This window comes from Macaca fascicularis, chromosome 4, assembly GCF_037993035.2.
Source record: "Macaca fascicularis isolate 582-1 chromosome 4, T2T-MFA8v1.1".
Taxonomy (NCBI): domain Eukaryota; kingdom Metazoa; phylum Chordata; class Mammalia; order Primates; family Cercopithecidae; genus Macaca; species Macaca fascicularis.
This window is the reverse complement of record NC_088378.1, coordinates 90,715,548-90,859,726: the sequence shown is the minus strand read 5'-3', so window position 1 is coordinate 90,859,726 and position 144,179 is coordinate 90,715,548. Positions and strand designations below refer to the sequence as shown.

Sequence of the window (144,179 nt, the reverse complement as noted above, 5' to 3'; positions counted from 1 at the left end):
TCAGCCACTACCACTTCAACTTTTGCAGAGATTCAAAGGCATGCAGAGGACTGGGAAAGCCTTATAGTGGAAAAAGGGGAATCTTTAGTTTTGCCTTGTTCGGAGGCTGTTGGCCTGGGGAAGCTGTAGGCACGGCCAGCTAGAAATAGGGCATCCTCTGTGGTGGGTGGGGGTGCATATTTAGCTTTCACTAAAGTTTAAAAATTGGAATAAGGCACAAAAATGAGGGAATATGTCAATTATTAATCAAATCATGGCCATTTTGGGCCAGTTATTACAGAGGTTATTATTTGGCTTCCTGAAGTGTTTCTAGAGATAGCTGTCTGACTCCTTCAAGTCTGACTGGTTTCCCCGTTTGTCATTATAGAGAAAAGGGTTGGACAGCTTGCTGCAGGTTGTGAATCAGAGTTCTATTTTTAAATATAGACTGGGCATTGCTGGTTTGTGTATTCAGACTCCCAAAAGGAGGGAAAGGCCAGGAAGAAGAGGGTAATTGCCCTCTCTCTACTGCTATCTCATACTCCCAGAGAAGGTGCAGGTTTTAAGGGCAGAAGCATAAATGTCAGGAAAGGGTCATAGGTAACCCTCCTTTGCCCATCACTTGAAGATTATTAAAAATTCTCATTGAAGGTTTGTCCCCTAAGTAATCAAGAAAAATAGCATACAAAAATGAAGAACCATAAACTGAATTCAAATTAAAGTGTGCCCATAGCACAGAGATTGCTATGCAAAATGACTGTCTGTATAAACATACTAATGACGTGTTATTTTGTATCAACCAGTATCATCATGTATCAACCTGTATCCCCATGTATCAATCTGGTGATTGGATGGAAGGTGCAGTATGTATACAGGTGTGCTTGACAAAGAGTGGGAAGGAGAGACCAAAATCCAGAGAGAGCCTGCGAGATCTGACTTGCTCCATCAGAGCTGTGCATGCTTCAGAAAGACTCGGGAAATGTTCCTGTTAATTTTGCCTTTGAAATAGACTACATTGGTTGAAATGCAAATATAAAGGCTGTTCCAGTGATACACAAGTGAAACTCCTTAGCCTTGCTAGTTGATTTGTGTTTCGGATCATTCTGTTGATGGGCTGGCTTTAGCAGAGTGTGCCCTGGTTAGTATTTATCGTGATTGATTTTACAGGCTGACCTTCGTCTCAGCAGACACATGGCAGTGAAAATGAAAGGTATTTAGGAGACCAGCCAAAATATCTACATTGAGGCCATGAAAAATGGAACCCTAAATGCCCTGATATCCACTCTAATTTGCCTGGTTTACCTGGTGTTAATTGCTTCCTGGCCTTACTTCTTAGAATGGACCTTTACATTTCATATCCTGTTCACTTGGAAGTCCATTGTTTTAACTCTTTCCACATATGGAGGTGGATGCATTTTCATTTTCTTTCTTTGGCTTCACTAAAGACAGTTCAATTAACCTCTGAACAGTAGGTTTGTCAATTCTGACTTTGCATCTAACATTTTCTTGAATTTCTGTTTCTACTGGGCTCTTGGTGGTAAGATCAGGAAATTATCATGAACAATGTATGTGTTTCCTAAATCAAATCAAGCAATGGGAGCACAAGCAAGAGTGTTTGTTTTTGTTTTTAAGCAGATTTTTAAAGGAACTGATTGTTAAAGAAAATATTTCCTTTCTTCTTTTGTTAATGTACCTGTTATCTCTTTTGCTATAGATTTAGCTTGCACACATTTTTCCATTTGTCTTGTTTCTCTATAGAAAACTTCTCTGTAGATTGAAAATTAAAAAAGTAAGTAAGCAAATTAGTCCAAGGCCTTTGGACCACCCTTTTATATAGATTGTTTGTTTCCCCAGAGCATTTTGAAACTGCACTACTGCCCTTCCATGTATTTAATGAGACCTATGGGCAAACACATGATTCAGTGGAAACTAAGAGGCAGAGTTTAAATATGCTCCGATGACAGCTGGCTTACTTGTGCGAGCTGTTGCAAAAGAACTTTACTAATGGTTCAAGCAGATGGACAGAAGGAAGAAAGCTGAATGTTAGAATGTGTGAGAGGCCAAAGGTCAAGGTGAATGAGGCTGGTGATTTCCTGAGGTCTGTGGGTGTTTTGTGTTGCAGTCTAAATTGAGGGTTGTTTTTAATTTGATGCATTTTTCTAAACTTTAAATAGCTTCATTAAATCTCCCCGCATCCCAAATGTCTCAACTCTTCAATTAGTTCTCAATTAAATTTTAGCTTTTACCTTTTAAGATAATATGGTATTTACCTGTAAAGTATAGACATCTATAATGTTTTTAAGGGTAAGTTTAAAGTGGTCCATTTAATGAATATTTTTTACAAAACATGATCCCATGAGGTTTTTTTTAACCAACAATGGTACATATACTATATCCTCTTGCCCTTTTTTAACTTAAAAATAATTTTTCTGCTGGTGCATGGTGATTATAAAACACTTTAAATATATTACATAAAGAATAACTGCCATTTGATTGTTTCTGGAAAACCCTACTTTCCAGATACTTGCTGCGATTTAGGTTAAAAATCCCATGCCATTTTTGTATTTCTTCTGATTTTGTAACTCTTATATCTTTCAGCTTTAATCAAATTCTACTGAAGCCAAGACATTAACTAACTTTCAGTTTGACAATCAAGCCCTTTAAAGGAGGTCATAAATTTAAAAGGAAGATTGTTTTTGTTCCAGAAAAGAGATTATTTTGAAAGCTAAAATATATGTACCACTTATGGAAAGAAACAAAGTAAATCTTTGTTGCAAAAGGTACATTCTTTATTTCTCTGGTTCAAGAAATGGAGCAGGCTGCTGGAAGAAGTGGAGAAAGGTGCTCCTCTAGCTGCCTGGGTACCATGCCTTTCTTCCCATAGGGGATGGCATTGCATTGGCAGTTGCCTTGGGGTCAAGTATTTATTTATTTAAAGATATAATTTTAATTATATGAAACCCCAAATTTAAGCGTGTGTAAAATATTAACACAGAAATTAGATGTATTGTTTATCACCTTGATTTCCAAGCCATGTCAGACTGAAATCCATTTAGGAGTCATAAAAAATCACCAGGACTGGCCACTTAAAAAAATTACCTCAAATTACAATTAGCAGCTCTTTATTTGCAGTTTTCATACATACGTGGAGGTGCTGTTTGTGTTGCTGTTTCAGAAATAATTCACTATGACCAACTACAGTGAAAAATAAGTGCACAGGTACAGGTTGAGGTCATTTAAAATCAAACACATTCAAAATTTGAAGATAAATAGTGTACTTGCCATCGGTGGTTAATTTTTCCTATACTTTGGTTTCTGGTGATCTTCCAGGTGAGGACTTTGAAGGTTATATTCATTATTAAAGAAATTCTTTAGGTGATGGGAAGGGTCTCAAATGAAATCTATAAAAGCAAAATATAACACCTGTGGAAAGGAAGGGAGGAAGGGAGAGAGGGTGCAAAGGAAAGAGGGAGGGAGGGAGAGAGAGAGAGAAAGAGAGAAAGAAAGAAAGAATAGTAGTAGATATGTATATATTTATTTCTCTTCATGTTTTCAGCAAAAGGTATTGACTGGAAAAATTTTAAATTTGTATTAATTGTATTAAAATGATATTCATAAAGAGAAAAATATCAGTTCCACTGACTTAATAAATTTCTCTGCACAGCTTTAACCTAACTAACCACTTTTATGAACAAAAAGTCATTGGAGACTCGATTGGGGAGCTAAGAAATTAAAGAAAGAAAAAAATGTCAATAAACCTGACTTGATTATGTAAACTTGGCTTATTTTTGAATATAACTAAAATATATATTTTAAATATTAATACACAATACATGTTTTAAACTTCTGTCTAGTCACTGTCAGTGATTTTTTTAATAACAATTTTTAGTTTTTGCCTTTTAGCACTTTTTAAACACATGTGCCCAGAAAATTTCCCTTTTAATTGATGTGCCACTGAGAAGACAGCCCGGTGTAGAGAAAGGAGCAGTGGACTTGGCAACAAACAGCTATGGCTCCACCCACAGCTCTACCTCCAACTGCTTTTGTGAGCTTGGTCAAATTCGTTAACCTCTCTGAGTTATACATAAAATGGGGATGAAACCTACCTTGCAGGGTTGCTGTGAGTTTTAAGTGGGTTAATTCATGTAAAGTGGCAAGCTCTGCTCAGCAAATATTAGTTCACTTCTTCTTTAGTTCACTTGAAGAAACATTTATTCAGACACGGTGTTAGGCTAAATGCCTTAAGTATAATTGTCTGGTTAATCTTAAAAGCAAAACACAAGTCATGAGGTTGGCTCTCCAGTCGTTGTTGTTCTGCACTGAGAAAACTGAAACAGAAACAGCTAATAGTGAGTGGCTTAAACCTGGGTCTGCTTGATTCTAAAACCTGTGTCCTTAACTATTGAATATGCTGTGGAAAGAGATGGTCATATGAGCACAGAGAAAAAATAGATTAGTAGTGATATAGGGATCAAGGAATAAGAGACCAAAAAGATCCAACATTTTTGTAACTCTAGTATCTGTAAAATGAACTTGAACTTTCTTTAGATATGACAATGAGAATTAAAAAATATTCTGAATGCTTGGCTATAATACGTGGATATAATACGTGGATTATATATAATATAATCCACGTATATAATATAAGCCAAGTATATAATATTTGGCTATAATACGTGGATACAAAACAGAAAAAGTCATGCAAAAAACAGAGTAGATAGGACCCAAATGGACAGAATGTCTGTTGGTGAATCCTGTATAAGGAGTTATTTTGATATTGGCACGTTGGCATGATTAAGCATTTTTTCTCTAGTACATACTGTATTAGTCAGGCTAGGCTGGGTTACAGTGTGGTGCAAAAACAGACAGTGCCTAAATCTCAGTGGCTTCATACAGCAGGATTTTATTTTTCATCTGTGCAAAGTCTACTATAAGTGTGATTGCCTTCCAGGCAATCAACCAGACCTAAGTACATACTCTGCCTAACTGCCTAACCCATCAACCAGACCTAAGTACATACTCTGCCTAACTGCAAGGGGAACGGGACTGTGTGTTGTGTCACAAATCTGCACCATGTATACTTAAGACTGTTGGTAGGCTGTTTATTTTCAGACTATAACTTTTATGACTATTTAACTGAGATAATTTCTATAAACTAAAACTCCCCCCAGTAGAAAAGTGTCACTTTTATCTCAGCCATTTCTGATTAAGACATATTAAAACACTTAAGATGATTTAAGTGGGAATTGTTATCTGGAAGTGATTTTGAAAACTAAATATTCATTGCTCTTCAATCAGCAGGGATTATGTAATGTTTGCTCTGCCCTGTTTCAAGCAGTAGAATGTGATCTTACAGTTACAAATCTGTATAACAAAGAAAAAAACAACAAAAACAAAAGAACTGCTCTTTCATTCTGCCATAGTTTGTGGTGGGACTTGGTTTATATTAGAGACCGTTCATTTATTCTTGGGTCATTGCGCTGCAGAAGGAGTGGTGAGGCAGGGTGAGGGTTATGACAGCTTCAGGGCATGCATGTTCTGAGGGTTCTTCCACAGTGAGACTGGAAAGAGCAAATGGTCAAAGCCCTGGTTTCTACCTTTCCCCTATTTGAACAATAATGACAATTTACCTGTGGCTCATGTGGTAGCATAAGCAAATAATTCCAGCCAAAGTAAACAGCATTTCAGTAATTCAGAAAGCAAAACCATCTCATGATCATGAGAAAAGATAAAAATATAGATGTACATTGGTGAGGATTTTAAAAATAATTGCTATCCATGACGTTCTTCGGAGATTATTTCATTACTTCTTGAGAAAGCAGAATTTACTTCTTGTTTATGAACATGGTGAAAATACAGGGACAGGAGAGCGTAGGAGAAACTTTATAGTGGCTTAAACCAATTGTTTTCCTTGGCTTTGAATTTTTATTTTTAACAGGTAAAGTGTTGCATTTATTAAAAGCAGTAAAGTGGACCACAAAAAAGGTTATTTCAAAAACTGTCAGCCAAGCACATTTATTGAGTACTCAATAGCTATGGTCCAAAAATGTAAAAGTAAATAAACATAATAAAATAAATCAATTAACTGAACCAAGCAAACCATACTTGAAGCTTTTATCTTGTTTCCTTCCTTGGCGTCAAAGTCTGGACACTCTGGAGATTTATACCTACGGTGGTTTCATTGCCAGAATGCCTTCTTCCTAACACTTATCTCTATCAGAGGATCCAGTTAAAAAAAAACAAAAAAACAGTTTTATCATAACAAGATTTAGGAGCCATAATTTCCTGATTCAGTTGCTTGGGGTAGGGATCTGAAATTTATATTTTAAAAAGTTCTTCAAGTGATTCACATATGTACCTGTTTCCAAAACTTAAATTTAGAGTGTTCCACAGTGGTGGGATTTGGGATCCAAGAGAGACATAAATATGGCAACACTTTATGGCAACTGTTTTACACAAAGACTACTTTTAAGCAGCCCCACTGATATAGTTAAACTATTTGTCCCTGCCCAAATCTCATGTTGAATTACAATTCCCAGTGTTGAAGGTGGGGCCTGTGGGAAATGTTTAGATTAATGGGGCGATCCCTCATGAATGACTTGGGCCATCACCTTGGTGATAAGTGAGCTCTCCATCTGAGTTTACACAAGATCTAGTCATCTAAAAGTGTGTGACACCTTCCCTTCCCACCCTCCCACTCTCTCTCTCTTTCTTGCTTGCTTCTGCTTTCTCCATTTGACATGCCTGCTCACCATTCGCCTTCTGTTATGATTGTAAGCTTCCTGGGGCCTCCCTAGAAGTCAAGCAGATGCCAACACCATGCGTCCTGTAAAGCCTACAGAGCCATGAGCCAATTAGACCTCTTTTCTTTGTAAATTACCCAGTCTCAGGAATTTCTTTGTAGCAATGCAAAAACAGCCTAATACACCTACAACTGGGCAGGTTACACTTTGTCTAGTGCTTCTGATTCTCACCTGCCTCACAGTATGTTTGGGTTAAAGCTCTGGCCAGTATGGACTGGTGTGCATCCTTGGCTCTTTCATTTCATAGCTATATGGTCTTTGGCAAGTTCTTAATTCTGAGCTCTGGTTGCAGTTGCCTTGTCTAATAAAGGAGCTAATTTCATCTGCTTGGTAGCATTAGAGAGAATATTTGTAAAAAAGCCCTTCATTTGATGTCTGGAATATGGTAGGTGTTCTGTTTCCATCTCACTCAAAGTTAAAGTCAAAAGGCCCTCATAACCTTTGTCCCCACTTCCATTACCCCGACCTCCTCTATTAGTTTCCCTGTTGCTTGCTTCACATTGACCTCACTTCTGTTCCTGAAACCCTCCCTGGACACCTTGGCCCAGCCCCTGCACCTGTACATGCTTCTACCTGGAATATGCTTCTCTCAGCTACCTGCAGGTTTCCTCCCTTCCTTCCTGGCCTGAAACAAGTCCACGCTTCTCAGGGAGGCTCTCTCTCTCACCTTCCCTGTTTAAGTTGAAGCTTCTGCTTTCACTCTCTATTCCCCTTTCCTGCACTTACTACCATATACTATACTATATATTTTATTAATGTACCTTGTTTACTCTTTCTATCACCAGAATATAAACTCCAGCTGGGTGGAATTATTTGTTTGCTTTTGTAATTACTTCTTAACTTTCTAACAGCAATAACAATGCCTGGCAGACAGTAGGTGTTTAGTAAATGTTTCCCGAAAGAATGATTGTGAGTGGTGGTACGTCAGTCTGGATAGGGGAGCATCATCCTTAGGCCAGAGAAATTCTGGGCTGGGAAGTTTTGGTTTCAGTTAGTCCTGGATGTCAAATCTTAGTATTATTTAGGGTGAACCAAATCACCGCATTGTTCCTGTGAACACCCCAGCCACCTAAAATATATTTAGAAGGGTAATGACTCCAAGTTGTTCTAGATCCTACTTCCTTCCATGTCTCTCCATCTGGAATCACCTCTCAAGGCCAAGATGATACTTGATCTGCATTTAGGGAAAGGACAACTGGGCAAAGTTTGAAACTGCCAGCTCAGAGATCCCTTGGAACATCTGTTTGATGACACCTGATGATCAGTGAATGATATTTGATTAATAATCTTGATTCACACTTTTCACCAATAAAATTTCTGTCGTTTTTCCTGAGATTCACCCTAGTGAACTTTTCAAGCTTCCTTGGTCCCATGAAAAGAAAAAAAATTCTCATGTTTCTTCTCATGCCTTCTCTGTGCTGCTGAAAAAGGCTCGGCTTCCTTAGCCTTTATTGTGTCCAGAGAAAGGGTCTCCCTCCCTTCCTCTATGGAAAGGCATAATCAGATGGGGAACTACCCCTATCTTCTCATTTTCCCACTAAAAATAGTTTTTTCCCCCAAATGTAGTTATGTAGTTAAATGAAACCTGGGAATTATCATTTATGACAGAAATGTCAATTTGTTGAAAAAATGTCGGTTTTACCAGATGCTTCTGGTGTTGGCTGCCTCGTCCAATTGCTCTCTCAACAGCTGCAAGCCCTTTGTCAGACTCCACACCTCCTCCCACGTGCTGTCTCTATCAGTTGGAGCCCAATTGGTGCCCGCTGCAGGCACTAAACTTCAGGCAAATAAAATAGCAGGGGTGAATCATGAACAAGACCAGTAAAAATAGCCTTCCTCTGTGCCTCTAAATTACAGTATTAAAATTACACTCCCGAATGCTCTTAGAAAGCTGAGTCGATGAATTTGGAGGATAATTTTTCAGTTGGGGAATCCAAGGATATTGCTGAAAAAGGAAAAGAACTCATATTTATGAAAGGTGTATTGCTACAAATTTTGCTGTGCAAAATTAGATTATATTTTACTCAATTCTCACACACCCTGTGATGATGAAACCCCTGCTTTACAGATGAAGAAACTAAGACTCAGAGAAATCAACTAAGTTACCCAAAGTCATAACAGGTACTCTTGCCCTTCTTTTGAGTATTTCAAAACACGCTAAATTTGTAATATCTCAATAAATGCTGCCATGGAAAGTTGCCATGATGGAATTTTGTGTACCTACAAGAGACCCTGACATTTGCAGACACTGTATGTTGAGAATGTTCGAATCCTCAAATTCAGAGGGCATTGTGGTATAAAATTCTCCACAATTGTCTCAGAGCTGTACTGAAATGGGCTGGCTAGATGGTGAGTAAAGGCTCAGTCACTGGTTATGTGATAGGCTTTGGCAAGCTAGCCAAAAAGATTAAAATCCTTAGAATAATTGCAAATTATTACATTGTGAAGGTTGAGAGCTGATAGTGAATAAAATGTTAAATCTAACAGCCTATGGCACTACATCAAAACTTGACTAGGACTTCTCTTTAAAACCAGCCTTAGAGTTAAATTAGGATTATGGTTAAAAGCAAGGACTTTGGAGAGTGACTTCCCAGGCTTAAATCCTTGGTTTTGCCACTTACTAGCTGTATTTTCCCTCCTCTTTGCCTCAGTATTTTTAACTTCAAAATAGTGATGATGCAACTTGCATCACAGTGTTGTGCTAGCATGGCTTGAAATTGTGGTTGTCAAATGATCAGAACAGTGGCACTTAGTAGAATTTTGTGTTAGTTACTTTTATTATGCATAACAATGCAAATTTTATTTAAAATTTTCATTTGTTTATGGTTCCATTGAATTTTGCTCAACATTCTACCCTTCAGTTTACTTACTCTGGTCACCAGAATTGGGGCTGTACAACTTCATTCATTAAAATATTTCAGATTTATCCTCGGAAGAAGAGGTTTTCTATTACATTTATTTATTTAAAAATTTCAACTTTTATTTTAGACATAAGGGGTACATGTGCAGGTTTGTTAACACGGGAATATTGTACAATACCATGGTTTGGGGTATGGATTCCATCACCTAGGTAGTGAACATAGTACCCAATAGACAGTTTTTCAAACCATGCTCCCCTACCTCCTTCCCCATTTGACTAGTCCTCAGTGTCTATTGTTCCTATGTTTATGCCCATGTGTGCCCAATATTTGGTTCCCACTTATAGAGACAGTTCTGTCACCCAGGCTGGAATGCAGTGGCATAATTATAGCTCACTGCCTGAACTCGAGGGCTCAAGGCATCCTCCCAACTCAACTTCCCAAGTAGCTAGGTGTAAGCCACTGTGTCCGGCCAAGAAGAGGTGTTTCCATTTCCAAAGAAAGACCTTGCCTCAGTTTCTGACAGCAACAATTAGATGAGTGTAGTGTCTGCAACATCATTGTTTTTAAAGGGACAATATTCAATTTGTATGTATAAATTCTTCAATGTTGATTAAAAATTAATTCTATTACTTTATAGTTATACCTCATAGAGGATGATCTCTTTGGTTTATTTCCTAAGATTTCCAACTCTATTTGTGATTTCATGAACATATTGAGATCTGTCCAATATACCGTACAGTCCACTGAATTAAACACAAACTCCAAAGCATCTCATCTGTAATTGCTATCAAAGACTCAAGGAGTTGAATCTAGTCTTATATTTGATACCAGCTGATGGAGATCAATAATTTTTGACCAATTACCCTTTTCTAAGTGGCTTACATTCAACAGGACTTATAGTTCTGAGAAACTATTTTAAACTTTCTTCAACCTTAGTTTACTTTAGCAAAGAAGTAAAAGATTTAGGAAAAGACAAGATGGTAACTTTTTTTTTAATATGGAGGTATGTCTCAGTTTTATGTTTTCACAGCAATTGTATTAATAACTTAAGTTTCTTTAAATGTTATGGAAAAGTTTGAAACTCTATAGAATATTTAATAATAGTTCTTTCCTCATATAGAAAATGGTTGGGTTACAATGTCAGATATTTTTGCAGTTAAAAGTTATTCACTGGCATGACTGATTTTGTTTATTCCACAAAGCTTTCCTCTGAAAAAGGAAAAACTACTAAAAACTGCAAAGAACTTCGCTTTTGCCATCTTCTGGTTTTCTGTTTTGATTTCCTTCTCTATATCTTGGGAACTCCTCTTTAGCTCCTTTTATTATAACCATCCTTTCTCTCTCTTCTTGTTTTTAATGAGATCTATTGGTCTCTTCATTTTCTAGTAGGTAGGAGATTTAGTGCTTCTGATGTTCCCCCCGGTACCTAGAACAGTGACCCCCAAAACTCATGGATGTGGGAATAGTTCACAAATAGTTCACAAACTGTTATGTTAGGATTATTTTCCTTTGAACTGTGAACTATTAGAGATAAAATATCTAATAAAGAGGAATGAATTCTGTTAGTAGACCCTGAGACCTAGTGGTGGACTAGTGAGGAGAAAGCATGGAGGTCCAGATGGAGAAGTCCTTTCCTGAATCCCATAAGTTTGTGATGTAACACACACACACACACACACACATGCACACACACATATGCACACACACATGGGGAGAGAGAGACAGAGCAAGAGAGAGAGAAAGAGAGGATGTATAAATGCATCCTTTGCTCACAAATAAAAGGATTTTCATTGCTTGGAGTTTAAGAAAGCTTATATACTTCTAAGAGTCCTATTTTGTTTGCTTGAACAAATCAGTGAGTCCAAAAATTGGCTTCCTATGTAGTTTGGATAATAAAAACAATATTGAAATAGCATTATTTTTGTGTGGAAACTACGGAATTTGAGACTCCATGAAGAGAACTAGTATAGTCTTTCTACTTATTTTATTTTGTTTCCAGACAATTAAAACTATGAAAATATTAATTCTATTGAGTTTTTCTTAATGTCATTTTACATGAGGAATATGACTGCACCTTTCAGATATTATAGAAAGGCAATGCAAATGTTTTCTAACATTGGGATAAAATCTGGTTGTTAAATAAAGTATACATCTTTTAGCCTGAATAGTAAGAAACATCAGTCCCAGAAGAAATAAAAACTTATTTTGAAATGGTATTTTAGGCTTTAAGTATACAGAAGGTTTTCCAAAAATGGAAGAGAATGATTCCATTTTGCTACCCTTTAAATAATGAAACTACAAAATAGTGCCCACATCATGGTATATAATATCCTTCCATTGGAGGCTTATTTTCTTGTCAATATTTTTACTTCAAGTCTAATCTTTTGATATGATAGAGACTTCAAATTAAATCACAGACAGTGGTTTTCATTTTCTTCCTTTAAAATGACATTATTTCCAGCTCTAAAATGATTGTGAAGAAAATGCTTAACTCCCTAAACTGGCTGTTTAAAGCGCCACGATAGATTTGAATCTCAAATCGCATCTGTGGTTAAAGTTCACCTTGCAATGCATTTGAAATAGGTGTCTTGTGTTGAAAAACAAAAACTGTAAAACTTTTGGGGTTTCAAGTTTTCTGACTCCAAGTTAGTCATTTTCCTTTAATACTAGAAGAATTAAAGACATTAAAAATCAGCTGTTAGTGCATGTAATTGTGGCCTCTCATTTTTCCTTTTTCTGGAAATGAAAGGAATGCTGAAAGTGTTCCTATTTTATAATGTAGGAGGTGGCCAAGCATTTACAACTCTATATACTCCTCCAGTTGAATTATTCTAAACCTCAGACCTGGCCAGCAGGTTTCTCCCAGACGATTTTCATTTTCATAACATTCACATCCAATAAGCTGCACAAAACATAGTGTGAGAGAAAAAGGGGGACAGGAAATGGCTCTGTTGCATGGTTATTACATCCTATTGCCTGTGGGTTGCTTGTTATGAGTTTTAACTATGTAAATATGACGTATATGACATCAGAATTTAATCTTAAAGCTTCTATGTGGGAGATAGAGTGTGACTTTATTGTTAGGGTTAAAATCAACTGGGTGTTGACAGGTCTCAAAAGTCACTGAGTAAAAGCTTAAAAAGAAAAAGCTCAGACTGATAAGCTGTTCTTTGATTGACAACTTCAGGCCTGACTGCCACTATTGAAAACAGTTGGGTGAAAGTTTGGTTGAAGGGAAAAAGTGTTATTTCATAAGAAACTAAACTGGGAAATATAGGATGATTTATAAGCTGATATAGCACAAAACCCAAAGAAAAACAGGTGTAAGGTTTAGAAAATCTGGAAACTGGGAGAAAGGACACTGTCTATGAATGATTTAATTAATATTGTAAAAGGACTTTACCAAAAGAATGCTGACTCAACCAGAAAAATACATTTCTGTCCACTAGCTTTGGGTTTCAGCAAATCATTTGTCAACAGCTTGTGGTGAAACAATCTAATAGGGGGTGGGAGGAAAGAATAAAATGCACAAGCAAAATATTACAATGGAAAATACATGTAGGAGGAAAAAGAATATAGTTCTTTTTTTCATCTTTCTAGTAGAGTAGAACCAATTCTGGCACTGTAAAATTCATTATGGAAACAATAAAATAAATGCATTCTAAAGTAGCCATCATTGGTTGATTGAAATGTTATGATTGTTGTACATGCCATATCTTATCAAATATTATCCATGAGGAAGTATTCAGTTCCTGTTGTGCCAATTATCCTACTATGTGCATCATAAACTTTTATGGCTTGTTATGGAATGTCACTTGGCTAACTATTTCTCCCTTCAAATATTGCATCATCAGATTCAGATGGAAAACATATTCTAATGTGGCAAAGTGTTAAAGAAATTTAATACTCTAGGGCTAAATGAAACTGCTATGGTTCATCTCCTGGATAAGAACAACAATTTATGAATGCAATATTCATTTCCTGAGGTGAACACAAGCAAAAACCTTGTCTGAAACTTAAAACCTAGATGTTTGGCCTCTGGTAGTTTCCTCATTTAACTCATTGATGTCATATATTAAGGCCACTGGTAAGATCACATCTGGGGAGTGCTCACTTTTTCAACTTCCCTAATTACTTTTACAGGGGACTCCTGGCATAATTACATCAGCCAGGACCAGACCACAGAGTTTATGAGATCAGTCATTCTCTTTTAATATATTGCTAAAATGTCAAAATAATCTATTTGTTTTCTCTTGATCATGAAAACTGATGAAGAGTTTGGCATTTTAATTCACAGAGGCATCCATTCAGATCTAGGTTCTAGAATAGTGCATAATTCTATGGAGAAATCATGAAATTATAAACTTAGCATGTATGTGTCTTTAAGACCAGAGAACCCAGAGATGATTCCACAGTCATTTGTATTTGTAGAAAGACAAAAATTGCCAAGAACTGTCATTTTTCTCCTTCCAAAAACTAAACATCTGCATTATAAATTTTAGTATATTAAACATAATAAAGTAAATTTACAGGGAAATCCATTTGAGTCTTATCTGTTATTATCAGGGAGAAGTAGAGAACATATCTAGACAGCAATATTTTGAGCTTTTAATGCAAACTTCTTTCATTGACAAGAAACCACTTTTATTTAAATATTCTAGAATTCACAGAAATTCTAGGTGACAAGGTTAAATATTCAGATAAATATATGAGAAGTTGATGATTTGTCCATCTGAGATTTCTATAGAATCAGGAGCAAATTTTGCTCAAAGTATGATTTTGCATGACTGTCAGCTATTGCGGGCACCTATAGCTGGGGGAAAATGAGACAGCAACAGAGAGAAACACATTGCAAGTTTTCATATAAAAAGCCTTCTTGCCTTTCATAAACTCACTTCTTCTGAACACTAAACTAAACCACGTACAGAGTTGAAAGATACTTTGACTCTGTAAAGATCCAGCATTTAGAGACTTCAGCTTTTGTGGAAAAAGTGCTCATTGTAAGATAATCAACTGATTTGAGGGGCATAAGAACAATAATAATAAGAAGAATAAGAAACCATTTCAGGTGATGACTGGAGAAAGAAAACCCCAGCAAGGTGTGGGGCAGGCTCTGTGGTATACAATTAGAACTCAAACCTGTCATACACTTTCAATAAGTGAGGGCCATGTGGAGGTAACTTGGAGGGAGAAGGATAAAACACAAAGAGAAAAGAAGAAAGAAGCCTAGCCCCTTCTGGAAGCAGCTGCATCTACCGTTCTTGGCATGCAGTGTTCTTTAGTTATTCTGTCTTCTGACACTGCAATGCTCTGCTTGAAATTCCTTGCCATTCCTCACAGGTCTTTTTCAATTCACCTTTTAAAAATTCTCAATTTTTTTTTTTCGTTGGTCAGACCTGCAAGGGAGAAAAAAGCAACTTTCTCTATCAGACAGTCATGGCATATTATTTTGGCTTAGGTAGAATTTGCTAGAATGAACCCATTATTACCCTTCCTCTGAGTGCTGACAATGTCATCATCTCTGCATTCTGCAAGTAAATTTGAACAGTGAGTCAAGAATGCCTATTCCAGGGAGATGCTAGGCATACATAACTGCCTTCTCATCTGCTATCCTCTAACTCAGAGAAGAGAGGTAGAGCAGGCAGAAAGGAGGGTATGAGTAAAGAATTGGGTCCTTACTAATGACTCACATATTGCAACAGGTACCTTACATACTTGAATTATCTCACTCCATCCATATCACAATTCTACACTGTAGGTAGGCAGATATGCTTACCTTTTTTTTAACAGGCAAAGAAACAGATGAAGAGCTCACGTAGCTTATAAGAGCTCAGTTTGACTCCAAGTGTGTGCTTCTTTCACTATATTCTGCCATAAACTCCTTTAATATATTCCTTTTCAAGTATTTTAAAGACATTATCTTTAAAATGCTGAATGGTCAATAAACGAAGGTATGTTTTTAAGTGTTTTATGAATCTTAATTTTTTATGCCCAAGTAGACTTACTTTATTTTATTTTATTTGAGACAAAGTCTCACTCTGTCACCCAGGCTGGAGTGCAAAGACTTAATCTCAGCTCACTGCAGCCTCAACCTCCCAGGCTCAAGCGATCCTCCCACCTTAACCTCCCAAATAGCTGGGACTACAGGCATGCATCACTATGCCTGGCTAATTTTTGTTTGCTTTTTGTAGAGACAAGGTCTCACTATGCTGCCCAGGCTGGTCTTCAACTTCTGGGCTCAAGTGATCCTCCCACCTTGACCTCCCAAAGTGCTGGGATTACAGGTGTGAACCACCATGACTGACCTAGGTATTTTAAAAAGCCCCTTTTCTAGCAGATGATCAGGCAGACACCTCTTCTATTGAAATACTACACAAGGAGCTGCCAGTGTATCATAAAGCAAGATCAAATGAAAAGATTCAGATAAACAAAAGCCCTGTGGGGGAAGTAAAGCAGGGAGTAATTTAAATCTCAAGTGCAGTTACAACAGTGGATTCTCAGTGGGTTGGAGCAGAAATTCCAAGCATTAGAAGTTTGTCGGGGTTTACAGATCCAATCATGCCTCAAGGACATGGATCACAATATAGCTGAGGTGGTAGGCACCCACCTGGGTGAAATCCCAGGCTATTTTCTTAGTTGTGTTCAGTGGTCTTATGGCCATAGTCTCTTCTACACTCTTGAGTGAAGGGTCATTCTTGTCTTCCAGGAACAGTTGGCCTTTTTGGATGAAGGTGTGATTACTAGAAAGGAGTACTACTGGGTGATAAAGTAAGAAGACAAAGGTGCAGACAATCAAAAGCAGCCACATCAGTCTGGTGATGGGTGAGGGAACAGGTGTCAGAGCCAGGTTACCTTTACATACATCACGGCTTACTAGAAAACCATTGGGTGACTTGCTAGTTCCTCGAACTTCTGGGAAAGAGAATGGTGTTATAGGTGAGAGAACAGGGTGAAATCAGGGAGGTGTAAAATAGCAGGATTTATTGGAAGGATAAGATTTTTGATGCAGTTGAAATAGAGGATTAAGGTGGGGGGGAGGGGAACGTGGCAACAGAATTTTTATCGTCACAATAAACCAAAGGCATAATAAAGTACCTAAGAGATGTTTTGCTCAACATTGTCCTAAATGGCATAGCCAGAGCCCTTTCTTCTAGGAGTGTATCAAGAAAACGTGTACTGATGCGGAACATGGTCATAGCTGTGCGGGAGACGTAGCTAAAATGCACAGAGGGCTTTACATATACCATTTGATTTAATCCCCATACAACCTATTGTGTTGTATCTACTACTATTTTGCCTACTCAATTTATGTGGAAACTAAAGCTTGGAAAGGGCAAGTAACTTCCCAGGGTAAAAGCTAATGTGTAAGAGTTTAGAACCCAGAATTAGGGCCCAGGTCTTTTGGACTTCAGGGCCTGTGGTGATGAGCAATAGGCAGTGCTGCTCCTCACTACACTATTCTGAGTATTGTATCTGGGCCTCACTTCAATACGCTAAACTGTAGCTATCAAAGGCTACTGGATTTTTTAAAAATTCAGACATTCATAGATTTAAAAAAAAATCTTTCCATCATTATTAACTAAGAGTTGACCGTATGCTTAGTACTGGGCTAGGTTGTTTGCTTTAAAGATACAGGCATTAATTAAATATTTCCATATGAGTGTGTTGGCGAAGTTTGGTGTTCTAGTGTGAAATGCAAAGTCTGTGATATTTAATCATAATTATGGAATCAAAATAGTGTGTATTACGATGAATTTTTCTATTTGTATTAATGTGTTGGATACAAGTGTAGTTTTGTTACATTGATGTCTATAGTGGTGAAGTCAGGGCTTTTAGTATATCCATCACTAGAGTAACTACATATTACCCATGTGTGTATTATCATTGTCCTATTTTCAAAGCAGAGCAATTGCTTTTCAGAATTAAGTTTACACAGGCAAGTATTTTTCCAAATTGATAATTAAATGTCCTTGCTGTAGTCAGAGTTCTAACTTTAGTCATGGGGTAGCTACTGAAATTATATATTTTTAGATGTGTGTTTGTGTGTGTGTGGGCATGTGTGTGTGTGTGCGTGTACACGATGGAGGGGGTGTCACATAATTGAGAAGAATATTGAATAGACTGGCTCAGGTGGGGAAGCAGAATGAAACACCAAATCAAAGGCAAAACATCAACTGCATGCAGTGTTGCATAAATCAAAGGGGCGCCGGATGATATGGATGTGGTTTTAGTTGTGAAAATGAAAAAGAAAGGATACATTTTGAAGAAAAATTGACTGCTTAGTAGAGATTTAAAAAAACATAATTTTAAGGATGTGTGCTTTAAATAGGAAGATAATTATAAAATTAAGTATGAAACTCAATGAAACTATTATAATAGGGTTTTTTTTTCCCCCCAATGCCTATTGAATTTCACAGGACTTACCAAAAATTGAATACAAGATTTTTCTTGAATATATCATATGTATAACCTATCAAAATTGTTCAACAATTTCTCTAAGGCTTGCAACAAATTTAACAATAAATTGAACTTGCAACAAACTAAACTTTAAGCTTCAGAAAAGACTAGTATATTTACATGTAGAATCCTTATACTGCCTTAATGTTTATTCTTTTATCTTAAGGTCCCTGCCTGGAGGAAATTCATTTTCCTTTCTGTTTGATTGAAAGCTTGTAACAACCTCCCTCCCATATTTACAATAAGATCAAAATGGCATTTTATTTGCCCATCTGGAGATCACCAAATGCGTAAAGCTTGTCCGTGTGGAGGCCATCTGTTGTGAATGGAGACACACATGGAAACTTAATCCTTGAACTTCTTTTTTAACTTTTTCTTTTGCTTGCCTGAGTAGAAGGCAATTCAGACCTGTCACTTGTGATACAAACTGTAGGCCAGGACACACTGCTGCCTTTTAATGTCACAAACACTTTCATTTGCCCAACTGTGAGTACCTCTCTGAGAAGATCTAAAGGGTGAAAAAATTTTAGCACCATCTTTCATGACACAAATTGAAGGTTAGGGTCAGAGCTTTCCCTAATGGGCTATTGCTTGGGTTGCACTTAGAACAAGGGAAGAGTCTTGGGGAATCATAACCATACTTTTTCTTTGAAAGTACCCATGGTCTCTCTAAGTAATTCTGAATGTGGTGAATACGGAGAAAAACACTTTCTGACTCAATTTTTTTTTTTTAACTTTATGTCCTCACATGTTTCTATTTCAAGTTGAAGAAAATCATTTGGTTTAAAAATCATTTCAAAATGATGTTACTTATGGAGTAGGACAAATAAATCACCAGGGACTGGACTTCCCAGAGACACTTTGGATATGGATAGAATTTTGCAGACTTGCACTGTTTTTGTCTTCCTTAGATTATATGCAGGTATAATTTTGTGTCTTTATATATGTAAGTACAATTTCATGTCTGTAAATATCACAAGTCAGTATGTTAACTGGACTGGCTTGATGCTAAAACTCAGTGCACAGCTGTAAGCAAGGAGGCCACACAATCTTTGTCTACAAGCTTTCTGCATCAGACTGTTTCGTGAACCTTTGACGCTTTTAGCACCTGACTGGTTTGCCATTAAAGACAACAAAATTGCTTCTTAAACAATAATTTTAAGATCTCAGCTTTGCACTCTACATTGCCTTGTTCTTTAATTTTCCTCACATTCATTTTCAACATTTCTGTATGTAGTTCTGCTTTCTCTTATACTCTTTGCTCAAATGCCAGTCATCTGTCCCATTCGTGATTAGAACTTCTTTCTTGAAGTCACCTTAACCTTTATTTAAACAGCCTCTAAAAATTCTCAACACTGTTACCAAAGTGATCCTTTCTTTCTGGATTCTTCACTCTCTAAAATTGATTTGTGTAGTGTTCTAAAAAAAATTCAGTGGTAATTGCAATAGCAATTTATTCCTTACTATTTTTAAAGAAAGCTGTGCTTTTGGTAATAGCAAAAAATTGAAAACAATTTAAATGTTAGACCATAGGGAACTGGATTAATGGATTATGGTATATAAACATACTTGAATCTGAAGCAACCACCAAGGATTATTTTCTAGGAGTTGTTCACAATTTGGAAAATGTTCACAATAAATTGAAGGGGAAGACTGTGTTAGAAAATAGTATGTGAGGTATCACCACATTTTTGTAATAAGAAATTTACATGTTTGTGTAGAGAAAAGGACTGCAACTACAGAATCGAAATGTTAACTGTGCTTATCTCTGATTGATGGAATTATCGGTGATTTCATTTTATTCTTTATGAGTTGTGTATATTTTTCAAATATTCTACAATGAAAGTATTTACTTTTAGAGCCAGAAAAACTATTTTAGAAAATGGGCAAAAACATATCACTTAAGAAGTGGTGTGATATCGTTTGGCTATGTCCCCATCCAAATGTCATCTTGAATTGTAGTTCCCACAATCTCCGTGTGTCATGGAAAAGACCCAGTGGGAAGTAATTGAATCATGAAGGTGGTCCACTCCATGCTATTCTCATGATAGTAAGTTCTCACAAGATTTGATGATTTTATAAGGGGCTTCCCCCTTTGCTTGGTTTCCCCTCTCATTCTCTTTGTTACCACCATGTGAAGAAGGACACTTGCTTCCCTTTCTGCCATGGTTGTAAAATTTCTGAGGCCTCCCCATCCCTGCAGAAATGGGAGTCAATTAAATGTCATTTCTTTACAACTTACCCAGTCTTTGGTATTTCCTCATAGCAGTGTGAGAATGGACTAATACATGGTGTTTGCCTTCTATTATTCGAAAACACTTATCTAAATTCAGACCTAAAAACTGGGCAGGTAAAATGGTGTCACACCTCTAAACCAAGGAGCGGATGAGAATTCTATATTATGTATAGCAAATGAGCCAAACATCTGGGGTTTTAGGATACTTTCTGCTGTTTGAGACCAGTAGGTGATCTGATAACATTTAAGTCTACTTATGTTTCAACATTTCTAGAAATAGTAGCATGTACCATGTTTCCTCCACTCTAAATAAGACACCCTGGCAGCATCTTTTATTAGAGATCATTGTCAAGAGCATTAGCTCTTCTGTGTAAATCCTTTGGCTGAGCCCATCTCCTTCAGCTTCTTCAAAGTTTCACCTTAATCCCTTACTTTGTTCAGTATCCTTTATATTGGGTTATTTCATATCAACCTCAGAACCTTCTCACAATGACATATTTTTGAAATGTCTTTCCTGTCCTGTAAGAATATGTCAAGATATTCCCATGGCTATGTGACCATTCTTGACCAACTTGTAGCCCAGCCTGGCCTGGACAAAGAGGAGAGAAAAGGCTGCATGAGGTATCTGCAGGGAGATGTGCCTGAGGCAACTCCAGAGAACTTTTGAGCGCTCCCAGGAGTAGGGGTTGAGTATGGAGAAGGAAGAAGAGGAACAGCATGGTTGAGAGAGGTGCAGGCATGGCAGAGAAAGCTGGAAGGCCTGGCAAGGCCTCCTAAGGCTTTATGAGGAAAATGCAGCAGTGATCTTTAAGGATATGGAGGTAGCTTGTCTGCATCTGGGATGACTCCTCAAGTGCCCAGATGAAGAGATGACAATCAAATATGGGACACTCCCCACTACTCTCTTGATACCTTGACTCTCACTCTCTCTAGGCACCTGGGACATATATGCAGACCTAGGGATTCCGATCAACTGAAAGACCCAGTAGTGACCTAAAACTGAATCGACTGAAATTGACTTTCTTCCATCTATGAGAATGGGGTTAGGGATAGAAAATATGTTGAATTATGGCAAAAAATCATTTTGCATGCTTGAGTCTATGGCCTGAGAATTATGCGTGCCATAAACAGGGCAGAAATTTTGCTTAAATCGGTACTTTGTACAGGTATTATAAATATTTGTCTGTATAGTAAAGATAGATAAAGACAAGCAGATAGATACATAGGTAGATAAATAGATAGATTTCCATAGCTGAATTATTTACTTACCATTTTTTTCTGGCAATTGCCTATCTATTCCTTTTAAGCAGTGCCCAGGACTATTTCATCTACAATCTAGGACTTAATAGAGCTTTTTAGAGGAAACTTATGAAGCAGAAAATACTACGTATGTACCTTTATTATTTAGAACCTAAAATGACAGAACAGAATTCAGCATTTTCTCTAATGTAAAGCAAAGCTGTTCATTACCCCCGAAAATGTCGGGGATAACAACAAAACAATAACAAGAACAAACAAAAACAAAAAACCCAAAAAACCTCAAACTAGTTTTTGGGTCTCTTTGTCTTAGTCAAAAAGCTAAGAAGCCAAATCAGATGGAGTACCATACTGCAAAGCTTTTGTCAAATCTTCCCTAAATTGTACACAAAGGACCCCAGGACATCATTTAGTTTAACCCCTATGTTGGTCTTGGGGTTCACAAATTCAAAAGCCTTTAGGACTTGGTGGATGATAAAAATGAGTAAAGGTGTGAAGAGTACAAAAGGAGTGATTGGAACTCTGGCAAACTCGTCTAAGATATGACCTAAAGAATAGCAGCAGCCAGACAGGAGCAGATGCTAGGAGAGAGTTCACAGGAAGATGGAAAAAGGGTTTGGGGGCCAATGGCAAGTGGGAACTTGGTACACTCTTGGAGGATGATGAACAACAAAACCAGACAGATAAGCCAGGGACAAGATAACCATGAAGAATACTGCTCTACTGCTTAGAATGAAAAGATTGATAAGTTAACAATAACTTCATTCCTAAATCCCCTTCTTCTACCCCATCCCCAAGGTAGTATTGCCTCGATACTACAATTCTCTTCCCACACCTACATTTATTGAGGTATAAATAACCAAAAACTTGCATATATTTAACGTGTACAACATAATGCTTTGATGTACATATACATTGTGAAATTATTACCACAATCAAACTAATAACCTCACATAGTTATCTTTTCTCTCAGTCTCTCAGTCTCTCTCTCTCTCTCTCTCTCTCTCTCCCCCTCTGTGTGTGTGTATGTGTGTGTGTGTGTGTGTGTGTGTGTGTGTGTGGGGTGGTGGTGATGGTGGTGGTGGTGAGAACACTTAAGATTTATTCTGTTAGCAAACTTGAAGAATACAATACAATATTATCAACTGTAGTCACCTTGTCATTCATTAGATCTCCAGAACTTATTCATCGCACATAACTTAAATTTTGTACCCTTTGACCAACATCTCTCCACTCCCTATGCCTCTGTCCCCTGCTACCACTATTTTCTTCTCTGCTTCTATGAGTTTGTCTTTGTTAGATTCCACATATAAGTGAGATTGTATAGTATTTCTCTTCCTGTGTCTTGCTTATTTCACTTAGCGTTAACACCCTCCAGGTTCATTCATTTCATAAAAATTGCAAGGTTTCCTTCTTTTTACAAGTGAGCAACATTCTATTGCATATAAATATATAGTACTATATTTTCTATCTCCATTCATCTGTTAACAGATATTTAGTTTGACTCCATATCTTGACTATTGTGAATAATGCTGCAATAAACATAGGGGTGTAGATATCTCCTTGACATACTGATTTCATTTCCTTTGGGTATATAACCAGAAGGGGGTTGCTAAATCATATAGCAGTTCTGTTAATTTTATTTTTAAAATTCAATTATAGTTTTTATGTATGTATATATATTTTTCTTTATAGTTATACAATATTTTACATATTTATGGGGTACATGTGAGTATTTTTTATGTGTATATATGTCTAATGATCAAATCAGTGAGTTTGGAGCATCCATTACCTTGAGTATTTATCATTTTCGTATGTTAACATCTTGGGTTTTCCCTGCTAGCTACTTTGAAATATGTGATATACTGTTGCTAACTATAGTCACCCTTGTCTGCTTTTGAACATTACAATCTTCTATCTAACAGTAAGCCTGTACCCATTCACCAACTTCTCTTCATTTTCTCCTCCTACCTTAACACCCTTCCTAGCCTCTAGTATCTATCATTCTATTCTCTGTCTTCATGAAATAAAGTTTTTCGAGTCCGGATATGAGTAGGAACATGCAGTACTTGTCTTTCTGTGCCTGAGTTATTTCACTTAACATAATGACCTCCAGTTCCATCCATGTTTCTGCAATGACATAATTTCATTTTTTTTTTATAGCCGAATAGTATTCCATTGTGTGTATATAGCACATTTTCTTTATCAATTTGTTGATGGACACAGGTTGATTCCATATTATTTTTATTGTGAATAGTGCTGTAATAAACATGTAAGTACAGGTATCACTTTGATATACTGATTTTCTTTTCTTTGGATAGATATCCAGCAGTGGGACTACTAAATCATATGGTAGTTCCATTTTTTTTTCTTTTTTGGGAAATCTCCTTACTGTTTTCTATAGTGGTTGTGTTAATTTACATTCCCCAAACACTGTAGAGTTAGTTCCCTTTTCTCTGCATCCTTGCCAGCATCTTTTTTTTTTTTTTTTGTCTTTTTAATAATAACCATTTGAATTGGGGTAAAATGATACCTTATTGTGGTTTTGATTTGCATTTCCCTGATGATTAGTGATAGTGAGCGTTTTTTCATATACCTGCTGTTCATTTTTAGGTCTTCTTTTAAGAATTGTCTATTCATGTTATTTTTCCACATTTTAATGAAATATTTGTTTTGCTTTGTTATTGTTGAGTTGTTTGTATATTATTGTATATTCTAGGTATTAGTCCCTTATCAGATGAATAGTTTGCACATATTTTCTCCCATTTAACATGTTGTCTCTTCACTTTGTCAATTGTTTCCTTTGCTGTTCAGAAGGCTCTTAGTTGCATATAGTTCAATTTGTCTATTTTTGTTTTAGTTGTCTATGCTTTTGAGGTCTTAGCCATAAAATATTTGTTAAGACCAATGTCTGGAAGTGTTTTCACTGTGTTTCCTACTAATAATTTTATAGTTTCAAGTCTTACATGTAAGTCTTTAGTCCATCTTGTGTTGATTTTTGTATATAGTGAGAGGTAGAGGTCCAGTTTCATTCTTCTGCCTATGGATATCCAGTTTTCCCAGCACCATTTATTGAAGATGGTGTCCTTTCCCCAGTGTATGTTCTTGGCATCTTGTCAAAAATTAGTTGGCTGTAAATATGTGGATTTATTTCTGGATTCTCTATTCTGTTCCATTGGTCTATGTGTCTGTTTTTATACCAATAGCATGCTGGTTTGGTTACTTTACTCTTATAATATATTTTGAAGTTAGGAAGTGTGAAGCCTCCAGCTTTGTTTTTTCTGCTCAGGATTGCTTTGGCTATTCTGGCTTTTCTTTCTTTCTTTCTTTCTTTCTTTTGTTTTTTTGGTTCCATATGAATTTTAGGATTTTTTTTCTATTTCTGTGAAAAATGGTAATGGTGTTTGATAGTGATCACATTGAGCCTGTATATTGCTTTGGGCTATATGGCCATTTAAATGATATTAATTCTTTTGATCCAGGAGTATGGGATGCCTTTCCATTTGTTTGTGTCCTCTTCAACTTCTTTCATCAGTGTTTTGTAGTCCTCCTTGTAGAGATATTTCACCTCCTTAAATTTATTCCTAGGTATTTTTTTGTAGCTACTGTAAATGGATTGCCTTCTTGTTTCTTTTGGCTATTTGATTGCTGGTATATAAAAACACTACTGATTTTTGTACATTGATTTTGCATGCTCCAACTTTGCTGAATTTGCTTATCAGATCTAAAAGATTTTTGGTGGAGGGAGTCTTTTGGCTTTTCCAAATATAAGATCACGCCATCTGCAGTCAACCAAAATGCCCATCAATGATAGACTAAATAAAGAAAACATGCTACGTAAACATCACGGAATACTATGCAGCCATTAAAGGAAAAAGATCATGTCCTTCGCAGGGACATAGATTGAGCTGGAGTCCATTATTCTTAGTAAACTAATACAGGAACAGAAAATCAAATACCACATGTTCTCACTTATAAGTGGGAGCTGAATAATGAGAACACATGGACACATGGGGGATGGGAAACAACACACACCAGGGCCTGTCGGAGGGTGAGGGGTGGGAGGAGGAAAAGCATCATAGCTAATAAATGCTGGGTTATTAGCTATGTGGGTGATGGGATGATCTGTGCACCAAACCACTATGGCACACATTTACCTATGTAACAAACCTGCACATCCTGCACGTGTACCCCAGAACTTAAAATAAAAGTTGGAAAAAAAGAGATTATGTCATCTACAAAAAGGGACAATTTGAGTTCCTCTTTTCCAATTTGGATCCCTTTTATTTCTTTTTCTTACCTGATTGCACTGGCTATACTATTCAGTACTAATTTGAATAGGAGTAGTGAAAGTGGGTATCCTTGTCTTGTCCCAATTCTTAGAGGAAAGGCTCTCAATTTTAACCCATTCAGTATAATCTTAGCTGTGAATTTGTCATATATGTCCTTTATTATTTTGAGATGTAATCCCTCTATACCTAGTTTGTTGAGAGTTTTTCTCATGAAAGGATATCCAATTACATAAAATATTTTTCTGTGTCTATTGAGATGATTATATGGTTTTTGTCCTTCATCCTGTTGATGTGATATATAATATTTACTGATTTCTGTATGTTAAAACATTCTTGCATCCCTGATATAAATCCCACTTGATCATGGTGTATTATCTTTTTGATGTGCTGTTGAACTCAGTTTGCTAGTATTTTGCTGAGGATTCCTGTGTTTATGTTCAGCAGGGGTATTGGCCTATAGTGTGTGTGTGTGTGTGTGTGTGTGTGTGTGTGTGTGTGTGTTCTTGTCTGGTTTTGGTATCAGATTAATGCTGGTGCCATAGAATGAGTTAGGGAGAATTCTCTCCTCTTCAATGGTTTGGAATAGATAGAGGAGCATAGATATTAGTTCGTTATATGTTTGGTAGAATTTGGCAGTGAATGTATTCAGTCTTGGGCTTTTCCTTTTGGGGAGACTTTTTATTACTCTGTTAATGTTGCTACTCATTATTAGTCTATTCAAGTTTTTAATTTTTTCCTGATTCAGTGTCGGTAGGTTTAATTGCCAAAATTAAACCTGAATTGTTGTATGTTAGGAATATTATAAGGCTTAAGAATATGGTTTAATATTTCATAATTGTAAATGTGTGTGTGTGCACGTGCGTGTGCATGTGTGCATGCATATACATGTGTGGGATCAGCAATATAATTTGCAGAGCCCAGTGCAAAATGAAAGTAGAAGTCTCTGTGTTCAAAAATTGTTTAGAATTTCAAAATGGCAACAGCAGATCATTATACTAAGTTCTGAGCATGAAGCCATGTGCATAGATTGCATGTCTGTGAAGCTGGCCTTGTTTGTATACATGTATTTTTAATTCAACAGTTTTGTGGGAACAGGTGGTTTTTGGTTACATGGATAAATTCTTTAGTTGTGATTTCTGAGATTTTGGTGGATCCATCACCTGAGCCATGTACATACACTATACCCAATATATAGTATTTTATCCCTCATTCCCCTCACAGGCTTCCCCCTGAATCCCCAAAGTCTATTATATCATTCTTCTGCTTTTGCATCCTTATAGTTTAGCTCCCTTTTATGATATTTTCTGCCTGGACCTGCTAATACCAGTACCAGTGTACATCACTCTAGGGCCCCAAAACAGAGATGCTCAGCCTGCCATTGACACCAGTGGGACCAAAAGACTGGCCTACATGGCATTCCAGTCCCCAGCAAAACTTCACCACAGCCTCCACTAATATATGACATTTGGTTTTCTGTTCCTGAGTTACTTCACCTAGACTAATGGCCTCCAGCTCCATCCAAGTTGCTGCAAAGGCCATTGTTTTGTTCCATTTTACATCTGAGTAGTATTCCATGGTGTATATGGAATTTTCTTTATCCACTTGGTTAATGGGCATTTAAGTTGGTTCCATATATTTGCAATTACGATTTGTGCTCCTATAAACATGTATGTGCATGCGTCTTTTTATATGATGACATCTTTTCCTTTGGGAAGATACCCGTTAGTGGTGTTGCTGGATCAGATGATAGTTCTACTTTTAGTTCTTTAAGGAATCTCCATACTGTTTTCCATAGTGGTTTTACTAGTTACATTCCCATCAGTAGTGTAAAAGTGTTCCCTTTTCAACATATTCATACCAATGTCTACTATTTTTTTTTTAATTTTTAACTATGGCCATTCTTGCAAGAGTAAGGTGGTATCTCATTGTGGTTTTAATTTGCATTTCTCTGATAACTAGTGATGGTGAGCATATTTTCATATGTTTGTTCATTGTTTGTATATCTTCTTTTGTGAATCATCTATTCATGTCCTTTGCCCAGTTTTTGATGGAATTACTTGTTTGTTTTTTTTTTCTTGCTGATCTGTTTGAGTTCCTTGTAGATTCTGGATATTAGTTCTTCATTAGATGCATACTTTGCAATATTTTCTCCCACTCTATGGTTTGTCTGTTTACTCTGCTGATTATTTTTTCTGCTGTACAGAAGCCTTTTAGTTTAATTACATTCCATTTATCTATTTTGCTTTTGTTGCATTTGCTTTTGGGTTCTTAGTTGTGCTTCTCTTTTTCCTCAGCCCTGGTGCTGCTGGGCTCCAGGACAGTGTGCAGTCTGTTATGGGTAGGACTCTAAAATGGCTCCTTGCTGTAGCTGCTTAGGTTTCAGGGAATGTGTGGGACCTAGGATGGGCTCCTTCTCTCTAACTGTGCCATCACAGTTAGATTGTGTAATCTCCTGGCAGCTCTGTTTGTTAATTTCAGGGCTCAAAGATGGTTGAGGGGCTCTCTCATAGCTAGGATTGTAGCTATGGGAGTCCACAGTGGGAATGTGGGCTGTTGAAGGGCTCTCACTTACCTTTTTGGTAGTTCTGTTTTTAATTTTTAATTTATATTTCTACTAACAGTGTACAACAGTTCACATTATTCTACATCTTTACCAACACTTGCTATCTCTTGTGTTTTTTAATAATAGCCATCCTAACAAGTGTAAGGTGATTCTCATTGTGGTTTTGATTTGCATTTTTGTGATGATTAGTGGTGTTGAGCACCTTTTCATATACCTATTGGGCATTTGTACGTGCTCTTTTGAAAAATTTCTATTCAAGTATATTGCTTATATTTAAATTGGGTTATATGATTTTTTTGCTATTGAGTTGTATATGTTATTTATGTATTTTGGATATTAACCCCTTGTCAGATATATTGTTTTTAAATGTTTCCTCCCATTCTGTAAGTTGTCTTCTCATTTTATTGGTTGTTTTCTTTGGTATGCAGAAGATTTTTAGTTGATATAGTTCCCTTGTTGGCTTCTGTTTTCATTGTCTGTGCCTTGGGAATCATATCCAAAAAAATTATTGCCAAGAGTAATGTCAAGGAGCTTTCTCTCTATGTTTCCTTCTAGGAGTTTTACAGCTTCTGGTCTTACATTTATTTAATTTTTCAATTCATTTGGAGGTAATTTTTGTGTATAGTGTATGATAAGGATCCAAATTCATTCATTTGCCTGAAGATATCCAATTTTCCTAGTACCATTTGTTGAAGACCCTATCCTTTCCCTGTTGTGTATTCTTGGTTTCTGTTTCAAAGATTATCAACCACATATGTGTAAGTTTATTTTTGGGCTATCTATTCTGTTCCATTGGCCTATGTGAATGCTTTTATGCCAGTACCATACTGTTTTGATTACGATAGCTTTGTGGTGAACTTTGAAACCAGGTAGTGTGCTACCTCCAGCTTTGTTTGTTTTTTTTTGTTGTTGTTTGTTTGTTTTTTTTTTACTCTTCTTCTTGTATCCTTTTTTTTAAAAATTTATTTATTATTATTATACTTTAAGTTGTAGGGTACATGTGCATAACGTGCAGGTTTGTTACATATGTATACTTGTGCCATGTTGGTGTGCTGCACCCATCAACTCATCATTTACATCAGGTATAACTCCCAATGCAATCCCTCTCCCCCCTCCCCCCTCCCCATGATAGGCCCCTGTGTGTGATGTTCCCCTTCCTGAGTCCAAGTGATCTTATTGTTCAGTTCCCACCTATGAGTGAGAACATGCGGTGTTTGGTTTTCTGTTCTTGTGATAGTTTGCTAAGAATGATAGTTTCCAGCTGCATCCATGTCCCTACAAAGGACGCAAACTCATCCTTTTTTATGGCTGCATAGTATTCCATGGTGTATATGTGCCACATTTTCTTAATCCATTCTGTCACTGATGGACATTTGGGTTGATTCCAAGTCTTTGCTATTGTGAATAGTGCTGCAACAAACATACGTGTGCATGTGTCTTTATAGCAGCATAATTTATAATCCTTTGGGTATATACCCAGTAATGGGATGGCTGGGTCATATGGTACATCTAGTTCTAGATCCTTGAGGAATCGCCATACTGTTTTCCATAATGGTTGAACTAGTTTACAATCCCACCAACAGTGTAAAAGTGTTCCTATTTCTCCACATCCTCTCCAGCACCTGTTGTTTCCTGACTTTTTAATGATCGCCATTCGAACTGGTGTGAGATGGTATCTCATTGTGGTTTTGATTTGCATTTCTCTGATGGCCAGTGATGATGAGCATTTTTTCATGTGTCTGTTGGCTGTATGAATGTCTTCTTTTGAGAAATGTCTGTTCATATCCTTTGCCCACTTTTTGATGGGGTTGTTTGTTTTTTTCTTGTAAATTTGTTTGAGTTCTTTGTAGGTTCTGGATATTAGCCCTTTGTCAGATGAGTAGATTGCAAAAATTTTCTCCCATTCTGTAGGTTGCCTGTTCACTCTGATGGTAGTTTCTTTTGCTGTGCAGAAGCTCTTTAATTTAATGAGATCCCATTTGTCAATTTTGGCTTTTGCTGCCGTTGCTTTTGGTGTTTTAGACATGAAGTCTTTGCCCATGCCTATGTCCTGAATGGTACTACCTAGGTTTTCCTCTAGGATTTTTATGGCATTAGGTCTAACATTTAAGTCTCTAATCCATCTTGAATTAATTTTCGTATAAGGAGTAAGGAAAGGATCCAGCTTCAGCTTTCTACTTATGGCTAGCCAATTTTTCCAGCACCATTTATTAAATAGGGAATCCTTTCCCCATTTCTTGTTTCTCTCAAGTTTGTCAAAGATCAGATGGCTGTAGATGTGTGGTATTATTTCTGAGGACTCTGTTCTGTTCCATTGGTCTATATGTCTGTTTTGGTACCAGTACCATGCTGTTTTGGTTACTGTAGCCTTGTAGTATAGTTTGAAGTCAGGTAGCGTGATGCCTCCAGCTTTGTTCTTTTGACTTAGGATTGTCTTAGAGATGTGGGCTCTTTTTTGGTTCCATATGAACTTTAAAGCAGACTAATAAAGAAGAAAAGAGAGAAGAATCAAATCGACGCAATTAAAAATGATAAAGGGGATATCACCACCGACCCCACAGAAATACAAACTACCATCAGAGAATGCTATAAACACCTCTATGCAAATAAACTGGAAAATCTAGAAGAAATGGATAATTTCCTGGACACTTACACTCTTCCAAGACTAAACCAGGAAGAAGTTGAATCCCTGAATAGACCAATAGCAGGCTCTGAAATTGAGGCAATAATTAATAGCCTACCAACCAAAAAAAGTCCAGGACCAGATGGATTCACAGCTGAATTCTACCAGAGGTACAAGGAGGAGTTGGTACCATTCCTTCTGAAACTATTCCAATCAATAGAAAAAGAGGGAATCCTCCCTAACTCATTTTATGAGGCCAACATCATCCTGATACCAAAGCCTGGCAGAGACACAACAAAAAAAGAGAATTTTAGACCAATATCCCTGATGAACATCAATGCAAAAATCCTCAATAAAATACTGGCAAACCGGATTCAGCAACACATCAAAAAGCTTATCCACCATGATCAAGTGGGCTTCATCCCTGGGATGCAAGGCTGGTTCAACATTCGCAAATCAATAAACATAATCCAGCATATAAACAGAACCAAAGACAAGAACCACATGATTATCTCAATAGATGCAGAAAAGGCTTTTGACAAAATTCAACAGCCCTTCATGCTAAAAACACTCAATAAATTCGGTATTGATGGAACGTACCTCAAAATAATAACAGCTATTTATGACAAACCCACAGCCAATATCATACTGAATGGGCAAAAACTGGAAAAATTCCCTTTGAAAACTGGCACAAGACAGGGATGCCCTCTCTCACCACTCCTATTCAACATAGTGTTGGAAGTTCTGGCTAGGGCAATTAGGCAAGAGAAAGAAATCAAGGGTATTCAGTTAGGTAAAGAAGAAGTCATACTGTCCCTGTTTGCAGATGACATGATTGTATATTTAGAAAACCCCATTGTCTCAGCCCAAAATCTCCTTAAGCTGATAAGCAACTTCAGCAAAGTCTCAGGATACAAAATTAATGTGCAAAAATCACAAGCATTCTTATACACCAGTAACAGACAAACAGAGAGCCAAATCAGGAATGAACTTCCATTCACAATTGCTTCAAAGAGAATCAAATACCTAGGAATCCAACTTACAAGGGATGTAAAGGACCTCTTCAAGGAGAACTACACACCACTGCTCAGTGAAATCAAAGAGGACACAAACAAATGGAAGAACATACCATGCTCATGGATAGGAAGAATCAATATCATGAAAATGGCCATACTGCCCAAGGTAATTTATAGATTCAATGCCATCCCCATCAAGCTACCAATGAGTTTCTTCACAGAATTTTTTTTTTTTTTTTTTTTTTTTTTTTTTTTTTAATTGCAGATTGCTTTGGCCATTTGGGGTCTTTTCTGGTCCCATACAAATTGCAGTGGCTTTTTTTCTATTTCTGTGAGGAGTGACATTGGAATTTTGATAAGAATTGCATTGAACCTATAGATCACTTTGGATAGTATGAACATTTTAACAATATTAACTTAATCAATCCATGAACATGGGATGTCTTTTCATTTATTTGTGTCTTCTTTCTTTTATCAGGGTCTCATTGTTTAGTATACATATCTTTCACTTCCTTGGTTAAATTTATTCCTAAGTATTTTATTCTTTTTGATGATAAATGGGATTCTTTTCTTAAGGTCTCTTTTTCAGGTGGTTTATTGTTAGTGTACAGCAACACAACTAATTTTGCATATTTGTTTAGTATTCTACAACTTTACTAAATTAGTTTATTAATTCTAACAATTTTGATGGAATCTTTAGGATTTTCTACATATGAGCTCATGCCATCTGAAAAGAGAGATAATTTGACTTCTTTCTTTCCAATTTGGATCCTTTTTTTCCTTTAGCTTCTCTAATTGCTCTGGCCATGACTTTGAATACTGTTGTTAATAGAAGTGGCAAGGGTGGACATTCTTGTCTTGTTCCTAATCTTAAAGAAAAGCTGTCACCTTTCCATTGGTAAGTATGATGTTTATTGTGGGTTTGTCCTATATTGCGTTTATTATGTTGAGGTGCTTTTCTTTTGTGCTTAAGTGGTTGACAAGTGTCTTTTTTAATTATAAAAATACATTGTATTTTGTCAAATGCTTCCTCTGCATCTATTGAGATAATCATGTGATTTTAGTCTTTCATTATATTAATGTGGTGTATCATGTTTATTGATTTGTGTATGTTGCACCACTTTTTCATCTCAAGGATAAGTCCCACTTAATCACGATGAATGATTCTTTTAATGTGCTGTTGAATTGGCTTTCCTAGGATTTTGTTGAAGTTTTTTGCATCCATACACATCAGAGTTATTGGCCTGATTTCATGTTCTTGTCTAACTTTGGTATGAGGGTAAAGCTGGCCTCATAAAAAGAGTTTAGAGCACTCCATCTTCAAGACTAAGCAAAAAGAAGAAATCTGGAGGCATCACATTACCTGACATCAACCTATACTATAGGTCATTGTCACCAAAACAGCATTATACTGGTATAAAAATATGCAAATAGACCAATGAAACAATAGAGAACCCACAAATAATGCCAAATACATACATCCAACTGATGTTTGGCAAAGCAAACAAAACGTAAGGTAGGGAAAGAATGCCCTATTCAACAAATGGTGCTGGGATAATTGGAAAGCCAGTATCCAATAGAAGAAAGAAACTGGATCCTCATCTATCACCTCATACAAAAATCAAGTGAGTATGGATCAATGACTTAAATATAAGACTTGAAACCATATAATTTCTAGAAGATAACATCAGAAAAACACTTCTAGACATTGGCTTAGGCAAAGACTTCATGTCCAAGAACACAAAAGCAAATACAGCAAAAACAAAAATAAATAGATGGGACTTAATTAAAAAGTTTCTGCACAGCAAAATAAACAATCAGTAAACAGACCACCCACAGAGTGAGAGAAAGTCTTCACAATCTATACATCTGCCAAAGGACTAATATCCAGAATCTACAAGGAACTCAAACAAATCAGCAAGAATAAAACAAACAAATCCATCAAAAAATGGGCTAAGGACATGAATAGACAGTTCGCAAAAAGAAGATATACAAATGGCCAACAGACATGTTAAAAATGCTCAACATCGCTAATGATCAGGGAAATGCAAATCAAACCACAATGTGATACCATCTTACTTCTGCAAAAATGGCCATAATCAAAAAATTAAAAAATAATGGATGTTGATGTGGACATTGTGTAAAGGGAACACTTTTACGCTGCTGGTGGGAATGTAAACTAGTACAGCCACTATGGAAAACAATGTGAAGATTCCTTAAATAACTAAAAATAGAACTAACATTTTATTCAGCAATCCCACTACTGGATATCTACCCGGAGGAAAAAAAGTCATTATACAAAAAGATACTTGCACACACATGTTTATAGCCACACAATTCTTAATTGCCAAAATATGGAACCAGCCAAAATGTCCATCGATCATTGAGTGGATAAAGTAATTGTGGCATACACACACACACACACACACGCACACACACACACACCATGATATACTATTCAGCCATAAAAAGGAATAAAATAATGGCATTTGCAGCAAGTTGGGTGGAATCGGAGACTGTTATTCTAAGTGAAGTAACTCAGGAATGGAAAACCAAACATTGTATGTTCTTACTCATAATTGGGAGCTTAGCTATGAGGATGCAGAGGCATAAGGATAATACAATGAACTTTGGGGATTTGGGGAGAAAGAATGGGAGGTGGGTGAGGGATGAAAGACTATAAATTGGGTACAGTGTATACTGTTTGGGTGATGGGTGCACCAAAACCTCACAAATCACTGCTATTACTTGTGTAATCAAACAACACCCATTCCCCCAAAACTTACAGAAATACAAATTTTTAAAAAGAAAAAGTGTTCCCTCCTCTTCAATTTTTTGAGAGTTTGAGAAGGATAGGCATTAATTCTCAACATGTTCAGAAGAATTCATACATGAAGCTACATTGTCATGGGCTTTTCTTTGTTGGGAAGTTTTGATTACTGCTTCAATCTCCTTACTCATTATTGTTTTGTTCAGATTTTCTGTTTATTCATGATTCAGTCTTGGCAGGTTGTGTATTTCCAGAAATTTATCCATTTCTTCTAGGTTATCCAATTTCCTGGTCTATAATTATTCACGGTAGTCTCTTACAATGCTTGGTATTTCTGTGGCATTAATTGTAAGGTCTCCTCTTTCATTTGTAATTTTATTTATTTGAGTCTTTTTCTGTTGGTTAGTTTAGCTAAAGGTTTGTCAATTTTTTTTTTTTTAAGACAGATCCTCACTCTGTCACCCAGGCTGGAGTGCAGTGGTGCCATCTCAGCTCATGGCAACTTCTGCCTGCTGGGTTCAAGCAATTCTCTAGCCTCAGCCTCCTGAGTAGCTGGGATTACAGGCATCTGCTACCATGTTTGGCTAATTTTTGTACTTTTAGTAGAGATGGAGTTGCACCATGTTGACCAGGCTGCTCGACCTCAAATGATCCACCTGCCTCAGCTTCCCAAAGTGCTGGGATTACAGGTGTGAGCCACTGTGCCAGGCCAGGTTTGTCAAATTTTATCTTTTCAAAAAGCCAACTCTTAGTTTAGTTGATCTTTTTTTATTGTTTTTCTAGTCTCTATATTATTTATATTTGCTGTGATCTTTATTATTTTCTTCCTTTTACAAATCTTGGGCTTAGTTTTTTTCTTCTTTTTCTAGTTCCTTGAAGTGTAGCATTAGATTGTTTGAGGTCTTTCTGTTTTCTTAATGTACACATTTATTACTATGAATTTTCCTTTAGAACTGCTTTTGCTGCATTCCATAAATTTTGATATTACAATTCTCTTTTGAGAAGACTCAGCTTTGAGAAGACTCCCTATGTGATCAATATATTTTCCTCCAATTTCTTAGAGTGTGGTCTCTTACATAAAATCTTTTTACAACTCACTTCAATCAGGTAAATATTATTTAAAATTAATTTTATTTTAAAACTGCATGGCAGACAATTTCAAATTATGTTTAAGTTTTTCCATCAACTTTGGCCTACTCAAACTGTATAGGCTTTGCTCACATATGCCAATGTTGTTTTCACCTCCATTTCATCTGTTTTCTCCCTCCCACTTTTAACAGCTAATGTGTGGATAGTACTATCATATCAATTCTTTAGGAGTCCATGTTGAAATCACTGTAAATCTACACTGGTTTTCTGTTTAAATATTAACTTAAACATACGAAGTGATGACAGCAATGTCATGAAATTGATTGGGATTACTATTAAGAAAGTAATTGTATTGATTTTTCAAAACTTGACTTGTTATTCATCAAGTGTTTCTGTATAAAAAGTCAGATAAAAATGGAACCAACCTGAAAAATGGCACAGGATTTTGTTCAGCCTTATAACCATGACCAAAGCCACCCTGTAAATGCTTGCTTTATCATTTCTTTCTATCTTTCTCCATCCATTAGCCTCTTACTTAATATCGAAGACTCAACTCTAACCCTAATTCGTTTGTAAAGTCTTCCCTCACTACCTCAACTGCTAGTGCTCTGGTACCTCCTCTGATCTTCTAGTTTAATTATTCTTTGAAAAATGGTTATTGATCAAATATTTATTGGAAGTTGTATTTGTTATAAAGCAGTGAAAAAACAAACCAACATTTCCTTAAGCATATAGTCAACTGAGGTAAGTTATATGAGGAAAAAGTAGAAGATACTGTGGGAAAGGATAATGGGGGAGCATTCTAGAGGGCGGATCCATGGAAGATCTCCTTGAGACAATGACTTTTAGTTCGTGTCCTGATTGTTGGAGAGGATGAATTAGGAGGGGAAGAAGGCAGTAGGTTCTAGTTATAGGGAACAGTGTGGTGTCCTGAAACTTGTAAGAACTTAAAGCATTTCAGGAACAGAGAAAAGCCCAATGTATCTGGAGTCAGGCAAGTGAGGGAGAGAGCACAGAGAGATGAGGTTGAGGGGAAGAGTGGGGCTGGATTATGCAGGGCTAAATAGAATGTTTTAAAAATGGTGAACTTTTCTTGACATCAATGGGAAGCCTTTAACATCAAACAGGGCTGTGACAGAGTATATTTGGACTTCATGAAAGATCTCTTTGACTCTTGTGAGAAGGATAGACTGCAGGAGGCAAGGGAAGATGAAAGAAAGCCTGTTAGGAAGTTTCTACACTTATTAAAGGTAAAAGATGATGGTGGCTGGTACTAGTGAGGTGGTAATGGAAATAAAGAGGTGAACATATTTGAGATGTAACTGATTATCTGTATCACTCATTTGGCACTTATGGCATATTGCTCTGAAATAAAAAAAAAATTGTGTGTCTTTTCCTCACTTCTACATCTCCTCCCTGAAGATAGGAACTATATCTTTTATTTCTCATGGTGACTTGAACAGAATGGACACTATATGAAGACTGGTGAGTTGATTTAAAAATGTAATAGAGGAGCAGACTTTATGTTTCCGTTATTACCACTGCCTGATTTCTTTTAAACCTAAGCTTGATTTCTTTTAGGATCCTATAGTCTTCACTTTCTCATGGCCCCATCCCCATCCTTGTTTTTACTTCCTTATCCTGGCAGCACTTAAAAAATACGACTTTGAAGCAAAATCAAGTTAAACATGGTAGCAGATAAAGATATTAATAAATTTTTGTTAGTCTCTCCTTCTGTATATTGTAAAAACATATTTATTGAAACTCTCTATGAATAAAAATGCCTTCTTTTTAAGGAATTATAGAAAACCCCAAAGAGACTACTATATCAGAAGTAGAGCACAGACCATCATTCACTTGTTTCATTTTCTCTGTGGCAGATGAAGGTGTGAATTATGCCACAGAAGTTACTCCAGCAAAAGCACTTGCTGGGACAGGGCTTCTAGAATGAGCAACACTTGTTTGGTGTAATCTTAGAAGCACCCAAATATCCTCCTCTCCTAGGGTTCTCTTGTTCAGCTTGCCAGGTTGCGCAGCCTCTGGAGTCCTGCAGTCAGCCCTCCTTTGGGTTAGTGCCTAGCATGTTATTAGACACAAACACTCCCCAAAATCCCAAGGTTTTCTGCAGTCAGTGTGGCCTTGTAAAACTCTGTGTCTCTATGCTGTGACAGATGAAGTCTCCAGTACTTTTAAATGCAGACGTTTTAGGATTGTATTTTATTAGTATCTTACCATTTATTAATCTAGTGAAGTGACTTCAGATATCCAGGGAGATTTCTGAAGGAAAGCTCTAGTGCATGGGGCATTACCTGGAGCACTGCATGGAGCACAGCTGCCTCCTCCCTCACCACTGTCCTTCAGAGCCATAGGCCTCACAGGCTTTTTAGGGAACAAACTCCTGCTTTGCCTGACAAGTCAGATGATGTTCAGCATCAAGAAGATTTCTAGTCATGACCATAGGAATATTCAGGTATAATAGAGCCTCCAAAAGGGATAGGAATTTCTAAATATAGGCATATGCTGGAAAAAAGGTGGAATAGTTCTTATTCCAAGGCTCCAGTCTGAAATAAACGAACAAATAAAAGCTAGGGAAGGACAACTGGACTCTGTTATTCTTGCAGCAGGAGGAACTCTGGTGAGGCATGGCTTTTATGATTCTTCTCTTAATCCCTAGCACCTAGCACAGTGTGGCATACCATAAGCACACTGTCAGTATTTATTGAATGAATGGAAGACACATTCCAGTGCCAGCAGGGTGGGAGTTCCTTAATGTGCACATACCACCTGCCTTGAGTGGGTAAGGAACAGTCCCAGCTAGGCTTTAAATGTAACACCTTCTTAAGGTGGCTTGGTGAGGCATGGAGAGTGAAGGTGCAGAGGGAGGGAATGTCACCCATGGTTTCCCAAAGGTTATTCCAGCCATTATTTGACCCCAGGAATAATGCTTACATAGGGTGGCAGGCTGATTGAAGCTTGTGGGAAAATTACCCTTTTCAGTGAGAGTTGTCAGAAACAAGACTCCAAAGCAGAAGAAAATGGAATCTGCTGTTTTTCTTCTTGTGAGTGTCTGGCTGTCTAGAAAAATCCCAAAGCCTTGACTTTGAGCATTAGCTCTGCCCAGGTGCAGCCTGGTTTTTTATCCCCATTAAAATCCACCAAGGGGACTTGTAACGTGCCGCAGAAATAATAGAGATGTAAGGTGGAATTTACACATCTGGAGAGCTTTTAATGAATGAGGAAATGGGGATGGTTACCTGGCAACCCTGAGTAAGTGCAAATTAATCCATTTTTATTTGATGTCAGGAGGGCAGTCCAAGGCTTCCACTCTGTTGGGACAGAATGAAAGCTGATGATGCTCTAGTGGAGTTTGGGGATTTTGTTTAATTTTAATTTCACCCTCATCTGTATGCTTGGTACTTATCCTGCTGGCACAAAATTGAAATGGGTTAACTCTGCTATAGGCCTTTATTTGGAGCAGTTATTCTAACTCATGAATCCTTATAAAATGTGGGTAAGGCATGCCAGTAAATTCTGTTTCTCAGTTTGAAGCTTGTGAAGATCAAGGAGTTCAGTGTTAAGTTATTCTTCTGGTTTTGGCCAGAATAAAGGCAGAATTGTCAGACTGGTCACTTTGTTTATAGCTCCCTTCCATTGTGCCCTGTCTACCCAGGCTGTGACAGTCTCATGATACCTTGACTTTAACCTGAAGATAATTTATATTAAGGTATTCACAATACCTTGATACTGTTTTAATTCAATGAAAATTAATTTTTGTTAATGCATTTTTTTGTTATCAGTTTTTGTTATGAAAAATGCAATGGATAAAGATGATAGTTCCTTTTGGTTTGTAAGGAAGAGATGATAGTTACAGGCAGAGCTAACATCTCTGTGCCTAACACATTAATTTTTATTAAGAAGAAATATTAATACCTTTATTTATGTTATTATAGCTTAATTAAGATTTTATAGGTGGTATTGGTAACCACAGCTAATTCTGGGGGTTGTCACATTTTGTTTAGAGTTGCCATATTATGTGATATAGTGCAAAGTATATTAACTTGGGTAGCAGAAGCCATGTTGCTATTCCTTAGCCATTCTGAGTCTCAGTGTAAAATGACAGTTATTCTTGATAAGCACAAAATTCCTACCCAGGTTTAAATTCTATGACTTCATGACTATGTTTAAACTGAGATTAGGGAATGATTATATCTTAAAACTAAGAGAATTAAGTACATGCATGTGTACTCTAATAGAGTCTTATTTGTTCAAATGTTCTCTTTTTGGTACTTAAAAAAAATTCCACTGGTGTTGTCTATTTATTGGAGACAGCCTGGGGATCCTTAACCCCTGACTTGATTCTTTTTTTTTTTTTAACTCAAAACACTGCTTGGCTTTGGGTTTGACTTTTTTGATTCCAACGACCACCTGATCAGTCCTGCCTGTTTGCACCACACCCCCCACCTCCTTCAAAAGCTCGAGAATCCAGCCTGTATACGGGGACAAGCCATGTAGGAGAACAACACTTTCCAATATGGACCTGAATATACTTTTCCTTGCTAGAGATTTTTCCCATCAGAATAATGAAGCATTTAACATAGTTTGTCTAATTCCTCTATTGTTATCATGGTTTAAAAACAAGAATGCTTGTTTCCAGATGTCTCATTTGACAGTACCCAGGAACACATGGGAATATTTTGTAGTGGCTGACAGAGTGGGTTGGAGAAAATAAAAAACAGATGGACACAGATTAACCCTATCTGTTCCTGGTCTAGGCTTCTCTCTGGATTCTAGTCATGGGATTTTTTTCTACCAGTTTCATCGTATGAGGGCAATCACAAGCTTGGCAATGAATCAGAGGAAACCACTGAGTACTGGTTCAAGCACCCTGTGTGTAAATTCATGTTACATTGTATACTATCTGGTGTTGGGCAGTATTTTGTACCAGTTGATCTCTAGATGGCAAGAGGGAGATTTGGCCTGAATGAGACACTCTTTGACCAGCCACTATTGTTGTTCAGTAATTATAGGGATAGTACTCAAAGACCCTCTGGGTAAATTGGCATTGCTTCCTATTAGCTGCAATTTCAATGTTGAATATGTATGTGGTCTTCTTTTATGCTGAGCTATGATAGACCACATAGTAACTTTTTCTACATAAGATCTAAAGACAAAGTGGACTTCTTGGCCCCATTTCTTTGAGTCCATTATCATGATCTCAGCCTTCTGGATCTTTTTACTCTGATGATGTGAAGAGGTATGAGGAGTGAACAGAAACAGATATCTTCCTCAGAGTGATGAGCCTCACCATCCCTTCCTTGAATGTCACAGGTTCAACACTTTTTTAGAAGATGGTTCAATTCTGTCTCCCATCATCAGTCTCATAGGCATGTCTTAGGTCCTACATACAGACCCTATGATAGGGATTATTGTCAAGCAATTGATTGATGGAGTACTCTCCAAAGAAGAGAAGTGAGAGAAGCAGGGTAGGGCAGTAAAGAATGCTAACCAAAGAAATTGTCTATCCTGGAAACCAGTTTCAGTCTGGCTGCATGAGGAAGCCTTGGGGAACAACGTACACTACAGAGATGTTCTTGACTTGAGACAAGAGGACTGATCTGGCCTTTTGTACCCTCAGATCAAGTCAGTCTTTGGCCACTGGCTGTCCCTAAGAGGGAATAGGGGAATCTCCTAGTCCTCCTTGGTCAGGGGCAATTACCTGGAGAAGAGGGCAAGTGTGTACCTTTTACAGCCAATACCCATAGCAGACAGGGCATGGGCACACTAGCCTAGGTAAGTGATCTTGTGGGGGCGGGGGGACACAAAAAGCACCCACTATGGGTGGGAAGAGAGAGAAATAAGTCATCCCAAAGTTATTATAATGCAAGGGGGAAATAATTTATTCACTTATTTTACCCAAAGCTCTACTCTTTACAATGGAATGTTCTTGACATGTGTCAGAGCTTCTTCTTCTTGACAATAGAGCTGGTGGGAAGGAGAATCTTGAGCTATCCCCAGGGATTAGAGAATGTGTTTAATTTGGATCAAAAGCTTCTGCGTAGGATCCCTCTGGCAATAGAGAATAACAATATGTTTGATAGCTGCCCAGTTAGTTTTTAACAGGGAGAAAAGTGATGTCTTTGGGATTTTGTCTACTTTCATTTAGTTATATCGCTTTTGAATGTTTGTACATCTTGGAAGATTGCTTCCATTCTTCATAACTGGGATCCAATAAAAACTTCCTAAAAGGAGGCACTAGGTTTGTGTACTTATTTCATTACTTCTGGGTCTCTAATTCATAGATTGTCATTCTATCGTTTTGGTAGTAGTTAGAAAATTGTAGATTCTTGGAACTTAGATATTAGTTTATAAAATTTCTTAATTTCAAAAATAAGATTCTAGAGCCTGAAAGTTAAATAACTTTTTCAGGTTATAGAACAAATTTATCCCAGAGGGAGAGAAAACTGAGCAGAAACTGATTTGTGCTACTGATTTTGATTTGCAATGCAGTTACTCATTGTGTTGTTTTTACCCCAGTATTCTTTTCTTATCAGTGATGACTATGAAGTCATCATGTTTTGATAATATTTTTTCACAGTCCTCTTAGGGTGAGGAGAGTTTTCAATACCCTCCTTGTAACTGGGGAACATTCCTCCTCCTCCTTCTTCCTTCTTTCTTTTACTTAAGAAGAAATTATAATCCAGTTGTTTAGATTGAAGGAAAATGATTATACCATGGTTGCCATGGTGGGGGTCATTGTGTATGAAGTAGTCATGTGCTGCTGTGTCTCAATTTCTCTTGATTCCTTTTCTGCTAATGAGTGAATGTTAAGTGGGTTTTGGCTTACAGAAGGCTTTGCATCTTTCTCTTTCCTGTATATAATAAATACTTACATTTGATGTTATATCCTGTGGCTGGCCAGAGGATCTTGGGAACCCAAGACCAAGATTCTGGCTTAAAAGAGACAGAGGCTTTGCTTAGAATTCAAGCTGAAGCTGCATTTTCAACCCAATTTTATCAGCATTCAGCCTTGTGAGATTTAAGTGTCATGGGCAACATCAAATAAAGGCATACTTTTGATTATTCTTTTTTGTGTATATAATTGTTAGGAAACTTGTGGAAGAAGGGGATGATTTGCTGGGTAACATTCAGAAATTCCTCTGGTCAAATGTTATTAAATAATATCAAAATCATTGCTAGTATTATTATGTTAGTGTTCTAACTGGTGTACATTACGCGTTAAACTTTAAAATTTAATAATGGATACCCTGACCAGGCAGGCATTACAATTACTAGTACAATAAATATTTGTAGATTAACTGAATTAATGAATTTATGAAAGGTGTTGAAGCACAGTAGAATAAGCCTTATCCTCTTTAGTTAGACAGGGGATTCAAATACGGTTCTCCTCCTTACTAGATGTATGAATTTGGCAAATAACTTACTTTCTTTTTTATTCAATGCTCTTATCCGTGAAATGGAGAAAATCATAGTATTTGCTTTAGAAGATTGTTATAAAAATTAAATCATATCATGTACACATGAAGGCATTTAGCATAAATGTTACCTATCATTATTATGATTATGGGAACTGTGCACTTCTCTCAGGGTCTAATGTCTATGTCATGATTTTATATATAATTATATATGTTTTGCAGGAAAGTTCTGGATGAAAGTATATCAACAGGACATTGTGAACTTCACCACTATCAATTCTGTGGTACTGCAGGCCTCACGGTGGACCAGGTGCCAATGCTTTTCCAGATCTGCCAAAAATTTACTCCTCAGGCAGACTTGAGGTTAAGCAACTGGTTGGTGAGTATGTCTGACTTCAGAGGTTCACAGATTTGTTAAGTATACCCCTTTATGATAATGGCTGGTTCTCTTTCTTCATCATTTGTGAGACAAGAAGAGTTGCAAGTTGCCTAAATCTATTTTGATTAAGTCTGCTCTGTGGCGATGCCTGATCCATTAATGAATAACTTAAATGCTTACCGCAATCTATGCTTTAAGGACTACAGAATGCCATTTTCAGTTTTTCTGTACAAATAGTCATTACTGAAACTTCTATTTAAATCTTAAGAGAAAGAGAAACTCCAATCAATTTTTCATATAGACCAATGGCTGTTAAACACAGCTCACAGAGGCTATTAAATTAATGAATAGAACATTTGCTGAATGAAAATCTAATACCATTTGGAAAGTTTGAGTCACTGAATCACATCAATCAATATATTCAAGTCCTTGAATATGTCTTGAGCAAAGGATTTTCCCACAAAGCAATATAAATAAGTTCCAGATAATGATGAAATTGTTGCTCAATGTCATTTTTTTCAGCCTAGCAAATATTTTAAATAGCATTTCAAAAAGTCTCCAATGCTTAGATATGCCAAAACAATGTAGACTTTAAAATGGAATCTAATGAAGTGGTCACTACTTAAAAAGTTCATGTTGAAACATACTTCTTTTTATTGTTTAGAATGTTATTATTCAAAAACCCTGTTAAGAAAACTTTTTAAGAGGCCACCAAGGACATTAGATGTCAGGTTTTGAAATCAGACAAATCTGCATTTAGATTAGGTAAAGAAAAATACTTTTTTTCCTTCTTCTCAGTTTTTCAGATTAAATGAAATAGCCCTCAAGCCTCTAATGCTTGTAACTAATATTGTATTACTTTCAAAAATGTATTTTTAGATGTAATTAATCAGTGACTTTATAGACCATGTGACTGCAATATTAGTGGACTCTGCTCCAGTCCTTGGCCTTTTTTGCTCTAGATTCAGTCATCACTCATCCTCTTCTCTGGAAGCTGGAGGGGGACTGATTATATTATAAATTACAGGATGACTGATTCTTGCAGGGTGCCTTTTCCAGATTCCTGTCTTCTGTGTTTGGACAGTGAGAGGCATTGGCTAGGTATTGGAAGATACTCATTTACATGTTTTACAGTGTTGGTGAAAGGATCTCATTTGAGAGAGAGAAAAGAAGAAAATACATGAAAATAAAAGCTAATAGTATTTTACAGTAATGTTAGCTCGTGTGTTTACTTAGTTAATGTGCATTTTTCTGCTAGTTTGTAGCCCTGATGAAGACAAGGATCATGTCTGTGCTGCTATTTACAGTGTCTAGCACAAATGTCTGGCATGTGGTAGAAGCTCAATAACATTGTTGAATGAATGATTGAATAATGAATAACTATTTATCTGAGGTCATTTAACTAGTTCCCTATAGTGCTGAGATTCAGAATCCAAGTTTGTTCGACTTCAACATCATAAACGTTTTATTAAATTATATTGTCTGACAACCTTACAATAAAGTTTTTCAAGCTTATGTTTCAAAGTAGGAAATTAATTTTATACTCAATAAGACAATAATCAGATATTATGTTTATTACCTGGGTGACAAAATAATCTCTATAGCAAATCCTCATGACATGCAATTTACCCACGTAACAAACCTGCACATATACTCTGGAATCTAAAATAAAAGTTAAAAAAAAAAATAGACAGTAACACACCTTTTGACTCAGCTTAAATAACAAGTTCATTGTCATGAGTGTGGCTACCATGTATGATTGTTCATATTCATTGGCCCACGTTCTAGCCTAGAGAGAATATAATACCTGCACCAATGATGCATTTTAAAAACCTGTCTATTAAGTACCTTTTACAAGCAATAATTTGTGCTAAATTCTTCAGAAACTAAGTAATCTAAAACATGAGCTACTGCTTCTTTCAAAGAATTTATAAATATAGTTGTAGAAAAATACATCCATATCTAAAGGCTAACAATATAATTAGGTATTTTTATCTAGCAAAACCAAATGGTATGAATTGAAGAACAGTAAAACTGACTTTTAACTTCTATTCCCAACAATATGGCAGAAGAGATAATCCAAAAGATCCTACTCAAAGAAACAAAAAATTCTGATGAAAGTATCAAAAATTGTGTTTTAAAATATATTATTGAGTTGGTACAAAAGAGAAGAATGGTCAGAGCCTTAAAATTAACAGAAAGCAGAAATCCTGGGTGTCAAATTAAAAAAAGGAAAGGAAGGAAGGAAGGAAGGAAAAGAAAGAAAGAGAAAGAAAGAAAAAAAGAGAGAAAGAAAGAAAGAAGGAAGGAAGGAAGGGAGGGAGGGAGGGAGGAAGGGAGGGAAGCATCAACACCAGCTCTTATCCTAAGGGTTTGTGCTGAATTCTGGCAATCCAGAGTTTCAACCTTGATAGTGGCATTAAGGTTAATACTCTATGAAAGCATCTATATACTAGGGATTTATACTGAGCTCATGTGAACAGCTGTCTATAGAGTCAAGGACTCACAAAAAGTAGGAAAAAAAGTAGATTTCAAAGTAGTGTGCACAGTCTGACTGAAATGTCCTTTATAAATCACATATTATATATGAGAACTATGCCAAGGCATTCCTCTCTGCATAGTGAGGTTTTGAGTGATTTTTATTTTCTCTTTATATTATTGTAAATTTTCCCAGGTTTCTGTAATAAAATATTATTGCTTTTATAATAAAAATATATACTGAGGACTTCCTATACTTGTAGAAAACTGGAAAAAACATAGGTCCTGCACTCATACAACCAAAAAACAACAAATAAACTAGACAAATTGCAAATTCACAACTTTTCTTGATCCATCAGAGAACTGAGCACACAGAGACTTCAAGGAGAAATAGGACATGAACCCTTGTTTATTTGGGGATTTGGGGCAGACACAGCTGATCACTAGTAAGAAGAACCAAGCTAAAGTTACTAAATTAGTAATGGCAAAATGTGAGCTAGATTATACAAACCTTTAGGGAGGATAATATAAGGGGAATTTTTATCTACTTACAGGCAATTCACAACAGAGCTCACCAGGTACTCTCAGAAAAGACTGGAAGAGTCCTGAGAAAATGTCCCTCATGGCACAGGTCTGGGGCAGAAAACAGCTATCTCTGCAGAAAAGACACACAATCTCATCCAAATCTTTTCTTCTCACTGGAATAAGAAAGCCTTAAATACTATGTGTGTGGGAGGAATTATAGCAACTACTGACAAGCTTAAGGAAATAGAATCCATTGCAGTGAAGAGACATGTGAACATAAAACAAAACAAGACAACAACAACAAAAAATAAAACTTCCTCCCATAAGGGAGGAGTGGGAATAAAGTTCTGGGCCTAGAACTACAGATAGAAGAGGGACAGGAGTGTGGAGAAGGCCATACTTTCAACACTCATGAATACAGTCTAAGAATGAGGTTAGACTGTATTCGCTTAATCAAATGAAGAGCGAAGGCTTCCTACCACTGGACTAACAAATGTTGAGTAAAAAGACTCATAAGTGGGAGTTGAACAATGAGAACATCTGAAGACAGCGAGGGGAACATCACACACCAGGGCCTGATGGGGGTGGTGGGAGGCTAGGGGAGGGGTAGCATTAGGGGAAATACCTAATGTAGATGACAGGTTGATGAATGCAGCAAACCACCATGGCGCATGTATACCTATGTAACAAACCTGCACATTCTGCACATGTATCCCAGAGCTTAAAGTATTAAAAAAAAAAAGTAACAGTAGCAGTTGGGTTGATTCCATGTCTTTGCTATTGTGAATAGTGCTTCAATGAAGATATGCAAATGGGATTACTGGGTCAAATGGTATTTCTGATTCTTGATATTTGAGGAATCACCACACTGTCTTCCACATGGTTGAACTAATTTATATTCCCATGAACAGTGTAAAAGCATTGTTATTTTTCTGCAACCTTGTCAGCATCTGTTTTTTCTTGATTTTATGTGGTACATAGACAGCATAGAATACTATGCAGTCATGAAAAACAAGATCGTGTCCTTTGCAGAGACATGAATGGAGCTGGAAGCCATTATCCTCAGCAAACTGAGGCAGAAAACCAAATACTGCATGTTAATGAGAACACATGGACACAAGGTACACAAGGAGGGGAACAACACATATTGGGGCCTGTTGGGGAATGGGGTTGGGGGAGGGAGAGCATTAGGAAAAATAGCTAATGTACGCTGGGCTTAATACCTAGGTGATGGGTTGATAGGGGCAGCAAACCACCGTGGCACACATTTACCTACGTAACAAACATGCACATCCTGTACAAGTACCCTGGGACTTAAAATATAAATAAATTTTTTTAAAAAAGTAACAGTGGCATACCATTGGAGAGTTACAAAAGCACAGGGAGACCCTCTCTAAAATGCTATACAAAGGAATGACTTAAACCTGACCGTTAAGCAAATTGAAAAAAAAAAAAAGCAAACAAAAAAGCAAACTGAAACCCTGGTAAACCAGCCTTCACCAAAAGATGAGGTATCACTTAAAAAATTTGAAGGATCTGACAGGGAAACAATAGTGACAGCAAACTTTAAACCTACCTAATTCCTGAACTGATTGTCACAAATCCCCCAAATTAAAGACCTAGCAGAAGAAAAGTGGGCTTCTTTTTAGGCATAAAAAGTATTTACTTCAGTTTCTACTAATCTACACAGAATGTCTGGTTTTAAACCAAAACTTGCAAGACATATGAAAAAGCAAGAAAAAAAAAAAAAAAACCACAGTGACAAAGCACTTGATAAAACCATAACCAACATGACACTGATGCTGAAACTATCAGTTAACTTAAAATAACCTTAAAATCACTGAATGTAAAGTCTTTACTGGTAAAGGTGGGAAACATGCAAGACCTGGTGGGGAGTTTCAGCAAAGAAATGGAAACTGTAAGAAAGAATCAAATAGAAATACTAGATGTTTAAAAAAAAAAAGGATCCGAGATGAAGAATGCCTTTGATAGGCTCATTGGCAGACTCAAAATACAGTTGAAGGACTCTGCAAACTTGAACATAAGTCAATTGAAATTTCTCAAATTCAAACACAGAGAAGAAAGAGTGAAGAAAATAAAGTAAAACAGAACAGAGCATTCAAGACCTGCAGGACAATATCAAATAATCTAATCTATGTGTCACTAGAAAAGAGGAAGAAGAAGAGGAAGAAGAAGAGGAAGAAGAAGAGGAAGAAGAAGAAGAAGAAGAAGAGGAAGAAGAAGAAGAAGAAGAAGAAGAAGAAGAAGAAGAAGAAGAAGAAGAAGAAGAAGAAGAAGAAGAAGAAGAAGAAGAAGAAGAAGGAGGAGGAGGAGGAGGAGGAGGAGGAGGAAGAGGAGGAGGAGGAGGAAGAGGAGGAGGAGGAGGGGAGGAGGAGAGGAGGAGGAGGAGAGGAGGAGGAGGAGGAAGAGAAAGAGGAGGAAGGAGAAGGAGAAGAAGAAAAAGGAGAGAGAAACAGAGAAAGAGAGAAACAGAGCATAAAAAATATTTGAAGGAATATATTTGAAGAAATAATGGCCAAGTATTTTCCAAAATTAATGACACATGCTCTATTTATTTCTTATTTCTGCTGAAACATATTACCAGAAATCTCGTTACTTAAAACTACACAAATTTATTATCTTACAGTTCTGGATATATTTGTGGGGGCCGTCATTCATCCTGCAACACACACGAAAAGATCAAAGGATAGGTGCAAGAAGCTCAGAGAATATCAAGGGGGATCAAAAAACAAAACAAAACAAAACAAAAAACTTAGGTTCATATCATAGAAGCAGCTGAAACCCAAAGATAATTAAAAAAAGGTCTTGGAAGTGACCAAGGACAGCGGATGATAGGAAATGACACATTCCACATAGAGGATCACATGAGAATTTAGGCAGACTACTTGTTAAAAACTGTGCAAGCCAGGAAACAATGGAGTGTCATCTTTAAAGTGCTGAAAGAAAAAGTGTTGTCAGCACAAAAATCTACACTCAGCAAAAATATCTTTCAAGAAGTGAAGGGAGAAGCCAAAAGACTTTCTCACACAAAAACTGAGAAAATTCACTGCCAGGAGATTTGCCTACAAGAAAAAAGAAAAGTTAAAGTAATTAAGCAGAAGTACTATGATGTTAGGCAGTAGCTTGAATAAAGAAACAAAAAGTGGAGAAATTGTAATAAATACAAGTAAAATAACTTTCTTTTTTCTTTTACTTGTTCTAGAAGATAACTGTATAAGCAAACAATAGTAGCTTACATGTAATAGTAAAATGTATGAACAAATGTTCACAAAAAAGGGAGGAAGAAATACAGAGTACACAGTTGTAAGGTCCTTATACTACATATGAAGTAGTGTATTATTTGAAGTAGAATCCTACTAATTGAAAGTGTGCACCAACCCAGAAATAAAATAAAGTAGGTTGGTTTTTAGGAACAACTATTTAACTTCAACCTCTAATGCATCTCCCCCCACCCCCATCACTTCACCCTGAGTATCTGTCTGGTTCTTTTCCAAGGTTTGATTCACATTTCCTCTTGGTTTATGGCACAGTGATAGTTCTGTTTGACCAAATTTCAACTGATCATAGACTTGAAAACCAGGCAGATCCTTAAGTGAGATGTTAGGAAGCAATTTCCATTTAGTAAAATAAATGCAACACACTTACAGGAAGAGTTATAGCCTTTGAGAGAGCCAGCCCTGGGCTTTCTGGGACTCCTCTGAGTAGTGTTTGGAGAGCCAACATTCAGTGGGCTGAGGGATTGGTAGGGATTTGAGAGAAGGGAGGCTTTAGGGGGAGTTGGAGGTGGGGCAGAGAGTGAGAATGGTTGGAGACAGACTTTAATTACTGCTGTCAAATATCTGGACTCTTCTGCTGCTTGCTTTGTGGCCACATACTTGGCAACAATTATAAAAAATAACAGAAAATAAGGTGCAATATAGTAAATAAAGGATGATCAAAGGAGAATATATGTTAAATAAAATTAGGGCAGATTTTAGAATGAATGAAAATGGGAGTAAGCTAAGATAAAATTAAGAAATAGGGATACAGTTGAAGTTTTAAAATATCCTAATAAAAATCCTAATAGAAATTAAAAGTTTAACAATAATACTGTCAACATGTACTAACAACAATACTGACAAATACTGTATTTGGTATTTTATTCCAAATACATATTTGGAATAAAAGATAAAAAGATCAAAACCAGTAACAGAAAGTTAATTTTAAAAAAAAATGCATAAAAACAAAATAGATGGAAGGTTAAGATAAAAATCTAAAACTAGTGAAAAGTAAAACGTATAAAAGGATCACAGATTAAGGTTTCAAAAAGATATTAGCAACTGGAAACAGAAAAAAGTAGTTGAAGGAATTAATGAAAATACTTTTAAACAGAGAGCATGACTAATAAAGAAAAGGAGACAAGAAATGTGTAACATCGGGAAATATAAAGGGTATGTAACCACAGGCACAGAGACCAGATAAATTGTGGACTACTGTGTAAAATTCTGTCCAATTATCTGTTGTGTTGTAATCCATATTATTAACTATTTTGCACTTCTGCATGGCATGCCTTCTGCCTGGAGTATCATTTTTCCTCTTCTGCAATCTCTTTTCCTTCCCCTTATCCTCACCAGATTTCACTTGTCTTTCATATTTGGGCTTAAATGCTGCTTCCTCCTTGTTTTAAATGTTGGTCCCCTAGAAGCATCTGAGTTTGCAAGTCCCAGATGTGACATTCCTGGTGGTGTTATTGGATAATATTAGAAATCCATTTCTCTCAAATATGTTAATAATTAGCTCACAGCATGACAGATGATCTGCCTATATTCCTTACATGAGTGTTACTATTGGAGAGAGTGGTAGCTATTTGCAGTGGCCCTAGAGTCTAACAACCTTAGTTTGAGTTCCAACTCTACCATTTACTGACTGTCTTGGCACTAAGGTGTTTCCCATTTTGTAAATGGGAATCAAATTAATACCTAAGTCATTCAGTGGTTGCAGGTATAAAATAAAATGATACATTTAAAACACCTAGTCCAGTCCTTGAAACAGAGTGAACCTTCAATAGATAAGAGTTATTCTAGAGAGCCTTGAATTATTTTAGGGTTTGGGGAGTGGCCATAGTTTTAAACTTCTAAGAGGATGCATCATGTTCAAATATTTCTTTTTGATCTGATTTACGAAATATATAAAATGGGAGTTCTCTTTCATTGTGCCTGCCTATTTGCACCATTCACTGAGCTATCACGATGTAATCCTGGCAAACTGCCTGGATTTGCCAAAATGAATGATTCTGAGAGTTTGGTCACGTGGTCCTATTGAACTGTAAGTTAGCACAAAGCCAGTTAAAATTTCAGAGTATTTTTCCTGGTGTCTGCAATGCTTCAACTCAATGCTACCTGTTCTGAGTATATTTGGGTCAAGTCTGTGTATGGACCACTCTGACCTGAGAGAGTTCTGGGTAGAAGTCTGAGAGAGTGGAACACTTATATGGTTGCCCTAGTTGGTTTTCACCCTTTTTCATACAGTGAAGTCATCATTGACATGCCAAGGGTTTTCTGACACTTGGCTCAATTATTTGGTGAAATGTTCACAACATTGGAGCAATACTCTACAAAATCTGCTTATTTTACAGACTTAAAATGCGTATTCTTCACCGTTCAGGGTTGGTATAAAACTGCAAGTTTCTTAGGCCCTTGAATCTGAACTCTGCTGTTGCATTTAAGAAGTCTCTTATGGAACTAAGGAGTCTTTAGATGTAACGGTTGTTGTATTTCCAAAAATTCGGAGATGACCTAACTAATTTTGTAATATAAAGACCCAGATTCCTCTTCTGTTTTGCCGCTGATTAAACAGGTCATTTTTATTTCTCAGTAAAATGTCCTCCACATGTCAGAAAATGAGGAGAGGTTAGAAAACCCCTATTAAAATCTTTAGGTTTATCATCTCTTTTACTGAGAAGGTGATCTCTCCTGGGCCCCATTACAAATATTTTATTGTAATTGTACACTTGATTTGGATAATAATAACTACTACTATCATTTAATCATACAAATGTAATGCCCATTTCACATGTGAGAAAACTGAGTTTTAGAAAGATAAAACAATTTTTCCAAGGTCATACAGCTAGTAAGTGGGAAAGACAGGGCACCAGTACACAGAAGGCTAACTCCAGATCAGTTTTTCTTAAACACCACATTCATGGCTGCTTATGCAATCTGTATAAATTTGGATTCCAGACATATTTTGCTACTGAAGAACTTTGCTACTCAAATTGACTTTTTAGATTATCTCTTCCTTGGTGAGAAGATATAAATTATGGTATATACAATCAAATGTGCAGTTCATACTACACAACTGTATATAATTTTTGAGGAAAACATTTCTCAACTTTCATACCAATGTCCCTATACTAGTCCTGGTAACTTTACAATGACCCAATTATTGGCAGTGGTCTTTCAGAGAGGATTTGAAAAAAGTTCCTGTGCCTTGTCAAAAAACACATTGGTGGAACAAGAACTGAAAAAGCTTGTCATTAAAGTTTCAAATTAGTTGCAAGGCCAGAAAAAAAAACCACTGGAATTCATAAAGTAACAGAGCAGTTGTGTTATGATATTAATGTGTCCCACTCTGAACCTGGGTTTAAGAAGCAGACCAGGTGTGGTGGCTCATGCCTGTAATCCCAACACTTTGGGAGGCTGAGTCGGGTGGATTGCTTGAGGTCAGGAGTTTGAGACCAGCCTGGTCAACATGGCAAAACCCCGTCTCTACTAGAATACAAAAATTAGCTGGGCATGGCGGTGCATGCCTGTAATCCCAGCTACTAGGGAGGCTGAGGCAGGAGAATCACTTGAACCCAGGAGGCGGAGGTTGCTGTGAGCTGAGATCCTACCACTGCACTCCAGCCTGAGTGACAGAGTGAAACTCTGTCTCAAAACAAAACAAAACAAAACAAAAAAACGCAACAGCAGAAAAGTCAATTATATTGAAGACAACTAAGGCCAGACACCAGTTACCAGTTGGGAGCACAAATGAGAGAAAGACATTGTTAAAAAGGCACTTGGAAAGTGAATTTGAATTTGAGAGTTGGTTACAGTTCTAAGATCAGCTATAGTGAGAAAAACTGACTTGGTCTGAGCATAATTAAACTTCAAACAAATCAGGCTCTGAGTTGTCCTTCCATATTGGGGTGGCAGTAACTGGGCTTGTGGGTTCGTTATTGTGGTTCAAACAGCAAGCAATCATTGGAGGCCCAGAAGGACCTTGGATCCAGGCATGAGACTTAAGGACAGAAAATCAGTCCTAGAGGGACTGAGGTCTCCTGTAGCTGGAAGGACTGCTGCACATAGTGGAAACTGAGCTACCAAAAAAGAAGGAACAGGGCATGAAACTCATAACTATGAATCTGGGAAATGGGACAAGACTCTATCACTAGGGGATAATAATTGCATTTACAATAATAATAAAGCCGTGAAGTTTATATAAGCACTTGGTATCTACTGTGCATTATGCACAATGAACTGTGCTGAGTACTTTATATAGATAATTTCATTTAATCTTCACAGCCAACCTATGGGGATATACTGTCACTATTTCAATTTTATACATGGGGGAACCGAAGCTTAGAGAGGGTTTCATAACTTGAAAATAGATTGATGACTATTTATAACTGCAGTCCTGGAGCTGGGGGTGAAGCCCCAGCTGGCTCCACCAGGTGCAGGCTGAGGTGGGGGCTATGCAGAACCAGTGTGTTTCTGACTCAGGGCTCAGGTCTGGTGCTGGTCTCTCATACAGGTTCGAGAGAAGCTCCCAATTCTGAGTTTGGAATGAGTGCATGGGTTAGGAGGATTGGCTGAGGGGAACTCAGAGACTCAGCAACCCTGCCCTCTTGTAAATATGGTTTCCATCCTGTGTCAGACCTACCTCACAGCTTCTTTAGTAAAAAAAAAAAAAAAAAAAAAAAAGCACACCCCTTAATATACACATATAGATTTGATTAAAACATGGTATACTTGAATTTGTTTTTGGGCCCCCAAAAATACACAGTATCATAAATATTTAGATACTATTTAATATCTTTTAAGTTTCCTTATCATTGATAGTATCTTATATTTATAACATTTATTTTTAATCATAACATTTCTGTGGCCAGGAGCGATGGCTTATACCTGTAACCCAGCACTTTGGGAGGCCGAGGTGGGCGGATCACCTGAGGTCAGGAGTTTGAGACTAGCCATCTCAATATGGTGAAACTCCATCTCTACTAAAAATACAAAAATTAGCTAGGTGTGGTGACCTGTGCCTGTAATTCCAGGTACTCTGGAGGCTGAGACAAAAGAATCGCTTGAACTTGGGAGGCAGAGATTGCAGTGAGACTACATTGTGGCACTGCACTCCAGCCTGGGTGACAGAGTGAGACTTCATTCCCCTCCCTGCCACTCTCAAGAAACAAAACAAAACAAAACAAAAACAAAAACAAAAACAAAAACAAAAAAACACTTTCCATGATATAAGGGATAGGCCTAACTACCATGTTTTAGAAAAAGGAGTTTAGCTGTAGGGAAGTACTACAATGCCTTATACATGCCTAGATCCCTGAGCTATAAACTGTAACATTAAATTCAAGATAACTCAAACATTACATGCTTATTTTATTTATTTATTTATTTAGAGACAGGATTTATTTATTTAGAATAATTCATATTCAAAACAGTGACCTGTTTGACATCCGATTTTGCTTGGAGAGCATTTGCTTTCTCGAGTACAATGTTCTGAAATATATACACTTAATTATTTAAATAATTACAAATATGAAACATGGTCAAGTTACCTAGGTAATAAGACAGGGGAAAAATCCAATCAATATAAGTTTCAAGTGTTAAATGGCTATTTCATATAACCTTTGTTACAATCACTGCCATTATATCACCAGCACTTCTTTATAACACCTTAAAAAACTTGCCTGTTTCCAAGAATGGCATTATAAATATGTTTCTTTATTCTACTCTCATTATAACAAGAGGAGGTCAATGGTCTAAAGGGTGGTTTCCTATTATGAGAGGGATAAAAACTAAAAATCAATAAATCTTCAGATCATAAATGTTGCTACAGTCTGGCAAGGTTGAGAAAATTATGAGCCGAGCCCCATGATGTCTGGATATTGCAGCTTGTAAATTTCTATATACATATGTATATGGTTATGTATATACTCACTGCTGGGTCCTTCCTAGAATTTGCTCACAAATGGTGGAGTTTTGTTCAGTATTGTTAGAATATACCCAGCATACAAAAATAAAGATGTGACACTACTTTATTTAGAAAAATGTTTCTAAGATTATAAAGTCACATTTTTCTCAACTGGCTTCATTACTTTGATCAGGAAACTCAAACAGGAAATTATTTGCTTCTGCTGTTCAATAAATTACAAATATTGAGATTAATTGGCAAAACTTTTACCTCTGTTACAAATATTCACACTGAGTGGTGATAATTCTAATAGGTCCACCAAAATAAGAGAGATCATCAGAAACATAATAAATTGGCTCAAAGACAATATATAATGAATAATGATGCAGTGCAGTATGAACTTTTAGGCAGTGTTGTCTAGCATTTAAGGACAAGGATGCCGAAGCCAGATTGTCCCTGTTTGGTTCCTGCCTCTGCCACTTAAAAATTATGTGATTTTGGGCAATATTCCTAACCTCTTTGTGCCTCATTTTCTTCATCTATAAACTGAGGATAAATAAAAGTTCCTACTCAGAGCAAGCTGTTGTGAGAATTAAGTGTGTAAATATATACAAAGAGCTTCTATACATAGTAAGCATTACTGTGCAGCTGCAAACACTTCCATATCCGTTAAATATAATACTATCTTGTTTGATAGTGTGTTAAGTGATATTCAAATGGCTAATTTTAGTTTCTAACAAACAGGTTGAATGGGGTCACAATTTTGTTTTTGCTTAAACAGGCAGGTAAATGAATACATTAAGCAGTAAGGGGACAAACTCTTCTTTCTAGACACAAATCATGCCACGTAAGTTCTGAGCATGTAAGTCTTTTATGTAAATATAAAGAAAGACATTGGAAACACCTTCTATAATTTGCTTGGAATCTTTGCAGACATTATTATGCATGTGCCAAATTATACCTACCAATAATAAAAAATGGGAAATAGTACAGAGATCCTTCATAACACCCTTAATAAAATTCATTGAGGACATTTTGCATATTGTGGGAAATATAGGGTGGCTTCTTTGGTTTGGAAATGGCTGAAGACAATTATCAATATCCCCACTTCATACCCCATCTTCTAGTTTAACTCCACCTACCCTGATTTCCATCAGACCATACTGTTGAATGTAACTGAATTGCTGTCTTAAAGGCTTGCAGGGGCTACTCAGATGTTGCAATTCTTATTAAATCAGTTTTAGAAGGTGGGAGAAGGGAGTGGAGGCTAAAACAGGAGCACAGCAACCAGAAATAGCCATCCTGTCACTAGGGATTTGTTACCATTATCCACTAAATGATTAGCCCCATAATTTACAGGCATCACTATTTGCGAAGTGCTTCCTCCTGAGACACCAAAAGTGATCAATTTTGAAAAAATTGCTGAAAATATTGGCACTCATCTCCTTACAACTCAAATGTATCTTTTATGATCATGAGAGAGTCCAAAAAATTTGAGAATTCACAGGAATCTTCAACATGTTCATTTTAATGAACGTTTACTATTGTCATGTTATTACAACTCTCTCACAAACATATTAAGACCCCTACCTCCTATATCCTTATCCTCATGTCTATCACTGTGTTCCCAAATGCGTGAGAAGAAAGTTCAGAATTTATTTTTTATAAGTCTGGACTGTGGTCACTAAAATACAGCAGGCAGCCAACCAAGGCCAAAGCAGAGCTGAGTATGCTACATTGAGGCATGATTTGCTAGAATATGCCCATTCTATGTAAGTAGCTGGCAACAGGGAGTTACAATGAAATCCAGTATCAGAAGGTAGGCAAATGGCCCAGAAATTGAACATACATGTCTTTGGTGTTTGGAGACAGAAGAGCAGCCTAATGTAAGAGCAATTCAAGTACTAGATGGAAAAGTCAAGAAGTGAATCAAAATTAGATAATAGCTAAAGTACAAACAGAAGTTATAGGTCAAAGCAATACAGCAAGTCTTTCTCTTTCAACCAGCCAAATATCTCATTTCGATGGCTGACAGATACATTTCTGTACTTTGCTTCTATCCCCCATTTGCTCCCCCTTTTTTGGTGTGAAAAATAAGTCTTCTATGAGACAATGTAGTTGGCAAGTGGGAGTGGGCAGACATCCCATGGGAACTTTTCAGAAGATTATCCATTTTCATAAATTATTCTCAAATTGCTCTATTCATTTTAAGGAGTGAAGAGTCACTTGGGAATGTATTTGATCATCAAAAAAACAAAAAAATTCTGGTGCTTTGTGTTAAGAATACATAAAAGTTAATGGAAAATTTATTAAGGCTGACAGTCCACTATGAAATTCAGTGTGCTGCAAGCCAAGCTGCAAAATTCTCTTTAACAGGAAAGAGAAATGGGACAATGGAGCTAACCTATCATATCACTTCTCAATGGCAGCTCTCATGGGAGAGGCTTTGTCAAAACCTGTTTGTCATTGTTCTGTGTTCTTTGATGATTTTCTTTCTTAGCTTTGGGCTCCAGGAACATATTCAAGATGGAACTTAACTCTACTACATAACATCTGCTAAGGGGTTTCAAAACCACAAAGCAAGCACATTTAATGATTCAAAGTTCACAGCTTTATCAACAGCAACAACTGTTCACAATCAGAGTCAACATGCCATCACCACATGTTATTGACGTGATTGTAAATGGTGCTGATGATTACCACATTCACATAGTACCTTTCCCAATGATCTGTTTTCAAACACTAATTAATGAATCCTCTCTGGACCTGTGTGAAGAAATACTACAGCACTTTAGTTGGTTGGTTTTACAGGCAGGCGTGTTAAATGACTCTGCTAACTTTCTCCACTCACCACCCTTGTTATCTTTCAACTCTCTCCATTGCCCCCACCTCATGTGCTTCCTGAGACTAGAGTATTTAATGTTGAGAGGAAAAAGCACAGGCAATATGACATTTCAGATGTAGCACTTCTGACATGCATATTCACAGTATAATGAGATGCTCTGTGCAAAGATTTGTCAAGCAAACTTGGAGATTCTCATATGCTCCTTGGAGATTCCTAACTAACATTACCAAATTAAAGGCACTGAGTATTTCTGTAACATCGGTCTCCTTTTATGTGATGCATTTCACCTGAAGTTGGGACTTCAGGAAAAGTTTAAAGTGATTAAAAGATGTAGAAGTGGGAAGGGATATGGAAGAGTGAATAGACGATGGTTGTGTTTGAAATGTTCAGCAAACACAAGGGAAATGCAAAGTCATATGAAATCCACTTGTGTTCTCAAATACTTAAAGCAATTAGTAGTTCCTTATAAAATATGAAAGCCTTGCACAGGAAAAAGATTTGAAGTCTTCTTTGACTCTTATAACTAATTAGCAGAATGGCATTAACTAAGCCATTTCATCTCTTTGGGATCTCTTTTCCTCATCTGTAAATAAGGTTTTATTCTTATTTATATAAGGTTTATTTTAAAAGATACTGAAAGCATCTTAAGTATTTTGTCATGGTTTAGTATGATCTTTAGTCTCATATGGAAGCAAGTAATGTTCTCATGGTTAAAAACTTTTTTTACTGTTAAATAATTTTTTAAAGGCACCTTGGAAGAGCACGGATTTGGTATTTCCCCTGGTGACTTCATCACAGTCCAGACTGTAGTGCTGAAGTATGCAGCCCTAGGATGTTGCTGGTGGCTTATTTTTCAGGAGCATACTCAAATTCACAAAAGTTATAGAGCTAGATGTGTAAGTAGCCAACTTATTATTTTACCACCCATCTGTCAGCACTGACAGCAGCTTTGTTAATGAATTGTCTCCTGGTAGCATCTGGCAGGGAAGCCATATCATCATTAGAAGAGGTCTTGGGGTCTGTGGAATCAGATAACACAAGGTTTATTTTGTAATTCGGATGTTAGTACCAAGGGACCCTGGTTACCCCTAAAAGGTAAACTTAGTTTTGAGGTTGACTGAGTCATATTCTAGAGTCAGAAGCAGCCCCTCCCACCTGTACATGCACCTAAGTCTCCCCTTCTGAGGCATCCATGGCTGTCCCATCTCTTTGTGGATCTTCGTTTTTTTTTTTCCTTTGTGCATATAAATCCCCATACTGAAGTCTCATTTTTGCTCTGGTCTTGGAAACAATCTATCTTGTTTAAAGTCTTCGGAAAAAAATCTCTAAGCTCTTCCATTAATTTTTGGTTTTACAGTTTAACTTTCAGAAGGCAGTTCTCCCACCCTTCTTTATAGCCAAAATCTTTGTAGGAGAAGGGCTTTATTGTTACCCTCATGTATCATCCATACAGAAGTTTACGTTTGCTCTTTTCAGGAGGAAAATAATTGAAGGACTTCTCTGAACCCCAGTCAAATTCTTTACTTGTCTCTTGCTTAAATGTGACAATGTATGTAAAGGGCTTTGCTTCAAGCCTGGCACACTGAGTTTAATAAATGTTAGACTGAAAAAGAAAACAAAAACAAAATACAAATAAGCCTACTTATTTTTATGTTGAAGCAGGGGTTCAAAGGTTAAAGGAATAAATTCTTTGCCCAGCTCTGTTAACCATTATCAAACAGAACAGAAGCAAATAAGACATTTTCTGCTAATCTGTTACATTATCATGAAACCTACTCTAATGAATTATTCTAAGGAATAAATGAAATAATGCACTGTGTATTAAAAAGTGCTTTTTCAAGTATATTATGGTTATTAAATTAGCTATAGCTTGTTTCAGATTTTGCTACTCAAAAAATGTAAATATTATTCAAGAACTTCCAAACTGTAGATAGTACTGGAAGGTTTGCAAATGGTATGAAAAATCAATTTATATGACACCAGTCCAATGTTGAGCCTTCAAGACCATTATAACCTTCAATGTACAGTTAGTTGGAATATAAAATCAATGCTATGACCTGAGATGGTCTTTCTGGTAAACTCTTAACAGTAGGGCGAAAACAAGTGAACTATGTTGTCTGTGGGCGGCCTTGTTATGAGACCATGATGAATGTGGCTGTTAAACATTTAGGCAAAAAAGATTTGCAGCTTTCAGTGCCACAGGGAGCAGCTTTCTCTGTGTCCTTACCCAGTGAAGTGATACAAAGCAAACTTGGCTGTTGAATAATTTCATGTAATTGTACCTTGGAGAGCTGAAACATACAGGAAGGAGGTCTTTTGTGTACAAGTACCCATTTTAAAAACTACCATGGAAAATCAATACATCGGTTGGTGGACGCTTACCTGCAATTATCTTTAGTTGAAATTTCCAAATGTCGAACATAATGAAAAATCCCTGGATAGAAAAATGTCCCTGGTTAGCTTCAGTAGCTACTCGTTACTTTCTAAATGTTCTTACCAGGCAAACTGAGCAAAAAGAAACCCCTTTTATGAAAATATTACCTGCAAAGCACAGGGGCAGGTTGGCTGGTCTGTTGTAGGCAGTAATTCCTCCAAAGAGCCTTGTGGTTTTGTATGTGGGGGTGGGGGTGGAATTTCACTCTATCACCTGTCTAAACCCTTCATAGGCATGGACTTGATTTGGGGGAACCCCTTGTGTCAATCTCCTAAACTGGAATTAATTGGTGAGGGAGACAGTTTCAGGTGAACAATTAGAATTTTCTTTCTCAAGAGAGGTGTTAAATATTTTACACTACACATTACTCATATATCATGCTTTACAACCCCTCATTAGCCCAAACAATAGACCAGGAGAGAGCTCCAAGGTATTACCCTCCTGTGATGGTTGAGGGGAAACTAAAAGGGAAAGAGGTTGTCCTTGGTCACACTGTGTCAAATATAGAAGCAGAACTAACTAGTCGTTCTATTCATGAACTGAGAGTAAAGGCATTAGACAACTAAATAAGTACTTAAATGCTCACGGAGAGCTAGTTTTGCAGTTCCTTTTCTCTTCCAACTGCTTCCCTAAATGCATTGTTGGAGCCTCTCCCAGTCATTGCATACTTGGTCACTCTGGGAACGCAGCATCTCACTGCTGTACCTGGCACTGTTTCCCAGGTGGGACGCCAAGGTTCTTTTCTTACCCTCATTTTTGTTGTTTTGGTTCTATCTTTGGGGGACAGAGGGAATTACCTCGTATTTTATCCTCTCTGCCCCCTTTTGTGCTACGTTGCTTCATCATTTATTAGTATATTCCTTCTTAGTTATTATGGCCAGCAATCTTCGGCTTCCCTGACATTGCTTCTCAGAACTCTTCAGTGGTATTAAGGAACAACTCCTGTGTCATTTTCTTTGCATCCATTTATCTCACTCTCTTTTCATTGCCATCTGAGAAGTTGATCTTAGAGTAGGCACTTCAAATTAATTATCAAAAAATTGGCAAGCAATCTAAATGTACAACAATTAGAGAATGACTACATTTTATATGCCTCAACTCAGTGGAATATTGTAAGTGATAAAGTTTACAGAGAATTATGAAAAAGTAATTTTAATAACATGTTAAGTGAAAAAAAAACACATGTAAAGTGTTATGTTTATTAGGTTCCAATTAATTCATATGCCTATGGACAAAGTCTGAAATGGAATATGTCAAACAAAAATATAGATCATTTAGGTGGTAAAATTATTGGAACTTCTAAACGTAAAACTTTCTGTACAGTTATCACATTTTTATATACTTCAGTTTTGACCCAGTCTGATTTATCCCTCCTTGCCCCTTCCCAAATTGTTATTATTAGCAACATGACTGTGTTAAATTTGAGGTGGAGATTCCATTCTAAAGGGAAGGTCTATAAATTCCATCTCTGAATGAAAATGGTCAGGATATAAGATGAATTGCCATAAGGGATAGCTTATTAGTTAAATTTATGAAAAGAATTTCTAATCAGTTTTCATTCTTTTAATAATTCAGGCTAAAAAAATCTTTATGTATTTGTCAAATATAAAAGTTGCCAGGACCAGAAAGAAAATTTGTCTTCATTGTCTTTTTTTCCATCTAGAAACCTACATACTCTGAAATGAAAAGGAGCCTAGAAACATCAGAAAAGCAGGCAGTACCACCCTCTAAGTAATACAATGTTCTATGAGTTTCACCTTTATGTGTTGTTTGTTTGGTGTCTGTGAGATTAGGTGTCAAAGTCGTAGTATAAAACACAAATGTTCCAGTTTGGGGGAGTATAAAAGAAACTGCAGACAAAACTAGTGCCTTGCTTTCCCTCAGGAGTAAAGTAGAATGAAATGCTTCACAACTAATTTTGTCCAGTTGTTCTTTGGCTGTGGTCATAGATTTCTTTCATAATTAGCCTTCTCTAGCTTACATTCAGTCTCTGAAAGTATGCGCTAAAGGTACCCCTTGGGTTTGGTCCAGTTTCTCCAGAATACTGCAGCCAGCTCTCGTTAACAGTTCTGTGTCTCTTGCATTCACAGATATCAGAGAAAGTTGGGTCTGATACATAGCGTCAAGCAGTTTGACTGTCTCTAAGCTAAAGATAGGTGCAAGGCGAAACTCTCTGAGTTTTAAGCTTTCCTGGAGCCCTGAGATTTTAGCTCTGGATACAGTCTTGTCGGATTGTTAATTCTGAGAATGCAAGAGTGGCTCATACCATGAGCCCAGTGCCTCAGTGCCGGAGGTAAACCTGCCCTGAGCTGAAAATGGAATGGTGCAACATTGCATGCAGGTTATTAAAGATTCTGCTTACTTTACAATGGTCTGTTAACAGCTCTAATGTCTTTAACATGTGGAGCCTATTGACTTTTAAGTAACATTTTATTGAAGTAACTGCCGTGCTTATTAGCCCGTAAGATTTACGCTTCATTTTCAGTCCTGAATCTTGGGGAGTCCTGAACCTTTCCTTAAATTGTGAGGTAGGAACACTATGAGATAAGAGATGCTCAGTGTGAATGGGAACATGTGTGATTCAGTAGGGTAAGGAAGAGAAATAGCCGTCTGCTAGGATTTGGAGAAAGCTAAAAGGTCATAGAGAAACAATCACATATTCATTAATGGGTCTGAAATTTAGAGAAAAAAAATATTTGCAGATGTGGCCAGTGTGAATGGCTTATATCGTGGTTGTACTGTTTTATAGTGTCAGGTGTATAGTTAACTCCAATGAGTGCAAAATTTCACATAAAAGAACATACAGAGAACCATCAGGACTGACACCTGAATTTAATATGCTGCTTTTACTTAGGCATTTTGGAAGAATCAAAGTTTGCCCACCTATATCTTTTCACTGCTGTTAGCTCTTGAAAACACAGAGTAATGTCACTATGTTCATAAATCATTGTACACAAAATAAATCAACATCAAATTTATTTATCTACCAAAAAAACATACTGAGGAGTAGCTGGCATTCAGTTAACTCTGGGATTTGGGATTTATCACATGTTTAATTATATGATATGAAATGAAACTTTAATGTATTTAAAATAAAATTTGATTTTATATTAACTGTGTTAGAAATATGTAAACAGCAGAATATCTGTACAGTTTTTCTTTCATTTTTCCTTACTGCTGAGGAAAACAGCTATCTCATGGATATTTCATAAAAAGGAATCCTCCCACATAACTACATATGAATGAGCTCAGTGTGATGGGAGGGGAAATTAAATCTAAGAGAAATTGAAATCTTTCAGTGGCTCTACCAAAGAACAGAGTGGAGAGCAAGAAACAGTTCATAAGGATAGGCATAAACATGACTTTCACAAGGATCTGACATTTTGTGGCCTATGGAAAACTTTGTGTTTTTCATCTCAGTTTTCAGGCTGCGGCTCCGAAATCAGTTGAAGAATATAAGCACAAGGCATGATTTTCTTATAACTTTCTCAGACCAGAGATAATGCGCTGTTAAACATTTGTGGTAAAAACTAAAAGAAGACAGATAAGAACCCATTACTAACCCTGGGCCAGTACTATTTCTTCTGCTTTTGAGACATCTCTCCCTTTCTGAGAAACCCCATCACCCATGCTTGAACTGATGGAAGAGAACTGTCTGTCATAGCCACAGAGCTTAAATTACCAGCTTTTCGGGTCTACAGAGACTTTGAGAGATGTACTAATATATTCACAACAGGAGGAAAGTGCCAACAGAAACAGATCTTGAATTGGTTCCCAAACAGGATGACAAAAAATGTCCACCCAGACCACACACGATTCAGCCACATTGCACGAGAGTCCTGCAACACATACTTGTTTTGTTTCACCCACCTATCAGCAGACCTCTTCACAGGGGGACTAGATCGCTCCTGCCATTTAATTAAATTTTGCACTTAGCTCAGTGACACAGAATCTGTGTTGGTAAAAAGTACATATTTCTTCCAAGTAGTTCAGTCTCAAAAAGATGTTTCATTAAGAAAAAATAAGGTGGGGGTTGGTGAGAGAGAAGGAGGGGCAGTGTGCAAAGAAGAGACTTAAGTTTTTGCTCAGAAATTGCACACAGTATACATGCATAAATTGTATGTACATTTATCAATTTTATTTTTTTTTATTTTAGAGCAGTTTTTAAACAATTGTGTGAATATTACTTAAGGTAAAGCACTAAAGCAAGACTAAGCCGCCTGTTGCAAAAGCCTGGACATTCAATACAAATTTTATAAAATTAGCTCCTACTCTGATGGTTTCTGGACATAGAATCTTTTAAAGATATTGTGAAATTGCAGAGACTGCTATGGCCTGAGAATATTTTTAACATTCAGATGATATTCCCTGAAAACTCTTGATTCTACCCACAGCAAGCAAGGCAAAGTACTTCCTAAAATGACTACAAAAGATCCCCACTCTAGCTGCCTTGCCTCAAATCTAAGCATTACAGGCACAAAACTGAAATGTTAAGTACTTGAAAGCATCTGTGGTGTCCTACTTCTGATTAGCTGTAGATATCCCTATGTGAAAACAATTCATAAAAGGCTGAAAGAGATTGGTGATTCTAAACATTTAAGGACCGCTGTATGAGTGTTTTTCAACCTTGGTTAATGCTTTAGTCCCAACACCTTTAATAAAAGCAAGGTGACAGACTATGAAAACATTTACTTCAGAACGACAAGCAAATCTGATACTATTGTTGAAAGATGCTTCAGGGCACATGTACACAGGTTCCATAGGAGCAAGGGCCGTGGAGGAGGTGGAGGTGTGGTGTGTGGTGCTCTGCCACCTGCATGGGGAACTGTGTGATTCCCCAGAATAACTGCAGGGCTTTGGTATTTTAAACCTGCTAAAAGAAAAAAAGCTGGAGGACCAATCCTACGCACATCGCAGGGGAGAGAGTATTATCGAGACGCAAATGTATTTTCTTATAAAAGTTAGATTTTTTTCTGATTTTAAGTAAACTGTGGTTTCATAAACCTATGTCAGTGCTACATGAAGAAGGTTTACATATGGCCATGCAATTATTTCACACTGAAAGTCACAACTCATGCTTCACCCACCATCAAACCCAGACCCTGAAAATGCAAACAGGCAATTTCACAGCTAGCTTAAACATTGACTGTTAAATAGCATCATATTTTCAGACTTCCAAACAGTGTATTTCATAAAATGACAAGAAGTAATTTTGTAACTCCCTGGATAGAAATCAGGGAACAATAAGACTTAAATCATTTCAGGGAACTGAGAGATTTCTGTTTAGCAAAGCCAGTTTTATCTAAGAAAAGAATTGGTTCTGATCCATGTCTATCATGTTCTTCCTAGTTTTTATTGGCTAACATGAGATAAAAATTAGGGCATATTTATTTTGTAATGCTGTGATCAGTGTTTATTTCTGAACGTGTTCTTTTTTATTTTCTACCATGTTGTGATGGCTCTCTGAAAAAGTCCCTATATGTAATAAAAGTTTAAAATACTGTAACTCTGGGATTTCAGAATATCAAATATTTGAATGTGTCTCAAAGCATGATTACTTTACAGAGAGAATTGAGGTCTGATATTGCGCAAGCAAAAGTAAAATGATTGCATAGGGGAAAATACTATGCTGCTTGGGAAAGTGATCAGGGTTCCTATTTTGGGGCATCACATAGCATTTATTCTCACAGGACGGAAAAAATTTTTTTCTTATAACATTATTCAAGTTGTATAATATAGGCTATACTTGAAAAATAAATGAATTTTATGCAAATGAACTGTCATTTGAAACAGAAATAAACGGTTCTTTTTTATTTTTAAAACTTTAAATAGTTAAAATGTGGTAGATTATTTCTGATTTAAAGTCTACATAGATGCTCTCAAAATGTCATAAACAAATGTGAACTACTATGTGTTCATAAATCTAATTTCCATTCCTTCCTTACGGGATGCTATTAAACGCTATTTAATAGCATACTATGTAATTCTAATGGGAGATTGGATCTCCATTATTTAGATGTTATGTGTCCAATTAAAACCATCTAAATTGAAAGCAATAGTATATTAAGAAAATTCTGCTTTAGTAATAAAATCATGTTATCGCTTGTCAACCAAATTTTATGAATGTTTTCTTGAAATTGTAATAAATAATTTTCTACAAAATCATATATTGTCTATGTTGCAATGTACAGTTATGATAGGTGCTATTAAAGAAAATCTGTTGTTTCATTATAATTATTCTCTAATTTAAGCATTATTTTAAAAATCTGTGTGTGTCTGAATGAGTGTGTATGAAACCATACTGTTTTCTATATGTAAGAAAAAAGCATTCTATTGAATTTATTAAGAAATAAAACATATCTGTTGACTTTAAGTTCAAACTAGATGACAATGATTGGAGTATTGGAAGAAAAAAACTAATAAAAATATATTTCTTACACAAACCCCCAGAATTATGACAATTCCTTTTAGAACAAGTTTACTTGTATTGTTAGTCATATTAAGGCAATTGCATGAATCTCTGTAGAGATTAAAGCCTTATGACAACTTAATGACTCTGCAGATTGCAATGTGTTCCTTGCCATTTTAACACCCAGTTTTAAATTTAAAAAATAATTTGATTTCTCCATCCTCCATAGTGGTTTTTTTTTTTTTTTTTTTTTTAGATGAAGTCTCACTGTCGTCCAGGCTGGAGTACAGTGGCAGGATCTTGGTTCATGCAACTTCTGCCTCCTGGATTCAAACAATTCTCCTGCCTCAGCCTCCCAAGTAGCTGGGATTACAGGTACCTGCCACCACGCCCAGTGAATTTTTGTATTTTTAGTAGAGACAGGGTTTCGCCACGTTGGTCAGGCTGATCTTGAACTCCTGCCCTCAAGTGATCCACCCACCTCGGCCTCCCAAAGTGCTGGGAGTACAGGCATAAGCCACCACACCCGGACCACCCTCCATACTTTTTTAAATCACAGAGCCTATATGGCTTTCAGCAGTAACCATGGCATACACACTCACAATGTACATCTGTAGAGAGCTTTATTGTTTTCAAAGCATTTTCACACACATCTTGAGAGGTAGAGTTTTCACATCTATTCTATAGATGAGGAAGCTGAGATACAGAAAGTCGAGTGGTAGATCCCAAATATTAGAAACTGAGCTAGAAGTACAATTCCAGTTTTGAGACATCAAACCCAGATCTAGCAATTGTAAAGACCACTAAACAAGCACAGATGTGCCAGTTTCCTAAGGCTTGGGGAATCTTAACAGCAAGCAACAGTGTATGAATTTTAACATCCTTCTTCTAGGTATCTAATTCCAACTGTATATTTGAATGTGTATGAACAGATAACCATTCACACAAACTGCGTTTAAAAATTATTTTAAAGATGAAACATATTGGCCTTAAGATTGACTTGGGGGACTCGAATCAGGATGTATTTAGACTTATTGGATCCAAGTCAAAGTGGCCCATTAACATTCTGGAAGTTTCATGTTCTCAGTTTTATGCCACTCAGCATGGCTCTGGTCAAGCCAGTTGTACCACGACTAGCTCTGCCTCTGGAACAAGCTGTTCAATCTCTCTTAGCCTTAGTTTCCTCATCTCTAAAATGGGGATAATAATACCTCTCTCATAGGGAATTTTGTGAGGATTAAATGTGATAATATGAATAAAGCCATTGAACAATGTATTAGATTTTTGTTTTTAGGGCTGCCATAACATTATCTCAAACTGAGTGACTTAAAACATCGTAAATTTATTCTCTCACCACTCTGAGGTCAAGTCCAAAACGAAGGTATGTGCGGACTGCACTCCCTCCAGAGGCTCTCAGGGAGAGCCTTTCTTTGCCTCCTCCAGCTTTTGCTGGCTCCAAGCATTTCTTGGTTTGTGACTGAATAATGCCAATCTCTGTCTCTTTCTTGAAATGGCCTTCTCCTCAGTCTCCATCCCAAATCTCCCTCTGTCTTCCACTTTTAAGGACACTTGTCTTTGAATTTAGGACCCTCATGAAAATTCAGGATCATCTCATCTTGAGATCCTTAATTCAGTCACACCTACAAAGACTCATTTTTTTTTCCCCCAAATAAGGTCATATTCGCAGGTTCTGAGGAGTGAGACATAAACATATCTTTTTTTTGGGGGGGGGGGGGGTGTCACAATTTAACCCAGTGCCTGGGAACAAACCCCTGCACCTTCTACCTCTATTGTCTTTGATTCAGACCATAAAATGTGGTCAATTCTGCAGTGATTAGCTCGGTAGTTCCCAATCCTGACTGTACATTAGAATCACCTGGAGTGTCTTTGAACCTCTCAGTACCCACCTGGGCTGCATTATAGACCAATTAAATCAGAATCTCTGAGAGTGGAACACAAAAATTGGTATGTTTTAAAGTTCCCTAGGTGATTCCAATGCACAGTCAAGGTTAGAAACTGGGGTATAAGGGCTCAATTGAAGGCCAGTCTATGGAGGGCCTGGGTTTTCTGGATTAAACAAGAATCATTGGGTTTTACCTGTTCAGTGTACCAAGTCTTTTGGGGTATAGAAACAGAAATTTATTGTTTTATCAGCACACCTATGCAAATCATAGTCCTTGACTTCTGCACACCATTTTTGGTTGTGCTGTATGCTAACTCTCATTATCTGTAGCAGTGAAATTTAATAGAAGGATTTAAGGCAAGACTTGATAGGAAATTTAGGAGACAAGCTCTAATTTCAGTGAAATTGTTGATCCAAAAGGACTCTGTCTAGTGGGGCTTGATATGGATATAATATTTTGTTTCCAAATCTAAATCAAGCTAAGGTTCTGGGGCAGTATAAGAGGCCCTGTAGTGCTGGAAAAATTCTGACATTCCCAGGCATACCTTGCTAATAAAAACATCATACAATTCTTTTGCAGAAGGCTTTAGTGTGTTTACTAGAGTAGGCGATGTTTGTTGGGTTAGTCTGTCCAAGGTGTTGGCAAATTCTTTCAGTAGTTTTCTTTTAACACCGTTCCAGTCACTGACCTTCAGCATGGATTATAGGTTTCTTTTTGAAGCAAAACTCTAGAAGAGACTTGGGAAGGAAACTTGTTCTTGTGCCACCTGACTCAGGAGGCCAGCATGTATCACAATCAAACACCACCACTATTAAAAGCTGCAGCACCATAGGTCCCTGCATGTTAGGTTCAAAGTACTTTTCTACCTGTCGTGGCTATTCAGTCATCGAATGGCAGATCTTCAAGAGGTCCCATTACTGATCCCTTCTGTCCTGATAGCCTCACCTTTGTCCCCTTTGAAAACATGATCCCAGAAACCAGTGTAAGACCTTCTTTTACCATAAAGAATGTACAGTTGATAAAGCAGATGAGGATGCCCATCTGAGGGCCTCTTTCAAAATACAGTCTTAGGTCAAAGCAATAAAGCTCCAAATTATAATACTTGTGCATTAGCCTAATTTTGAGACATATTTTGAGATAACACAATGATGGGTCTAATGCTTTGAAATTAAACAACATCTGCCCACCCACTTTTCCTACATATTAGCCTAGACCCAGAGCAGGCATTTTCAGAGCATGCATAGAATGCACTGGTTATTAGCTATCCACATGCACTCCATCATCTACAGCTTAAGAATCTCCCAGGGTAAACTGGAATTAAGAGCACTGAAGTCTTCTTAGGAAAGGGATGTGGGTCCTGGGAGACTTGAGTCTTTTGAATGGGAAAAAGAGGTGGGAGCACATGATGACCTATCTACAAATTACATCTTGGAGGAGACGGACTTCTCCTTCCAAGTGACACATTGAAAGGTCAGCAGATAACCTGCAAAATAATTCAGTTTATACTTACATGGATAGTAACACTATATTTTAACAACAACAACAACAACAACAAGAATAAGAGAAGGAATGTCACAGAAGTCAGGATAAAGGTTACTGTAGTGAAGAAGGGGCAGTAGAGACCTTCCAAAGTGGAGCGACATCTTCTTTCTTAATCAGATGGTTACAAGTGAGTTTATTTTATTATTATTCTTTACACAGTAAATGCTTACCTGTGTATGCTATATTCTGCAGTTTTAAAAAAGATAGCAGTGTTAAATTGAACTATAAAGTATAAAAAAGACAATTTTTTTCACTTATTTCCTATCTTTTATTTTGGCAATGTGCTTGTTGGTACACTTATAAAACATTTGTTAAACAACAGTTCCATTAACATGTAATATTTTTTAAGACAAAAAGCTTTCATAATAATAAGGGAAATTCTTTTGAGGGGTGAGGACAGCGCAGAGCAAACAATGGCTGTGCTCATCAAAAATGCTTCATTACCATCGCCATTCCTGAAAAAGGGAAATCCTGAGATAAGTGAAGTGGCAGTTCTGTTGACATAAAAGAAGTCATTAGAAGGGAGGGTTGGACAGGCAGAAAACTGCCATTTAACTACTCTTCCTATCCTCTTTTCCAAGTGCTTTCCTGGGAATTTTTTCACTATTGGACTTTTTATTTTCTTGGTGGAATTTATATCTCCTCACCCAATGTTGCTGGTTTTCACCCCAGTTATACCTGTAAAAGCCATTTGTGAAGTCAGCTGGAAGATTTTTGACAGAAAGGGGGTGTGTGGATCTGAAAATGCTAGATGGGGCCCCTGCTTCTGACTCCTTGTCCCAATTCTTTTCCTTGGGAATTGCCTGAAGAAATGCCTCTGCCCGGGCTTGTTACATTTGTAAATGGATTTTTTTTTTCCCATTGTGTATGGGAGTCTTGAGAACTTATAATATTGAAAAAGGTAACAACAATTTAAACATTTTTTAAAGTTAATGCAAACAAAAAGCCTTAAGAGTTAACGTTAACACATTTCTATTCCGCTAATGTGGTATGAAAGTGACAGGGAGAATTTTCAATTATATTATTCTATGTTATCCTAAACAATTTTGGAATGAACTCAAGAAAGGTAATGTTCTTTTTACTTTAGATAAAATAAATCACTGGGATAAAAATGGAAAGGATGTATAGCTGTTATAAAAGAAAGGCATTTAAGTCAAACAAGAATTTAATTGCCATTTCACAGTGCCTTGCTTTTGTTCCTAATTTTCTAATCCTGTTCTGTACTGTTCCTGATTTTCTAATTTTCTAAGCCGATAACAACCCACACATACACATTCTGGTTTAACACTCCAGAAAGTCTAACTGCATTTATTCTTGTTTACTGGCTTTGGCAATTTTAGCCAATTTATGATCTTTTGCAAAGTAACAATGTAGAGATAGTATGAATATTGATGGTAGATATTGAAACTGATCATTAAACCAGTCTTTTTGTGAGAGGGAATTTTGCAGCCCAGGCTCACAAGTTCACAACGCTTTCCTTGTTGTGAGATTATTTATTTACTCAGATCCCCACACATTTTCTGTTTTATCCTGGGGTTGGGCCAGGGCAGGCGTGGGGAAGCCTGTTCTTAAAGTCAGAGTACGAAATACTCAAAGGGATTCCTAAATTCAGAAATTACTCAACCACTGGTGCAGAGAAGGTAAGTTATTTAGAGTTGTTGATGTTTTAAATAAGCTGAGTGAAGGAAGCTCTTTCACGCGGACAAAGCAGAGAATATTGGACCAAAGAGCCGAGCACACCCCTGCAGTGGCCTTCGCCCAGTCTACCATGGGGTGGCGCTCTAAGGCCCAGATTTGCCCACCCTCCTACTCCACGCGCTATTTCAAGCAGCAGAGAATAAACCTTCTCAAGCTTTCGTTCTTGTGTCTCTTTCTCATTGTACATGTAAAATATTTACATTAAAAACCCACTGACCGTCAGTACTGATGAAAATAACTAAGCAATTAGAAATCGGTTGGACATTTGTATACTTAGCTCTCTCAAGTATGTTTATACAGCTGATGGAAATGAAGGTTTGGGATAAAAAGAATAGTAGCACTATCATATAATTTCCAAGTTTGAATTAATTTTTTTCCTGAAAACATTTTAGGTTAAAAAAACCGCTCATATCTAAATTCTTAGAAATCCACTTTTAACCTTTTAATAAATTATGCCATATAGTACAATTTTAAAATTCAAAGACTCAAGGTAATTTAGTTATTAATGAAGTCAGAGTAACTGTATTTTTTTCATGATAAAAGAAGGAAGGTGAATATATTTTAAATAAATGAAGATTTCAAGCTAGCACCTTTGTTTTAGTTTAGCACCCTGGACTATGCCCTGTTGAAAGCATAAAGAAATATGCAAAATCTTTAAATAAACTGCAAATTAATCTCCATTCCCCAAATAATTTCCATCATTTTTATTGTTTTACTGGGCAGATATATAGCTCTGTGTAAAGGGAAAAAAGAGAGTGCTCGATTTTCAAAGGGAAAGAAGCATAGAGGATAAGGTTCACAGCTACAAAAATACATATGATTCATTTTAAAATGGAGCCTTAAAGACAGTGGTCTGGTCAACCATCATCATCTTCCATTGCCAAGAAGAAAATATCCTCCCATATGAACCATATCTTCCATTTTTTATCTTATTCATTTTACTTAGTATCATATCAATCATATCATGAGCACTTTCCCAAATTATTAAATGCTCTTAGAAAAATCTCATTATTCATGGCTCTATCATCATGTAAAAAATTTTGCTTATTTCTCATTGAACAGGCTATTTTTAATTTTTCTAAACAATTGACTAATAAGTCCTTATAAATAAAATTGCTCAGGAGATATATGTACATAAATTTTTGTCAAGCAACTGTCTTTAAATCTTTAAAGAAAGTTTTATTTTAATGTAAAAAAATTAATCTTAACTTTAAAAAGTTTTTTTTAAAAAGAAACCATTCTTTATGTAGAAGTAGATTAAATATATGCCTACATAATATAAAATTGATTATATAGACAAGCATTTTTTGTCGGGGGGGGGGAGGGTTGGAGAGGGTCAGGATTTTAAAATCCCAGTAAGAATAAACAGATACTATATCTACTTGGATTTTCAGATGCCATATTTCCAGAACTATTCATTAATATCTCATTAAGTTAGATTTATATACTCAACAAATCTGAAATAGTCAATCTAATTTACTATTTAAACGTTGATATTTTATATTTTTTTCTACACAAATATTTGGGGTTAAAAAGGAAACCAAGAGCTATGTTGGGAAAAACTTTGATGCCCGACCCTAAGAAAGTGTTACTCTTCACGAAGAAATAATAAATGTATGAGGTGGCAGATATCCCAGTTACCCAGATTTGATCATTTCACATCGTATCCTTGTACCAAATATCACATGTACTCCATAAATTAATAAGTTTAATTAAATTAATAAAAAATTTAAAAATTAGAAGTTTCATTCTTTTTGAGAGAATTATGTATTTAATGTTGTGCACTGAAAATGAGTTCCCAAAGTGAAGGCTGCTAAAGACATATGTCTATAATCTCAAAATAATAGGTGAAAACCTGAAGATATAAAGGGTTATGTTCGAAGACAGAGTTAAACATATGGTGTCTGCTTTGAAATTCTGTTTCTATATTTGGGCATGATCTTTTTCATAGATATGCAAGCATAGTCTCTTTTTCTTTTACTGTCTGTTTACACATGTCATAGTTGCAACTTCCTAGTGAAGAAACATTTTTCCAGTTTAAAAAATTTGCAAGTATGAAAATAAAATTGTCACAGTGTGAAACTGGATTTTCAATGTAAAGCTGGTAAAATAAGAAAAAAACATACAGTTTAAGGCAGATATTTCAAAATTCTACTATTTTCCTTGAACCAAATTTCACCTTTTTTCCCTCCATTGTTGCTTAAATAATTTTTAAATGCATTCAGATAACAACTTGCAAAAGTGAAATGTTATACCCACACATCAAAAAGGCATTCCTTCAATAGGACAATGTTTGTGTTCTGCGTTAGAAAGAACAAAACTCCTTTAAGGGAGAACTCTCCCTACTTAAACAATAAAGGCAAGAAAATGTTACATGCCCTTAGGGTTTTCCTTTCACTATCTTTACCGAAGGAAGACATACAAAGAGAAATTATCTAAACTTCCTTCTAGAAGGCAGTGACCATAGTGAAGATTTTTTTTTTTTTTTAAATAGTATTCAGGTCAGATCCTAGTGCAGGTGGGTGTTTTCCAAACAGAATCTGCCTGGTGGAATGAGAAGCACTGTGGAAGTCAGATTCTCCTGCTTTCCATCTGTGGATGTCTGTCATTTGGGGACAATGACCAGCACTGTATTTTCTTAACCCAATATGGACGGAGTATGTGTTTGGATTGTATTGTGTGACATCCCTTTCTCTATCGAACAGGCCCAAGAGGGGAGGGGGTGGGGTCTGACTTTTTAAGGATGGTTCTAATGCGTTCAGCTGTTATCACACTTTGCTGATTGTAATCACTCGTTTTATGGTTTCTTTTCCAGCTGCTCCAAAAATTCATTGCAATGTCCTCTAGGTTTATTTTTAATATCCCATAATTCAAAGATCTAAGAAAGAAGAGTTGAAATAGAAATCCATGTGCTGATTCTCTCCCATTTTTTTTTTTTTTTCTCTCGGGGAGGAAGGGATTTAGGATTTGGACACATTCCTCAAAATCCTCTCTGGAGAAATGTGTTCTTTTCTGTAGGGAAGGAGCCAGCTTGGAGCACATTCACAGGCTTATTCAATTGATAGAGGAATTGGGAACCAATCCTATGTAAATATACAACGTATTTTAAATTCAAAAAATTAATTCTTTCTTCGGAGCATTTATGTTTAAAATGTTTCCTTTTGGAGTGGTAGCAAAACAGTAGTACTCTATTGGCATTTTAGGATTTCCAGATTCCCTGAATAAAGTATTTGCTCTAAACTCTGTTGTCCTAAATTTATCTAGTAAGAATGTATTGCTCTTTAAACTGCAGAACAGTTTCATGCATGGGAAAACTAAAAGGCAAGGGGATCCCCCTATGTGCTGTCTCTGAAAATATCTTGACTTACGTTTTAAAATCAACTTATTTCAGGGGAAGTAGACCTTATCAGTTTTCTTTGTTTTCCCCATTCATTTAGTCCTCTGAAGAGCTAGATCTGAGAAATGATTCAGCTAGAATTATAGGTTGCCATTTCTTCATTTTCCACTACATAGCAGCGGCTCCTTTCAGTCATTTTTAAGTCCTATAAAAGCCCATATGGGGAAGAAGGGGAGGGGACTGCCTGTAAATCATAAGGACCCAGTTTCTTGATTTCAGTGAAGGGTAGTTTTACTGTCCGCTGTCACCACAGCTGTCAGCAGGATGCCTTAAACATCCTAATTGTCACTAGGGATCAGATTGTTCCTTAACTAATTGTTTAGATCAGCTAATCTAAATCCATCATCTGCAAAGGGCAGGCAGCCCCAGGCATCCTGTAATTTAGATAAAACTCCTTTTCTGGGTCTAAACACATTGTTTGGGTGACCAAGGGTCAGGTACCAAAAAGCCTACCTAGGAGTGGAACAAGAGTGGAGATTGTATACTGAGGACCGGGTGAGCCTCCAGGCTTACTAGCCCAGACCACCTGCATGTGTCCCACTTAAACAACTGTGAATCAGTAGATTCCATGTCATTGATCGCAATATGCCAAGAGCCCAAACAGAGCAGACAGCCAAGATCACTGCCTGAGTCAGCTTTTGTGTTTGCACTTATATGGGTTTTGAGGTACTCATTATGACACAAATGTGCTGGATATTTTTGAGCTATTGCAAGGTTTTCTTGAGTTAAACTTCTAAAAACACATCAGCAGCAGTGATGTAGTATAAATTATATATGCAACACACACATTTCATGTAGAATGCAGTCTCCCTTCTAAGAACCTCTGTTTTAATAAGCTTTCTAAAACAATTGGTGAATTTGTTATTTTAGACTGTGGGGTAGTTTTCTTGCATTCATCTGCTCATTCTTCCATTCAATAAAAATTTATTTCAAACTCTCATAAGCTTGGCAAGAAGGTTTTCGTGCCTCAGGAATGTAATTCGTTTAGAAACAAGCCATCCCCTTACATTCATATTGTTCTTATCTCAAAATGCTTTCAAAACGACTAACGAACCGATTTAAAAGTAAAAGAATAAAAATAAATAAAAGCAAGCAGGCCTTGAACTGAACAGAAGTGAATAGGGGTAGAAAGACAAATGTATGATAAATGATAAACAAACAAACAAATACAGCCTTCCCGAAAGTGAAATTCAACCATTCATTAAGATAATTTAAGAAAAGGGGTTTGGGACTTTTAAAAAACAGAACTTTGGAAAACCCTCCACACTTATCTCACTCATTCAGATTTAGTGTAAATCCTATTAATTTTGCAGTAAAGAACCCTGCTAATTTTGTTTAGGCTGGCCTTCCCCTCACTTACTTTAGTTTTTCTTTTAATATAATAGTATACCTATTAATACTTTATACAAGTACAGTGCTATGAAATGGTATTCTGGAAAAATAATGAAAGAACAATTGTTAAATCGTAACCAGCATTTACTGTGGTTTACCTATTTAGCAGGTCTTATTGTAAGCATTTTACATATATTAATTCATTTAATTATCACAACCCTATAATGTAGGTAATTTTATTATCCCCACTTTGTGGGGAAATTGATTCGCAGAGAGGTTAATTTACACAAGATCACAGATTGTGCTAGTGAGATAGCAGAGAATAGCAGGCAAACTTGGGAAAACCTTTTAGAGGAATCAGATTCTGAAATGAGAATTAAAGGCTGGCAGGAGTGGGGATTTGTTGTCCCACAGAGGCAGATAGACAAGGAACACAGACTTTAGATGCTGGCAGTTTCCGTAAAATGGGATTGGAAAGAAAACGGGCCCAGCCTGGGGCAGAAGAGGAATGAGAGCCATAGGGGTGATAGGGACGGCAGGGCAGCTACATAGCTGGCTATGGTCCAGCTTCTGACACTCAGAAATTTCATTTTGTCACTTTCACCTATTACAGCGACTAAAAGAACTTAGCAAATCTATAGACTTCTTTTCTTCCCTGCCCCTGACTGCCATCATTTTTTACAGAATTTTCTTTTCTAGTTCCAAAAGTAGTATGTATTTATTGTAGAAAATACAAAAAACATAAAACACACACATGCCCAGAGGAAAAGAGAAAATTAAAACATTTCTCATTCTACCTCCTAGAGATAATAACTTGCAGCATTTTCCATGTATAATTTCAGACATAAAATAAGAAAATTGACTTAAATCTACATAGAACTTTGTCATTTCCTTCCCCTCCCCACAGCTTAGCTTGATGTAGTAAATATTTTTCATGTTTTTATATCACTGTTTTACTAATTTCATTAAATTAAATTAATTTATTTAACAGATCTGCTGCTGATAGTAGGTGGTTTCTTTCTCTTGTGTGAGATTATTTTCTTATAATTTCATGCAAACTCACTCATTAAATCATAATTTATTAACACATTAAATGATTTTTACATTGCTAAATGCTCTCCGTAGATGTACTATTTTATCCCTGTGGCAGCATAGAATGAAAAAGCCATTTCTCCACATCACACCGTAGAGGTACAGAAGTTTCTGACTTTTGACTTAGGAGCTTTCTCTGAAAGGCAAAGCTGTAACTCAGAGCAAACCCTAGTTACCTCTAAGTGCCACCAACAGGTGGCGATGGCTGCTACGGGGACGGAGGCATTTGACACTACGAATTAAAGTGGTCTTCTAGAAGTTAACCTTTACAAGGGAGAAATTTTATAAGTACAAATGGTATTTCTTGTTTGAATTTCGGTTTGGTTATTAAAAACACTGAATGGTTTTTTGCATTTTCATCTGTGTGCTGCTTTTGCAAATTGTCTTCTCACTTATTTTGCCCAGTCTCTTTATACTGGGGTGTTCATCATTTTCATATTATTTATAAATTATCTTTATGGTCAGCACATGATGAGTACTATTTCAGGTTTTCATTTGTCTTTTAATTCATAGTTTTTAAAAACTTGAATAAGGAAGTTATACAGAAGTTTTAAATGTTTATATAGCCATTTCTATTTTATTCCTTAATATTTGTTTGTTTGCATGCTTAAAAGGGCTCTCTTTACCTCAAAATCAGAAAAATATTCTTCTGCCTTTTCTTTTTTTTTAAGTACTTAAGTTTTTGATACATCTGGTATTTATTTCAGTTTATGGTACGGGGGAGAAAATCAACATAATTTTTTTTCCAAAGAGATAACAGTTTCTGTACCATTTTAAACAATCCCACCTTTCTGTAAAGATTAGAGATATTACCTTAGCCTATAATAAAGCCTTATACCCACTGAAGCCTATTTCAGACCTTTCCATTCTATCCCACTGGAATATATTTAACTACTAGAGCCACCTGTTTCTGCAATATACACCTTAATATATTGTAGGGCTGGTCTACCTCAACATTTTTTCTATTTTGTTTTTACTCTTTTAAAATGTTGCATTGGATTTGATTTTCAAATTACTATGTTAACACACGTGTCTTACAACAAATTAAACAGCAGAGCATGGTGTATATATCAAGTTAGTAACTTCTCTCTCTCCTTCTAGTCCCATCACCAAGGCTTATAGTGTGGTGAATGCATTTTTACACTTTTCTCTGTGCTCTTATGAGCAAATAATAATAATAAATCATAGTAAGGAGAATATTTTTTACCATTGAAACTAAAAACAATTTTTTCACTTATAAAAGTATTTAAAACACATAAAACAAGGCAACATTTACTCTTTTTTCTCATCTTCTAGTACGGTGGTGGCCCCTCCACTGTTGCACCGTTGCTCTCTGAGCCAGTATTACTATCACTGGTTCCTTTCTCTGTCATACTGCTGACCCTCTCCTGCCCGCTCTCCTTGTGTTCAGGAGTAGACTTGCCTTCTTCACCATTCTGTTGGCTCTGCCGTTTCTTCAAGGTGTGTCTCCTCTGTCTCCATTGGAATGTTCTCATTGTGTTTCTTTTCCTTGCCTTTGTTGGCCACTTGCTCTTCCTCAGGAACGATGCTGCTCTCATTGCACCAAGCTTGCTCTGCCGCCTCCTTCTCCCTTTCCTCCTGCCTTTTGTGGGTCTGTTCCTCTGCCCGTGCAATCTCAGCTGCAATTTTCTCCAGATCCACTTCTACCTTCAGGCCGCACAACCTTTTAAGTTCATTGTTAAATGAATCTGTGCTTTCCAGGAATTTCGCCTTCTCCTGGTGTCGTTCCTCTTTTGGAAGAAGTTCAGCTTTTACTTTTCGCTGTTGAACCATTAAGGACTGGATCTATCATTTGAGGACCTGCATTCTAGCTGTTGTGACAACTGACTGAACCTCTGATACCACACTCTCACTAAGGATTTCACTGATGAGGCAGTGGTTTCTCTGGAAACGAACGGTGGCTGTACGCTTCGTTGAAAAGCCATCATCATAATCATCTGATCTTTAGCAGAGAAGGCTCATGTAAGGTTCTCCAAACAGTGAGACTGTTTGGGTCGACTTTCCTCCTCTAAAGCAGCTTCTGCAAGACTTTTTGCATTTATGTAAGCAAGGTACATGGGGAAATTATGATGGGCGTCCATAGATTCATTGTACTCTATCTTTTCTACTTCGTATTCGTTTAAATATTGTTTCTCTTCATTAGCGAGATCTTGCCACATGCCACCAATAATCTTGCCAATTTCCCACAACTATAGGTCAGGGTTGGAAGCCTTTACTTGGTCCCAGACCTTTCTTCTCTACCTCCTGTAGGGCATCAGCGGCTTATCTTGTGGCTTTGGGGGTTTTGGAATCGTAATACTGGAGGATGCCCTGACCCAGCTGTTGGTGCCTGGGTTCCCTCCCAGCCTGTAGTTGTTGTAGGCAAGATGATGGTATGGATTGTATCTTGCAAACCCTGGTGGGCTGGGTATTTGTGTTGTAGAAGCCGGGGTGGGAGATGGGGCATAAGATGGTCTTTTTGGCATTTTGGAAGATTAAGTTCTCAGTTTCTTAAGAATGAATCTGAGACACCGTGGGTAGAAAAAGTGCTCGCAGCTCTGGCTTCACTTTTCTTTGTCCCATGCACACCTCCAGTAATGAGAATATTTATCGAGTGCAAGACATTGTTCTAAGCACCCTACCTGAATGATTTCCTTTACTTTTTATAATAAACATATGAAGTAGATATTATTGTCATCATCAATATGCAGATAAGCAAACTGAATGACTGGTAGTCTAAATAACCTACTCATGTCACATACTGTAGTAAGTTGTGGGACCCAGATTAAGTTCAAGAAGGCAGGTTTCAGAACCTGAGCTTTGGAATGTGTCTGCTTATCTATCAAATGTTTTTGATGGACATTTAGGTTGTCCTTATTTCTTGACCACCCCCCAACAATGCTGCTAGTAGCATTTCTGTATACAAATTCTTTCATACTGGTCATTTTATTTCTGGCATATAGTTTCTCAGAAATGATATTGCTGGATCTTAGGGCATGTGATTTTATTTAATAGACACGACGAGATTAGTTTTCACAATGGATACACTAATGATTACTCACACATATGAAACGTTCTCACAAATCCTCTTTTTGCTCTTTCTTCCATATTGAAGCCCCAACATGTGCCCAGTGTTATTCTCAGCACTGGGATGTGAAGGTGGTCACAGCAGATGTGGGTCCTGCTCTTGAGGGGCCACAGCTTTCACTCACACCAGATATCATTCTCTTTCTCCATTCCTCAGAAGCACCACAAGCAAACACAACAGAGAGCACCCCACAGGGAACAACTTAAAGATGAACACAAAATGACTAACTATTTTTGTAACCCGCCCTGTCCTTCCACGCCACTACCTACACAATCCTCCCTTCACACGGACCATTCTCTCTCCTGAGTCAGTCCTCTGCCATATTTCCAGGACCTCTGATCTTACAAATCTCCAGGAAGGACTTTCCAAATGAAGGATGATTTACCTTTCTGTTTCCTGTCTTTCCTCTCAGTCCCCACCCAGGGAACCTCCTCTGACCAACAATAAGAACATCAGCAAGTATAGACCATGGCCTGCCTTGCCTTGCCCTTCATTACTCCCTCTCCCCTCCCTCCCTCCCTCCCTCCCTCCCTCCCTCCTTTCCTTCCTTCCTTCCTTCCTTCCTTCCTTCCTTCCTTCCTTCCTTCCTTCCTTCCTTCCTTCCTTCCTTCCTTCCTTCCTTCTTTCCTTGTTTCTTCCCTTCTTCCCTCCCTCCCACTCTCCCTCCATTCTTCATTCTCTTCTTTTTTCTCCCTCTCTCCCCCTTTCTTCCTCCCTCTCACCCTCCCTCCCTTCTTCCCTTCTAAACTGAAAGAGCACTTCTTACCAATGGTCATACTGAATATCTTCTAGTGATTCAGTTCAAGCAGCAATTTTTAAAGTTTTTTTTTCTTCTCATTATATCAATTTGTATTGCCCAAGATTGTATTATAAGCTGGCACAGACTGGGATATGAAATGAGATCTCCTGATGCTTGTTCAGCTTCGTAATCTCAGAGTATCATATTTACTCTGACTTGGCTAATGGTCTTATTAACTAACGAAAACTAGTATATACTGTTCTTTTAACATAACAGAAAATGAGTAGATTTTAGTTTTCCTTTCAAAGAATATGTAGATAAAGCCATTTTGCTGTACTTAATTTGGTGTGGGGGAGGGGTGTTGAGGGTAGGGAAGCTTCTTTTCCATTAAGAATAGCCTGTCTATATAGACTGTACACATCCTCTAAGGCCCAGATCAAAGATCATTGTTTCTTTTTTTTTTTTTTATCTTTTATTTTATGTTCAGGGGTACATGTGCAGGTTTGTCACATAGGTAAGCTTGTCTCATGGGGGTATGTTGTACAGATTATTTCATCACCTAGGTATTAAGCCTAGTGCTCATTAGTTATTTTTCCTGATCCTCTCCCTCCTGCTACCCTCCATCCTCCAATAGGTCCCTGTGTGTGTTGTTCTCTTTTATGTGCCCATGTGTTCTCATCATTTAGCTCCAACTTATAAATGAGAACATGTGGTATTTGGTTTTCTGTTCCTGCATTAGTTTGCTAAGGATTATGGTCTCCAGGTACACTCATGTCTCTGCAAAGATATGATCTTGTTCCTTTAATGGCTGCATAGTATTCCATGCTGTATATGTATCACAGTTTTTTTTTTTTTTTTTTTTTTTTTTTTTATCCAGTCTGTCACTGATGGCCATTTAGGTTGATTCCATGTCTTTGCTGTTGTGAATAAATGACTCATCCTATTCTATGGAATGATTCTCTATTCTTCCATTTCTATGAAGCCTTTTATTCCTCCTTTAGTTCAGTTGTTTGGCCTCCTGCAGGCCTATCTCTCATAATTCCTTCTTTTATTTTGGTTCTTGCCACAAAGTGTAAATTATCTTTTGATTTATCTCTCTCCCTCCTCCCAGCTATCTGAGGGCGGGAACATTTCTCAATCATCTTTGAACCCTAGAACCTAGAATACAACAAATGTTTTTTTCTGAGTGAATGGTGGATGGATGCATAGATTAATGCCTATTATTTTCCCTAGCCACCCCATAAAGCTAACTTTGTCGATATTAAAATGGAACAGCTACAATTAAATTCTGTATGTTTGTTTATTACATCACTTCAAAGCATAAGGAATGTGCTAAAATAAATTAGTGCACTTAATAAGCTAGCCAGCCGCACATCTTTTCACTGTCCTATTAACAGGAAAATCCATTATGTCCATCCCACCTGAGATATTATATCCCTGCATCATTGGTTCAGGCAGTATGATTCAGTTGAGACTTCTCAGTGCTTTTGTTAGTGAGGAGGCTTCTCCAGGCACTGCTGATTTGAAGGGACAAACCTTGAAAGAAATTGGACTAAGTCTTGCAAAAAATAATGGATAGTCTTGAAAAAAAATATTTACCCGGAGAATGACTTTTCTCTGCCATACAATGCAAGGAAGTAAGTGTACTGTAATCTCAGCACTTGTAGTATTTTCATCACGTATGATATTTCTACTTGTTTCATCTCCTCTTTATCCTCAGAGAGACAGTGCTGCTTAGTGTTTAAGACTGAGAATTCACAAGCATCCAGGACTGCTGGGTTTACATCCCAGCTTACTATCTTGGGAAAGACATTTTACCCAACTGGCTAAGTTGCACAATTTCAGGGAGTTCCCTTCACAAAGAACACAACATAGGATGATGCACGTAGAGCATTGTAGACCACTTAAACTTAGCAAGTAGCATTCATTAAATAAGCAAATGTTAACACTATTGTCGTCCTAGCACCCCTATTAGTAGACATTTTTAGCATCATCTCAAAGATGGATATATTATGTTGCAAAGAGGTTAAGTGTCTTGTTCACAGTTAAACAGAAGTCAGAAATGGGCTGCTGACTTCCCAATTTCCAGACTCCTAGGCTGAGGCATTTATTTCCACCTTAATTATTATTAGCACCCCCCTCTCCAACAATGTGTGACATGTTTTATTTTATTGTTGTTTTCGTTCGTTCATTTTCAATTTTCCCAGATATGGTTTTAAAAACTGGGCATGGGATAGGAATTTGCAATGACCCATACCAAAATAAAATCAGCTGCTACTACCACAGCAAAATACTAATTTGGGATCCTGTTGCTGGTTACTACTATATTCAATATTAAACTGTCCTAGCTCCCAGTTACCAACCTCACCCCCTTCCACATACCTTGCTCAATGCCTTATGTTGTCACTAGATTATAAGTCCCTTGAGGACAGGGACTGTGCCTTATTCATCTTTGAATCCCACCCAAGGATTTACATAGTGTTTCATATATAGTAGATGCTCAATAATGTTTGCTATATAAAATAAATAGCTTATTATCTTAAAAAAATCTACAATTCCATTATTTCCTGCTCTCAATTTAAGGATAGAGTCTGTCTGACTCTATAAAGTGGGCATTTCCATGATAAGGTAGTATTTGCGGATCAAACCAGAACTCAGGACTAAGCAACTCAATCAAAACCGCTCAACTATATGGAAACTGAACAACCCACTCCTGAATAACTACTGGGTACATAACGAAATGAAGGCAGAAATAAAGATGTTCTTTCAAACCAATGAGAACAAAGATACAACATACCAGAATCTCTGGGACACATTTAAAGCAGTGTGTAGAGGGAAATTTATAGCACTAAATGCCCACAAGAGAAAGCAGGAAAGATCTAAAATTGACACTCTAACATCACAATTAAAAGAACTAGAGAAGCAAGAGCAAACACATTCAAAAGCTAGCAGAAGGCAAGAAATAACTAAGATCAGAGAAGAACTGAAGGAGATAGAGACACAAAAAGCCCTCCAAAACAACCAATGAATCCAGGAGCTGGTTTTTTGAAAGGATCAACAAAGTTGATAGACCGCTAGCAAGACTAATAAAGAAGAAAAGAGAGGAGAACCAAATAGACACAATAAAAAACGATAAACGGGATATCACCACCGACCCCACGGAAATACAAACTACCACAGAGAATACTATAAACACCTCTATGCAATAAAACTAGAAAACCTAGAAGAAATGGATAATTTCCTGGACACTTACACTCTCCCAAGACTAAACCAGGAAGAAGCTGAATCCCTGAATAGACCAATAGCAGGCTCTGAAATTGAGGCAATAATTAATAGCCTACCAACCAAAAACAGTCCAGGACCAGATGGATTCACAGACAAATTCTACCAGAGGTACAAGGAGGAGTTGGTACCATTCCTTCTGAAACTATTCCAATCAACAGAAAAACAGGGAATCCTCCCTAACTCATTTTATGAGGCCAACATCATCCTGATACCAAAGCCTGACAGAGATATAACAATAAAAGGGAATTTTAGACCAATATCCCTGATGAACATCGATGCAAAAATCCTCAATAAAATACTGGCAAACCGAATCCAGCAGCACATCAAAAAGCTTATCCACCATGGTCAAGTGGGTTTCTTCCCTGGGATGCAAGGCTGGTTCAACATATGCAAATCAATAAACGTAATCCAGCATATAAACAGAACCAAAGACAAAAACCACATGATTATCTCAATAGATGCAGAAAAGGCCTTTGACAAAATTCAACAGCCCTTCATGCTAAAAACTCTCAATAAATTCTGTATTGATGGAATGTACCTCAAAATAATAAGAGCTATTTATGACAAACCCAGAGCCAATATCATACTGAATGGGCAAAAACTGGAAGCATTCCCTTTGAAAACTGGCACAAGACAGGGATGCCCTCTCTCACCACTCCTATTCAACATAGTGTTGGAAGTTCTGGCTAGGGCAATCAGGCAAGAGGAAGAAATCAAGTGTATTCAGTTAGGAAAAGAAGAAGTCAAATTGTCCCTGTTTGCAGATGACACGATTGTATATTTAGAAAAACCCCATTGTCTCAGCCCAAAATCTCCTTAAGCTGATAAGCAACTTCAGCAAAGTCTCAGGATACAAAATCAATGTGCAAAAATCACAAGCATTCTTATACACCAGTAACAGACAAACAGAGAGCCAAATCAGGAATGAACTTCCATTCACAGTTGCTTCAAAGAGAATAAAATACCTAGGAATCCAACTTACAAGGGATGTAAAGGACCTCTTCAAGGAGAACTACAAACCACTGCTCAGTGAAATAAAAGAGGACACAAACAAATGGAAGAACATACCATGCTCATGAATAGGAAGAATCAATATTGTGAAAATGGCCATACTGCCCAAGGTAATTTATAGATTCAATGCCATTCCCATTAAGCTACCAATGACTTTCTTCACAGAATTGGAAAAAACTGCTTTAAAGTTCATATGGAACCAAAAAAGACCCTGCATTGCCAAGACAATTCTAAGCCAAAGGAACAAAGCTGGAGGCATCACGCTACCTGACTTCAAACTACACTACAAGGCTACAGTAACCAAAACAGCATGGTACTGGTACCAAAACAGAGATATAGACCAATGGAACAGAACAGAGCCCTCAGAAATAATACCACACATCTACAGCCATCTGATCTTTGACAAACCTGACGAAAACAAGAAATGGAGAAAGGATTCCCTATTTAATAAAGGGTGCTGGGAAAATTGGCTAGCCATAAGTAGAAAGCTGAAAGTGGATCCTTTCCTTACTCCTTATATGAAAAATAATTCAAGATGGATTAGAGACTTAAATGTTAGACCTAAAACCAGAAAAACCCTAGAAGAAATCCTAGGCAATACCATTCAGGACATAGGCATGGGCAAAGACTTCATGTCTAAAACACCAAAAGCAATGGCAACAAAAGCCTAAATTGACAAATGGGATCTAATTAAACTAAAGAGCTCCTGCACAGCAAAAGAAACTACCATCAGAGTGAACAGCCAACCTACAGAATGGGAGACAATTTTTGCAATCTACTCATCTGACAAAAGACTAATATCCAGAACCTATAAAGAACTCAATCAAATTTACAAGAAAAAAACAAACAACCCCATCAAAAAGTGGGCAAAGGATATGAACAGACACTTCTCAAAAGAAGACATTCATACAGCCAGCAGACACATGAAAAAATGCCCATCATCACTCGCCATCAGAGAAATGCATATCAAAACCACAATGAGATACCATCTCACACCAGTTAGAATGGCAATCATTAAAAAATCAGGAAACAACACATGGTGGAGAGGATGTGGAGAAATAGGAACACTTTTACACTGGTATAGAAATACCATTTGAAGCAGCCATCCCACTACTGGGGATATACCCAAAGGATTATAAGTCATGCTGCTATAAAGACACATGCACATGTATGTTTATTGTGGCACTATTCACAATAGCAAAGACTTGGAATCAACCCAAATGTCCACCAGTGACAGACTGGATTAAGAAAATGTGGCACATATACACCATGGAATACTGTGCAATATTAAAAAAGGATGAGTTCGTGTCCTTTGTAGGGACATGGATGCAGCTGGAAACCATCATTCTCAGCAAACATCATAAGAACAGAAAACCAAATACTGCATGTTCTCACTCATAGGTGGGAACTGAACAATGAGATCCCTTGGATACAGGAAGGGGATCATCACACACCAGTTCCTATTGTGGGGAGGAGCAGGGGTAAGGGATAGCATTAGGAGATATACCTAATGTAAATGACGAGTTAATGGGTGCAGCACACCTACATGGCACATGTATACATATGTAACAAACCTGCACATTATGCACATGTACCCTAGAACTTAAAGTATAATAAAATAAACAAATGAATAAAGTTTTATCTTCCAACATTAAAAAAAGAGGCAAAATAAATCTTATATTTGAAATTAAAAATTCTTATCCTTCTTAAGAATATTATGCATACATTAAAATGCCCAAATGCATTGAGTTATTTATGATAGTTGCTTTTATGAATGCATTTATGACTACAAAAGGTTTGCATGTTTCCTCTTTTTATATCAATGTGTTGCCCATGCAAGTCAGTAGACATTATCTTTAGGCAGTCATTGATTCTTGCAATTTCTCTTTAATGCTAAATCCTACAAGCTGTTGGGAATAAATAATCATGCCTATTTCTTGGAATGAAAATGTCAATTTCACCAAACATTCAATTTTACTTCTACTAATAGCAGATTTTCTTTGTGAGCAGAAAGGTAGCTTCACTGTCTTCTCAACTTCAGCTGCATCCCAGCTGTGTTTATTAAACAGAGATTTTGTATTGTCTGGCCTTTTGTTTTCTGTTCTATCATTTTTCCCATCTGGCTTTCCCCATATATCCTAGAGAACATATCCATATTTTTACTGACAGTAGTGTGTGTGTGTTTGTATGTGAGTGTGTGTGTGTATACACTACACACACACACAGATATATATGTATGTATGTATCTTTCCCTGGTGATAGCAGTTAACATTCCTTTAAAAGCTTACATTTCACCTCCATTCCTCTGTTCACATCTCAACTATGTGAAATTGGGTGATTTAAAACAATTCTAGCAGTTTCTCACTCAAATATAATTTCTTATGACTTGTGAGGGTTTTGAATTCTTGGCAACCATTTTCTATGCCACTAAGAGTCCCTGTAAAGGAAGGATTGTTAAGAATTACAAGCACAGAGGCAGTGCCTTAAAGAACAAAGAAGATGTATTTTACTTCAAGAAGAATAAAATGGATGTTCGCAGTCACTTGCCAAGATTTTCCTCTTTTCCCAGGTGGAAATAGGATGGCAGTGGAGAAAATATACCCCAACATTTGAGGAGAAATGCAGCCCAGGAGTTTTCCTGGGTTGGGCATTCTTTTCTTTAGAAATGCAAAGATACTTATTTCCTAATTTTTCTGCCACTGTCATTAATGTTTGGAATCCTACTATCTTTTAAGTTTCTCCAGTTGGGAGGATAAATCACATTCTTTCTTTGTATATCATCCTGAAAGTCAAGTTTAGTCAAAGCTAAAGAAAGAACTTTGATTCATTTGTGCAAGCAAGATAGGTTTACACAAAATATTTCATGGAATTTAAAAATTATTGGTTTATCTCTCATTTTTCAGAATTATACAATCTTTCTTTAAAAGTTGTTGCATAGAAAATGGCCATGTGTTTGTGAAAAGTTATATGAACAAATGTATTCCAAAAAATAACTATTAATTCTAAATTTAATCATATAATTTGTTTTTATTCTTACATTTGCAAATCACATAAAATAGTAGTGGTCCTTAGTATAGTGTAGTGGTTAAGAGACTGAAAGCAGACAGTCTAGGTTCAAATCCTAGTCCTGCCACTTTTTAGTTGCTTCGTTTTGGACAAATTACTCAACCTTTCTGTGTCTCATGTTCCCTTTCTGAAAAAGAGGCTACTAACAGTCCCTCCCCTACAGGGTTGATTTAAGGATTAAATCAGTTAACCCAGGTTAATATCTTGGAACAATGGCTTACACAGAGTAATTTTCTGTCATTGTACGTTGCTATTAGTAGTCATTGGTAGTTACACTTGTAATTTTCTGTCATTGTACATTGCTATTAGTAGTCATTGGTAGTTACACTTATAGCATTTATCAATCTGGTTGCATGGATTATATAGGTCAAGGGTTAATATGTATGTATATATGTACATATGTGTGTGTATGTATGTGTGTATATATATGTATATATCCGGCAAAAGAAAATGTCTTTTCTGATCCAAGATGCATTTATTGAATACCAACTATGTGATCATCACTGTGAGACAGAGAGACAAGTAACTATTTTATTTAGAAATTAAAACAAGCTTTAGGTAGTTATAGATTTCCTAAATAATAATAAATAAGGAAATAAAAATCCAAGAAGCAGAGCAAATGATAAAAATGGGCCTTTGTACACTTCTTAAAAGAAGATATTTATGTGGCCAAGAAACATGTAAAAAAGCTCATCATCACTGATCATTAGAGAAATGCAAATCAAAACCACAATGAGATACCATCTCACACCAGTTAGAATGGCGATCATTAAAAAGTGAGGAAACAACAGATGTTGGAGAGGATGTGGAAAAATAGGAACGCTTTTACACTATTGTTGAGAGTGTAAATTAGTTCAATCATTGTGGAAGACAGTGTGGAGATTCCTCAAGGATCCAGAACTAGTAATACCATTTGACCCAGTAATCCCATTACTGGGTATATACCCAAGGGATTATGAATCATTCTGCTATAAAGACACAAAGACACAATGTCAAAAGAAGACATTCATACAGCCAACAGACACATGAAAAAATGCCCATCATCACTCGCCATCATTAAAAAATCAGGAAATGTTTATTGTGTTTATTGTGGCACTATTTACAATAGCAAAGATTTGGAACCAACCCAAATGCCCATCAATGATAGACTAGATAAAGCAAATGTGGCACATATACACCATGGAATACTATGCAGCCATAAAAAATAATGAGTTCGTGTCCTTTGCAGGGACATGGATGAAGCCAGAAGCCATCATTCTCAGCAAACTAACACAGGAACAGAAAACCAAACACCACTTGTTCTTACTCATAAGTGAGAGTTGAATAATGAGAACACATGGACACAGGGAGGGGAGCATCACACACCACGGCCTGTCAGGGGTGGGGGCCAAGGGGAGGGAGAGCATTAGGACAAACACCTAGTGCATGTGGGGCTTAAAACATAGATGATGGGTTGACAGTGCAACAAACTACCATGGCACACATATGGCTATATAACAAACCTGCACATTCTGCACACGTATCCCCAAACTTAAAGTAAAATAAAAAAAGGAAAAAAATGTGTCTTTGTAGTCCAAAAACAAGAAAGCAACTAAATTTTCCTGAAGAGTGAAAGAAATGAAACAAATATTGTGCTCATAACACTGTCATTGGTTAGGCTAACAATATGAGCAAAAGCAGCACTTTAATTGGTAATAGGAGAGGTGAGCTATTTTCAAGAAAGGCAAAAAGGCAAAGAAATGGAAAAATATTCAGCAGAGAATTTTTTTTTTTTTTTTTTTTTTTTTTTGGGAAAAAGGACTCTGGAGATGGAGAGCTTCATTTGGACAGCCTTCGTTGGCTTGAGTTTAGAACTCTGCCTGCCATCTTTGACATATTTCAGTTTTAACTGTCAGCCCTAAGCACTGACCCTCTTGGTAGAGGACTCTCCCTGACTCACCCATGCCTGTCTTTTAAGGAGGGCGACATCCCTAATGGAGTAGAAGCAGGGCTGCTAGTAGGTGGGCTTGCTAATAGAAACTACTGTTTAGTGAGCAGAGTAGCAGAAAGCCAGCAGCAAAGAGAAGAGAAAGCGGCTTCCTTGGTTATAGAGAAGCACTGTGGGGTCCCATTTCAGGTTTCCATTTGTTCATCTCTTTGTACCATATCATTCGCATTTGTTGAGCCTCAGTTTTCTCATATGTAAGATGTATATATTTAATCAAGAATCCTAAACTATTCAGCATTCCCATTTCTGAAAATCTATCTTTAGAAAACCAATTATCACATCAATGGCTGGTCTCTAGTCACTAAGGAAAGTCTAAGTATCTTCTGTTCATTTATGATAGAAATAATAATTGAATGCTGGCTGGCTCCCAAGAATGTTACCAGAACTCTCAGTGGAGAAAAGAAAGCTTAGTTTATTGCTAACCATGTTAGGATAGCACTATCTAAGGCTCACTAGCATCTCAAAGAGGAGACGGAGTTTCCCTCTGTCACCCAGGCTGGAGTACAGTGGCACGACATCAGCCCACTGCAATCTCCACCTCCTGGGTTCAAGCAATTCTCCTAACTTAGCCCACTGAGTAGCTGAGATTACAGGCGCCCGTCATGATGCCTGGCTAATTTTTGTATTTTTAGTAGAGACGGTGTTTTGCCGTGTTGGCCAGGCTGGTCTCAAACTCTGACCTCAAGTCATCCACCCACCTCAGCCTCCCAAAGTGCTGGGATTACAGGTGTGAGACACTGCGCCTGGCCAAAGTTGAAATCTTTATAAACTTTTTGAAGTCAGATTTAAGATGAAGCTTTCAGTGTGGGAGGTGGAGGTTTGTTAGTAGTGGATATGGATTATAATATGGGCTTGGTGGATAAAGCAAGGAGAGGATTTTGAACCAAGAGGTTCAAACTGACAATTTGCCAGTCTTCCAGAGGTTTCTTACTGGAGCTATCATCATAGGCCCTTGATTCAATACCTACCTCTTCCTCTCAATGGCTAACCTGATTTTCTACTGTACTGGGACCAGGTCATCACTAGGCATATGTTCTTTAAATATTTTTTTCTTCAACAGAAAGTCCTTAATTTCATCTATTCTTTCCTCTGCTCTTAGAGAAAAAATGCATTCCTCCTTTTAAAACCTTATCTATATTATAGTCTTATTCTTGTCCTCATAGCCATTCATCTATTACTTATCAATTTTTATCATTCATCTATTACTTATCAGATATCAAGTAATAGCCATTCATCTATTTTTTTTTATCAGTTTTTCCTCACATGCTAACCATCTCACTTCTCACTGATTCCTTTCCCTTGGCCCTCAAACATAATTATGTGCCTTTAAACACAAAATAATATCTACTACGTCTGTGGGCTTCTAGCCATGGTTTCCTGTTCTTTCTCTTCTGTATGGGTTTCTATCCCTTGCTTCCTTGACAACTCCTGACAGACCAGAAAAAAGCAGTCTCTCTTGACCCCCAAATCCCTCTGAACATATCATCCTCTCACTCCTCATTTCTTCTGTTCTCCACCAAGACCATAGAAAATATAGCAAATGCTGCTTGTCTCCACTGTCTCATTCCCATTTACTTTTCGTTTCATTGTAATCTAGCTGCCTTGGAAAGGCTACAAATGATTTTCTAAGTGCCAATTTCAAGGGATAGTTTAAATTCCTAATCTTTGTGACATTTGATACTGGTGATTACTCCCTTTTCATTGAAAAGCACATTTCTTTAGCTTCTGACATTACCCCCTCTTAGTTCTGACTTCTAAAATCTCTTTCTCTCTCAGATTGATTCTTCCTCCCACATCTGTTCTTTAACTGTTACTGTTGTTTGAACTTTTGTCCTTGTTTCCTTTTATCATACTATCTGGTCCCAGAGTAACTTCATCCCTAGGCATGACTTCCATTATCTTGTATCCGTGAATAATCCCCTAAATCTAAAGTTTCAAGCATGGCCCTCTCCTTAGTTTCTAACACTGAAAAACTCAGTTATCTTGGATCTAAAGTGTTATTTCCAAAATGAATTTATTATCTTTTTAATGAAAGCTCTTCCTTCTCTTCTATCCTTGGCTGTATTAAGGGAATCTTATCCATTTTGTCCAGTGTTTTCCCAGCTTCCCAGATGATAAGTACCACCCCAGCCCTTGTTATATAATCAGACTACCAGGCCTCTTGCCTGGAAAATCTGATGTGTTTGTCTGCAGTGGGAAGTCTGGGAAGCACTAATGGGACTGAGCATCATTCTTGTTCTCTCCATTTATGTCACTCCTCCCTCACCCATTTTGTTACTGGGATATGCCCATTGTTGTGTGTCTGTTGAGAAACTGTCAAACACACCATTCTTCTCCATCCCCACTGTTACTGCTTTAGTTTTGACCTTCATGAACAGTTTAGTGCCTTCAGTTTAATCCCCTATAATCCCACCCCCCACCAGCCTCTGGGATGCTTATCTTATATTTCTCCCTGGGTAGGAGCCTTCAAGGAATCCCTAGTTCATGAAGGGTGAAGTCCAAGTCTTTAGTCAAATACCTCAATGGTTACTCTCTGCTTATTCTCCAAACCCAAACATCCTTATTTTCATTTCACTAAACGTCCATAAGTTCTTTATCAGCCATATTCACTCTCACCCATGTTTCCTCTTCCTGAAACACAATCCCTCATGCTAGCTTCTTTCTATTGTCAAAGCAGTTGTCCTTGAGACCCAATTCAAATACATTAAAACATGGTTATTTGGAATATAGTAAGTACACAGTGATTTTTGTCTGACAATTCCTCATGGAATTTCTTCATTAGTTTAATACTGGAGGCAACTTTTCATGCTCTTGCCAAGGGAGTGGTATTTCACTGAAGAAATATAGATAATTGTAGCTCAAATTTTAGCCTCAGATAGGTTTGAGGTCAATTCCCATTATTTCCATTCAATGACTCTATGATTTTGGGAAAGCTCTTTAAACTGCCTAAGCCTCAAGTTCTCATCTGTAAACATAGAGATGAAAATAGTGAGATTAAATATCATAGCGGAAGAAAGAAATGTGTTGAGCCCAGTTCCTGCCACAATTGGGGCTCCAGAATTTTCATATATGGTGATAATTTATAGCCCATATCAGAACTCTTTTGAGAATGAAAGAAGATGATATTAATAAGTTTTCCAGGAGACAGTTGTAAACCAAGACTGCCCCACGACAAAGGACACATGGTTACCTTATAAATAGAAGGGACTTTGGGTTCATACTTTGTTTGGAAGAGGGATGGTGGCTAAAGGGCTTCAAGTTGTGTTGGCACTTCTACTATTTTTACCTATACTTTATGTTTTGGGGTGGGGTTTGGGCGAACGAAAGACTCACTTTGTACCATTTTTCTTGGCATATGGTAGGTAGCACAATATCCTCAGTCTTTATAGTGATTGATCTAGGAACTTGCCTTGGCCATGCCTGTTTCTATTTTCACTTTAAGCCTATACTTTGAGGTCCTGCCTCAGACTTTAGCCTTTCCACTCTCTTAGTCTCTCTGGGTTGGACATTGAGCTGCTGGCTTTTTTGTAGGGGATATCTGTTGTTCTTTGGGGACTGGAAATGAGGCCTCACCTACTCTGTCTTCTGGGGTGAGACATCTCACTGAGGCTGTTTCTCAGTTTTTCAGTCTTCACTAAGCAAGGGAGGGTCCATTCTGCATGTCTGGCTGCTAGGGCTTCCTCTCACCTAGCAGGTAGATGTTCTGGGGTTAGTGACGAAGTGACTTAACCCCCTGCAATTTTCCATGGTATTCACAAATGATGGAAATTTGTCGCACTCTCCTGGAACTTTCTAATACCAGGGAGCATTCATGCCATCATTCATAGCCCAACATCACACCTATGCTGGCTCAATGGCTTACCAATTGTGGGAAGATAAATTGCAAGTCCTCAGCCTAGTCATTCTCAATCTTGTTTTGAGAGGGCAAGACATATAGGGGAAGTGGGAGGATCCTTGTTTCTCCCTCTCACTCCCTTACTCTGTATTAGGGAACCTCCTCACATGCTGTCACAAAGCCTTTTGCTTCCCCACAACCCATCCCCCATGTGATTTCAAGTAACTATGCCTTTTCTTTTTTTTTCTTTAAAAAGTTATTTTATCCCATGAACTATTCTCTTGGATGCCTTTTCTTGTCTGTCTCACTCACCAAACTCTAAGCTTCATGAAGGCAAAATGTATTTCTTATTTTTCTTTTCACTTCCAGAATGTGGCACAATGACTGGCATCTATGGATTCTCAAAAGATGTTTAAATGGATGACTAATTATTACATGCAGAAAGCTCTGAGGAATGTTATGCTTTTGGTCATACCTCAAAGCAGCACTCTGATGAGCTAAGCTCATATCCTGTAATCTGGGATACATCATTAGCATGATGAAAAGTCTAAGTTGACTTTGACCTTTATTTATTTTTGTCTCTAAGCCACGTTTGCTTCTGAGCTTCATATGGAGAGAAGTCCAGTTCAGCACACTTGCCAACCAGAGACTCTGTAAGAACAGCATCAGGGCAGCCAGACCTTGAGGCTTCTCACCTGCCTTGAGAGGGAAGTCCTCCTGTAGCAAACGGCAGAGGCCCTTCTTTTCTGGTATGACCTGCAACTCTAGAGACTCAAGAGAATTCATGACACTGCCCAAGGAGATGACTGACACAGCTGGAGAGTGACTTGGGCTCAGCAAACCCACTTATGAAATGATATTTTGGCTTTTATTTGGAATGATCCTATTTTCATTACAATTGTTTGTCACATTGTCCATCACTGCAAATTACCAAGACTGGGTGCAAATCAGAAGTTTCATAAATACACGCTAAATGACCCATGCATATCTTGACCCTTGTTTTCCTTATACATATGCATATTTAGTGCATAAACACCATATGACACTCTATTTTCAATCATTCTTTATGTCTACTCACCCATGAAAAATGTATCCATTTTATATTGTTCTCCAGTTACCAAACTAGGTGCTAGAGAATTTCAGATTCATCGAGTGTAGTCACAGACCTCAGAGAACAAATAGTTCTGGTGGGAGGGGGCAGAGAAATGAACAGAATGAATAATGAAATAGAAATAATTGATTCCAGATGATGGAATCAAGGAGTTCAAGGCTGCCATGGGCCAAGATCGTACCCCTACACTCCAGCCTGGGCAACAGAGCAAGACCTTATCAAAAAAAAAAAAAAAAAAAAAAGAAAGAAAGAAAAGAAAAGAAAAGAAAAACAAAGGTCAAAAGATGTACCACAAAGCACATGAGAAGGATGGAGGAACCAATCCACTTGGAGGGTAAACGGTGGTGGTAGAGATATTAGGGAAGACTTACTGGCAAAAGGACACTGAAATGAAGCTTTCAAATGAACAGGAATTAGGAGGAGGGTGCTTGGAAAAGGGAAGAACATTTCAGGCAGGAGGACAGCATAAGAAAATCCATAGGAAAAGCACGGCATTGTGTTTAAAGGAATAGGAAGTGATTGAGCATTGCTAGAGCCTCTTGTTCCAGCTAGAGAAGGGAAGGGGCAAAGCTAAGGAGCAGGGCAGGGTCAGACACAGTGCTCTCTGTGTTGGGGAGTCCTTTAAGAATGACTTTCCGTTTTGCAAAGAATGGTTTGCAAAAATGGAGCACTGTATCTGAGAGGAGAGGGATGGAATAGGGAAACACAAGCTTGCTTAGATGAAGAGGTGAAAGGAGAGTGACAGCTGATTCCTAGATGTCCAGTCCTGGTGACAGGTTAACTGGTGTGAGAGTGAAATAGCACAATGGTTAAAAGCATGACCTCTGGAACCAGGCAGCTCGAATTCAAATCTCAGCTTTGCCACTGCTAACTGTCTGCCTTTGGGAAGGTTACTTAACTTCTGTGCCATTGTTTCTTCATAGGATGGTGATAATAATAATATGTACTTCTTTTTTTTTTTTGAGATGGAGTCTCGCTCTGTCACCCAGGCTGGAGTGCAGTGGCACGATCTCAGCTCACTGCAAGCTCCGCCTCCCGGGTTTACGCCATTCTCCTGCCTCAGCCTCCCACGTAGCTGGGACTACAGGCGCCGCCACCTCGCCCGGCTAGTTTTTTGTGTTTTTGTAGAGACGGGGTTTCACCGTGTTAGCCAGGATGGTCTCGATCTCCTGACCTCGTGATCCGCCCAAAGTGCTGGGATTACAGGCTTGAGCCACCGCGCCCGGCCATAATAATAATATGTACTTCTTAAGATTGCTGTGAGGATCCAATGAGTAAATATGTGGAAACTGCGTTGAATCATGCCTGATACATAGAAAGTACTATAGAATTATTTACCACTTCTATTACAGGAGATGTTCTTTGAAAGGGGAAGAAGTTGAATTCAGTTTTAGATATGTTAATATTGAGAATCTGCGTGACAATATCCAGCAGGTATTTGGTTGGATATGTTCATCCAGAGTTCCAGGGAAAGGTCTTGACTAGAGATGTAGATATTTTGTTAATTCTAGCATATAAATAAGTCTGATTAAAATCATGAGAGTGGATATAATTCCTCAGGGAACAAGAGGAGAGTGAGGAGAGTAGGCCAAGGGTGGAACAGAGAGTTCTCCAAGATTCCTTACTATCCCTTGGGAATATTTGGAAATGGGTAGACATCATAATCATTAAGAAAGCCTGCTTCTCACCTCCTGCTTTAAATGTTATTTTTCTTTCTAGAACAATTAGTGATCTTACAGTGGCTATTTACAAACCTGAATTTTGTTATTGGAAGGATTTCAATAAGAGAAACTAGCAGATAAAGAAAATGCAATTTTGAAATAAATGATATAGGTAGAGTTGGAGAAGCAATCCTAGCAGGTTAACCAGGAAGTGAGAAAGCCAGCTCTTGAAAATGAAGAAGCAGAAACTCAGGGGGAATGACAATAAAGGGACTAGAATCACTCTAGGAGGCCCCTGCTGGCTGTGGGGAGAGGTCAGAACCATGAGCGAAGTCAGGAGAGTTTGAAGTGCAACTGGAGTCAGTGGGGAGACTCAGGTTAACAACACAACACTATGGTAACTAGGTTTTCTCAACCAAGGCTGGGACACAGTATGACACAGGGCAAATGTTTAAAATCACAACTGCGGTCAAAATCTAGGAAAGATGCTGGCCATTCCCTTCCTGGAATATGCAGTGCCTTGAACTACCTTCAGGTATTCTGAAAAAAGGCAAAGCTACCATAGGTGGCATGTTACAGACAAGTTATAAGCAGGAGACCAGGGAAAGAAGTGACAGGTGGGAGAAGCTGGCATTTCAGTTGTGTTTAACAATAAGCAAGTGAGTTGACTTGGGGCTGCATCTAATCTTCCCTCCCTAGAGCCCTTACCTTCAGTGGTCCAGTGGCATGTCCTGGGGTCCTTATCCCTTCAGGAGTAATTTTGAGCAGTGGAACTGGAGAGAGAGCACAAATTTATTTTTCTTATAAACAGAAATTCTCGCTGTGTGCTGTCAATATAGCTCTTTTACTAAGCACTAAATCCACCAGGAAAACATTAGTTCAAGCTTGAATTCCAATATGATAGCTTGGAAAAAAATGGGGATGGGTAACTCAGGCCCCAAATAAAACAGACCAAACTCTAAGCAGCCCCAGTGATTATGTGTGTATTTACATCTATGCTTCTGAGGAGGTAAGTAATCCATACACTTCCTGCAGCTGGCGACTTCATGTTATAGCATTAGGAAAAGAAATAGCATTTTGCTATGGGGCAGTTATAAAATAAAATGAACTCTTCTTCCTCCACAAATGTTCTACTGTTGGCCAATCAGTCCCATCTCTCTCTCTCTCTCTCTCTCTCTCTTTCACACACACACACACACACTCACAATTGCAGTCACTTAAATTTTAAAGTCTTTTTGAATGGGAAAGTGAGTAACTCAAGTACTTTTTATCAAGTTTTCTGCCATTAAAATGCTTGAAGCTAGCAAAGGTGAAGGGAAGAGATGACTCAAATCATCCAGGGCTTCGTTAAGCTATAGCTTGCTGAGGACAGTTTCTTTTGGGTCTACCTTCACCAAAGAAATGCCAGTTTCTTTTTCGCCAACATATCTAAAGAAACCAATAGTAACCTTTGATGTGTCTCCCTGGGCTCTTGAACAAGCATTTAATTGAGAGCTTCTTAATTGGTAAATGTTCAGATCTGAGTATGTCACCTGGGCCACTGAGGCCTCCATGCCTTGGTAGCACAATTCTTTGCAAATAAACAAAACTTTGAGTTCCTGGAGAAAAATGCAGCTTACACAGCACTTAGGAACACTCAAAAGGCCTCTGTTCTCTCTCCATACTAATGTGGTTTCACAAGAAGACCAAGATTATTTTATTGCCCCAGGATGCCAGGAAATTTTCATTTGGCTTCCTCAGATCTTTGGGATAAAAGTGGGACAGTAAGGAAAAGAATTCCCTTTGCTGTCTTAGATTTCTGTTCTCCAAGAAAATATGTTTTTTAAGATCAGATATTCTCGTTTATTTTTAGCTTTGGTAACTGTATTATTTTACATCCCCCAGTTTCATTTCTTTTTTCAATGGAATATCTCCCCCTCTACTTCTTCCTGTTTTGGATCATTTCATGGGATTCTACTTTTGGCTAAAATACAGGTAGTATCTTTCACACATCATAGGCTTATTGACTTCATGTTCCCTCAACTTAATGGAAATGAAGAACCCAAGTATTTCCTACTTAGAAGCTATAATGACAACTAAAAACTAACAAAATAAATATACTTTCTAGTACACCCTTAAACAGTACATACTAGAAGTTTGTGAGGTGTGAGCTGTAAGAATAAGGTTGAATTTGTCCACTGGATAGCTTATAAACAAGTGCTTCTCTGACCACCCTTCATAACGTTGCACTCTCTCTGCCTCCGTCACCTTTCCTCTTCTTAAATTTCCTCAGAGCATGCAACACTTAACATAGTATTTGCTTATTTATTTCTCTGTCTCTAACCACTAGAATGGAATTTACATAAAATTAAGGGTTGGATTTTATTTCTGCTATATTTCTGGCACTCATGAACTATATGACAAATGAATGAATTTGTGTTTTTGAAGAAACTAAATGCTGACTTTAAACCTTAAACCAGTTTCAAAAACTCTATTATTCCATTTCTTAAGCCCTCATCTTAAATAATTCTGGCTCGGATTTGTAATAAAATATTTAATCAATTCTAGAAGCAATGAGAAAGAAGAAACAAACCTGTAACCTTACTCTTATTACTGAAGGGAGGGAAAGGAATCTCTTTCTCCCTCTTTCACAGAGAGCTCTAGTGTTCAGATTCTCACACACATGGACTAGGTTCTCTGTATTTTCATATCCTGGCACCGGCTGCTTAGCTTTGTTTCCCAAGTTTTCTTGTAATTCTGCAAGAATATCTGGCTTGAGAAATTTATCTATTAAATGTCTTCCAAAATATATCAACATTTGGCAAAAAACAGGAAAGAAAAAATATAACTTGCCACTTTGAATTCATTTGGGAAGGAAATGGGGTGTAAATAATAAATCACAATAAAATTAACATATATGTACATGTTTCATATATATGTTAATTATAATAAGTTCACTAAATGTTTATATATAAATATATAATTATAAATATATATGTAAATTCACACCCATTTTTCTCCTAGGTTATTCAGTATTTCTTTTTCTCTTCAACTATTCTTCAAATGCTCAAATGAAAGATTTACCTGCATACTGAATAAACATGTTCTATATGGGATATGCATAATAAATCTTATTAAAAAGGAAATTTATGCTAACTTGATTTCCTCCTGATTACTCTCAAAGCTTTTCTATATGCGTTTTACCATAAATTTAATAAACTGCTTTCTTGACTTTGAAAGTTTGCTCCTCAAATATTTGAATTTTATTAGTTCTTCATTATGTGCTAGGCAGCTCCATACAGATTGTGTAACTTGATGTTCACAACTAACTTGTGAGGTAGACACAACACAGAATCTGGGATTCTGAAATTTGGAGAGATTAAGTTACATACCCAAAGTCACACACAGAACAAGACACAGATCTAGGATTCAAATCCAGGTCATCCTGGCTTTAAATCCTATGCCTCTTCCTCCTGTATGTTACACCTAGCATCTGACTTCCTATATAATCACACATTTGTTTGTCATCCTATTGAGGCCTGGGGAAGTGCCAGATGACTAGAAAACCCAGATTAGTTAAGACAGCGCTGACCTAGAAGAGAAGTTATTCTTTGTAGAGTTTGGTTTTCTTACGTGTAGAATGAACATGGAGGATTTTAAGGCCTCTTTCAGTCCTAATATTCTACAGTGAAACAATGGTCTTAATTGGAGTCAATTAAAATAAAAATATGATTTTAAAATGTTAAGTGGTTCGGTGTTAGAAATCAAATTCCAGATTTACATTATTCAAAAAGGAGAAATATGTAAAAACAATAATTATTAAAAAGTGTTCATATAAACTATAGTTATAAATTTAAATCTGGATTAAATTTTTAAAATTTTATTCATATAAAGTTGGGACAGTAACAACCGTAAAATGCTTTATTTAAAAAAAAATGTCTGACTAGATTCTCCTGATTTTTACCATTTCCTGAAAGAAACAGAGAAACTCCCAGGCCTGGCTTTAGAAACCAACACAGTTTCTTCCAAGAAGGGGCAAGTCATGCCTGATGTGATACATTCTGAAATGCAAGCACTGCTCTGGAATCTGGAGGGCTGCACATGAAGTCTGCACGGCCACCTCCTGGTATCCATTTTGTTCTCTAAGGTTTGACAAACAAATGCCCCTCCCCCAACTCCTGACACTTTCAAACTGGTGAAGAGGGCATTGTGTCTTATTTAAAAAGAAAAGGACTGTTCCAACACCTTCCTGATAATTAATCTATGGTAAAATGTAGGTTTAATACCACAGTTTCATTTTCATGTTGAGGCTAATGTTCTTTGACCTGAAGTTTTGCCTTTCCCTTTGAATGGTCTCGATTATTTTTAATGTCCTTTGACTGCCCTGCTGTTCTATAAATCACATTGGTGCTTTCTTTCTTTTAATCATGCTTATATATACTACAATATTTTCCACTAAATATAGACATATTCTTTATAGCTTCTTAAAGTACTAACAACCTCTTAAAGCACTAGTAACCCAATACAAACATCTAATAGAATTATAGTAATCCAAGTTAAAAAAAAAGTTAAAACTTTTTTTGAATTCATTTTCTTTGAGAATGTTACTATTTTTGTCTAGTGGAGGTTTCATTTTTGAGGAGGATGGTGGAAGAAAAATCTCAACAGACTTTTAGCATAAACATACCTTTAAAGAGACAACATATAGTATAAGAAATGAGAAAAACAGGAGATCCATTTTATTGGCAAGATACATAAATTAGTGTCTGGATTTGCCAAGATAGCACTGACATTGTGAAATCTGACATTCAGAATGGCTAAGATTACACACTACTCATATGTTATTTAAAGACGATCCTTGCTTTCAAAAAGCATCACCCCAAATCATACTTTCCATCCAGAAATTCTTCTACCTAAACATTCCAGAGACTTTCAAATGGAAATAGTCTCCATAATGCAATATTTGTAGGGGCAGGGTGAGGCCAAAATCTCAGGGGAAAAATGTACTTTAGCATCTTTATCAAAGTAAGTAAGACTTCAGAAGGAAAATCCCCATGCATTTGTTGTTAAAATCAGTTCATACTCATCTAAATATTTTAATGAAATAATCTTAAGTCAGGATGAAGCATTTATTTTATCATTTGAAGAATTAAATCCAGAATAAAAGTCAGAGCCTTTCACTGAACAGGTGAACAAAGTATACCTGAGACAAATAATCCCATCTACTGAATACAGCCTACACTTTCTAATGTAGTTAGTAAAGTAAAATTATGTACAAAAAAATACAAAATACAATAGTCAGCAAGTTAAATCTTTTAATAATGGTTTCATTTTAAAATTACAGTAAATGGAGAAGTCCTTTACACAAATGTCCCAGTGAGTTCACACACACGCACGCATAAACACACACACACCCTTTCCAACCCTGCCAGATTTACCTATGGTTTAGGAGGGTAAGATTTTCATCAGGTTATAGAATTAAGCCTAACCTTACCTTCTCATGTTAAGTATTTGTTCTGACATATGTTTTTTTTTTCTTCCAACCTTGTTAGATTTTTTTATTCCATTTTTATAGGACAGCTTTGACTCTGCACTAAACCATGCCACTAACACGTTACTTAATCTAACTGGCACATTGTAAAATTTTACACATGCGCTCATCCAGATAATTACACAATTAATTTTCACTTAGTTCAGCTGAAACAGGGATAATGAAATTTCCACTGGTGTACTGTTACGTCCAGGGGCCAAGGGTCAGTTTCCTGTTTGGATAAGGGTGAGTTTAAAGAGGATTTCTGACAGTCTCCTTACTTCAACTGGTTCTAAAAACATTGCAATGGAATTTCAATTTACAGCTAAATTCAATGAAAGGAGCAGATGTTGGGAGTGTGCCACCACCCTGCGAGAGCTGCCTTCCACACAGGTGCTCACAGGGAGCCATCAGCTCCGGCTTTAAAGACATGTCCCTTCTACCTTCCATTCTGTAGTGAAAAAGTGGATGACAGACACTTGGAATTCATTTTTCCCTTAAGGTTTAGACTCTGCTGAGCCACAATACAATATTAGAGCAAAGTTTTCAGTTCTCACTGCTTTAATTCTAAAGGAAAACAGTAGAATCCTAATGACTAATTTGTTTCCAGGATACTGAAATCATATTCTTGTGAAATTTCTTAGTACAAAAGAGGCCCAAGGTCTAGGTTTTCCTGATGGTAAAAGTGGGGAAATTTAAGTGTAAATCTTTATTTTTCCTTGATAGTCTGTTTGCTTGTTTTGCCATAATTTCAAGGTTTAATTGTCATCCTTATGACTGAGTATTTTATAAACAGCAGTGAAACATGTCCAACATGGAAAATATGGATGTGTTAGCAAATCCATTTTCTTTCCTTAAAATATTATTTTCACTGAAGAATCAGACATACTGCTATAAATTTACATGTTACTGAAAGAGGAACTGGGTTCTAACATGAATCAACTTTATGTTAAATCACCATGTGTGTAAAGTATTCATTGTCTGGTGGGTGACAAAAATGCCTCACTACATCACATCTGTTAATTAATAAAGTCTTGGTGAATACACTGTTTTGGTGTCAATTCCTGTCTAGGTTAACATTAAGGGTGAAGAATTGCTTTTATAGCTGAATCCAAATGCCTTGAACATTGCCATGTAAAGAAAGGGTATTAGATGTTTACCTGTATGGCTAACAATGAAAATTACTAAAAAGAATACTAGAAAGTACAATATGTTACTATTAATAGCCAAACATTTTTGTTTTTTTCTAACTGCATTGATAAACGGATATGTTAAAACTCAAGAAATAGAGGTTTTAGATGGTAGTAGTATACTGTATTAATTCCATATTCTCCAATAAAATATGAAATAAGTGAACTTTATTCTAAAATAAGTGAATTTTACATATATCTAAAATAGTTTAGGAGAAACGGCCAATGCATCCAGGTAAAGTACACATTTCTCTTCCTCTTTATATGCAAGTTAGTTAGCGGAACTCTGCCCTTCATCCTAAACACCAAGCATGCTTTTGCCTTTAGTTCTTTGTGCTGGTTATTTTCTTTGCCTGGAATCCTCATGTTCCCAATAGCTACAAGATAAACTTTCTCACTTTTTCCAAGTGTTTGCTTAAATCTCCCTATACCATGAAGTCTACTCTGACTTGAAATTGCAACTCACACTGCTTTACTCCCTTACTGGGCACTAACTCTACCAGACCCCCTTACTCTGATCTGCTTTTCTTTCTTCATAGCACTTACCTCATTTGAATATACTGTACAATTGATATATTTATGATATGCCCATTGTTTATTGTCCTCCAAAGAAATGTAAACTCCAAGATGCAGGGATTTTTGTTTTGCTCACTGTCAGATCCCAAGAACCCATAATGGTTCTTGGTGTGTACTTGGTGAACATGTATTGAATGACTAGATAAAAGAATAAGCTCTGTAAAGCTAGGTGTTATTTCTCATTTACTCTTTGCTGCAATCAAAGAAACTAACACAGTCTCTAACAGATATGAGAGGTCCACTTTTTATTATGGAGTGAGTGAATACATAACCAAATGTAGTCATTTTGCTTTTATATGCTGGAGATGCTGAATATTCTGGGAAGTCTGGATACTTTTAGATCAATGAGTGATCATCTCAAGAGCATAAAAAGTAGTAGGAAACAACCTTTCCATCTGCAGGTAACTCTGGGTTAACAGAACATGCAAATCTGCTTTGCTCTTCATTTATTCCCTATCTTGAGCCAGTCACTAAATTTGCTTTGAGTTCACAGTTTTTCACTCTGTTATTCATGCACACGTTCTGAAGCATCAATTGCATCTTTAATATGTTTTAATGCTATGGCAGATTCTAAGGATCAGAAGACTACTTTTCTGGCTTTTGGGCCAGACTTGGGGGTGGCAATTTAATATAAATTATTACACATAAATAATATACTTTTATACTTTTAAGAAAAATACCACAATGCTTTGGTTGTGTTTAGTGGATGTAAGAAAAGAGTTAATTCATTTCTGGAAATATCAAGATTGCAAACCTGTATTCCTTTTCAGGGAGATAATAGCTTTTGACCTGAGTAATCTTGAAGCATCCGTTAGATTTGTGTGATGCTTATGCTGCTGATGAACAAGTCATAGCATGGGCATAAGAAGTGGTCATTGAAGGAGCAGCTGTTGAAGGATGGGGTACTCTAGTAACTTTTCATTTGGGGATAGGGAAGGAATTCTTATATCTTTTCTAGCTAGATAGAACACAAACATGTCACGGGTCACATTTATAAATAAAATTAAGAACATGTTTCTTGTGAGCTCTTTCTAATCTGTCATGTTGTTTTCACTGAACCCTAGTTCTATAACATCAATTTGAAGTAAAGCTAAAGACGAAATGGATTATTTTGATGCTGGTGCTCCACCTCTCACTGTCATCCCATGCTTGAATGGTTTGCATTTTATTGCAATGCCACCTGTCTAGAAAAGCTCAGGTCAACCTTGAGCTTAGCTAGCTCCATGATGAGGAAGTACAGAGTCCAATAAAACTCAGTCCCCCATTAGACCACGATTCTTAGCACTTCTGTTATAACTACTAACACTTCTCTCCCTCTACCAGCTACCTCGCATAAGATACATATCTATTGAGTTCATTTTTTTCTTCCATTGGCAAGCTAAGCTTTTTTTTTTAACAAAAGAAACCTTATTTAAAAATATTTTTACACAGCTTTTTAAGGAAAAGCTCTTTAGTTAACTGTGTGTAGAAATGAAAAAATTTAATACATAATATTAGTATAACAGACCTCTAAATATTAAATACATTGGCAATATAAAATGGACTTAAAATGCAAATGAATCTTAATGCTCTGCTATTCTCTGTAAGAATATTTACTTTCTGTTTTTCTTATTCTTTATAGTTGAGAATGACAATACACCTTTATGTATTGTCTGGACCCCAATTTATAATGGATCCTCTTGGCAAGATCTGTTCAGAATATTTTTAACTGCTTGATACCCTAATCAATTAGTACCTTGAGCATCAGTTTTCCCCTTCTTCAGTCCCTAAATTCACTGAATTTTCTGAGATCACACATTCAATTCTCATTGACATTCTGTACCATTAGCCAAGGTCTTCAGGAAATTTAGATGAGGGCGAAAACATCACATATAAATGAACAGTGTTTTAGGTCTCTGTTCTTTATATATCACTGAAAACTAGGTGATGGATTTGCAATCCCCATGGCCTTTATCTGTCAGTTCTTAATAGAATCACTACATTGCTTCCATATGTTCAGTTATTACACTTCCTCTGTTTCATTTTGGCCCACCTCCATGCTCTGTGATTATCTAGTGACTTTCTAGTGGAATGTTGGGAGCCTCACTGAAACTTGCCATGTTGTGAATTAAGTCCTTCTTTGTTTGGGATTGTATCAGCTCTACTAGTAAAAATCACTCTGCTAAATAAATACATATCTCCAATTATTCTTTTTATTTTTTTTTCTTCATAACACAAAAACATTTGTCCATTTCAAATGAGATAATCAGTTTTTCTATTTTTAAGTTGCCCACTGTCTGGATATCATCATAGGCATCAAGTACACATGGGATTCTCAAAGTCTCTTCCTCCTTTTAGTAGATTTAATAGTGTCTGCCTCCAATTAATGTCCACCTGGAACCTCAGAACATGACTGTACTTGGAAAAAGGGTTATTGCCAATGTAATTAGTTAGGGATCAAGATGAGATAATACTGGATTAAGGTAGGCCCTAAGTCCAACGAGAGTGTCCTTATAAGAGACAAAAAAAAAAAAAAAGGATACAGAGAGGCACAGAGAAAAAGGTAGTCTAGAGATGGAAGCAAGATCAGAACAATGCATATACAACAAGGAACTCTAACAATTGCCTACAACACCAAAAACTAGAGAAGAAATACAAGATGATTTCTCCTTCAGAGCGTCCAGAAAAACCAACTCTTCTGACACGTTGATTTCAGATTTCTCCAGAACTGTGAGAGAATAGGTTTATGTTGTTTTAAACCAGCCACTTTGTGGTAATTTGTTACAGACATTACAAGAAACTTCCTCTATCTGTTTTGTCTGTATCTGATCAACCCACTCTGTCCTTCTCACTTTGTTTCAATTCTGCTCAGACTGCCTTGGAATATTGTTCCTATATCTGAAAACATATTTTATTTATTTTATTTTTCTGAGACAGGGTCTTACTTTCTTGCCTAGGTTGGAGTACAGTGGTACAACCACGGCTCACTGCAGCCAGGACCTCCCAGGCCCAAGCAATCCTCCCACCTCAGCCTCCTAAGCAGCTGGAACTACAGGTGCATGTCACCATGTCCAGCTAATTTTTTAAATTTTTTGTAGAGATAGGGTCTCCCTATGTTGCTCAGGTTGGTCTTGAACTCCTGAACCCAAGCATCCTCCCTCCTCAGCCTTTCAAAGTGCTGGGATTACAGGCATGAGCCACCATGTCCAGCCCTGAAACCATATTTCAAAAGATGGACAAAGCAGTCCATCTTGGAAAGGGTGAGGAGTCTGGATATGTGAGTAGGTTAAAGGAAAAATGAGAGTGACCTGTATGTTTTTTTGAAAAATCATTGCAGCGTGGGCCAGGTGTAGTGGTTTATGGCTGTAATCCCAGCACTTTGAGAAGCCTAGGTGGGCAGATAGCTTGAGCTCAGGAGTTTGAGACCAGCCTGGGCAACATGGTGAAACACTGCCTCTACAAAAAATACCATCAAATTAGCTGGACGTAGAGGTGTGTGCCTACAGGCCCAGCTACTGGAGAAGCTGAAGTGGGAGGATCAGCTTGGGCCTGGGTGGTGGAGGCTGCAGTGAGCCGTGATTGCACCAATGAACTCCAACCTGAGTGATAGAGACAGACCTGTCTCAAAAAATAATAAATAAATAAATAAATAAAAATCATTGATGTATAAAAGCAGAAATTGCAATCTCATGTTAAAATTTAGGTAATATGTATTGAAACAATTTGCAAACAAGAAAACAACACGTAAATTTTGGTTATGGTTATTATTTAACCAGACCTAGATATTAGGGCCTAAGTATTTTTAAAAAATATCATTAGAGGGATTTTTTTTAAAATAAAACTTTTTATTAGTAAAATAAATTATAAATTTTCACAAGAAATCATGAATCATAAAATAGTCTTCATGGAACCACTTAAATAGAAATGAGATGGCCACTGGCCAGATAGCCAGATTATCTGTAAATGGCTCAGGCATAAACTAGCTGAGTGATCTTGGGCAAGTGATCTAACTTCTCTGAACCTGTGTCCTAATATGGAAAAAATATACAAATAGTCATCTAGTGTGGTTGCTGTCAGGATATAAAAACACTTCCTGAGCTAGAAAGCATTTTTACTCTAAATTTAAATGATTTTGCATGATGTCACTTCTTGACGTCTTCTGGGAAGTTATATCACTACCCACCACCTGCCTTTCTTGCTAGAGAACACAGAGGAGTTCCTAGCAATCCTTGTGGGGTCTTTAGTAATACTTCAAGTAGCTGGCTATACTGAACAGAGCAACTGTATTTCATGGTCCTTCATGTGACCACTGTGGATAGTTGATTCTGTAGACACCATGATCGGTATTTTTGTCTATTTCTGGACAAGGTTACTACTATAAGTTAGAATTTTTCTTTCATTAATTCATTAATTGGCTTTTGCGTTTCTGTTTTTTTCATGGTTTAAAAATGATAAATCAATCCAACATTATTATTCTTATCACTTTACCATTTTTGTTCAATTTGTTGTCTAGGTTTAAAAAGGCTGTTGTTTCTAGGGTTCTTATGAAATATGTTTATTTATTTGGGTTTTTGAATATTCTTCATTTGGTCTGGCTTTTAATAAATAGACACTTGAAAGTCAGGATGCTCTATACTTTGTTCTATATTATTCCAAATTAGTGTGTTTTTTTTTCCTGTTTTTTCAAAAATTGTAATTAATGCTAAACAAAATACGATTATTTATTTATTCTTCATTAAGTTATAAAAATTGGAGGAGATAAATCAACTTTACACATGTTTAAGTTTATAGATTTTTAAACTTGGAATTGCTAAATGGCCAGACTTCCTTTTATTTTAAATATTTAACTAATTCTATCAATTCAACTTCTTGAATAGAAATTTCCAGTAAGAGGCTCCTGAAGACTTAATCATAATTAACCTCAGAGGGACCAGTTTGCCCACTCTTTAGGAATAGAAACTTTGTAATGCCCTTTTCTATCACTCTTCTACAAAAAGGAGGCCTTTCACATTTTAAATATTGGTTTTTGCTGCTTCTACACATGGCAAATTAATTTGGCTTTTATAATGAGGTGGAATGTTTCAAATCTAAATTAACACCTTTGGCTTTACTTTGTGAGAAGACCTACTCATTACTCTCTAGTAACTTAATGGCTGTTCTATTCTATGAACCAAAATAGTTTAATGTAATCTGACATTTATGACTTCCACATAATATCAACTGCTGAAGTTTGAAAAAAGGTTTCTATTCAGAAAAATCTCAAACTAATAAGCATGCACCCAATATTAAAATCGGGTCAGAGATCCTTTTCACTTTCATTACATATAATTTATGCCACTTGAATGTAGTTTAATAAGGTCATAAAAATGCCAGTTGTGGTATCTCATAATACTTTTTATAAACTGGTTTTACAGTCTCTCCTTTGTTCTAAAGTTCAAAGTGACAATTGCAACGCACAGGTTGCTTAGGGATTCTTGAAGTTTCTTTTGGAAAAATTGAATGGTGAATATGTAAATTATACATCCATGTATATGATACACAGCACTACTGAAAATGTATATAGTATCTACTTATAGGCCAAAAATATGCTATTTACTTATGAAACTTTTCTAAAAATGTAAAACTGTCTTTCAAAATCTTGGTAACTACTAAAAGACATTCTTTTTTTCCAGGTGCATTCAACTTGATGCTTTTTAATTAAAGAAAAAAAAGGAATTTAAGTAAAGGCCAGTTTTATATTATTCCTCTGACCCTACCCTCTTATTGAGATGAAATTAAAACCTCCCAACACTTACTCCTCACTTGGTCAATGTCAAACAATACTCTGAGGTGCTCTTACAATAGAGGCATTGTCAGCTTTCCATGACTTCATTCACTCTCTGACCACTGCCTTCCTTCCTGGATGAAGTAAATAGGGCTTTGTGAGCACTTCCCTTAAGTCATTTCAGAGGAGATAAATTAAATAATGGTTGCAATGTAATATTGTGATAGTGCTAAAATATTTCCTTCAAGTTTCAACTTTGAGCACAAGTTTCCAATAATATATAATTTTTCATTTGTTAGCTCAAACCTTTGGTTTTATTAAATTCTACAGCTGTACTCACTATATATGCATTTGGTGACCAACTTTGATATATTATAATAGTGCAGAGCTAAGACTTTTATATAAGAATAGAAAAAGTTTCAAAAATCACTACTGAATCAAACATGGATATTTAATACAATTTGCTTAAGCACCAGTTGAGCAAAAGCTTGAGCAAGTGTTTCAGTTTTTGTGCCAACATTGAAATTGGTCTTCCCACAGCTTGCTTCATCTTTCTGAAATCTTTCATAGATTTATTTTTATTATCAGTTAAAAGAATTATTTATAAAGACCACTATAAAATGTTACTAGTTAGTGTTCAACCACTTTATAGAAGTTTCAGTTAAATTGATAATTGGTGACTATGGACATATTCCTTAGAAATGATTTTCTCATTACATTGCTTTTCTCAGGGAGAAAAACACAAGGGTTTCAGTCAGAGGAATTGGGTTCAGGTCTTGTACTTACTAGTTACGTGATCTTGGACATGCTATTAAGCTCTGGGTTTTTACCTCCCCATCTGTGAAGTGGGAATAATGACAGGAATCTGTAAGATCAAAATCAAAACAAGATATAATGAAAACTAGAACACATATTATAGAAACAATGCATAACCATTATCATTATTATTAGAGGAAAATATGAGGTTGGTGCAATAAAACTTTTAATGGCAAAAACCGCGATTACTTTTGTACCAATCTACCTAATACATAACAACATATGAAGTAGTGAGTGTGATTCACTCCTGTTTTCTGCAGGATTCAATAAAGATTCTGCCTTCTCAAGTCAGACAGTGTTGCTTATTGAATATATCAATGCTAGCATCCAGGAAGGGATCACTCTGGCACATGTGGGGCCTAGGAGCAAAAGTGGTTGGAGGGAATTATCATGAAATTACCAGGATTTGGGGCCAACAGGACAGGAAGCTTCACTTTGAGAAGAGGAGCTGGCAACCAGGGAACACTGGTTCCGGGGCAGGGTCAGGACTACAAACAGCACATTATGACTATGTGGATTTAGGACAAGAACCAATATTTTCATTGGTCCAGGTATGCTAAATACAATCGTTTCATCCACCCTCAGTTGTATGTCCTTGAGTCTGGATTTAAGACATAGTCCTGATTTCCCAGCAGTACTGGCATTGAATTTATGCAGAAACATACTCTCCCTAACTTCATATAAACTTTTGGTTAGAAAAGACCTTTAGGTTTACAGCAGTCAGCTAGTATCCCTGTAAGGAGTGCAGAAAGAAACCTGGTAAATTTTCAGGGGAAAACACACTTTGAGTTATTAGATGAAACCAATACCTATAGTTATGTGAAATATATAATGTCTATTAAATACAAACCATTTGTGCTTACAAATGGTGTAGTTGAATGGTAGTTTCACTTGATCCTTCAGAAACAATTTTATATCATTTCAGATACGGCTTTTTCTTGAAGCCATCGTAGTAGTCAATGTTTTACTTTTTATTCCCATTCTCCCCTTCAGAGATGCTAGGTTCAGAAGTTATCACAGAGGCGGAAGGTCCATTATCAAGACCTAACTGAAGCAATGTTGTCAGAGGCCCCATATTATTTTGTACCTTTCTGAAAAATTGAAGCATTCACAACACCCAGAGAGAAAAAGTCATTAGGTGTGTATGGTGAAGGTTGACTAGGAGGAATTACTGTGGGTGTGATTGTAATAAATCTAAATTTATGGTCCAGCCATGTTGTTGCAAACTTACTTTGTTTCAGAAGAACTTAACAAGAAGGAAGCAACCTTGTATGATTAGTGACCAGTGAAATAACCTTAGGCTGCTTTCCATTGGAACTTGATGCCTGTTGCAGCTTCTTCTTTGGTGAGGAATCTCTGAAGCCTTAGTTATTTGGCATTAAAACTGTTTGAAAATCCTTATGAGCAATTTCCCAGCAATGTTCAAAGAACTTGGCACTTGGTCTTCTGAGTTACATGTTTAGGTTGCTCCTTCAGTCATTCTGAGGTTCTTATATGAAAAATGCATTAAAGACGTAGGCTACACATCAAATGCTGAAATCACTAGCACCCTCAAGCTCCAAATTTCACAATGCTAAGGACAAAAGTTTTGAGGAAGAAACACAAGACCCATCCCAGAAATCAGAAAATTGGAAAAAGCATGTTCTTCCATGTATACCATCTACATTTTCCTCTACCTGGCTCTGTTTGAGAGTCTCCTTTGAACCTAAGCGTAAAGAGGAAGAGCAAAGAAAAGGAGCCTGAACAAAAATTTGAACTGAGAGAATCTAAAAGACTGAGAAGTGAGACTGGAAATAAGAGATACTTGGAGGAAACCTTATTACCATGATTTTAATTCATGAAGGTCAGTATAGTACAATGTAAGCAGCTCTGGATTTAGAGCTAGGAACACATAAGCCAAATCTGAGCTTTGACTCTTGCTAAAAGGTACTCAGGCATGACAATTGACCTCACTGAGCCTTAATTTCCTTATCTGTAAAATGGAGGAATAGCCCATGAATTACCAGGAGGTCATGTACATAAGGCACTCAGTACAGCAGTTGGTTCAGAGTAGATTTTCGATAATTTGTAACCACCTTGTCTGCAGGAGCTGAATTATTTCATGCTCTTTATATGGTGTAGGGAAGAGGTTCAAGAGGAATCCACTTCCTCACCACACAAAATTATCTTTTGTAATCACCCAAATCCCACTGAGTTAATTGTGAAAGTATTTACTCCTTGTATCTTTCAAAATCTATCTTAACTTCTCAGACAGTTTTAAAATCCCAAGCGCTGATAGAAGTTCTCACACTCAAACATTTTCCTTCATTGTTACAGACTTGGCTAAGTCTTGTACTATTCGGAAAGAAAAAAAAGAAAGAAAAAAAATGCTAAAACCCAGTCATGGGAAAATTACATAGACAACTAATTAATCTGTTTTTCTTCCTTACAGGAGATATTGACACAATGTCCATTCTTTATTGCATAAGATAACTCTCTGTCTTTAAAAGATTTCCAATTGTTTGAAGTCAAACTAAAAGTAGGCAGGGAAAAAAAGGCATTATCTAAAATATCTGAACTTGAATCTGGAAAGCAATCCTGAGTAATATTTATACAATGTTTTAGAATAACAGACTCATAGAATTTTCCAGTTGACTATCCTTTAAAGATAAGAGAATATTTATATTTGTTGGTGCTATGTCTTACTGTAAAAAAATTCTACTCAATTCAAAAGGCTTATAAAACAATGCTTTACTTATTGCCCACCACAACAAAGAAAGGTTTCATGCTCTTAACAAATGCGTTGGCATTGAGAGGACTTCAGTGACAATCTCATGATGGCTGAGCATCTCTTGTCAAGTCAAAGGATATATAGCAAGTTTTCTCTTTATTGAGTCATGATAGATAATCCATTTTCAAGTAGAATTTGGTCTCATACTCTTCATTAAGTCACTAAAATATTCAAGCCTAGTGGAAGAGGAATTAACTGGAGTTTTATAAGCTTAAGGTCTAATAGTAGATGTAGTAGACGATCTACAAAGAAGGCCACCAACTTTGTGTCTCTTATGCCTGTTCATACACGACACTTCTTTCAAGAGGTGGAGACTCTCCTCTCTCCCCTTGCATCTGGGCTGGCCTTGATCAATACAATGCAGCAAAAGTGACTCTGTGCTACTTCTGGACATAGACCTTAAGAGACCAGATGGCTTTTCCTTTTTCTCATTTGAATGGCTTCTATCTTGTAAGAAGTTTGAACTTCTTAATGAATAATGAGAAACTATTTAGAGAGAGAAGCCAAATGGAGAAATAATGAAGCACTCCACCTGATAATCAGCACCAAAGTCCTGGACATATTAGTGAGGCAGATTACCCAGCCCAGATGAGCTTCTAAATGTAAGCAGCTGCATGAGCAGCCTCAGTCAACACCATATGGAGCAGAAGAACCACTCATCTCAGCCCAGCTAACCCACAGAGAGGGAATTTTTGTTTGTTTAAAGCACAAAGTTCATGTGATTTGTTATAGATCAATAGAAAGAACAGTGAACATAACCTCACCAACAGTGTCAGTAAATGGAGGGTAGCAATTCTTAAATTTGAGCTTTGTAAATTGCATATATAAAAAATGTAAAGTTGAGCTTTGTAAATTGCATAAATAAAAAATATAGTCTTAAATATAGTAATCCTAGCAATATCAAGGATCAATAATTCAGGTTATTTTCCAAAGAACGAATTATTTGATTGAGTGATGACTACCTTCTTCTTGATATAACTTGAAATGTTAGTCACATCTCTTAACTTTTGCTGCAGCAATTTCTCATGCCTGAAATTGCCAGCCAGGAGCTCCTTCAACAGCAGATCTGGTTTTCCTCAGTTAAGTTTAAAAAATACATAGACAACAAACACATGCCACTGTTGTACATCCTAACATTGTTGTGCAAATAATTAATCTGAAGAGATGATGTCTTACAGCAGATTTGTTGGAGGAGTTTGGCAAAGATTTTAAGTCACCCAGAGAAGTAGGGCTCACATGGTAAACAACACTAAGCACCCTATCATGCACACACTACTCAGAATGTTTTCTGTATTAGAGAACAATTCAGGACATAGTATCGAGTCAGGTGAGAGGTAGTGGAAGCCTGAACAGGGGTCATGATAGTGAAAGCAAAAAAGGAAAGATAATGACACAGAATGTGACAACCCTTAATATATGGTGGGTGAGAGATTTAAAGGGATGAACAAGAAGGGATTTTAATATCTAAATATAAAATGGATATGGTATAACATGTTGCTTTCTTTCTTGTGGCAATACTAGCAGGGCTTTAGCAAACCATCTTTTATGGATATGAAAATTCCTTTGACTTACTGCCTTGAACTCCTACAGTCTACAACCACAGGTTCTCTTAAACGTAATTTTTAAAGTGTTTTCACTGGACTAGTGGGCATATATAGCAATTTTGATGAGAAGAAATATAAATTTGGATTTTAAGTTGACCCCATGAACCAAAAACAAAACAAAACAAAAATCCAAGAGGGAGTACAAACAATCAGGATGATGGCTTATACTGCAGTTACTCAGAGATTGAGAGCACATCTAAATTTACCACTGACTAGTGCTTTATGATTTCCAGCAACAACTTTTCCTGAAAAGTTCAAATGTGACTAAAATCATAAAATGTTTTAAGGAAAATATTCTTTGAAAAGTAGCAGGTCCTCTAGCGATTTTTTCAGGACTCTCATTCCCTGGCAAAATACTTAAGGAATTTATTTCTTATTTTTTCTCTTGGGCTTTGTCTAGGGTAAGACATTCTGCTCAGCTTAGTCGTATAAAATGTTCATGTTCACTGATGTTTATGCATATTCCCAGGGAAATCCCATGTTTCCTATCTTCTCCTCACTACTGGAGTGTTGAAACATTCTATACCATGCAAAAAATAACCAAAACCCCAAATCCTCCACAGGCTCCATAACCATTCCAGGTACCTCTCCTCTCTCTTCTTACAGCCAAACTTCTCCACATCTTCATACAATATTTGTTTCCCAATAAACCCTAAGTTGGTTTCCATTCCCACTACTTTACTAAAGCTACTTTTACTATAGTTTCTAATGACCCTGTGCTGTCAATTCCAATGGACAATTTTAGTACTCATGTTTTTAAACTACTTCTCAGCTTTCAGCATAGCTGACTTCCTTCTCCAAGAGCTTTAGTTGCCTGTTGTTATAGATTGAATGTTTATGTCCCTTCCAGATTCATATGTTAAAGCCTTAACCACCAATATGATGTGTGGAAATGAGGCCTCTGGGGAGTAATTAAGGTTGGATGGGGTCATGAAGGTGGGGCTCTCATCATGGGATTAGTGCCCTTGCAAAAAGCATCACCAGAGAGCTTGGTCTCCCTCTCTCCACATGCAAAGAAGAGGTCATGTGAGTACACAGTGGGATGGCAGTTGCCTACAAGCCAAGAGAAGTCTCAAAATCAACCCTTTACCCTGAGCCCATGCAAATTTCTGTGGCTTAACACAATAAAATGGACTTATTACTTATGTAGCTCTCTTCTATAAACTGGTTGGTTGTCAGAAGAGTGGCTCAGGATCCAAGGCTTCTTCTACACTGTGGATAGGCCAGGTTCAGCATGTGGCCTCTGAGGTTACTGTGGGAGGGATAAAATAATGAAGGGATTGCATGTGGGAAATTTCTATGGAACTTGCCTGGATGTATTGGGCATAACATTCATACAAATATACCACTGATCAGAACTCAGTCACATGGCCCCACCTAACTTCAAAGAAGGCTGGAAAATGTAGTTTAGTTATGTGCCTAAGAAAGGGAGAAGAAACATGGATATTGGTGACCATGAGCTTTCTTCTCCATGACGAGTCTTTCAGTCCTGTCTTCAAAACACATCTTTCATTTATTTCTTGTTCTCCATTGACAATAGCTTAATCCAAGCCACTACACTCTCGCATCTTAGATACTGCAATAACTTCCTAATGAAGTTCTCTATTTTCATAATTGTTCCATTCTTTCCCCAGTGGACCAAGTAATCTTACACACGAATATAAACTTGTCAACTGCTTACTATTATTTAAATCTTGCAAGGCTTGCTCATTATCTTAGGAAAGAATCAAATGCTAAAGAGGATGTAAGAGGTTATGCATGGTCTGCCCATTAACCATCTCAGCTAGCTTGCTGCTCTCTCCCTTGGTCACTGCTATCCATATACAGGAGTATTGGGTCAGACCTTCCCTCCTCTGGAAAGCTTTTTTTTTTTTTCCATTTATCTTAGTCTTGGCCTTAGCCTCTTATTCATCCTTCAGGCCTCAGTTTAAATCAGTGAGTTTAAATCACTCCCTCCCTCAGGGATGTCATTTTCCCTAACATTTCCTCACACTCATACCCCAACAAAAGGCCGGACTTCCCATTATTTCCCTTTTATAATATTTGTTGCTATTGCGAATTAAATAATCTTTGTCTTTCATCTGTCTGCCTCACTAGACTGCACCCTCTATTAGGACAGGAAATGCATCTAACACCAAGGTCACCTGCCTGAAGCACATGGTGTCTGACAGCTAACAGCAGTGGTGTGCTGAAGTCTATGTGTGCTGGCTCGTGAGAGATGATTGTTAAATTCCCAGGAATATTGTAAGCTGGTTATCAAACAGCCATTATTAAAAATTAAACAATAGCAACTGATGATTAAATAAATTATATTTAAAACAGAGGTAGTAAATACCAAAAACCCATTATTTCCTAATTACTTTACTACATTTTATTGTATATGGTCTTGTGGTTATTTATGTCTATTGTATCTATAGGTGGAAATACTGAATAATAATGTGCTATGCATAGCTCATCCCAACCCCATGTTCAGTGAATTCGTGTTGGTAGCTTGAAAGTGGTCATGGTAGATCTATTAATATTAACACTTTGAAAAATAGCAAATACTACAAATCGGGGTTCCCTTCCACTTCCAACCAGCCAGTTTGTCATTTTTGCCTGAACCACACAGGTGATTTCCTTGGTTCTCCATTTATTTTGTAAGTAGACTAGCCTCCATTCTAGCAATTAAAGGTTATTATGGAAGTATTTTCCAAGCATCCTGTTCTGTGACAGATTTTCCCATTTATTTTTACTAGTCTATCAGAGGTCAATAAAATTGATCAGGAAACATGCATAACACAATTGTTTAGGGTCACATGGGATCTATAAGAACTTGTGAGTCAACTGAGCAATTTAGAGTAAAGGTACTCTCTAACACTTCCACCTTAATTCTGAATATTTTTCCACATCTTGGGAGATTCTGGAAGTAGTGAAGTCAGAGCTTTCAGCAGGGCAGAGCCTTTTAGATCACTGGTCTCCTTTGATCCGAGAGCATTTTGCATACGCAGAAGCATAGTACCCTTCCTGTGGCTTTTGACGTAATCAGCTTTAAGTTGGCATTATTTACTTGTTGCCTTGTTTTCACCACTAAATACAAATTCCTTCAAGTGAAGAAACCAATTTACGCCTGTCTCTCTAGAAAGCCCAGATGGAGTTTTGCACATCTCAAGCATTCAACTGAGGTTTACTGAAGTAGGGACATCCATGTCTTTTGTCCCCTGGCTAGCTCTTTAAGGTATTCTCATTGAACCTGGAAAACTGTAAAAGTTTATACTTTTCTTGGTTATTAGATTGGTAATTCATAAGGCTTGTTAAGAAATATACAAGAGTAAACATCAAGCCATTGAAAATTTTGAAATCTTATATTAAAACTAACTAAAACACATGAAATTTAAAATTTTTTAGATAAATTGTTTTGTCTCAAAATTAATTGTGTAATGGGATTTGATTGTAGCTCCTGGCTCTTTTTGCTTTGCCATGAAATCAAAGTAATACTCATTATGTACTATCATATTTTCACTGACTGTGGTTGTTGTTTTACTGTAGTTCACAGTTGGAATATAGAAAACAAGATGAATCATGAACAGTGTAGGAATTCGGAAAACCTGCCATCAACATTTGTTAAAAAAAAATGCTTCTTTTTCAGATTTTTTTCAGATTTTCAAGATTAACAACAATAAGCAAACTGGCATTTCTACTGTTAAAGTTCATAAAGCTTTGAAAAATTATTTAACCTTCATAAGATCTTCATAAACTCTCTATAATACGGTCTGTGATTCAGAGTGTGGGCAATGCTCTATCTGGCCCATAAGCATTAAACCACGCTAGCATAGAAGGAAGTGAACTTTGATGGTGCTATTTTGTGTGTTTTTCCTGTACCAGTGTCTGCCTGAATATGGATGTCTGGGCTAAGCCTGGTCCTGCTGGGCTTAGTCATCAGCTCTGATCATTTATCTGACTCCTTGTATTGTAGCCAACAGCAGGTCATGGGAAGTCATTTCCAGGAGGACTGTGACCATCTATAAAGAGTCACACTGGGGTAAGGCTGACCTGGCCACTGCAGCATGGGTGTGCTCTGCCTGCTCCCTCCTGGGCTTGCTGCCATTGACCACTCTTGGTTAGGTGCTGGCCACAGTCTTTTCGGGGAATGTTATGCATCCTTTCTGATCTCTGAGTCTGACAACAAGCTAAGCATATTTAATGTGGCAAAAAGTACCACATTAAATGTAAGTATATACTGCATTAAATGAAGTAAAACATTTTTTACTAAAAGTAAAAAATAACAACAGAAGTTCTGTTTTGAAGAGTTATCTCAGTGAAGAAATCTCAGACTTTTACCCTGTGGAAAAGTAGCTTGAGATAAATACTCTTGAAAACAAATTTACGAATAAGATGAATTAATTTTTTAATAAAACAGTTATGACCAAATAGAGTGTGAATAACAGTTATGGATATGTAAAATCTTGATTCCATATAATAATATGTCCTAGAGAATAGACTATAAAAATCATTATGTAATGAAATGATTTTTTTTTTTGCTTCCCTCTTCATTATTTCTGGTGGATTTTGTTTTAATTAAAAAGGATTTAAAAATCCATGAAAAATCTTGAATAGCCTATAAGGAGTTTTATAAAGAAATAGTTCAATATCTTATCAAAATAGGAAGTGAGACAAGTTGAATCTCTAGTTATGTGGGAACATTTTTTGCTTTTCTGTAAGGAGATATGCTGGTAAATAAACACCTATCTCCTGATTCATATTTGGCACAAATGTACTAAATGGTCATGTTTAGTTGAGTTATGGAACAGATATTTGATTATACTCCACTGTTTAGTTGGTAACTCTACTAGCATTCCTACTACCATAGTTTCCTATAATGACAATATATAGCACTTCTTTATTTCCCGAAGTTCATCTTCTTGATGCATGTTGGGTGAAGGAGTTTCAGTATTTTCAATCTACATTCAGGCTGCCAGGGCAGAGGAATTACAATATCCTTAAATAATAGAAATAAGTTATCCTTAAAGGGAATAAACTCCTCCCTTCTTTTCCCCTTTCTTCTTATTCTCCTCATGGTTGAGAAGGAACAGTGTTGTTTATTTTACCACTGGGAAGGAGCTGGATGATCATATATTAATCACTCAATATATATCAGATTGTAATTATAATTAACATTTCATATAACCAAATAACATTTTATTTAATCCATATAATAATTTTTCACAATAGACTCTTATTTTCTCTATGTTACAGATGAGGGAATTGAAGCTCAGAGATGCTAAATAATTTGCTGAAACTCACAGAGCTGGATATGCACAGGTTTTTCTGTCCATTCTTTTTCTGTTGCGTACACATCATGCTGAAGGCAAGTAGTTGTTTCCTGTTAGAGACAATAAAAAGATGTTCATTAACTCCAGTACAATAACTCTACTGAGCTGTTAAGGCTACACATAATAAATATTTTCTTTTGAAGGAAACTCATCAGCCTTGCGGAAGACAGAAATTGGTGGAAGGCTATCTCAGTAGTAGTGTTCATTGCCTTTCCATTGGCGCAGGTAAAGGTACCATGCTATCTTCCCTTTGAGTGGTATGAAGTAACAAAACACACATGTGTAGGGAAGGGAGCTCTGAATAGATGAGGGCATTTACTACAGAGGATAGCTCTGTAGTTACACTGCATGGTCTTCACTATTTCTGATGATAGCCAGTGTTACTTGTTCACTCTTATTTTATTGCGAGGCTATCAGTCCAGCAGATGAGTAGTTCTTGCTTCCTACCAATAGACAAACTCCATTCTTTCTTCTACCTTATCATGACAACTGATGCTCACATCCTAGAGCCAGAAAGTATACATATATTATCATATTGACCTTTGGAGAAAGGGGAAGTAAGTGAAGGAAAGAAGATATAACCAGCTGAGGAGGCCAGATATGAGTGCTGCATGGATTTCCAAGGACAACGGCAATGCTAAGACATTATCTGTCTCACATATTTAGTGCTTACGAGATAGAGCCATTGACTACAACACAGAATATGGCTAGAAAACACCAAGGGTGAGACCAACAACACAGTTATGAGTTGAAGTTTTCCATTAGCAGCCAAAGTTGAGGAGACTTGTTGATAAACCTAGGATTGCATCACTGATTGGTGATGTTGCTGGGGGGATCAAGACCGACCTTTCCCAAATACTGGTTCCTTCTGAGATTTAATGAAAAACACAGTTTCCTAAAAGGAAATGTCCAGAATGGGTCACATATGTATAAGTAACTCTACAAAGTTGAGTTCCACATAACTCCTTTAAATCATGAGGCTTTCCCCCAACCACACAGCTACAGCCTCCCTACAAATAGGTCTTCAAAACCCTGACATTGCTCACTATCCTAAATTTCCTGCTGTAATATGAATAACTGCAATGCATCTCTGGCTTTGAACTTGGCCTTTTTTCCATCATCATCATAGGAATGCCATCTTCCAGTGGCACTACCATCACTCTCTAGGTTGGACCTGGACACTTACTGTTGTGGCTCTAAAATATGTCCTAGGAAGCCAGCTTAGGCAGCCATATTTCAAGTGTGACTGAATTGTGTCAACTTGAGCAAGTTAATCATCTCCCTGGGTTTCAGTTTCCTCATTTGTCAGTAGAGCTTGAGCTAAATGATAAAGTCCTTTTCAGGTATAATTTGTAATAACTCTTGCATATAAATAAAGTTTATGTTAAAACTTCTGGGCTTCCTCAAAGGGAGGGGCTCTGGGAGTACACATTTTGACTTAACTTATAAATGCAAATATTTTTCCAGGTTTCCCTCTGTACCCAAAAGAACTTTGAAGTTTACAGTGAGTTAACACCAATCTAGAGAGGCAAGCTGCAAATTACTTAGTTGGCCCAAATCAACTGTAGGTCAGTTATTTCAAGACTCGCTGAATTTTAGTGTTTGAAAAACATCAACACCTCCATTATGTCGTTAGTATCAATGGCAGAAGAAAAGCACAGTGGCACCTCTCCTAAAGAGATCAGGCTTGGGAGGTAGAAAGGTGCTTGGTGAGCTGTCACACAGGGGGTGTTTTAATAAAGAAGGTAGAACAAGGTCTTTGAAAGGGAAGTGTTGATTGCAAAGCATGTATAGAGGAATTTCAACAATAAAGCAGGCCCTATGAGACTAAATGATCAGTGATGTTATTTGAGAACTAGAAACTTAAAGATTGGCATGAAGAACGTTGTTCGTGTTAATCTATTCATCAGCTCTATTTAGAAGTCATCTCAAATACATTTTGGATGGACTGTGAGAAATTTACACAGAAAAAGTGCTACTGTGGCTTTGCCAACAAATTGTATATTTCACCATGTGCTAATGATTTTTTTTCCAAAAAAGAATACATTGTGACCTCCATAAACTTTTATATGTCAAAATAATGAAACAGAACCTTATTTTCTGGTGCCAATTTTCTATAAAATCACTCTTTAAAAAATATTAATCTCGTTGCAGCATGTAGAATTTTACACACAGCTTCAGAATAGGTCTGGCACTATACATCTTTATAGAGTGAAAAGATTTGGAATAGATTCAAGATTCAAATGCCAAGGTTTGAATCTGTACCTTTGACTTCTTATTGTTTTAAAAAATCTATATAATATATGCTTGCTACCATATTAACTAACACTATCACCTCTTAGGTAACATCAGTTGGCTAATGTTAGTCTTTCATGACATTTTCCATAGTGAACATTTTTATATGTTTGTGATGTGGAAGACAACAAATAGGTATATATTTTCTTTTGTTCAGCAAAAGTTGTAGCTCTAAAACTAACAAAAATTAATAGCATTGCATTTTTAAAAAATGTAATCATCAACATTAAGACTGGTTAATTTGTTATTAGTATAGTGCCCTGTTTAAGACCTAAGCGCTAAGGCTGCTGTGGTTTAAGACCCAGCTTTGCCTATTACTAACTATCTGACCTTGGGTGCATTATTTAACTTTAACTTTGCTGTGCCTGGATTTTTTCATGTCTACAGCAAGGATAACAACACTTATGTGATAGGTTCTTTTGAGTTAATATTTGTGTAGTGTTTTAGATGGTACCTGGTGTAAAGCAAATGCTGTAAATCCTTGTTGTGCTTGTTATCATACTTAGCTATATATAGAGGGCTACAGAGAGAAAAAGAAAACCTACATTTTATATAGAAAAAGAAGAACAACTTAGTAGAAAAGAGTAATACAGTTACAGATATTAAATGAATATGTAAATCATTTAATTATTTGCAAATAACTGAAAAGATTCATGGTCAGCATTTTTTTGAATGATTATTTTAGGTCATAAATATTCTCTTTCAAGGCAATAGGGAATAGAGTAGGAAAATCACATCAATGGAAATGGTGGAGTAAGGACCTTCACAAAGAAATTCTCCATGGTAAAGCAAGCGAAATACTCACAAAACTTGTCAGAATCAATTTTTTCATTACCCTATAAATTAGTTAAACACTTGCAACAATACAAGGAGAGGTTTTTTCTTTTTCTTTTTCTTTTTAAGTTGGATCTGGGTAAAAACATTACCTTTGGATGTTTGCACTTATCCTATTCCTATCACTCTTTCTCCAACTCTGTGACATAGCTTTGAAAACCAAGAGTCCCTCAACCATAATAGCTTTGAAAAACAGTAGTCTAGCAGCCACTGGAGGGACAGAGCACTGGTCTGGAGCTCCCCAGAAACATTGATATGGTTTCGCTCCTTGTCCTCACCTGAATCTCCTCTTGTAGCTCCCATAATTTTCACGTGTTGTTGGAGGGATGCGGTGGGAAATGATTGAATCATGGGCTGTGGGTCTTTTCTGTGCTGTTCTCATGATAGTGAATGGGTCTCATGAGATTTGATGGTTTTAAAAATGAGGGTTTCTCTGAACAACTCTCTTTGTCTGCCTGACACCATCCATGTAGGATGTGACTTGCTCCTCCTTGCCTTCCACCATGATAGTGAGGTCTCCCCAGCCATGTGGAACTGTGAGTCCAGTGAAACTTCTTTCTTTTGTAAATTACCCGGTCTTGGGTATGTCTTTATCAGCAATATGAAAATTAACTAATACAAACATCAGTCTCAGAAAATTGTCACTATTTGACTCGTCTGGTTGTTCCTTGGAAACCCCAACTCTAAAAATTTGTCCTTTCTCAGTGTAAATTGTGCATTTCCCTGGGGGCATGTGTCAAAAATAATCAGCGACAATTGCATTATGTTACAGCTACCTAAGGCAGTGATATGAGTTGGAGCAAGCAAGAAACTGACCAAAATATTTATAAGGAAAAGTTGGGAAATGAGATGTCCACAGGGGGCTTTGATCGGGTCTGACTATTCCTGGGAATCTGAAAAGTTGCACATGTTTTTTTTCTGCACATGTCCAGAAAAAAATCGGAAAAAGTCCTAACCTCTCAGCTCTTTCTGACCTGAGGTCTGAGGTATCATATAAGCAAGAAGTGAGAGCCAAGGCAGAGTTGTGACTGCCTGCCTGAATGTTGAAGGTATTCCCCAAAACACGCACTCAATCATTTGCCAAAGGATAGAAGATTTGTTGATTCCAGATACTTAAAAATTTAGGGAAATTTTTGTGCAATCACTCACTGACCACTAGCCTGACTGGAGGCTTCACTGTCCACATGGCAAAGGTAGTATAGACTTCACAGAATGAGTTCAGGAAATCAACTAGATAAGACAGAAGCAACAACAATAAACAGCAGTAAGAAAAAACTCTCAGGGAAAAGGAGATAAGATTTCTAGTGTTTCAACATTATATTATTTTAAATGTCCAGTTTTCAACCAAAAACTACAAGTGCAAGAAAACAAAAAAGAATGGCAAATACTAGTAAAGAAACACTGAATAGAAACTTTCTCCAAGAAGCTCGGATGTTGGACTTAGTAGCCAAAAAATTTTAAATCAAGTATCTTAAATATGTTCAAGAACCAAAGGAAACTGTTGAAAGAAAAAAAAGAAAGTATGCAAATTGATGTCTCACTAAATAGAGAATAACAATAAAGAAATGAACATAAATAAAGTAGAAATGATGACATTGAAAAGAACAGTAATTCAAATAAAAAATTTGGCTGAGAAGCTGAAAAGCATATGTGAACTGGCAAAATAATCAATGAACTTATAAATAGGTCAATTGTGAATATCAAGCCTGAAAAACACAAACAATTAAAAATGAAAAAAATTAAGAGAGCTATGCTGAGGCATTGAACAGGATCTGTGAGACAGTGTCGAGCATACCAAACATATCATGGGAATTCCAGAATGTAAGCAGAGAGATGAAGAGGAGGAAGAATGTTTGAGAAAATAATGGTAGAATCCTCCACCCCCAAAATTTGATGACAAATATAATCTACACACCCAAGAAGCTCAATGAATTCCAAGAAGGATAAACTCAAAGAGATCAATTCCTGGCTACATCATAATTAAACTTTTAAAACAAAGACACAGTGATTCTTGAAAACAGCAAGAGAAAAATATATCATCATGTTTAGGGAATCCTCAGTAAGATTAATAGGTGATTTCTTACCAGAAATAATGGGGGTCAGAATGGAGTGTGATGACTTATTCAAACTGTCGAATGAAAAAGACTGTCAACTAAGAATTTTATATCCCACAAAGATATCTTTCCAAAAAGGACGGAAATATTAAGACATTCAAGAGATATAAACAACAAACGGAAACTAGGAAAAATCACTACTAACAAGTAATACTAAAACGAGTTCTTCAAGCTGATATAAAAGGACAATGAAGAGTTACTTAAATCCGCATGAAGAAATGAAGAACAACAATAATGGTAACTACATAGACAAATATAAATAACAATATAAATGTATCTTAAAAAATTTGTAACCTTATTTTTCTCCTATCTGATTTAAGAGACAACTGCTGCCGGGCGCGGTGGCTCACGCCTGTAATCCCAGCACTTTAGGAGGCCGAGGCAGGCAGATCACGAGGTCAGGGGATGGAGACCATCCTGGTTAACATGGTGAAACCCCGTCTTTACTAAAAATACGTACTCCCATGGGGCCAAATATCATTCTGAGGTGCTACAGTGATTACAAATCTACTATCAGCAATTCCATATATCGGAACCAATCTCATCCAATGGGTTTGAGGCGGATATTCTATTGACAATACCACTCTCACACGATTTTTCACCCTTCACTTTATCCTACCTTTTATTATCACAGACCTCACAACTCTACATCTACTATTTCTACAGGAAACAGGATCAAACAACCCCTGCGGTATTTTCTCTCACTCCGACAAAATTGCTTTTCATCCCTACTACACAATCAAAGATATCTTAGGCCTAATCCTTCTCTTTCTCACCTTAATAACATTAGTATTATTCTCACCTGACCTTTTAAGTGACCCAGATAACTGCACCCCAGCCAACCCCCTAAGCACTCCCCCACACATTAAGCCAGAGTGGTATTTCCTATTCGCTTATGCAATCTTACTGTCTATTCCTAATAAATTAGGGGGAGTATTAGCACTCCTCCTATCAATCCTCATCTTAACAATCATACCCATACTCCACAAATCCAAACAACAAAGTATAACATTCCGACCACTTAGTTAATCCCTATTCTGACTCCTAATCACAAATTTACTAACTCTCACTTGAATCGGAGGTCAGCCGATAAACCAGCCCTTCATGATTATTGGACAGATAGCATCCATGATATACTTCACCACAATTCTAATCTTAATACCACTAGCCTCCTTAACTGAAAACAATCTACTCAAGTGAACCTGCCCTTGTAGTACAAATTAATACACCAGTCTTGTAAACCGGAAATGGAAACTTCTCCCTAGGGCCATTCAGAAAGAAAGTATTTAACTTCACTACCAACACCCAAAACTGGCATTCTAATTTGAACTACTTTCTGTATTCTATGGGGTGCAAGCTTTAAATGCAACTTAAGTACTAATTTATTTTAGCACACCCTTATGTAAATCGTGCATTACTGCTAGCCAACATGAATATTATATAGTACTATAAATGTTTAACTGTACATAGCACATAATCTTACATACTTGCTAACAATCGTCCAATAACATGCTTACAAGCAAGAACTCTAATAAGCTAACCAACTATAGTACATAACACCAACATCCAAAGCCCAAGTATACCCCTTAGGATATCAACCAACCTAAATGTCCACTCATTGTACATAGCACATTAAATCGTTCATCGGACATAGCACATTCCAGTTAAATTAATCCCCGTCACCACGGATATCCCCCTCTCTTAGGTGTCCCTTGCTCACCATCCTCCGTGAAATCAATATCCCGCACAAGAGTGCTACTCTCCACGCTCCGGGCCCATAACTCATGGGGGTAGCTGCAGTGAACTGTATCCGGCATCTGGTTCTTACCTCAGGGCCATAAAACTAAGACCGCCCACACGTTCCCCTTAAATAAGACATCTCGATGGATCACGGATCTATCACCCTATTAACCAGTCACGGGAGCTCTCCATGCATTTGGTATTTTTTCTCTCGGGTCTGCACGCGACCCCATCGCAGAAAGCTGGTCCGGGCACATCGTATGTCTCAGGACCTGTCTTTGATTCCTGGTTCATACCATTGTTGATCGCACCTACGTTCAATATTCCAGCCCCGCATAATACCATAAGGTGTTATTTAATTCATGCTTGTAGGACATACCAATAACCAACTACGCAACATATTCCTCGCCACACTATAAAATCATAACAAAATTTTACCAAATCCCCCCTCCCCCATCTCTGACTTTTCTCCCCTAAAACTCACTTCTGCCAAACCCCAAAACCAAAAGCCTTAATCCACTTAGTCAGAGCCTACTTTCTCATCTTTTAGCTATGCACAACTTCAACTACTACCCCTCAACTAATATAAACCTACTTTACCTTACCACTCTCAACTTCAATTTCTTCCTTTTTTTCTCTTCTCTATTTCCCTTTTCCCACACACTCACCCACTACCAAATACATACCCTTATTATCACAACCCCAAAGGTAGCACTTCACAGCTACCTATCTCCCCTGTTTATGTAGCTTAACTTACCCAAAGCAAGACACTGAAAATGCCTAGACAGGTTTGCACACCCCATAAACAGATAGGTTTGGTCCTAGCCTTTCTATTAACTCTGGGCAAGATTACACATGCAAGCATCCCCGTCCCAGTGAAGACACCCTATAAATCACCACGATCAAAAGGAATAAGTATCAAGCACGCATAACGCAGCTCAAAACACTTTGCTCAGCCACACCCCCACGAGAGACAGCAGTGACAAACCTTTAGCAATAAACGAAAGTTTAACTAAGCTATGCTACATTCAGAGTTGATTAATTTCGTGCCAGCCACCGCGGCCATACGATTAACCCAAGCTAATAGAGACCGGCGTAAAGAGTGTTTTAGATCTAGTTCAATAAAGCTAAACTCCATCTAAATTGTAAAACCTTAGCTGATGTAAAATAAACTACGAAAGTGGCTTTAAAATTTCTGAACACACAATAGCTGAGACCCAAACTGGGATTAGATACCCCACTATGCTTAGCCTTAAACTTCAATAGTTAAAACAACAAAACTACTCGCCAGAATACTACAAGCAACAGCTTAAAACTCAAAGGACTTGGCGGTGCTTCACATCCCTCTAGAGGAGCCTGTTCTATAATCGATAAACCCTGATCCACCCCACCATCTCTTGCTCAGCCTATATACCGCCATCCTCAGCAAACCCTAATAAAGGCCACAAAGTAAGCATAAATGTCCTCGCAAACGTTAGGTCAAGGTGTAGCTTATGAGATGGTAAAAAATGGGCTACATTTTCTACCCCAGAAAACCCCACGATAACTCTTATGAAGCCTGAGTCCAAGGCGGATTTAGCAGTAAATTAAGAATAGAGTGCTTAATTGAATCAGGCCATAAAGCACGCACACACCGCCTGTCACTCTCCTCAAATATATTTAAGGACTACTTAACTAAACACACTTAACATTTATATAGAGGAGATAAGTCGTAACACGGTAAGTGTACTGGAAAATGCACTTGGATAAATCAAGGCATAGCTTTACATAAAGCATCCGGCTTACACCCAGAAGATCTCAATACCATTTGACTGCCTTGAGCTAACACTAGCCCTAAATCTGATCAACACTAATACCAAATTAACATATACTAAATCATTTACCAATACAAAAGTATAGGCGATAGAAATTTTATCCTGGTTCTATAGACACAGTACCGTAAGGGAAAGATGAAAGAAATTAACCAAGCATAAAATAGCAAAGACTCACCCCATATCTTCTGTATAATGAATTAACTAGAAACAATTTCGCAAAGAGAACTAAAGCCAAATTCCCCGAAACCAGACGAGCTACCCAAAAACAGCTAAAAGAGCGCACCTGTCTATGTAGCAAAATAGTGGTAAGATTTATGGGTAGAGGTGACAAGCCTACCGAGCCTGGTGATAGCTGGTTATCCAAGATAGAATCTTAGTTCAATCTTAAGTTTACCTGCAGAATCACTTAATCCTCCTGTAAATTTAATTGTTAGTCTAAAGAGGAACAGCTCTTTAGACACTAGGAAAAAACCTTGTATAGAGAGTAAAAAATTCAATTCCCATAGTTGGCCCAAAAGCAGCCATCAATTAAGAAAGAGTTCAAGCTCAACCTCAATCATCTGAAAAATCCCAAGCATCCTACTGAACTTCTCACATCACACTGGATTAATCTATTATTTCATAGAAGCAACAATGTTAGTATAAGTAACATGAATATTTTCTCCACCGCATAAACCTAAATCAGACCGAAAAACTTCACCGATGCTTAACAGCCCAGTATTAATAAATGTAAACAAGCCAGTATTATCTACACTGTTAATCCAACACAGGCATGCTTTAAGGAAAGGTTAAAAAAAGTAAAAGGAACTCGGCAAACTCAGCCCCGCCTGTTTACCAAAAACATCACCTCTAGCATTACCAGTATTATAGGCACCGTCTGCCAAGTGACACATGTTTAACTGCCACGGTAGCCTGACCCTGCAAAGGTAGCATAATCACTTGTTCTTTAAATAGGGACTTGCATGAATGGCACCACGAGGGTTCAGCTGTCTCTTACTTTCAACCAGTGAAATTGACCTGCCAGTGAAGAGGTGGACATAAAATAATAAGACGAGAAGACCCTATGGAGCTTTAATTTATTAATGCAATCAAAATCATACAAATCTACGGACCCTTAAACCACTACATCTGCATTAAAGATTTGGTTGGGGTGACCTCGGAGCATAACTAAACCTCCGAATAACCTATGCTATGACTACACAAGCCAAAGCGAGCCAACATCTGTAATTGATCCAATAACTTGAGGAACGGAACAAGTTATCCTAGGGATAACAGTGCAATCCTATTCTAGAGTCCATATTGACAATAGGGTTTACGACCTTGATGTTGGATCAGGACATCCTAATGGTGCAGCAGCTATCAAGGGTTCGTTTGTTCAACGATTAAAGTCCTACGTGATCTGAGTTCAGACCAGAGCAATCCAGGTCGGTTTCTATCTATTCTATATTTCTCCCTGTATGAAAGGATAAGAGAAATAGGGCCCACTTCATAAAGTGCCCTCATTCCATAGATGACCTAATCTCAATCTAACAAAACATCATATACTCAGCCCAAGAACAGGGTTTGTTAAGATGGCAGAGCCCTGCAATTGCATAAAATTTAAAACTTTACAATCAGCGGTTCAACTCCTCTTCTTAACAACATGTCCACAACAAACCTTCTACTCCTCATTATACCTGCACTAGCCGCCATAGCATTTCTCACACTCATTGAACGAAAATTACTAGGCTATATACAACTACGCAAAGGACCTAATATTGTTGGCCCTTACGGACTATTACAACCCTTTGCCGACACAATAAAACTCTACCAAAGAATCTTTAAAACCTTCAACGTCTACTACCATTCTCTACATCACCGCACCAGCCTTAGCCTTTTCCATTGTCCTTCTCCTATGAACCCCTCTTCCCATACCCAACCCCCAATCAACTTTAACCTAGGACTTCTGTTTATTCTAGCTACGTCCAGTCTAGCTGTCTACTCCATTTTGTGATCAGGATGAGCATCAAATTCAAACTATGCACTAACGCCCAAACAATCTCATATGAAGTTACTCTTGCTATTATTCTATTATCAGTATTACTAGTAAGCGGCTCATTCAATCTTCACATACTTATCACAACACAAGAATACCTTTAGTACATACGTACTAAAAACACAAAACATTAGCTGGGCATGGTGGTGGGTGCCTGTAGTCCCAGCTACTAGGGAGGCTGAGGCAGGAGAATGGCGTGAACCCGGGAAGCGGAGCTTGCAGTGAGATTGCGCCAGGGCACTCCAACCTGGGCGACAGAGAAAGACTCCGTCAAAAAATAAAAATAAAAAAATAAAAAATAAAAAAAAAGACAACTGCAAAACCAATAATTATAAATCTGTATACATGGGTGCCTTATGTATAAAGATGTTATTTATATAAATATAATAGCAACAGAAAGGGGAGAAGGCAAAATAGGAGAGAAGATTACATAAAACCTGTTTTGAATATTATTGAAATTACGTTGTTATTAATTTGAACTAGATTTTTATGTGATATTAATCCCTAGGGCAACTACCAAGAAAATAAAAATACAGCAAAAGAATGACAAGAAAATAAAAATGATAAATTAGAAAATATCTATGTAAGACAAAAAATTAATGGAGATAGAGGAACAAAACAGACACAAAACATATGTAGAAGACAAATTATGTATGGCAGATGTAAAGTTTACCTTATCATTCATTATATTGAATGTAAATTAATGCTTTAATAATAAAGCAGAGATTGGCAGAATAAATAAAAATTATGACCTAACACTGTGCTATCTGTAAAAGATATGCCTTAGATTCAAAGACATGAATAGCTGAAAGCAAAAGGATAGAAACAGATTACTGCAAACAGTAATCAATACAGACAAAACAGACTTTGAAACAAAATTTTTACTAAAGCCAAAAAGTACATTTTATAATGATAAAAGAGATGATCCATCAAGAAAATATAATAATTACAAACAAATATGTGCCTAACAGCAGAGCCCCCAATTTTTAAAGCAAAAACAGAATTTAAGAGAGAAACAGACAACTCACAATAACAGTTGGAGACTTCAATGCCCCACTTTCAATAATAGATAAAACAATTGAAAAGATCAGCAAGAAAATACAAGACTTGAACAACACTATAACAAGCATCTAATAAATACTAAATAGCAGAATACAAATTTTTTCTCAAGTGCACATGGAATATTCTTAAGGATATATCATATGTTAGGTCATAAAACAAGTCTTAATAAATCTGAAAGGATTGAAATGATAAAAGTATGTTCTCTGATCACATGGAATGAAATTAGAAATCAATAATAGAAGAAAATTTGGAAATTTCAAAATATATGTAAACAACACACTTTCTTAAGCAATACAAATTTATTATCTAACAGTTCTGAAGGTCAGAAGTTTGAAATGAATGTCACTGGGTTAAAATCAAGGTGTCACCAAGGCTGCTTTCTTTCTGAAGGCTGCTTTCTTTCTGAAGGCTGCTTTCTTTCTGAAGGCTCTAAAAGGAAATCCATTGTCTTGCCTTTTAGAGCTTCTGTACACTATTCACATTTCTTAGCTGGTCCCTTCTGTCTTAAAGTCAACAATGGCTGGTCAAGTTTTACTCACACTGTGTCATCCTGCCTCTGAAACAACACAATTTTAAATAACTAATAAGTCAAAGAAGAAATTATAAGAGAATTTAGAAACTCCCTTGAGATGAATTAAAATAAAAACAAAATGTACAAAACTTGTGGGATGCAGCTAAAACAGTGAGTTATTAAAGAGATCTGTAGATGTAAATCTTTATATCAAAAAAGAGAACAGATTTTAACTTGTGACCTAACTTTCTACCTTAAGAAATTAAGGGGGCGGAGCAAGATGGCCTAATAGGAACAGCTCCAGTCTCCAACTCCCAGCGCAAGTGACACAGAAGACCGGTGATTTCTGCATTTTCAACTGAGGTACTGGGCTCATCTCACTAGGGAGTGCCTGAAAATCGGTGCTGGTCAGCTGCTGCAGCCCGACCAGCGAGAGCTGAAGCAGGGCGAGGCATCACCTCACCTGGGAAGCGCAAGGGGGAAGGGAATCCCTTTTCCTAGCCAGGGGAACTGAGACACACAACACCTGAAAAATTGGGTAACTCCCACTCCAATACTGCACTTTAAGCAAACGGGCACACCAGGAGATTATATCCCACACCTGGCTGGGAGGGTCCCATGCCCACGGAGCCTCCCTCATTGCTAGCACAGCAGTCTGTGATCTAACCGCAAGGCAGCAGCGAGCCTGGGGGAGGGGCGCCCACCATTGCTGAGGCTTAAGTAGGTAAACAAAGATGCTGGGAAGCTCGAACTGGGTGGAGCTCATAGCAGCTCAAGGAAACCTGCCAGTCTCTGTAGACTCCACCTCTGAGGACAGGGCACAGCTAAACAACAACAACAACAACAACAACAACAAAAAAGCAGCAAAAACTTCTGCAGACGCAAACGACTCTGACAGCTTTGAAGAGAGCAGTGGATCTCCCAACATGGAGGTTGAGATCTGAGAAGGGACAGATTGCCTGCTCAAGTGGGTCCCTGACCCCTGAGTAGCCTAACTGGGAGACATCCCCCACTAGGGGCAGTCTGACACCCCACACCTCACAGGGTGGAGTACACCCCTGAGAGGAAGCTTCCAAAGTAAGAATCAGACAAGTACACTCGCTGTTCAGCAATATTCTACCTTCTGCAGCCTCTGCTGCTGATACCCAGGCAAACAGGGTCTGGAGTGGACCTCAAGCAATCTCCAACAGACCTACAGCTGAGGGTCCTGACTGTTAGAAGGAAAACTATCAAACAGGAAGGACACCTACACCAAAACCCCATCAGTACGTCACCATCATCAAAGACCAGAGGCAGATAAAACCACAAAGATGGGGAAAAAGCAGGGCAGAAAAGCTGGAAATTAAAAAAATAAGAGCGCATCTCCCCCGGCAAAGGAGCGCAGCTCATCGCCAGCAACGGATCAAAGCTGGACGGAGAATAACTTTGACGAGTTGAGAGAAGAAGGCTTCAGTCCATCAAACTTCTCAGAGCTAAAGGAGGAATTATGTACCCAGCACAAAGAAACTAAAAATCTTGAAAAAAGAGTGGAAGAATTGATAGCTAGAGTAATTAATGCAGAGAAGGTCATCAACGAAATGACAGAGATGAAAACCATGACACGAGAAATACGTGACAAATGCACAAGCTTCAGTAACCAACTCAATCAACTGGAAGAAAGAGTATCAGCAATTGAGGATCAAATGGATGAAATGAAGCGAGAAGAGAAACCAAAAGAAAAAAGAAGAAAAGAAATGAACAAAGCCTGCAAGAAGTATGGGATTATGTAAAAAGACCAAATCTACGTCTGATTGGGATGCCTGAAAGTGAGGGGGAAAATGGAACCAAGTTGGAAAACACTCTTCAGGATATCATCCAGGAGAACTTCCCCAACCTAGTAGGGCAGGCCAACATTCAAATCCAGGAAATACAGAGAACGCCACAAAGATACTCCTCGAGAAGAGCAACTCCAAGACACATAATTGCCAGATTCACCAAACTTGAAATGAAGGAAAAAATCTTAAGGGCAGCCAGAGAGAAAGGTCGGGTTACCCACAAAGGGAAGCCCATCAGACTAACAGCAGATCTCTTGGCAGAAACTCTACAATCCAGAGGAGAGTGGGGGCCAATATTCAACATTCTTAAAGAAAAGAATTTTCAACCCAGAATTTCATATCCAGCCAAACTAAGTTTCATAAGTGAAGGAGAAATAAAATCCTTTACAGATAAGCAAATGCTTAGAGATTTTGTCACCACCAGGCCTGCCTTACAAGAGAACCTGAAGGAAGCACTAAATATGGAAAGGGACAACTGGTACCAGCCATTGCAAAAATATGCCAAAATGTAAAGACCATCGAGGCTAGGAAGAAACTGCATCAACTAACGAGCAAAATAACCAGTTAATATCATAATGGCAGGATCAAGTTCACACATAACAATCTTAACCTTAAATGTAAATGGACTAAATGCTCCAATTAAAAGACACAGACTGGCAAACTGGATAAAGAGTCAAGACCCATCAGTCTGCTGTATTCAGGAGACCCATCTCACATGCAGAGATATACATAGGCTCAAAATAAAGGGATGGAGGAAGATCTACCACGGAAATGGAGAACAAAAAAAAGCAGGGGTTGCAATCCTAGTCTCTGATAAAACAGACTTTAAACCATCAAAGATCAAAAGAGACAAAGAAGGCCATTACATAATGGTAAAGGGATCAATTCAACAGGAAGAGCTAACTATCCTAAATATATATGCACCCAATACAGGAGCACCCAGATTCATAAAGCAAGTCCTTAGAGACTTAAAAAGAGACTTAGACTCCCATACAATAATAATGGGAGACTTCAACACTCCACTGTCAACATTACACAGATCAACGAGACAGAAAGTTAACAAGGATATCCAGGAATTGAACTCATCTCTGCAGCAAGCAGACCTAATAGACATCTATAGAACTCTCCATCCCAAATCAACAGAATATACATTCTTCTCAGCACCACATCACACTTATTCCAAAATTGAACACATAATTGGAAGTAAAGCACTCCTCAGCAAATGTACAAGAACAGAAATTATAACAAACTGTCTCTCAGACCACAGTGCAATCAAACTAGAACTCAGGACTAAGAAACTCAATCAAAACCGCTCAACTACATGGAAACTGAACAACCTGCTCCTGAATGACTGACTACTGGGTACATAACGAAATGAAGGCAGAAATAAAGATGTTCTTTGAAACCAATGAGAACAAAAATACAACATACCAGAATCTCTGGGACACATTTAAAGCAGTGTGTAGAGGGAAATTTATAGCACTAAATGCCCACAAGAGAAAGCTGGAAAGATCTAAAATTGACACTCTAACATCACAATTAAAAGAACTAGAGAAGCAAGAGCAAACGCATTCAAAAGCTAGCAGAAGGCAAGAAATAACTAAGATCGGAGCAGAACTGAAGGAGATAGAGACACAAAAAACCCTCTAAAATATCAATGAATCCAGGAGCTGAGTTTTTGAAAAGATCAACAAATTTGACAGACCGCTAGCAAGACTAATAAAGAAGAAAAGAGAGAAGAATCAAATAGACGCAATAAAAAATGATAAAGGGGATATCACCACCGACCCCACAGAAATACAAACTACCATCAGAGAATACTATAAACACCTCTATGCAAATAAACTAGAAAATCTAGAACAAATGGATAATTTCCTGGACACTTACACTCTTCCAAGACTAAACCAGGAAGAAATTGAATCCCTGAATAGACCAATAGCAGGCTCTGAAATTGAGGCTATAATTAATAGCCTACCAACCAAAAAAAGTCCAGGACCAGATGGATTCACAGCTGAATTCTACCAGAGGTACAAGGAGTAGCTGGTACCATTCCTTCTGAAACTATTCCAATCAATAGAAAAAGAGGGAATCATCCCTAACTCATTTTATGAGGCCAACATCATCCTGATACCAAAGTGTGGCAGAGACACAACAAAAAAAGAGAATTTTAGACCAATATCCCTGATGAACATCGATGCAAAAATCCTCAATAAAATACTGGCAAACCGAATCCAGCAGCACATCAAAAAGCTTATCAACCATGATCAAGTGGGCTTCATCCCTGGGATGCAAGGCTGGTTCAATATTCACAAATAAATAAACGTAATCCAGCATATAAACAGAACCAAAGACAAGAACCACATGATTATCTCAATAGATGCAGAAAAGGCATTTGACAAAATTCAACAGCCCTTCATGCTAAAAACTCTCAATAAATTCTGTATTGATGGAATGTACCTCAAAATAATAAGAGCTATTTATGACAAACCCAGAGCCAATATCATACTGAATGGGCAAAAACTGGAAGCATTCCCTTTGAAAACTGGCACAAGACAGGGATGCCCTCTCTCACCACTCCTATTCAACATAGTGTTGGAAGTTCTGGCTAGGGCAATTAGGCAAGAGAAAGAAATCAAGGGTATTCAGTTAGGAAAAGAAGAAGTCAAATTGTCCCTCTTTGCAGATAACATGATTTTATATTTAGAAAATCCCATTGTCTCAGCCCAAAATCTCCTTAAGCTGATAAGCAACTTCAGCAAAGTCTCAGGATACAAAATCAATGTGCAAAAATCACAAGCATTCTTATACACCAGTAATAGACAAACAGAGAGCCAAGTCATGAATGAACTTCCATTCACAATTGCTTCAAAGAGAATAAAATACCTAGGAATCCAACTTACAAGGGATGTAAAGGACCTCTTCAAGGAGAACTACAAACCGCTGCTCAGTGAAATCAAAGAGGACACAAACAAATGGAAGAACATACCATGCTCATGGATAGGAAGAATCAATATTGTGAAAATGGCCATACTGCCCAAGGTAATTTATAGATTCAATGCCATCCCCATCAAGCTACCAATGAGTTTCTTCACAGAATTGGAAAAAACTGCTTTAAAGTTCATATGGAACCAAAAAAGAGCCCGCATCTCCAAGACAATCCTAAGTCAAAAGAACAAAGCTGGAGGCATCACACTACCTGACTTCAAACTATACTACAAGGCTACAGTAACCAAAACAGCATGGTACTGGTACCAAAACAGAGATATAGACCAATGGAACAGAACAGAGTCCTTAGAAATAATACCACACATCTACAGCCATCTGATCTTTGACAAAGCTGAGAGAAACAAGAAATGGGGAAAGGATTCCCTATTTAATAAATGGTGCTGGGAAAATTGGCTAGCCATAAGTAGAAAGCTGAAACTGGATCCTTTCCTTACTCCTTATACGAAAATTAATTCAATATGGATTAAAGACTTAAATGTTAGACCTAATACCATAAAAACCCTAGAAGAAAACCTAGGTAGTACCATTCAGGACATAGGCATGGGCAAAGACTTCATGTCTAAAACACCAAAAGCAACGGCAGCAAAAGCCAAAATTGACAAATGGGATCTCATTAAACTAAAGAGCTCCTGCACAGCAAAAGAAACTACCATCAGAGTGAACAGGCAACCTACAGAATGGGAGACAATTTTTGTAATCTACTCATCTGACAAAGGGCTAATATCCAGAACCTACAAAGAACTCAAACAAATTTACAAGAAAAAAACAAACAACCCCATCAAAAAGAGGGCAAAGGATATGAACAGACATTTCTCAAAAGAAGACATTCATACAGCCAACAGACACATGAGAAAATGCTCATCATCACTGGCCATCAGAGAAATGCAAATCAAAACCACAATGAGATACCATCTCACACCAGTTAGAATGGCAATCATTAAAAAGTCAGGAAACAACAGGTGCTGGAGAGGATGTGGAGAAATAGGAACACTTTTACACTGTTGGTGGGATTGTAAACTAGTTCAACCATTTTGGAAAACAGTATGGCAATTCCTCAAGGATCTAGAACTAGATGTACCATATGACCCAGCCATCCCATTACTGGGTATATACCCAAAGGATTATAAATCATGCTGCTATAAAGACACATGCACACGTATGTTTATTGCAGCACTATTCACAATATCAAAGACTTGGAATCAACCCAAATGTCCATCAGTGACAGATTGGATTAAGAAAATGTGGCACATATACACCATGGAATACTATGCAGCCATAAAAAAGGATGAGTTTGTGTCCTTTGTAGGGACATGGATGCAGCTGGAAACCATCATTCTTAGCAAACTATCACAAGAACAGAAAACCAAACACCGCATGTTCTCACTCATAGGTGGGAACTGAAAAATGAGATCACTTGGACTCGGGAAGGGGAACATCACACACTGGGGCCTATCATGGGGAGGGGGGAGGGGGGAAGGATTGCACTGAGAGTTATACCTGATATAAATGACGAGTTGATGGGTGCTGACGAGTTGATGGGTGCAGCACAGCAACATGGCACAAGTATACATATGTAACAAACCTGCACGTTATGCACTTGTACCCTAGAACTTAAAGTATAATAATAATAATAAATAAATAAAAGAAAGAAATTAAAATATGAAGAACAACTAAATCCAAAAGAAGAAATAGGAAAAAAATGACAAAGATTTGACAGAAATAAATAAAGAATTGAAAAACAACAGAAAATTAATGGAACCAAAAGTTGGTTCTTTGAAATTACTAACAGAACTGATTGAACTTTAGCTACAGTGATGAAGAAGAAAGAGAGAAAATTCTAATTATTAAAATCAAAAAGAGGTAATATTACTACCCATTTTACAGAAATAAAGAGAAGTATAAGGGAATAAAATGAATAAATATATGTTTACAAATTAGATAGTATTGATTAAATGGATAAATTTCTAGAAATAAATATATTGCTGAAGCTGACTGAAAAAGAAATAGAAAATCTGATGACATATAACAGGCTAATAGATTCAATTAGTAGTAATAACTCTTTCCAAAAAGAAAATAACTCCATTGGTGAATTCTACCATTTAACAAAAAATTAACATCAACTTTTCACAAACTGTTCCAAAAAACAGAAGAGGAGGGAACACTTTTCAAGACATTGTCTGAGACCAGTATTATCCTAAATCCAGAACAAGATAAAGACATCACAAGAAATAAAAGGTGGGATTTGGGGAAGAACAACCAAAAGACCAATATTTCTTATGAAAATAAGACATAAAAATCTTCAACTTAGTACTAGCAAGTTAAATCCAAAAACATATGAGAAAGATTATACAACTATAACCAGGTGGAATTTATCTCAGGAAGGTAAGGTTTGCTTAAAATTTGAAAACCAAAATATACTACATCATATTAATAGAATAAAATGCCAAACCACGTGGTCATCTTAGTAGTTGCAGAAAACGCATTTTAAAATTCCAACGCCATTTCAAGACAAACACTTTCAACAAACTAGGACAAGAAAAGAACTTCCTCATCTTGATAAAGGGCTTCTATGAAGAAATAATATTAATATCACACTTCATGATAAAAGATGAAAAGCTATTTCTCTAAGATCAGAAATAAGACTAGTATGTCCACTTTTGCCTCTTCCATTCAATATTATTCTGGAGATTTCAGCCAGGGAAATTCAGAAAGAAAAAGAAAAGGCATCAAGTTTGAAAAGAGATCATGATGGTGGATGGAAGGCAGGACTAAATGGCAGGTTTTACTCAGATGGACAGAGCAGCATGTGGAGGCTTGCATTGTGAATTTTAGCTCCAGATTGACTGCAAGAACAAACCAGCAATCTTGAGAGGATTCACAGACCCTGTGAAGGAAGTAGACTGCTCCTCAGGACCCGGGAGACACCCCAAATACTGTGAGAGCCCCAATTGCAGAAGTGGGAAAGGGAGAGCCTCTTTACCCAAGCACACATCCCCAATGGAGAAACTGAAGGTCTGCTGGCAGGAAAAGTTTCCTACCTTACCTGGAGCTGAGTCAATTTAGAGAGCCGAGTAAAATACAGGTGTAGAGGAAGCAGCAGAAAGGCCCCGGGATCTTGCTGGGTCCCCAAGCAGGCCATTCCTGCCTGGCACCACAGGGATCCATCTGGAGGGTGGCTAGAGGAGCTTGAGGGGGAAAACCAAAGGGAGAAGGTAATCTCCAGCTGAACTTTATAGCAATTTGAATGGGAGGAGAAGCTTCCTTGCCAGAACTCAGGGGAGGACGTGAATCCAGTATGCAGTCTCCACAGGTAGGGGAAGAACTGAGCCTTTTCCTTTTGCAGCTGGGAGGTGGGTAACCCGGGGCAAGTTCTCAAGCCTGGCTTGCCCACCACCTGGAAACAGACTTGGGGCTGTTGTGGGGACACGATGAGACCTTCAGTTTGTGTGGCAGCTGGGTGAGGCCTGTGACTGTCAGCTTTCCCTCACTTCCCTGACAACTGGCATGACTCAGCAGAGACAGCCATAATCCTCCTAGGTACACAACTCCATTGACCTGGGAACCTCACCCTCATCCCCCACAGCATCCACAGCAAGACCCACTCAAGTAGAGTCTAAGCTCAGACACACCTAGCCCTGCCCCCACCTGATGGTCCTTCCCTATTCACCCTGTTAGTGAAAGAAAGACAGAGGGCATATAATGTTGGGAGTTCCAGGGCCCCGCCCACTGCCAGTTTCTCTCCATACTACCCACAGCTGATCCTCCCTGGAAAGTGCCACCTCCTGGCAGGAGGCCAACCAGCGCAAAAATAGAACATTAAACCACCAAAGCTAAAAACTCTTATGGAGTCCATTGTACCCCCCTGCCACCTCCACCAGAACAGGCACTGGTATCCACAGCTGACAGACCCATAGAAAGTTCACAGGACTTTGTGCAGAGAACCCCCAGTACTAGGCTGGGGCTGGGTAGACTTGCTGGAAGAGAGACAATAATCACTGCAGTTTGGCTCACATGAAGCCACATCCATAGGAAAACGGGGAGAGAACTACTTGGAGGGAACATCTTGTGGGATAAAAGAATATGAACAACAGCCTTCAGCCCTAGACCCCCCTCTGACAGACCCTACCTAAATGAGAAGAAACCAGAAAACCAACTCTGGTAATATGACAAAACAAGGCTCTTTAACACCCCAAAATCACACTATTTCACCAGCAATGTATCCAAACCAAGAAGAAATCCCTGATTTACCTGAAAAAGAATTGATGAGGTTAGTTATTAAGTGAATCAGGGAGGCACCAGAGAAAGGCAAAGTCCAATGCAAGGAAATCCAAAAAATGATACAAGAAGTGAAGGGAGAAATATTCAAAGAAATAGCTTAAAGAAAAAAACAATAAGAAATTCAGGAAACATTGGCCACACTTATAGAAATGCAAAATATTTTGGAAAGTCTCAGCAACAGAATTAAACAAGTAGAAGAAAGAAATTCAGAACTCGAAGACAAGGTCTTTGAATTAACCCAATCCAACAAAGATGAAGAAAAAAGAATAGGAAAATATGAACAAAATCTCCAAGAAGTCTGGGATTATGTTAAATGACCAAATTTAAGAATAATCAGTGTGTTCCTGAGGAAGAAGAAAATTCTAAAGCTTGGAAAACATACTGGGGGGAATAATCAAGGAAAGCTTCCCTGGCCTTGCTAGAGACCTAGACATCCAAATACAGAAGCACAAAGAACACCTAGGAAATTCATCACAAAAAGTTAATCACCTAGGCACACTGTCGTCAGGTTATCCAAAGTTAAGATGAAGGAAAGAATCTTAAGAACTGTGAGACAGAAACACCAGGTAACCTATAAAGGAAAATCTATCAGATTAACAGCAGATTTCTCAGCAGAAACCCTAAAAGCTAGAAGGGCAAAATTTGGGCCCTATCTTCAGCCTCCTCAAACAAACCAATTATCAACCAAGAATTTTGTATCCAGAAAAACTAAGCATCATGTATGAAGGAAAGATACAGTCTTTTTCAGATAAACAAAAGCTGAGAGAATTCAC

At 37.2% G+C, this 144,179-nt stretch overlaps 1 long non-coding RNA gene and 1 pseudogene across 1 annotated transcript; both read right to left on the bottom strand.

Moving 5' to 3' along the window:
* Positions 1-71,325: 71,325 nt before the first annotated feature.
* On the bottom strand, positions 71,326-134,353 carry LOC135970421 (uncharacterized). Its single transcript, XR_010586098.1, has 5 exons — positions 134,251-134,353; positions 124,599-124,718; positions 112,188-112,266; positions 99,092-99,156; positions 71,326-71,536 (listed from the first exon to the last, which is right to left on the bottom strand). It is a non-coding gene; the product is annotated as an uncharacterized lncRNA (long non-coding RNA).
* LOC102116000 (SWI/SNF-related matrix-associated actin-dependent regulator of chromatin subfamily E member 1 pseudogene) lies at positions 79,873-81,086 on the bottom strand (annotated as a pseudogene).
* Positions 134,354-144,179: the final 9,826 nt, after the last annotated feature.